This window comes from Spinacia oleracea, chromosome 2, assembly GCF_020520425.1.
Source record: "Spinacia oleracea cultivar Varoflay chromosome 2, BTI_SOV_V1, whole genome shotgun sequence".
NCBI classification, from domain to species: domain Eukaryota; kingdom Viridiplantae; phylum Streptophyta; class Magnoliopsida; order Caryophyllales; family Amaranthaceae; genus Spinacia; species Spinacia oleracea.
Window position 1 is genome coordinate 85,033,600 of NC_079488.1, and position 144,179 is coordinate 85,177,778.

Genomic DNA, 144,179 nt, shown 5'->3' on the forward strand with positions numbered 1-144,179 from the left:
CCGAAATGCGAAGGGTACCGGAAGGCCGCTGAGTTCCCTGCTGATGGGGAGGATACTGATAAGCCTGCGAAGTCGTCATAAACCGACGCTGCATATCAAAATCATAGGCCTGGCGCATCCGCTCCATCTCATTCCAGTAAGCCCAAGATTCTGCACTCCAAGGCTGGGAGCTACTCGCTCCGAAATAAGCACCAGGGGGAGGCGTGAAAGGCACCTGGCTGCCCATACCTCCAGCAGTGTGATGAGTGACATTTATGTCGCTCATAGGGTAGTAATTTAGGCATAATTTGAGTCATTTTATTCTATTTTTAATATTTTTAATCTTTATTTTCCTTAATTTCTTATTTTGATTATTTATAGCTTAGTCTAGTATTTTTAGCTATTTTTGTTAGTTTTTAGATCTTAATTTCGCAATTTATTTATTTTATTGGTTTTATAATTTTATAGTTTAATTATTTAGTTTTCATTATTAAATTTCTATTTTTATTTTTATTCTTATTTCCATTTTATGATTATTATTATTATTATTATTATTATTGTTATTATTATTATTATTTAGTATTGATATTAAATTTCATTATTTATATTCATTTTACTTTTATTTGTTTCTACCCTCGTCTTTTATTTTAATCTTGTAGGCACATGTTGTATGGAGCATCGGAGTACAAGTTTCAAGGGCCGAGATCAATTACATCAAGTTGTCAAGAAAAATCAACTCCTGTCAAAGAACAACCAGATGCATCAACACCTCCACTAAAGCCTATCCTACACCCCACATCACTCTAACCTACACCACACTAACTGCAGCCCACCATCTTAGCCTTGCACAGCCATCACACGAGCAAACTGCAGCAACATTCCTACTACTGCCTTTCAGCCAAGACCAGCCCACGAACCTTGCCACACCACCTTCATCTCCTCACCATCTACACCAAAATCATTCCACAACCAACAACAACAGCAAAAACACAATCAAAATCAATCAAACTCGAACCCAGAAAACAGAGAAAAACAGAGTATTTGTTCGTTCGAACCCGTAATTATGTTCGACCGAGCCGAAAATTTAGAGTTCCTGATTGTATGAGGTTCGGTCGAACCTGAATGAAGTTCTCCCAAACCACAATGAAGTTCGACCGAACTTCCATTAGAGTTCGTTCGAACATTTGAGCGCGTTTGGTTGTACGGATTAAATGATGCTCAACGACTGCGATTGAATTGTTGACTGGGGAACGATATGGAGCAGCGACGGTTATGATGTTGATGATGATGATTAATCGAGGGTGATGGTCGTTGATGGCCGTTGATCGAATTGGAGTAGGGAGCAGCAAATTGAAGGGCTGCGATTTCAGAGGAAAGATGGACGGTGATGCTTGGGTGATGGTGGATGATGGACGACGCTGATGAGGTTGAGAAGAGGGGATCGCACCGATGGTGGCTGGGAGCTTCGCAGCGAAAAGGACGGAAGAGGAACGAAGAAGGGACGAAGGTCTGATGGTTGGAGATTTTGGGGGTTTTCCTCCTTTAAACTTTTTTTTTCTTTTTCTTTTTCTTTTCATTCCATTTTTTTCCCCTTTTTTCTTTATTCTCCTCTTTTAATTCTTTGGGCCTGGTTTCTTTTTAGAGGCCTATTTTTATTTTCTTTATTTTCTTAATCTTATTTTTGTTTTTATTTTTGGACTTTATTCCTTTTATCACTTAGGGAGAAAGGAAGGATGTACATAATTAGTCTCATTTTCTAGGGTTTTAGTTTTAGGGAGAGAAAAGTGAGAAAATTAAATGGGTTGAAATTGTATTTTGAAGAATCAAAGATGGGGAACTTGATGATTTGGAGATTTCCATCATTTAATCAATGAGATTTTCTTTACTCTTCTCTCTTCATTTATTGTCTTATTTATTGTTTTATATGTTTCTTTGATTAGATTAGTTTCATGTTTAGTTTTATAATTAAATCTTTAAATTAGTTATTGTTTTGCTTAGAATCATGTTATTAGTTATTAAAGTCTTTAAATTTATTGTTTTTAATTATGTTGATTGAGTAGTGTATTGGTTAGGGTTTGGGTGAAAACCTAACAATGATTGATTTGGGTAAATGAGTTTGAATTTGGTGATGTTGCATGATTAAATTATTGTTTGTTTGAGCATACTCAAACTTTGTTATATGCAAATTAGCTACTTGTGTATGACTTAGATTTTGGGGTAGTTGACTTTAGGAAAATCGAGGGATCGTGACCTAAGTTGACTATTGTTTGGTTTGTGCTTAACCGTGACCTAAGGGTAGTTGTGTGTAGAACGGGAGTTCACATTTGACTATTCTAAGAATTGATCCAAGGCGGGAGTCATTTGGGGATCTATTTCTAACCAACGTCTCATTCATGCTTTGCTTGTGCATCATCGTTCTTAATTGTTTCTCATATACTTGTTTCATTATTGTTGGTGTTTGATCTCATTCCTTGATCATGTTTGTCCTTTGGTAGTTAGTTTAGTTTTAGTTGGTTAGTTGACTTTTTCAACCCTATTCCGACCTAACTTGTTGTTTGATTAGCATAAATTAGCGCACCTTAGTCCTTGTGGATTTCGACCCTTACTTGCCGCTTTACTTGTGTTTAGTGGTTAGTTTAGCTTTTTTCTTTGTTTGATTAGGAGAGACTAGTAACGACCTAGTTCTACCTTTATCACAGTGTATGAATGCCTGGTAGGCTCAACATATGTAAAGGGAACAACCCCCCTATCAACATCCGAATGCCTCTGATGGGAACCAGCACTAGTACCCGGGCCCCGACCTAAGCTCTGCCCGATCTTCTCTCTCGAAGTATCCACCAGGGGACCCCTGTCCACGGAATCCCTGCGACCTCGACGATGCTCCTATACAAGATTTAAAATCCAAGCATCAGATATCCATGTACAAGTTTCAAAAATACAAAACCCTCACAGTCAATGAATGCACCTCTCTATCCCGACCAGTAAGTTTCTTGGTCAGATTTACGCAATGCCTCTTCAGGGAATCAATCACAAGCATCCAGCGACTCACTCTCACCCGAGGCGCCTGCATACAAAATTCAAAATCAATTTCCAGATACAAGACTACAATCAATTTTATTTTATTTTTAGATTAGTTTTTCGTGAATTCATACTTTTATTTTATTTTTAGATTAGTTCACGTGAATTCATAATTTTATTTTATTTTTAGATTAGTTTTTCGTTCATCGTATTTATTTTTATTTTTATTATTTATTTTTTTGCGTTTAATTTTACTAACAATTCTAACTTTTGAGTTTAGTGGTGCATGATTTATTTTAGGGATTTGTAGGTGCAAGATCGAATTAAGTCCGCAAATTTCAATGCATCTACAAGTTCTAGCGAGCCACGATTATACAACGGCAAGCATCACCAATTTGTTGTGCACACGAATGTGCATCGCGCTCCAACTTGCGACCACGCTGGCTCAGCCCTTCAGTTGAGCGTGTAAGCCAGCGTCCCTCCAGCGGCCTCGCTGGCCGTTTTCCCCTCCACAACTGCATCTTCTTCCTTGCCCGCTAGCAATCCAGCTACCGCGCTGGATTTGCCGCCCTCACTGATTCAAATAAAATAAAATAAAAATAAATTTGAAACCAATCCACGAGCAGTCTCTCCCTCACCCACGACACCATCTCCCTCCTGCCACCAGCCCGCCACTGTCCCCTCTGCCGTCCACCAACACCAACCGTCGGCGCGCCACCTGCACCACCGGCGGACGACAACTCACCCCACGCAATCTCCCTCGCCAGCACAACCAGTTCGCCATCACCCAACCCTCCTTCGCACTTCCTTCCCCATCGCACACTCGCCTCCTACCACCACCTCACCGACGTTCCGCCGGAAACGAACCACCAACTGCCCACCTTCACTTCCCTACCAGTCGTCCATCTCCTGTCGTTTTCGCCCAACCACCATCACCCACGACACCATCCCCTTCCGCGCCACCAGCCCTCCACCTTCTCTCACCCTACGACGTCCACCACAAACAACGGCCGCCGGCCACTTGCAACATGGTGGTCGGCGCACCAGCCTTCCAACACTGCCATCTTCCCTCCCCCTTTACGCAATAAATTTTCCACCTTCACCATTACTATATTCATAAATTTAAAACTCTAACTTTTGAAATCAATTTGGGGGTTTTTAATTCTTTGTGGACATTGGTAAATTTTGTAGTATTGGTGCTCGTTTGTGAAATTCACGTGAGTTCGCAACTAAATTATGGTCTTTGTGGTGCACAAAAGATATTAAAATTTCATATTTTCTAAAGTTTATTCACTTGAATCATATTTTGAAAGGAAAATTTGTAATTATTAATCCGACCTTTACCCGATTTTCTTTAATTAAGCCTACCTATCATATTTCTAAATAATCCAACCTTTATGACCCAACTACTATTATTAAGCCTAACAAGTTACTAACCTGCTGTAGGCGGTATTCACCCTTACGTGGCATATAACAGCTATAATTTTTTTTATTTTTTTATTTTTTTCCCCTCATTTTCTTTATTTGCTGTTTTAATTTTCGTTCCTCTCTCCTCTGCGATTTTCTGCTTCTATCTCTACACTCCTCTCCATTATTTCTCTTCTCCACCATTGTTGATCCCTCATACCTCTCCATTTGAAGTTCATCAAAAGTAATCAGCAATTGTTATGGCTGTAGACGCCTACTTTTGTCCCCATTCCCAAAAGGGAAGGTTCGATGATGAGAACATAAATCTCCACTTGGCAACGCATCTCCTATAAAATAACGAATCTCAATCACCCTTTCATTTCAGCCAAAACTGCTATTTATAGAAACCTGCTAAGAATAGTAACTGCCGTAAAAGGTAGTTGTTAAAAGTGGCAAAGTCATAAAAGATAGAAACCTGTCAGAATTAGGTGTTGCACTCCAACATAAATCCTAAAAGAGATAGAATTTGCATTCCTTGTATAATTCGAAAATAAGAGTTACGTATTAATTAAATTCCTAACAAACCTAGAGTTCGTAACGGGCCCAGACGCATTCCGTCATAAGTTAATACGCACTAAAAGACTCGGATAAATGTCAAAAGCTCCATGTTCTAAGAGTCCAAATCTGACAAAGAACTCGGCCCATATCCCATTTTCAACGCCTGGATCTGGGCGCCGAAAGTGCCCGGGGCCGTTTTATCTCCGGATTCTTTTTGGATTCGTATCTTAAAATCTATCTTTCCACACACTCTTTTCCTATAAATACAGTGTAATCCCCCGTAATTTTATAAATTTTATTAATATATTTTAACGTATAATTATTTATATTTATATAGAATTTACGAATTTTAGAAATAAATATGTAATTAACGAATATTTATTTTTATACGTTTTAAATATTTCAACGATGTATGAAATTAAAATAATTTTAGACTTTATGTTGAAAAGAATTTGAATTACGAAAACACGTTCGAAATTGGAAAACAATCCTAAACGGTTTTGGATTCAAGTTCTAAAACTAAATCATAATTCTAGCCCAATTGGATGAAGCCCAAATAATTAAATCCAAAACTCTTTACTCCCTTCTCTTTCAATCTCACGTAAAAAGCAAAACAAAAACAACAAAACTCCCTTCCCTCTTATTCCTTCACGTGAACCATTCCAAACCCTTCTCTTCAATTTCACGTGGAACTGCTGCTCCTCAAGCAACCGCCGCACCACCGCAGCGCCGCCATCCTCAGTCGCGCCGCCCTACCACCGCGAGCCTCACCTTCCTTCTCCCCTCCGTCCGGTACTCTCTCTCTCCCCTCGTATCTCTTTCTTCTTCTTTCAGTTTCTTACCCTTCTCCTCTTGGTTGTTCTGCTTTCGCGCAGCGAGACCACCATGCTCGCCACCAGCACAGCCGCCGCGAGTTCTTCTCCATCGCCTGACCGGCGGTCTGCTCGGTAACTTCTCCTCCCTCCTTTTTATTTTTTCGGTCTCCTTTCTTGGTTGTTATTTCTTGCGCTCTTCTCCTCATTTGCTTTCATGCTGTCGCACAGCAACCGCACGCCCAGCCACGTCGCATCAACCACCAGAACCACCGCTCGCTGCCGCGCCTCCCTTGCCGCCGGCAAGCATCTCCTTAAACCTTTATTTGGTTAATTTCTTAAACCCTAAGTTAATTAAATGTTTTAAATTATGTTTTAATTATGTAATTTATGTTCTATTAAATTAAATGTTTAGTTTTTATTATCCAATTATGAATTCCAGATTTCATGTTTCGCAAAATTGAATCATTAATTTTCAGATTTATATAATTGAATTAAAATAAGGATTTTAATTATTAAAACATGAATTTTTAAGGTTTTAATAGATTTAAAATCATGATAGAATGGTTGTGAATTATTAAAATTATTATTTTATGTTCTAAGCATGATAATTTGGTTTTGGGAAAGCTTTAAAACGATTTCGTATTGCTGAAAATTTAAAGTATGATGTTTGCGAAGAGTTTTCAACGAATTTCAATCATTGATTCAATAATTATTATGCTAGGAAATCAAATACTCAAGTTTTGATATTGGGAAAGGATCTAATTATGTTTAGGAAGGGTTTGAAGCACCCTAATGTTGCTGGAAATTTAAAAAGGAACGTTTGTTGGAGTTTATGATAATTAGGGATCGTTAGGGAATTAATCACTATTCTAGGAAGTTAATTAATTAAGTTTCGATATTGGGGAATGTTCTAAATATGTTTAGGATGTGTTTAGAGTACGTTAGTGTTGCTGTAAATTATTAGGAATTGATTTGGGTACGTTTCTTGATTATTTTAGGCGGAGAATTCTTTGTGGGCGACTTTTGAATTCGTTAAAGTGGCCTATCAGTTTGTTTGCACAAGGTACGTACATACTTGTGTGCTTGGAATGTGTGCTAATTGTTGAAACCATGTTGCATTGTTTATGAACTTGGTTATGTTGATATCGTTGATGAATTTAGTCAGGTTGAATATTGCATGTTTAATACTGTTGGTTGGACATATTGAACCTATATGATTATAGCATGTTAGTATGGATGGTTGATACAAACATGTTTGATTGGGAACACTAGATTACTTTGTATATAATTCAGATCAGTGGATTGTTGTTCCCTTTTAGCTTTTTCACTACTTTATGAGGGCCGAGGACCTCATTTAGTAAGTTGAAACCTTATACCCATATACAGGGTTGATCAGTATTAAAAGAAGGATTGGAGTTAATTGGAATGAGTCTGGTTTGATGCCTTTGTGATCACTTACTTAATTCCAAGATAAAAACAGTTGTAAATAAATGTGGATTGTATGCCTTATGTGATTGTTGAGTCATAACAGGGTGTCAATTTGTAAATCATGTAAAGTGAAACTGAGTAGCAATAGCTTTAGACTGTGCACGTCTAAAGTGACGGACAAACAGGAGTTGGGGTTCATGGTGGTAGCCCATGGCCTTTAATTCGGACCGGATTGATCACCGTGTCCTATTTTTATTCAAACGTTCCTCGATATCGCAGGTCATTGAGGTTACGGAGTCGCGCCCGTACCTCGTCTTCCTTAGTGAAGCATCTAGCTAGAAAAATCGGTCCATTGTCTATTTCAATTAAAATAATATTATTGTTATAAAAGTCCTGTCCAGTCTAGCCTAGCCTAGTTAAGTATGGTCGTTAAATTATCATATTTTGTCTGCCCTTGTTTATGTTCATTAGTATCATGTTAGGGTTGTTCGTTAATAGTATCATATTAGGATTATTATTGTTTTAGTATGTAGTACTCAGCTTTGCTGATTACGTGCTTTGTTTGTGTGTGTTGATCATGGCTATGCCTTATTGATCCTGTGATGACCCATCTTTGGTGAGCAGTCTCTAAGGATCAATAAGCGTTGCCCATCTACAGGTTTGAAGATGATGCATCATTGGGATCGGGATTAGAGAGCTTGTAGTTATATTTTCTTTATTAAGTGATTTGGTTTGTTAACTTAAATTTGAAATTTGTCGTACTATTCGTATTTCCTTATTTCAGTTAATTGGTTTTGGACCTAATATGTAATAAGATTATTTATGAACCTAAAAGTTATTTTTATGTTTTCCGCTGCAAAATTCTGAATAAGCCGTACGTTTTCACACGGGCGATAATACTTTGATAATTCCCTACAGTTATATTTAAAAAGGGTTATTTTAGAAAATGGGAATTGTCGGGGTGTTACAAAGTGGTATCTAGAAGCCAAGGTTTTACTTTAATAAATTTTTAGGCGCCTAACTATCTAGTTATTTAAAATAAATTTCTTAAAAATCGAGCTTCTACGTATTATAGTGTTCAAAAATTGGTACTTTTTTTTGGGGGGCCGATTTCCTTTTATCTTGTTTAAAAGTATATAATATTTATTTTTTTAAGTTCGAAATCAAATTATTTATTCAAGTTAAATACTTTTGACATTTTTATTTTTCTTATTATTTATTATTCAAAAAAAAATAAAATAATAATATGAATACACTTTTTTAAAGGAGCTCAATTTTTTTTAAAAGTTGTTTCAAGAGTTAGAATTCGTTATTTAGGAAATTTAAATCTTTTTCGAATTAATAACTTTATTTTCGAATTTATTCGCTACGCATTTCCTTAATTTATTTTACTTAATTTATTTTATATTTTTATTTATGTTATTATTCTATGTTATAATTTTATTATATTATCATCCTTTTACTTTGTTATTTAAATTATTTCAATGCTTTAGTTTATGAGAGATGGGTAGTATAAGAAAGGGCATATAGGATAGAATTATATGTGCATTAGTAGTTAATTGCTAGCATTAGATGTTAATTGCTATGTTAACGTGTTAAATGTTTAAGTGTTGCATTTAAATGTGCATAGAAATTGTTTGATTCCACCAAACTTATTGTTTTATTGAATTCCGATTATGCTTTGGTGGGAAATCGGTAGTAAGACCTTAAGTTGTCTCCTTCAGGAATTAAATGTTTCTTTCCAAGTGCACAAACATAGGATCCGTTAAGAATATCGACGAAGAGACTCCTCGTCTATTTGTAAAGGAAGTTGTGTTTGATTGTGAGTATTTTGCTAGGATACAAGACCAACCCATCTTAATAAGAGAGATACCATAGCATCCACCATTGTTCATTGCTTACCTAACAAAATTCCATACATAGAGCTCAAAGATAGGTTTAAAGACGCACATTCTGATGATGAAACACCAAAGTTGACTAAGTATGGGACTAGGGATGGTAGGTGGAGATACGACAGAGATTATGACCATCATTATTGAGGCAGTAGAAAGGGGTTTCAAGGAGGGTAAAGACATAGGGAGTCATGTTTTGGATGCAGTTACAGAGAAACCTATGTGAGTTGGTGTAAATAATGATCTAGAGGAAAATGATGTAGCCGTTGAGGATGAGAATGTAGGGGTTGAGGCAGAAAACCCTAACCCAGGGGCCCATGAGCCTACCATTGAGATCTCTAGTAATTCAAATAGGGAGCTGGAGGAAGAGTTCGACAAATCTTGAAGATCTAGATTTCACCCCGCAAGTTTCCAAGGAAAGAACAGATAGACAAGATGCCACAAGTATTTGAAGTTGTAAAAGTTAGTTAGTTCTTTTATGTTTTAAAGAATAAGTAGCAAAGCTACAAAAGTTTAAAGTTCAAGCAATAGGAGTTTGAGTTATTCTTTATTCTTTTCAAGGATGTAATAGAACATTTATTGTATTTTGATGACAAATGCGTTATTACGGTTTAGAAATTGTTATTAACACCTTTTTGAGGAATAAATGTTAGATTATTGATTATTCAAAGAATCAAGAGTTCATTTTGGGACGCGATGGAGAATGTTTTCTTCTTTTATTCTACCTTATTATTCGTCATGATTGAATTTCGTTCCTTGTTCCTCAATTGAATGTCCCTTATGTGAAAATCGTTCAGGAATGTTCAAGGAGATTACCTTGAAATAATTGTTGCACCTTCGTAGGTGATTGTTGCACATTCGTAAATGATTGGTTGTTTTACGTGAATTCTGTCTGTTGAAGCGATATTACGTGATATAGGATACTATTAAATGATGTTTTGAATCTAAAGTAGGATATATTAATTTGAGGTTGCGCTCTAGAATGACTAACAATAATGACCCAACTGCTGCTTTCCGCCTCTTGTCGGAAAAACTGACCCTGGAAAGAACTGAGCGTCTTGATTCTGCTAGGGACATATTTGAAAGGTTAGTCAAAGTTAAGCCATCTTACTTTAAGGGGCAAGCTGAACCTACCTTCCTAGGGAACTATGTTAGAGAGTTTGAGAAATTGTTTTGGGCTGTGAACTGTCTTGAGAACATGAGAGTGGGTTAAGTTGTCATGTACTTGGAGCTAGGCTTAGCGTTGCGGAGAGATTCAATTAGGATTCAATTGTTACTGCCTTAAGGGGAAAGTTTTACCCTACTTTTTATGAGAAAGCAAAAATCTTAGGAATTCTTAAACCTTAGTATGGGGAGCATGACCATCGCTGAATACTCTGTAGACTTATAGCATGACCACCTTAGGATTAGGTGGGGAAACCTTTATGTCTTTAGATATTGTGTATGGGAGAGCTGCTCATATTTATGGCTTGTAGTCCAAAAAGAGACAAGAAAAATGTTGTTGGGGAGAAAAGAAAAGAGTTTAATGCTGGGGAAAACCAAGGGAATTTCAAGAGAATATGAACCAATGCACCTGCATTAATTATGGATTTAGAGTAACGTCTTTTGGGTTAACCAATGCACCTGCATTAATTATGGATTTGATGAATGAGATTTTCTACGAATTCCGAATTAAGTTCGTTATTATGTTATTGATGATATCCCGATTTATTCAAGGAATGAGAAAGAGCATGACAAACACTTGAGGAATACTTGGAGACGCTTAGAAAGAATCTAGTTTTATTAAATGAAGTATACAAATCTTGAAGTCATATGTGTATCAGTGACACCGACGGAAAAGTCAAGGACTAAATTGATTGAGAACTATGTTACGTAAGGGAATAAATTTAAGAGAAGATTTGAGTGGTCCAGGATCGTTAGAAATCATTTGTTGTCTGGAAAAGATGAAAAGAAATACATGAATTGGTGCAAGAGCTAAGAGTTAAGCCCAAAAGTTATACAGCAATGAAAAGCGTAATGAGGTTCGGTAACAAGGAAAAGTTGAACAGAAGGAGTTCCGTAGATCCTGCTAAGATTCAAGCTGTGAGTGAGTGACCTACTCCAAAGAACGTGTCCGGTATTTGAAGTTTTCTAAGCCTAGATGACTATTATAGGAGGTTGTGAAAGACTTTTCGAAGAAAGCAAAACCAGTGACCAACTTGATGAAAAAGGAATCGAAATTCGAGTGGAGTAAGAAATGTGAGGAAGCTTTCCAGATTTTAAAAGAGCGTTTGACCTCCGCACCTGTTGTCGTGTCAATTGAAACCTTATGAGGCTAGTCACCCTACCCATGATCTAGAGCTAACTTTATTGTGTCCGCTTTGAAGATTTGGAACTAAGATCCTTATGAAGCTTATGAAACTAAGATATTTACCGACCATAAAATTCTGAAATTTTGGCAAAAAGGTACAATGAATCTTGGGGACGACATTGAAAATGAGTATTGTTTTCCACCCTGCAACCGATAGACAGATTGAGATTACTAACGGAACATATGTTGAAAACTTGTGTTATTTACTTTAAGGGTAACCGGGAAAACCACCTAGAGTCGATTGAATTTCTTGCAACAATAGTTATCATGCGAGCATTAAGATGTCACATTTTGAGGCATTCCATGGAAAGAAGTGCAAAAGCCCCACTTGCTGGAATGATTTTCGCGAAAACATTGTATTGGGGACAGAGTTCGTTGAAGGTGAAATATCCAAAGTATTCCCTGAGATGAGTTACGAGGGCGTAACTCGTTTTCTTTAAGAGGGGTAGAATGTGATAAAAATTCGCGCTTTTACCTATTTTTATAGCAATTTTATGCATTTTACGCTCATTTTTAGCAACTTATACATGTTGGTGCAAAATAAATAGATTCTCCGCATAAGAAAAAGGTGTTCATGAGTAACACAAGCAACTTTAAGTTGGCAAAAGAGTGCACATGAGCGGCACAAGTACTTCTCCAGTAAGAATAAGTTGATAACTTTTGGAAAATATGTGAATTTTCGTGTAAAGTTTCGGGACGAAACTTCTTTTAAGAGGGGTAGATTGTAATCCCCCGTAATTTTATAAATTTTATTAATATATTTTAACGTATAGTTATTTATATTTATATAGAATTTACGAATTTTAGAAATAAATATGTAATTAACGAATATTTATTTTTATACGTTTTAAATATTTCAACGATGTATGAAATTAAAATAATTTTAGACTTTATGTTGAAAAGAATTTGAATTACGAAAACACGTTCGAAATTGGAAAACAATCCTAAACGGTTTTGGATTCAAGTTCTAAAACTAAATCATAATTCTAGCCCAATTGGATGAAGCCCAAATAATTAAATCCAAAACTCTTTACTCCCTTCTCTTTCAATCTCACGTAAAAAGCAAAACAAAAACAACAAAACTCCCTTCCCTCTTATTCCTTCACGTGAACCATTCCAAACCCTTCTCTTCAATTTCACGTGGAACTGCTGCTCCTCAAGCAACCGCCGCACCACCGCAGCGCCGCCATCCTCAGTCGCGCCGCCCTACCACCGCGAGCCTCACCTTCCTTCTCTTCTCCGTCCGGTACTCTCTCTCTCCCCTCGTATCTCTTTCTTCTTCTTTCAGTTTCTTACCCTTCTCCTCTTGGTTGTTCTGCTTTCGCGCAGCGAGACCACCATGCTCGCCACCAGCACAGCCGCCGCGAGTTCTTCTCCATCGCCTGACCGGCGGTCTGCTCGGTAACTTCTCCTCCCTCCTTTTTATTTTTTCGGTCTCCTTTCTTGGTTGTTATTTCTTGCGCTCTTCTCCTCATTTGCTTTCATGCTGTCGCACAGCAACCGCACGCCCAGCCACGTCGCATCAACCACCAGAACCACCGCTCGCTGCCGCGCCTCCCTTGCCGCCGGCAAGCATCTCCTTAAACCTTTATTTGGTTAATTTCTTAAACCCTAAGTTAATTAAATGTTTTAAATTATGTTTTAATTATGTAATTTATGTTCTATTAAATTAAATGTTTAGTTTTTATTATCCAATTATGAATTCCAGATTTCATGTTTCGCAAAATTGAATCATTAATTTTCAGATTTATATAATTGAATTAAAATAAGGATTTTAATTATTAAAACATGAATTTTTAAGGTTTTAATAGATTTAAAATCATGATAGAATGGTTGTGAATTATTAAAATTATTATTTTATGTTCTAAGCATGATAATTTGGTTTTGGGAAAGCTTTAAACGATTTCGTATTGCTGAAAATTTAAAGTATGATGTTTGCGAAGAGTTTTCAACGAATTTCAATCATTGATTCAATAATTATTATGCTAGGAAATCAAATACTCAAGTTTTGATATTGGGAAAGGATCTAATTATGTTTAGGAAGGGTTTGAAGCACCCTAATGTTGCTGGAAATTTAAAAAGGAACGTTTGTTGGAGTTTATGATAATTAGGGATCGTTAGGGAATTAATCACTATTCTAGGAAGTTAATTAATTAAGTTTCGATATTGGGGAATGTTCTAAATATGTTTAGGATGTGTTTAGAGTACGTTAGTGTTGCTGTAAATTATTAGGAATTGATTTGGGTACGTTTCTTGATTATTTTAGGCGGAGAATTCTTTGTGGGCGACTTTTGAATTCGTTAAAGTGGCCTATCAGTTTGTTTGCACAAGGTACGTACATACTTGTGTGCTTGGAATGTGTGCTAATTGTTGAAACCATGTTGCATTGTTTATGAACTTGGTTATGTTGATATCGTTGATGAATTTAGTCAGGTTGAATATTGCATGTTTAATACTGTTGGTTGGACATATTGAACCTATATGATTATAGCATGTTAGTATGGATGGTTGATACAAACATGTTTGATTGGGAACACTAGATTACTTTGTATATAATTCAGATCAGTGGATTGTTGTTCCCTTTTAGCTTTTTCACTACTTTATGAGGGCCGAGGACCTCATTTAGTAAGTTGAAACCTTATACCCATATACAGGGTTGATCAGTATTAAAAGAAGGATTGGAGTTAATTGGAATGAGTCTGGTTTGATGCCTTTGTGATCACTTACTTAATTCCAAGATAAAAACAGTTGTAAATAAATGTGGATTGTATGCCTTATGTGATTGTTGAGTCATAACAGGGTGTCAATTTGTAAATCATGTAAAGTGAAACTGAGTAGCAATAGCTTTAGACTGTGCACGTCTAAAGTGACGGACAAACAGGAGTTGGGGTTCATGGTGGTAGCCCATGGCCTTTAATTCGGACCGGATTGATCACCGTGTCCTATTTTTATTCAAACGTTCCTCGATATCGCAGGTCATTGAGGTTACGGAGTCGCGCCCGTACCTCGTCTTCCTTAGTGAAGCATCTAGCTAGAAAAATCGGTCCATTGTCTATTTCAATTAAAATAATATTATTGTTATAAAAGTCCTGTCCAGTCTAGCCTAGCCTAGTTAAGTATGGTCGTTAAATTATCATATTTTGTCTGCCCTTGTTTATGTTCATTAGTATCATGTTAGGGTTGTTCGATAATAGTATCATATTAGGATTATTATTGTTTTAGTATGTAGTACTCAGCTTTGCTGATTACGTGCTTTGTTTGTGTGTGTTGATCATGGCTATGCCTTATTGATCCTGTGATGACCCATCTTTAGTGAGCAGTCTCTAAGGATCAATAAGCGTTGCCCATCTACAGGTTTGAAGATGATGCATCATTGGGATCGGGATTAGAGAGCTTGTAGTTATATTTTCTTTATTAAGTGATTTGGTTTGTTAACTTAAATTTGAAATTTGTCGTACTATTCGTATTTCCTTATTTCAGTTAATTGGTTTTGGACCTAATATGTAATAAGATTATTTATGAACCTAAAAGTTAGTTTTATGTTTTCCGCTGCAAAATTCTGAATAAGCCGTACGTTTTCACACGGGCGATAATACTTTGATAATTCCCTACAGTTATATTTAAAAAGGGTTATTTTAGAAAATGGGAATTATCATGCTAGGTACCTTAAATCAATCTAAATAAGATAATCACGATCGATTTAGTATTATGTGTTGCATATTGCTAAAATCAATTCAGAATAGTTTAATAGTTTAACGCATGTCCGTTCAATTATTTATGCTAAGCTAGTAAGGATAACCTGCCTCTGGAGTATTATCGATGAGCACTCCTCTCGATAGTTACAGTCCCCCGAACTCTCAATCTCTGCCCTGCGGGTGTACGTTAAGCGATCCCCACACCAGGGATCACAAGGGAACCTATGGTCGTCGTGGTCGAACATAATGGCACTCCCTTTATGTCACGATAACCGGGTTTTGTCAGTTTTTCTCATTGTCGTTAAAAACTGAATGGCGACTCCTATATTACTAGTCGATTGGGTGTAAACTCACAGGAGATCCAATTACACTTGATCTGACAACGTCACGCCCACGAGGGACGAGGTCACGCATTAGCCTCGTGCTTTTTCGACCCCCTCACAATGGCTGGGGTAAAGCAATTGCCTGTTGGATCTGGATCTTCTTCAATTCAAGGTTTTTTTTTTCTAAATTTTCAACAAGACCACAATAACCAACATCCCACAACATAAAACAAAACCATATTATTGCAACAACTAGGGTTTTTACGAACTGGCCATCAAGGAAGCCCAAAATTCAAAAATTTACCAAAAAAGGAACAAAAACGCTAGGGTTCGTAAGTTCACCTTCAATTGTACGATTCTGGAGACGAAATTTGAATGCGTGTGGATTAAGTCACCTATTTCCACAAGAAAATCGCTGATGATGTCATGAACCAGTACAATTGTGGTTGAAGTAGTAGTAATGGAGGAGAGAGAAATTGAAACACGGTACAGAGAAGAGAAGGGTTAAGGGTTTTTTGAAAATAAAAATAATTTTTTTGTTTAGGTGGCAAGTGATGATGACGTGTCCAATATTTTAGGAGGGAAACCAACTTTAGGTTGTCAACGTTTTTAACGTTGACTTTGTAGCAGGTAACCGGTCATTCAGGCTTAATAATAGTAGTTGGGTCATAAAGGTTGGATTGTTTAGAAATATCGCATAGGTAGGCTTATTTAAAGAAATCCGGGCAAAGGTTGGATTAATAATTACAAATTTTCCATTTTGGAAAGAAAATTGGAATTTTAACGAAAATATTGGTTGTTGAATTCAAATGGTTGCCGTTGTTGTGAATATTATATGAATTATTTGTTGAGATTGGTTAACGTTCGTTGGCTGTTTAGTTTGAATTATTAGCATTGGGAGAATATTGTCATTGCTTGGGTTGCTTGTTGGAATTGATCGTGGAATCATGAACTATGCACCATCTTGGTTGATTGGAGTATTTTAAATGGTGGTTGTTGCATCATGAAATCAACTAAACCAACTAGCTCTCACCCAAATCCACCACATCCATGGAGATTGGTTCTTTGCGTCGTCAGTTTGAAGCTTCTGGCCACACCGTTTCTACTGTCGACAGTTCTACCGAGTCATCCTCGGCAGACGAGGCTCATCACGAGTGAGAACTTTCCATCTCTCTCCCTTGTTTGAATTATTTTGTTGCTATTTACACAGTGAGGGCACTGTGTTTGGATTAGCTTGGGGGAGGGATATCTATCTTTATTGCTTTCTAGTATAATTTTATCGCTTTTTTAGGTGTTGTATGCTTTGTACCATCCATTAGGGGTGCGAGTTTACGTGCAACGAAAAAAATGTACTGCTTTCATAATGTTATTGTTCAAATTAGTTGCATTCTCTCTTGCATTCATATGTCTTTATACCTTGCATTGTGCAATTGACTTTCAAATTATGTTCGGGCTTTATTTGACTCTCTTGAGATTCTTTTGAACTTAGTTATGATTCTGAAATTCAATCGTTCATGCTATACATTGATACCTGCTTGGCATTGTGTGAACCAATTGAATGGTATGCGGTAAGATGTTGGTCTCGTGTTAAGAATAGCTAGCCAATTATCTTGTAGGTCACCTTACTATGTGTTTGTGTGATTGATGTGACTTGTTATCGTATGGTTTTGGCTTGAGATTCATTAGTAGTTTAGTTGCAACTCACGCATGCCGCGTATGACAGAGGCCATTCTCTTAGGAAGCCTTCAGACGAATTTAGAAACATCAGTTCCTGCCTTTCATACCCATGTTGTAGCCTTGTCCTTTTATTCCTTTAACTCCACAAAATTGATCCCTATTAGCCCCGTTGGTTACTTGTCCCGAGTCTACCTTGGGGGAGCTTCGGTGTTCGTAATGGTTTCATTGATGTTGATTGATTGGCACACTAAGCCAATAGTTCGTGGTTCGAGGCTATGGTTGGATATGTGGTTTAGAGATGGTGCATATTATTGTTGGCACCCAAGCTTGTAACAGTTAGCATTAGATTGATTTATGTACTTTCGATTTCATTCTTTTATTTCATTTAAAAAAAAAAGAAAAAAAAAGAAAAAAAAAAGAAAAAAAAAAGGAAAAAAAAAAGAAAAAAAAGAGAAAAATCAAAAAAATATGTTTTCGTTTTTGTATATAGTTTGAAAGCAGGGGAAGGGGAATGAAAAAAGATCATTGACATTATATTATGTTTTTCCCCTTGGTTATAACTTGGTTAGTTGTTCGGGTTTCATGGTTCGATGAAGTTGGATTTCCGGCATTATCACGCCGACGCATATAGTTCACATTTGCTCCCCAAGTTGGACCATACTCTCACTTTTTCCCAAATTATATCATACCCTTTCTTTTAACCTAGACCCATTACAAGCTTATTATAAACACCTCTTGATCGGCATGTTTGTTTTGTGATTGAATGAAAATTGTTTCTTGCTATTGTCATCTTACCCCATGTTGCATCATATATTTATATTCTACAGGTATGCGGCGACGACTAGCTTGATTGAGAATAGTTTGTGGCTAAGCTTGGTTGTTTCAATTGTGGATCGTGATGCTTTATGGTTCTATTTGTATCCGATCTAGATTTCTGTCTCAATAACTCTGTTTGATTGTTTGCTCGAGAGTTGAGTTGGTCTTACCATGGTTTTATGAAAGTCATGCGTCTTGTTTCTCTATCTTTGGTTTAGTGTTGCTTGGGGACAACCAACAGTCTAGCTTGGGGGAATTTGATGAGTCGTATTTGTATAGGGTATTTTAGGCGCATTTAGGTTGCATTATTAGGTATTTATATCATTTTAGTTGCATTTAGGGTCAAATTTGCATAAGTTATCGTTGTCGTACTCTATTACGCCGCGTTGGTGTTTTCTTTGATGTTTCAGGTGCTTTTACGGTTATTTGGATGCTTTCGGAGTGTTATGAGTTGATTTGGATGATGAACGGATGGGATGTTGACTCGAGGATCATTACATGTCTCTAGGGATATTTGAGTCAACAACGAAGCTAAACGCTACTTTTCTAAGCATCAAAACGGACAAGCGTTCACTCTTTTGATGATATCTCAAGTTCTACATGTCGGTATAAGACGATTTTAATTGGGCTAGAAAGTAGGCTTCAAGAGCTTTCCAACGACATGTCACACGTCCTTATAGGCATTGTAGAACAAGAGTTATGACATAAACAAGATGGATCGACTATCCGATTCGCCCACGGCCCACAACGCATGCCCAACTCTTCTCCTTGGGCGCGAAAACCAGCGACCAACCAGCGGGGCCGCTGGTTTCTCCGTCCAAATGACTTCCGCTAGGAACCGTGTGCGTTCGTTTCGTGGTCATTCAGTTAAATCGTAACTTATGTAATTATTATCATTTCATTTTTTGTTTAGAACTAGTAGCTGGCTGCGCGCGTTGCGCGCAGTGTAGCCGGAAATTTCAAGTTTGGCACCAATGGTGTTCTAGCACCCTAATATTTAAAAAAAAAAATTGAATTCGTATTTTTGGGTATCCGTTCCGAAAATTTCAAGTATCACAAACTTTTAGATGGGTTCCGGATCACATTTTTTCGATCCTTAAATTTCGGATCAGATCAAATCCTATTTCCGAAAATTAAACACCCCTAATATGTAGTATATGTTCTACATTTTATTACCCTGGATAAATTAGGATACAATAATGATAGAAAGCTATCCTAATTTCAATGTATTTTTCCGTTTTTTTTAAAAAAAAAGTTGACAAGTTGGATACTCGATACTATACACAATACATGTTCTACATTTTATTTGAATAAAAAATGACATGCAAATGTATATGATAACTTTTATCTTGTTCCCAACTACATTTATAGTTAGGTGTACTCAACATCAATTTTTTTTCTTATTGATCGGTTGTACTAAATCGTAAATAAACAAAACCGATAAAGTTAATACAAAAAAAAAAGACATTTGGTACATGTACCGAACTCTAAATATACTTCATACTTCGGAGCAAGATTATTAACTAAGGAGTATGAGTTGAGTGAGTACATAAAATATATGTAGTGAAGTGTTTAGATTAAAGTGGCAATAAGACTATTTCCCTTAATAAAGATAGTTGACAAATTAGTAAAAAAAGAAATTAGGATAATTAGTTAAAATGAATAATTGGTACATGGAGTTACTATTCATAAGGAATAGTAATAAATCTCCCACTTTTTAAAGTGTAGAGATTTAGGAAGCACTTAAATACCTCAAGGGAATTAATTTATTTTCCCTTATGCTTTATTTTCCTTTATGTTTTAATTTCCTTAGAATTCTATTTCACGTTCTTTTTCTCTCTTCTAGTTTCATGAACCCTAGTTTTTCTGCATACTCCATCAATGTAATTCTTTGAGGTATCATTGATTTTCCTCTTTATTTTATTTATCGCTTTTAATTATGTTTTCATTCTTAGACTTGATTTTCATAATTTATTTCATGATTGAGTAGTTTGCTTTCTAGGGTTTGGGAATCCATGTTTATATTATGAATCTTTATTATTATTGTTGATGGTTTCATTATTCATTGATATTTCTAGTTGATTAGGTTTATATTGTTAATCTTTGCAATCTGATCAATTGTTTGATTAAATCATGCTAATAGGGTTTAGAATCGAAAGATCGAATTTTAGAGGATTACCTACAACTAGCAATTCTGATTATGTTAGCGATTGTAGTGCATATGTTGAATTGAGAGCGTTAAGACCCGACCGTAGGATTAACTTGTGCTCTGGATAATTTGAATATTTGAATTGTTGATGATGTTTTGATTGATTTTGAACTATGAACATGGTGAACCATTTCCCTAGATCTTTTAGTTTATTTTCCTTTATTTTAGTTTAAACATTCAATCCTAAATTTCGTGACATTGTTAGTTTCGCCATACCTTGAAAGCTATATTTAAATAGCCATCTCTCTGTGGATTCGACCCTGCTTACCCTACTGCATTATTAGGAGGTTTCACTAGGATTTTATTTTTGAAGGGGGTACGATAGCCTATCACTGCCATGCAGGATCATTCCGAGTCATCATCAGTAGCAATGTCAATCACAGGCTCCTTGTTCCTGCTCTGGCTCATATAGCGCTCTAGATCCTGGTCTAGCTCTGTCCCATGGGTAGCTGGCTCCTGCTCCGAAATGCGAAGGGTACCGGAAGGCCGCTGGGTTCCCTGCTGATGGGGAGGATACTGATAAGCCTGCGAAGTCGTCATAAACCGACGCTGCATCTCAAAATCATAGGCCTGGCGCATCCGCTCCATCTCATTCCAGTAAGCCCAAGATTCTGCACTCCAAGGCTGGGAGCTACTCGCTCCGAAATAAGCACCAGGGGGAGGCGTGAAAGGCTGCCAATACCTCCAGCAGTGTACGAATGCCTGGTAGGCTCAGCATATGTAAAGGGAACAACCCCCCTATCAACATCCGAATGCCTCTGATGGGCACCGGCACTAGTACCCGGGCCCCGACCTAAGCTCCGCCCGATCTGCTCTCTCGAAGTATCCACCAGGGGACCCCTGTCCACGGAATCCCTGCGACCTCGACGATGCTCCTATACAAGATTTAAAATCCAAGCATCAGATATCCATGTACAAGTTTCAAAAATACAAAACCCTCACAGTCAATGAATGCACCTCTCTATCCCGGCCAGTAAGTTTCTTGGTCAGATTTACGCAATGCCTCTTCAGGGAATCAATCACAAGCATCCAGCGACGCACTCTCACCCGAGGCGCCTTCATACAAAATTCAAAATCAATTTCCAGATACAAGACTACAATCAATTTCAAGAAAATACAAAGGTACTTACAGCTGCATAATACTTCGATACAGCATCATACGCCATCCGATGTGGAGGAGAAGCCACCGGAACAGTAACCTCCACCTGCTCACCATCCGAGTAAACATAGCGGATAAACCTGTCAGCATAGGGAACATCCTCTAGGTCGATCTCCTCCTCCTACAAGCACTCATACAATGATCTTATTATACAAGAATACAAGAATACGAGAATACAAGATTCAAATTCAAAGCTCACCGGCGGTACGAAGCGTACAGGTGGAACGAGTCTCGTCAAAAGGTCACCACAACGGCCCCTCCTATCTACAAAGCTCTCCTAAGGGAGACAAATAGACTCGCCTCCAGTCTCCTTAGCTTCCGAATAGAGCTTGGCAACATCCTCAACCTTCGCCAGCATGGTCTCCGGAGGATCAATGGGGATGAGCCTGCCTCTCGTACTATGCTGAAGAGACACCCGCTCCCCCAGATACCACATATGGAGATACACCCCGGGAGAAAGACCATCCGCCAGACAAGTAATAGGCCCGCATGGCCGAAGCGGGTGTAGGCGCATCATCAAAAGGACGCCAAACCACCTACAAAATAGACAGCTCAGACAAGTATACAAATACAACAAATACAAAGATCCGGAACAGTATAAAGGCACACCTGTCCAACAGGCAAGACACGCAAAGCTCTGCGGAAGGTCACCAAAGACACATCGCTGCGCACCGCTCCTGCCCAAGAGGCAGCAAACGGATAAGCCGCACCCCTAGGGCGAGCCGGTGCCAAACTCGGAAAATGCTCGTACGCCCTAATCTTCAAAAGCAAGCAAAGGCATCAGTCAAGACCTATGCATACAAAATTCAAGACACAAACATACAAGTACAAAATACAAAACACAAGGAGTTCCAAATACCTCCAGCACGCTCCACAAAGCAGCTACACTCGCCTTGCTCTCCGGTGCAGTCCGGGAGGCGTTCTTCATTTCATACAAAAGGTGGCTATATGTCAGACCACCCTACTTGAGGCTTGAAGCAGCCCTCAAGTCGCTCAAAGACTCCAGGAAGCCAACCAGCACACGTCTATTCCAGCCCGGAGCCATCACTCTACTCACAAGGGCCAGGAGGAAGAGTCGAACCCTCTACTCCGCGGATATGTCCATCCTGCGAATCCCAGCCAAAATCAACTCCACGGAAGCAGAGGACCCTCATATGTAATCAAATCATCAACAGGGACAATCAAATCCCCGACGCCCTCCGACTGCCATTTCAAGCCGGAATCAAAAGTCACATCCCTCTCGGAAAAAGGGAGGCCCGTGATCATAGCAAACTCGACAGGGGTGATGGTGATCTCCCCCCACGCCATATGAAAAGTGTTGGTGGTATCCCACCACCGCTCAAGCAAGGCCTGTAGCCGGGCTTTGACGCCCGTATTCCCTTGGACGCCTCTCAAAGCCTCCCATAAAGGAACCAAACCCGTCTGAGTCCAGATCGCTCGAGTCTCCTCGACGTCATAAATAATCGGGTAAATGGTACAAAGATCCCTCAAAGACCAATAGGTACGCATCGCCTCCCCGTCAGCCTACAAGTGGGTGGATCAGTTCAGATCTATACAAGTTCAAGAAACAAGTTCAAAATACAGTACAAAACTCACCAAGCCAGCGTGTGGCCGCTGGGACAGATGTAACTCTGGTTGAAATGCGAGATCCGAGGGCTGCCAGCACTAGTAGAAAAAACCCTTATTGCAGCGGGCTTTTAGACCCCTGTTGCAGCGTACATCGTATGCTGCAACTGGGGGGCCTGCAACAAGTCTGAACTTGTTGCAGCGTACAATGTTCGCTGCAAAAAGTGATTTGTTGCAGCGGGCTTTTAGATGTACGCTGCAACAAGTGCCAAAAAATTGGCAAAATTTTGGACTTGTTGCAGCGTACATATATATGTACGCTGCAAAAGACTCAACTTTTTGCAGCGTACATTTATTTGTACGCTGCAACAAGTCTGAATTACTCAATTTTTTGCAGCGTACATTTATTTGTACGCTGCAACAAGTCTGAATTTTTGCGAAATTTTTTCCCTTGTTGCAGCGTACAACATATATGTACGCTGCAAAAAAGCACTTTTGGCGGGAAAATTCTAATTTTGTTTAGGGATACCTAGAGTGTCTTGCACCAAATATAGAAACCTGTCAAAACAATAATAGAATAACGCAACCTGTATAACAATTATAAAAACAACAACTGGAGTTTTGTATACTATATATCCCAAAACCAAAGTGCACATATTACATTTAAATATATGTTCCAATTTCAACATAAACATACATTTTAATATAAAATTTATTCTATAACAACTAAACCAACTCGATCAAGCGCGCTAAAGCCAATAATAAATACTTGTTGGTAAAAAACTTAGCCCATTGCTCACGAACCACATCAAATTCCTCGCATAAGGCGCAATCCTCGGAGTGTAGACCTTTACAAAAACAGAAATTTAAATTAAACATTAGATTAAATACAAATTAAATATCACATTTTAACATTCAAGAAACTAATGACAATGTCCTAATAGTCTAAAATGAGTCCTTAGGTTCTTTAGTTCAAAGTTGGGAGCGAAAATGTCATTTTAGCCTAAATATGACCTATAACGACCCAATGAGCCTATAGGTGCATAAATAGATTGGAACGAGTCTTAGATCGTTAAAATTATGCATATTAAACATGTAATAAGTTTTAAATGAGTCCTTAGGTTCTTTATTTTAAAGTTGGGAGCGAAAATGCCTTATTTTAGCCTAGATATGACCTATAACGATCAAACAAGCATTAAATGGGTATAAGTAGATTAGAATAAGTCCTAGAAACTCAAAACTAAGCTTATTAATCATATAATAATTTAAAAATGAGTCCTTAGGTTCTTAAGTTCAAAGTTGGGGGCGAAAATGTCATTTTAGCCTAAATATGACCTAAAACGACACAATGAGCCTTAAATATGCATAAATGGATTGGAACGAGTCTTATAAAGTTAAAATTATGCATATTAAACATGTATTAAGTTTAAAATGCGTGCTTAGGTTCTTTATTTTAAAGTTAGGAGCGAAAATGCCTCATTTTAGCCTAAATATGACCTATAACTATCAAACAAGCATTAAATGTGCATAAACATATTAGAATAAGTCTTAGAAACTTAAAATAAGCATATTTATCATATAATAAGTTTAAAATGAGTCATTAGGTTCTTAAGTTCAAAGTTGGGAGCGAAAATGTCATTTTAGCCTAAATATGACCTATAACGACACAATGAGCCTTAAATGTGCATAAATGGATTGGAATAAGTCCTAGAAAGTTAAAACTAGAATATAAAACATTTAGTAGGTTTAAAATGAGTCCTTAGGTTCTTTAGTTCATAGTTGGGAGCGAAAATGTCATTTTAGCCTAAATATGACCTACAACGACCTAATGAGCCTTAAAGGTGCATAAATAGATTGGAACGAGTCTTATAAAGTTAAATTTATGCATATTAAACATGTATTAAGTTTAAAATGAGTGCTTAGGTTCTTTATTTTAAAGTTAGGAGCGAAAATGCCTCATTTTAGCCTAAATATGACCTATAACTATCAAACAAGCATTAAATGGGTATAAGTAGATTAGAATAAGTCTTAGAAACTTAAAACTAAGCATATTTATCATATAATAAGTTTAAAATGAGTCATTAGGTTCTTAAGTTCAAAGTTGGGAGCGAAAATGTCATTTTAGCCTAAATATGACCTATAACGACACAATGAGCCTTAAATGTGCATAAATGGATTGGAATGAGTCCTAGAAAGTTAAAAATAAGCATATAAAACATTTATTAAGTTTAAAATGAGTCCTTAGGTTCTTTGGTTCATAGTTGGGAGCGAAAATGTCATTTTAGCCTAAATATGTCCTATAACGACCAAACAAGCCTTAAATGTGTATAAGTAGTTAGATTAAGTCTTAGAAACTTAAAACTAAGCATATTAATCATGTAATAAGTTTAAAATAAGTCCTTAGGTTCTTTATTTTAAAGTTGGGATCGAAAATGCCTTATTTTATCCTAAATATGACCTATAACGATAAAACAAGCATTAAATGTGCATAAATAGATTAGAATAAGTCTTAGAAACTTAAAACTAAGCATATTTATCATATAATAAGTTTAAAATGAGTCATTAGGTTCTTAAGTTCAAAGTTGGGAGCGAAAATGTCATTTTAGCCTAAATATGACCTATAACGACACAATGAGCCTTAAATGTGCAATGATAGTCTTCCAGCCTTCATAATCAACCAGCTGTAAGAAGAAAAGTTTGACTTTGTAGTTATTGGATCAATTATCAAAATATCAAGCATTTAAAAAGCTACCTAATTAATAATGTTATAACATCCCCATAAACTAAACAGAGTGCATAGGAAATAAAGAAACTAAAGTAGACACTAAATATCTTACCTTGGGTGAAAAGTCTTCAGTAAGATATACAGCACTAGAATTCAGCTCGGATATAGTAAATGGAGGGTTGAGTTCCGTATGAAGATCTCTCAATCCACGAGCGATACCAATTATGATTTTCATACGCCGTGTCCAAGACAGCTGGCAGCCTTCTCCATCAGCAAACATGACTTCATTTCAAAATAGCATCATCAGTACTTCTGCCGATTTGTAGGACAAATACAGATAACTAGAAAAATGAGAAGTTCACTTACAATGCAGGTGCTCATATAAAGTTCCGTTACATGCATATTCAAAAACAAGCATTCTTGTGAATGGAGGACTCTCTCGGCAATACCCTAAGAGCTTACCAGCATTATCATGATTTAGTCTTGCTAAATCTGCCACCTGAATCAGGGTATAGTTTAAATAAGTAAGAATCCAAATATATTTTAACTTTCAATAAATCAGGACAAAACAGAATAATGAAGCAGTACCTCTCTCTGGAAATAAAGCTCGTGATAGCCAGTCCACTGCTCTTCTTTGATGCAAAAGGATATCACAGCAATCTCAGATCCACCTTCAATGTTGTTAAAGTCTTCACAAGCCACTTCAAACTCAGAATCAGCTGTTTAGTTATCAGAGAACAGAAAAATCAGCAAATAGCTTCTGGATGTTGTTCAGAGAGCTGGAGATCGTAGTTGCTAGAGTGGAAAATTTACCAATATATACTGCCAAGCGTTCTTTGTCACTTCCAGATTTCTTCCAAGGGATAATCATAGATGATTTATTGTTGAATCTTTTGTAAGTAGTTATCAGGGCAGTGATTAAGAGAGTACCAACCATGGTCCCAGTTACAATTTCTAAAGCTAAAAGCCAAGTAGGTCTTGATTTCTGGTGCTTGGTTTCACTTTCTCTAAACTTGCCCTTTGTGTTGGCACTAGGATTTGGATGGCCTTTGGCAGATATTGCAGCTCCTGAGATAAGCATATAATACATTATGATTTTTCCAAATTGAGTATGAAATCACATATATCCCATTACCATATTTAGCCACCTCGAAAGGAGGTTCTAGCATTTGTTGCATGAATTGCGAGTGTACAAGAAAGGTCTAGACACTAAATGATAAGAGTTTTCCCAAAGAACTTCAATTGTGCGTGCACATTAAATGATAAGTATTTTAGTGTATTTCATATTTTTTCTTCACAGTTTTCCACTTTAGTGATGCAATTCTTACACCCTCTTACTTGGAGCCAAGGATGACTAAGGAGATAGTCTTGATTGGTTAAGGTAAGAGAAACAAATAAACCAGATAATGTTCCAGTTTAGCTTCTACATACCACATTGTGCGTCAGAACGCTGTTTTGAACTCTTTTCATCAAGACAGTTACCATGAAAGTTTGCACTGCAGAAGATGTAAAACAAAGTCAACCCTATTTTTCATAAAAGAGAAATCTACAATGAAATTCCCTTGGAACAGAGAAGAGCTTATCATTTTTATACCCACCTTGGCAGATGTAGCAAGCATTTCGGGACTATGCCACCAAAGAAGTTGTATGACAAATCAACAACCATTAGCTGAGGCAAGCTACAAAGACCTATTACATTCCCATTTGATGCAAACCTGAAAACCCCAAAACCAAGATGGCAACACAACTTGAATACTGTACATAAAATGAAAAAAGAATAGTTACAGGCATTGGATAATCGAGCCTAAAATATAGAACATACGAACTTAGAACTAAGAGACAGATTTTATAGATGCCAACTATTCTATCTTCAGGGTACTTGTATATTATCAAGAGTGCTAGTGCAAGTAACTTGTACTAATACTTCTTCGACTTCACCTCTCAGAACACACTTTAGAGGCTATTGTCAAACTTCTAGGTAGAGTGTCGATTGTAAACGATACTTACATTCCATGCATATTGGATTCAGAATTCGCATTGGCAAGACCAATTACATTTACTTGGAGCTTATTTCTGTCCAGATGAAGCTCCTGAAGAGATTTCGAATTGCCAAGCTCATGAGGTAGCATTCCGGTCAACACATTGGACTGTAGGTTCCTGCAAATTTAAAAAGTGCTACATTAGGAAACTAAGTAAAGAAAAACCACAAAAAACTACAATCAATTACACCAAATTATTCCATACATCTTCTTGATGCTACTCAAGTTCCCTATTTCATGAGGTATCGACCCAGAAAACTGTTTTGCCCCAACATCCATTGCCGTAATGTTATTCAATAAGCCAATTTCTTTCAAAATAATCCCAATCAGATGATTCCCATGAAGAATTCTGGAAAAAAAAAAATAGTTAATCCCATCAGTTTAAACTCACCAAAACCAAATTCACTAATTATACAAACATACAATTCTTGTAAATTGGTCAGTAAACCCAATTCAGGAGCAATAAATCCCTTCAGAGATGAACCAAGAATATTGAACACATTGAACCCTAATCTGAAAACGAAAATCAAAAACTAAAATTGAACCCTAATCTGAAAACGAAAATAAAAAACAAAAATAGAAATTGAACACACCATACCGAAACCACCGGAACCACGACGCCGAGCAACCACCGGAACCACGACGCGACGGGGAGATGCTGAACCCCCGGCCGACCAAGAATATATCTTTCAGTGACAGGCCGCGCGAGAATTGAACGGGATGGGGGAGATGAGGCGAGAACACCACACACCGGCGAAGACAGCGACGCAGGGCTGAGCAACGCTTGGGTTCGACGGCGACGCAGGGCTGAGTTCGACGGCGACGCAGGGATGAGTTCGACGGCTTCTTGGATATTTGTTTAAGGGAAAAATCTTGGAGCTAGAAGAGAAGGAACAACGTACGTTTGAGCCCGCTCGTTTGAGCGCAGTTTGTTGCAACCTAGGAAAGTAAAAAATTTTGAAACGCGGACTTGTTGCAGCGGGCAATAACATGTACGCTGCAATAAAGTCGGGTTGTTGCTGCGGGCTTTTATTTTGTACGCTGCAACAAACACATTTGCTGCGAACAACTAAAATGTACGCTGCGATAATCCTTTAAAGAGTTTGACCCGCGTTGACCGACTGGTTGTTGAAGCGTATTTATACATGTACGCTGCAACAAGGGGGCTGCAACAGGGGTTTTTTCTACTAGTGCAGCCGGTGCCCTCGAAGGTGGGTACTGCTCGTGGTACCATGCCCGACGCTAGCACGTCCGTCGCCGCTGTTTCATTATCTGAAGCATCCTCCATAGCCGCTCGAACTGTCGACCGTTCGGCGAGCTTCCTCCGAGTATGACGAGGCATGCTAAAGCATTCGAAATACAAAAATCAACATTCAAGCCTGGGGGCTATCTCATACTAGCCCGTACAAAAATCAAGATTCCAAAAATCCCTAGTGGCAATACAAGTTTAGCCAGGGACCTCTACTTCAAAGAAGAATTCTACACAAACGCCTAGGCTATCCATGCCGAAGCAGGTATTCAAGTTCTACACTAACGTCTAGGCCATCCATGCCGAAGCAGGTATTCAAGTTCTACACCAACGCCTAGGCTATCCATGCCGAAGCAGATATTCAAGATTCTACAACAACGTCTAGGCTATCCTAGCCTACTCTCTTACAATAGACCCGACAAAATCACCAATGGGGTCATTATCTACAAATGCCAAGTACAAAATTCAAAAAAAAAAAGAAAATTTCAAAATTCTACAAAGTTCCAACAGTTCAAGTTCAAGTGGCTACCAAACAATTTTCTTCCCACAAGATACAAGAAGCCTACTACCATACAAGCATCATATCAACAAAATATTGCAAGTACAAAAATCGATACTACATGCAACCCTAGAAGTTATTTCATAAACAAAACATGAAATGCTTACATGGACAAGGCAAGAGCAACAAGATTAAGGGAAGAGTAGTCGACCTTTGAGAGAGAAAGAAAGAAAAACAAATGAAGGTGCTTTTCTAAGGGCACGACAAGGGGGGTATATATAACCCAGCCATGCGTTGAACGCGAGCCCCTGCGCCGGACGCAACGCCTCTGTGCATGCTCGGAAGATTCTCTGCGCGGTCCTCCGTGCTGATTACACGTACTTTGATGCTACGGTTTTCTGCATCATGCATCAAACATCAAATCATGCTACCTTCAGAAAATACGAGTATACATCTGTTGTCTTCAACATCAACAGATAAGTATTTCAAGAATGCAAAGTCCGAAAAATACAAGAATTCAGGCGTTCGACTCCAAACGGACCCAAGCTCCAGGAAAGTCAGCCGAAATTTCAAGATCTTAAGAGTCAATAAAAAACTCTTCCCCCAGTGGACACATCCCCAGCGGATCAACTCCGGGTATTCAAAATTCAAGATTCAAAAATTCAAAATTCAAAATTTTCGATGTCAAGTTCAGTTCTAAACCAAAGGCGGAAAAGCAGTACAAGTCAGAGTCGTCACTACCGCACGGAGGTAGACTCTATCATTTTTCCTAACGCTTGTCTTGTGCAGGTACCGGCGTACAAAGAATGGTCTTGATTGCAGAACATCTTGACCATTCTCCGTCCCTATTCGAAAACTTTGACTATCGCTTTCCTAACCGAACGCTTAGTCAAAGTGGGGGCTTCTGTAGACACCTAAATCGTGTCTCCCCTATGGGACGATGACGATACTATTATCCTTGTTAGGTGATTGGTACAACTCCGTGCGGAAGTCCTGATTGCTAAAATATATTCCAAAGTCCAAGATCCAAAGTCCAACTCCCGAGCCCGTTCCCATTACGGAACTCAGTACAAAATTCAATTTCCAAAATTCAATTTAAAAATCCAAACACAATATCACCCAATGGACCTCTCCATTGGATTTAAAATGCCTTTTCCAGTCAAAATGACATTAAGCAATCCAAAATCGGACGCCGACCCACAAAACCGAGCAAGCCGGGCCCCGCCCCGTAAAACCGAATTCAAAAACCCGAAACGGCTTGTTTTTAGTCGCAAAATCAAAGCCTTAATCATTAAGAATTCACTACGTGCCAACTTCGTACAATTCGTACAAAGGTACACCCACAAAAGACAAATGCAAGGACGGCGTTATTGTCCTTGTCTTTGGCGTTTCCTGAGCCACGTCACCTGCGCCAGACGCAGGGCCCTGCGCTGGGCGCAGCTGGCTTTTGGAATTTAGCCGTCTAATCTTCTATTTAAACCCTCATTTCCAAGCATTTTAGGGCAGCAAATAAGAAACAAAGCGTCGTAATTTCGAAATCCAATCTCAAAATCATAACACAAAATCAATTTTCAATCTACAAAATTCCTATACAATTTCAATTATTTAAGCAATTGGGAGCACTAATCGGAAATCCAACCTAACCCTAACTAGGTAATTCAGAATCCCTACTCAAATCTACTATGTATTCTATCCTTCTACATTTCTAATACAAAATCCAACGATGTTACCACTTAGGGTTCATACCTTTGGGTAACTAGGAAAATCATACAAAGGTGTCATCTTTGGGGAGGTTTCATACTTGAAACCCTCTCCAAATGATTATCCAAAAACATCATTTCAATTATTCCATACAAGATTCAATTTTTCTTCCAAAATGATTAGTAAAGTTGACACTTTTCTCTCAAAAGTGTTACTTACAACAATCACATATTTTTACAAAATCAACACTTTTTATGATTCAAGTACAAAGTTCAAGATTCTATGATGTTTAAGGTTGTTTGTAAGAACTTCCTTAAACTAGAATCATTTTCAAGTTATGGAGCAAATTAAAGGTGAGACCTTTTCAACATTAAAAGGTTTAATCTTTGAGATTCAAGACTCCACATTTCAATGTTCAAATACAAGTCTCATCTTCAAGATTCTATAATGTTTAAGGTTGTTTGTAATCACTTCCTTAAACTAGAATCATTTTCAAGTTATGGAGCACATTAAAGGTGAAGCCTTTTTTACATTAAAAGGCCTAATCTTTGAGATTCAAGACTCCTAAGTTCAATATTCAAGATTCAATGTTCAAAGTTCAATTTCAATAATCAAAATCTAAGGCACTTTTGGATGAGCAACTTATCCTAAAGTTGAGATTTTTAGAATTGAATCCGTGTCGGACGAACTTATTATTAAGTAGTCGTTTGGCGTTCGGATCTCAAATACAATAGTACAATTTCAAAATCGCAATTTCAATATCGTCATTTCAAATCGCAATTTCAATAACGCATTTTAATATCGCACCTTTCAATAACGTATTTCAATATCGCACCTTTCAATAACGCATTTCAATATCGTACCTTTCAATAACGCATTTCAATATCGCACCTTTCAATATCGCATTTCAATATTTCACCTTTATTCTTGCTATTTCAATTCCGCACTCTTTACTCACCTTTTTTTAAGGTGATGTGGTTTTGTACGCACTTTCAATAATTTGTTTACTTATTGTGATGTTGCTTTACTTGTTTATTGCTTTCATCACCCCACATGCTAAATCCAACAAGATGCAAAGTTACATCACGCTTAACAAAGATAATTTCTTGGACAAACCGGTCTTAGGTTCCTTCAAATTAACTTTAAAGTGAAGTGGTCACAATACAAGTAGAAATTCTATGTTCTAAATTCAAAGTTCAAACCCACGTAGTGTCATGACTAGGGTTATTCGAAAATGCTTCTTGTCATGTGCTCGAATACAATTTTTAAAGCTCGCGGAATAAGCACTTCGTTCCCTTGTCCGGATCTCACCCATCCGTTTCTAAGATCCAATGCCTTATCCACTAAAGAGTCAATTTTGGTCTTTCCAAACGGGACCCTTAAAATTGTTTGGTGGCGACTCCTTCGAAATTCGAAAACATACAAAGCCCGTAGGGGAAATACAGAAAAGGAAAGTACGACAAAAAAACCCCCTACAACATGGCTATGCATGAACACATTCCCACTATAAATTTGATCATACTGAATTGAACCTCCCTAAACCAGTTGCATGTTCATGTTCAATGGTAGAATTCAACCTCTTTTCAGCTAGTTTTTCCCCAAAACTCCAAAATTCTCCCCAAATTTGTTGCGCATCTCTGCGGAAGGATTAATTTCATGATTTCAATAATTGTTTAATTAATTATGTGAATTGTGTAACGACAATTAAGGTTTATTAGGGGAATGAATTAACAATTCAGGGTTAAGTTTTAGGGGTTTTGATTAAATTGAAAAATTAAATATAAATAAGGACCAAACAAATTAAAATTCCTTGATTGTGGCCTCTTTTGCCTGGTGTGACTTTAGTCTTTCAGCTGCATAGGTCGCTTTCTAGATACTCAATCTAAGCCTCTAATTTTAATTTTAATGAGCAGGAAGTCTCTTGCATTGGCTAGATGATGATAAGGCTATTCGGTCTAAAGGAATAGCATTTCTTGTTGTTAGCCATGGATAGGATACAGTGATACACCTTATCAGTGTTAAGATTTAGGAAGAGTGCGAACAGTAGCAATAGCTTTAATATGATTTGGACCTAAATTCATTATGATATATGTCTAAGGATAGATATTGTAAGAAGAATTTAGAGCTTATAAATTGACAACCTCATACTAATTCCTTATTGATCATTTGATGCAGACATTATTTGTTGATGACTCAGATATGGTTATTGTGGATATTTATTTCAGTGGAAAACACTTGGTACTTATATTGAGAGAAGCTACAAATTAGATTTGATTCTCACTATTCAAATTCTTATGAACTCTTCACATTGATCACAATTTTTTCAGAAAGTATCAGAATAACATTATTCTTTACAATAATCGCTATTCCATTTATCCAAAATTCTCTACAATAATATCAAATTCTTAACAAAAGTTTGCACAATTCTAGATTATAACCCAGCACACAATTATGAACCCTATAAAAACTCCCAAAAAATCAAGGAAAAATAAGAGAGAAAGATCATACCTTGAAGACAGTCACAATTCTCAGCCTCCTTACGAACAATATCAAGAACATAGTCAATAAGGTCAGCACCTTCAGTATATTAATCTTCTGCCCGATTATTACCTGCTCCAGACTGCCCGAAGACTAAGTTATCAGGCCGGAAAATCTGACTGTTAGGTCCAGACCGGACACTATCCATGGTTCCCGTTCACTCCCCTCTATAATTCAGAAATGAAAAGGAAAGAGTTATTTGCAATGAAGACTATGATACACATTTGATTAAAAAAAAGGAATGCAGTTCGATGACTATGAAAACGAAAACAGAGAGGCAGTGTATCTCCTTGAGAATCTGCATTCTCCTGGGGTACATTACAAATAAAGTTGCACATGCTAAATAAAGCTCAAGCAAAAAGATAGATGCGTTTTAGAAATTATGACAAACTGTTTAAAGCAGAGAAGAAATTAGGCTTTAGTAATTAAAAATGGAATGAAAGAATTAGAACTCACCTAATTATTTAATTTAAAATCAATATGGGGGATGTGTTTAATCTTGTACCAGTCCTCCCCATTTGGTTCTTTGTATTTTTGTTCTATGTATTGATGATGCCTCGACATACAATGATCTCAAGTGTCTAAAGTGATGTGAGGTTCTGCATTGATTCAGGAAGCGATATCAGGGCACCACAATATGTGAATACAATCGCATCAAATTCATATGTATCAGGCTATTGACAGGCTAAATCGCACTCCTATCAAAGATAACCTAACGTTCACCAACTAAAAATATAGCAAGGGAAGCAGGGATCGTATCCACAGGGAAACAATGTTCTTTCTACTATTAATTAACTAATCTAGACTACTGGTAACAAAGAATTGGATTGGTTTGTATATTAAGCTAAGGCAAATAATCAAACTGGAATATAACAATATTAAGGGAATCTAGGGCAGCGGTTCACCATAAATGCAGACCGGAATTGGACAACGGACAATAACAATTAATTAACAATCATAACTAGGAAAACATGCATCTCTCGAATCTTATGAATTCCTTAGGACAGAACAACTAGCGGGCTCTCGCTACGTACTAGAAATAATTCCTATCTAATAGCCACAGACCAAAAACATCAGATTTATACCTCTCGGCGCATAATCTAAGGTTAATCAAACTCAAATCAAAATAGTCCGGCCGAACAGAATTGACGAGCAATAATAATAAGCTATAGAAATTATAATCAATCAAACAAATAATCAAGTCCACATATAATCCCAATCATGCATTCATGGATCCCCTAAACCCTAGAAATTAAACTACTCACTCATGATAACTAATAACAAAGCGATTAACATAATGGAAAACATGATCAAAGCAATAGAATAAATTAAAGTAAGAAGCAGTACCTAATTCTCGAACAATGGAAATTGAAAGCTTGTGTTTTTATATAAATCGAACTAAGTGTTTGAATTAATGTAGAGAGGAAATAAAACTTAGAAAAAATAAACTAAGGGTTTAGTGCTAGAAAATAAGATGTTCCTAAAAAATAAAACAAGTTTGCTTAAATAGTTTTGCCAAAATAAGGCCTAAAAACGGAAGTAAAAACGCGAAAAACTGCTGTAGGTTGGCGTCGCCCGATCGGGCGACGCTTCGCCCGATCGGGCGAAGCACTCGATAGTCGGCCCGATCGGTCCAAAATCCGCCCGATCGGGCGGATTGCGAAATCTCCACAAAGCCTCCAGATTGACCGCCCGATCCGGATCGGGCGCGCGTTGATGAACTTGGCTTGCTTATAATTCCGCCCGATGGTTGCATTTCGCCCTCAGCTTCCAGGGCGATTTGCAATCTTCAATGTATCTCGCCCGTATCGCCAAGTCTAACTCCCGGGGCTCAACCATAAGCATCTAAGGCTCCCGAAAGTCGACGATGGAAGTCCCGAACTTCTCGGACTCATCTAGTGGCCTTGATCAACAATGAAACGGGTCTAAAACGACCAATTTCTCATAATCAAACCTGAAACTCAAGGCAAACTCAATAGCACACATTAGTACTAGAAACGGATCCTAAGAGCACGTTTGATACATAAAAGTACTAAGGGACGGGGGTAAAAACTCTATATAAAACGCATATATCAAACTCCCCCAAGCTAGATCTTTGCTTGTCCCTAAGCAAAGAAATCATCGATGAATACATAAATCAACTTCACCCCAAACACATCTTAAAACAATGGATACGATTCAAGGCAAAATCCAACAAGCATGCATCAATGTCAACCAATCAAATTCATTCAACCGCCAATCCACCTCAACGATCGTCACGCAAAGCGAACCACAAGTGTACAATGGAATTCAAGACTAGTGCTCACACACTCGTCACTCATTTATGTGGCGGATAAAAAATGTACCCGTTCGCTCCCCTCCCAACATATATGTGTACAATGCCCTCCCAACTCACAACACTCGTGTGTCTAGAAAAACATGCACTCAACCTAGTAGTCGACTCGGAATGTGTCATGTCATAACTTGCATTGATAAACAACTACTTTCACATTAATATGACTCTATGCACAAAGGTCGGAAGGTCTTCAAAGCTTGTAATGATAGGCTTAGGTAGAGGTGCGGTAAATTTGGGTAAAACGTGAGCTTAAAGCCTTGGCTTTGGGGAGCATAAATCCTAGCAAAACCATGGTCAACCACAAATGACGACCACAACCACAACTTCCCACTCAACACATGATGAAACAACAAACAAACCACACTATACTTTATTGCCTTTCTTTCACAATTAAAATCAATCACTCATAAAGATAAGAAATTACAATAATTGAGTGTAACAATGCTTTGAATTTTTCTGAGAGTAATGAATTTTTTTTCTTTTTATTTTTTTTCAATTTCCTTTTTTTTTTTCCTTTGGAAACCTTCATATTTTCTATTCTTCTCATCTCTTTCACTCTTCATTATTTTTTTCTCTTTTTCAAACAACAACAGGATAAGAAGAACTCCCTTATTTCCTTTTCAACACTCACTTTGTGCTCAAAACTAAGCACACTACAACTCCCTCACCTCACTTACTATTAGCTCCCCCAAGCTAGGCTTGGGACTAGTAACCAATGGGGCTTTCATGGGCTTGTAATATGGCTAGTCACCGAATAAAGGGGCACAAGCAACAACATGGGTAGAAAAGGAGGGAGCAAATGTATCTAGATTCATCTGAAGGCTACCTAAACAGAAAAATGCCTTCGTCCTCCACAATGTGCATGTATATGAGTCATAAAACATTACTAATAGTTGCAAACCAATACTCAAAATCAATGGCACACCAGGAAGCTATCACACATCCTAACCAAGTCAACTAGTCAAGCACCAAGTCCACAAGTAGTTGGTCAGAGTTGACTCATGTCAAGGCATCAAAGTAATCGGATCTCAAATCATGGTTAACAAATCAACAATGCTCGTCATCAAAAACCAAGAATCAAAACAATTTACAATCAAGGGGCACAGGGAAGCATGGTTTTGTATTCATCGGAACGTATTTTTGTATTTTTTTTTTCAAAGAAATAAACTAATCTAGAAAGCATTAAACACACCAAAATAAACACACCAAAATAAAGAAATGCAATAATAAAAGAAAGACATACCTACAATGTACAAGTAGTGTGAAACCCCCCCCCCCCCCCAAACCAAATCAGACAATGTCCTCATTGGCTCAAGGGTATCGAACCTCATCATCAACATCATCTCGGCATCACTGATGGCCTTGGCCATCATCACCATCATCATCACCATCATCACGGCCAGCATGCCCACTAGGACCCGCTCCCCACCCTCCGTACTGGGTGGGTGTGAAGGTGCCCATAGAACCCGGAGCTCCATATCTGTAACACCCCGACAATTCTCTCTTTTCTAAAAGAACATTTTAATATAAAACGTAGAGAATTATCAAGGCATTATCGCCCGTGTGAAAACGTGACGGCTTATTCAGAATTTTGCAGCGGAAAACATAAAACTAACTGTAGGTTTATAAATAATCATTTTCAGAATAAATCCCAAAAACCAATCAACGAAAAACAAAGTTAATGTTACTAATTCGATAAGTTTTAGAGTCCACTTAAACAAACCAAATCCAACTTAGAAAATCAAAACTAAATACAAGCTCTCTATTCCCGATCCCAATGATGCAACATCTTCAAACCTGCAGATGGACAATGCTTATTGATCCTTAGAGACTGCTCACCAAAGATTGGGTCATCACAGGATCAATAAGGCATAGCCATGATCAACATGCACAAGCAAAAGCACGTAATCAGCAAAGCTGAGTACTACATACTAAATCAATAATAATCCTAACATGATTCTATTAAACGAACAACCCTAACATGATACTAATGAACACAAATAAAGGCAGACAAAACATGATAGTTTGACGACCATACTTGACCAGACTAGACTAGGCTAGACTTTTAGCAATAATATTATTTTAGTTGAAATAGACATTGGACCGAGTTGACCATCCAGAAGTCTTCACTAAGGAAGACGAGGTACGGGCGCGACTCCGTAACCTCAGTGACCTGCGATATCGAGGAACGTTTAAATAAAAATAGGACACGGTGATCAATCCGGTCCCAGAAAAATCCATGGGCTACCACCATGAACCCCAACTCCTGTTTGTCCGTCACTTCAGACGTGCACAGTCTAAAGCTATTGCTATTCAGTTTCACTTTACATGCTTTACAAATTGAGATTCCGTTATGACTCAACCATTACATAAGACAGACAATTCACATTTATTCACAACTGTTTTTATCTTGGAATTAAGTAAGTGATCATAAAAGCATCAATCAAGACTCATTCCAACTTAACCAACCTTTCCTTTAACCATGAGCAACCCTGTATATGGGCATAAAGTTTCAACTTACTAAACAAGGTCCTCCGCCCTTATAAAGTAGTGAAAAGATAGAAAGGGAACAACAACCAATTGATCCAACCCAATCATATAGAATAATCTAGTGTTCCCAACCAACATGTTTGTATCAAACATCCATACTAACATGTTACAGTTCTTATAGTGCAAAATAAGTTCAATAAGTTTGTCCAACAGTATTAAACATGCACATTCAATATAACCCAGTTCGTCCATAATATCAACATCACCAAGTTCAACAATAGTATCAACATAACCAAGTTCAACAACAAGATTCAACATGGTTTCAACAATTAGCACACATTCCAAGCACACAGGTATGTACGTACCTTGTGTAAACAAACTGCAAGACCACTTTAATAATTCAAAAGTCGCCTACGGAGAATTCTCCACCTAATAACAACCAATATAGACTCATATCAATTCATATTGAATTTTCAGCAACATTAGGGAGCTTCAAACCCTTCCTAAACATAATTAGAACATTTTCCAATATCGAAACTTGAATATTTGATTTCCTAGCATCATAATTATTATATTAATTATTGAAATTCGTTGAAAACTCTTCAAAGCATCATACTTTAAATTTCCAGCAATATAACTACTTTCAAACTACTCCAAAACATAATTAACATGTTTGAAATCATAAAAACAATAAATTTAATAATTCCTAAACATCCTACCATGATTTAAATCATTAAAAACCTTAAAATTCATTCTTTAAATAATTAAAAAAATTATAGTTCAATGCATTTATATAATCTGAAATTAATAATCTAATTATGCAAACATATAATTCTTGAAATTCATAATCAAATCATTAAACTTATAATTTAAATTCAAGAAACATAATTAAATCATTAAAACGTAATTAAAACATTAATTAATTTAAGGGTTAAGAATTAACCAAAAGAAAGAATGAAGAGTGGTTGGACGGCGGTCGGAGATGGCGCGGCAGCGGCGGTGGCGGCTGTCGATGGTGGCAGCGAGGGTTGCTCGGGTCGTTGGTGGTGGTGCTGTGAGCAAGGAGCAAGCCAAAGGTAGGACTGTTTGCGTGTGGAAGGATTGCGAAGTTGGTGCTGGTTGGTCGGCGACGACACAGGACGGTGGCCGTCGCGGTCAGTTTCGCAGGTGGGTGGTGGTTGCTGCACAAAACCACGAGCATTAAGGAGGAGAGGAACGAAAGGAAAACCAATCACGAAAAGGAAAACGTGAGAGGAGAAGGAGAACGGAGGAGAACGAAAGAGATAAGAGAGGAGGGAGGTTTACCGGACGAAGGAGGAGACGCCGACGGCGAGGGTGGTGCAGGCGGTGTGCGGTGGCTGGTGGCTGGCGGCTGCAAGGTTTGAGGGTTTGAGGGTTCACGTGAAGGGTGAAGGATGAAGGAGAGAGATTTTTCTTTTGTTGTTTCTTTGGTTTCACGTGAGATGAGATTGTGGGGGTTTAGGTTTATCATAATGGGCTTTACCAAAGTGGGCTAGAATTAGGAACTTAGTTTTAGGATTTCATTCCAAAATCGATTAGGAACGTTCTCTAAATTCAATCGGTTTCGAATTCGATTTATTTTCAACATGAAATTCTAAAATTATTTTAATTTCATAAATCGTTGAAATATTTAAAACGTATAAAAATAAATATTCGTTAATTACATTTTTATTTCTAAAATTCGTAAATTCTATTTAAATATAATTAACTATACGTTAAAATGTATTAATAAGATTTATAAAATTACGGGGGATTACAATCTACCCCTCTTAAAAGAAGTTTCGTCCCGAAACTTGACACGAAAATTCACATATCTTTCCAAACTTTTGAACTTATTCTTATTGTAGAAGTACTTGTGGCATTTATGTACACTCTTTTGCCAACTTAAAGTTTCTTGAATTACTCATGAACACCTATTTCTTACGCGGAGAATCTATTTACTTGCATCGACATGTATAATTTGCTAAAATAAGCATAAAAATGCATAAAAACACCATAAAATTAGGTAAAAAGCGCGAATTTATATCGCATTCTACCCCTCTTAAAGAAAACGAGTTACGCCCTCGTAACTCATCTCAGGGAATAACTTTGGGTATTTCTTCCTCAACGAATTATGTCCTCAATACAATATTCTCACTAAACTCATTCCAACAAGTAAGACTTCTACAATTCTTTCCATACAGTGCCTCAACATGTGACATCGTAATGCTTGCATGGTAACTATTGATGCACGAAAATTCAATCGAACCTAGGTGGCCTTCCCAATTACCCTTAAAGTCAATAACACCGGTTTTCAACATAAATTCCGTTAGTAATCTCAATCTGTCTATCGGTTGCAGGGTGGAAAGAAATATTCATTTTCAATGTTGTCCCAAAGATTCAACTGGACCTTATTGCCAAAATTTCAGACTTTTGTTCTCGGTAAGGATCTTACATGTTGCTCTATAAAGGTAATGTCTCCAAATATTCGTAGATAACACCATAACATCTAACTTTAGGTCATGGGTTTGATAGTTAGCCTTATAAGGTTTCAATTGACGCGACAATTACTAAATCTAGAAAGCTTCCTCCATTTCTCACTTCACTTGAATTTCGATTCCTTTTTCAACAAGTTGGTCATTGGTTTTGCTTACTTCGAAAACTCTTTCACAACTCTTGCTCAAATCCAACAAATAGATAATGAGCCTGACCGGGTCTGAAACTAGTGCGGCCCTGAGGGTCGGGCAAGGTGAAAAGCCTGTTTCCCTCGAACATCCAGTACATGGCTCCCGGCCTAAATAACCCATGCTCCCCCTGTAGCCTACGGAGTCCAGCAAAATAAGCTAAATCAAGCAAGTTGCTACCCAGAACTGGAATCTGGTTAGCCTCGGTAAAATTGGCCGTATGGCTATGTGGGTGATCAACCCACCAATGGTAATCTTGGTAGTATGTGTGGAGGTGGCTATGGAGTAAAATTGAGAGGCCATGTGATGTGCAAGGTTCATTTTGTAGCTCTCCTCTCCTTCGGAAACGTAGCCACCTAAGATCTCTAGCTCCGTACTCCTAATATTCTGGGTCTCATCCCTACCAAAGATCGTAAAACCAAGAAACCTGTAGAAGACAATGGGTACCGGGTGTTGAATCTTGGAAGCATGCAAATGTTGTATACTCCCGGGATTCGCATTGCCCGTAAGCTTTCCCCACATGGTGCAGTTATTGTGAGTCTCCTTGGGTTTCCTACTATATGTGGTAGACAATCCAAAAATCCTACCAAAATCAGATAAGCTCATGGTGTAGGTCCGGTTCATCACACGAAATTGAACCGATGACACGGTTCGATAAACATCCCTACGAACATTAAAACTACTCAAAAATTCTAGAGTCAACCGCCTAAATGTGAGACGGAGCATACCATACATGCTACTCATACCAACACCAACAAAAACACGTTTTACATCACGCTCAATTCCCATATCATGTAATGATTTTTGACATATAAAGCGAGTAGGGATTACCTCCCTCAATTTGAGGTGCATGAATCGTGCTCGTTGCTCCTCCGTAATAAAGATGACATCCGGAAAATCCGTGTCGGGCTCGAATTGCGGTGGTGGAGGTGGTGGTGTCGGTTCCCGAGTTCGGCTTGTGGAAGCCTCATGTTGATTTCTTGGTACCCTCGTGCATTTTCTTTGTGGTCTATTTGCCATTGATGAAAAATCTGAATTTTTGAGTTTTTTTTTGAGCTTTTTGGGTGAATTTGGGGATTTTGTGGGGATGAGAGAAAACTTAAATCGGTTAGGTGTAGGTTGTAGAGGATGATGAGAGGATGATTTTGATGAAAGAATTGTTGAATTTGGTGGAGATTTGAGGGAGATATGGTGGTTTGAAGTTTTTGGAAGTTGGGGTTTAATGGAGGAGTGAGAGAAAGTTAGGTTGAAGATGAAGAGGAAGTGAAGAAAGATTGGGGAAACCGTGAGTTTATCGCTGAAATCGCGTCTCGCCCGATCGGGCGACATTCCGCCCGATCGGGCGGTTTGCGATCCTTTTCTTCTGATCCGTGCGCGCCCGATCGGGCGCACCTCGCCCGATCCGCATCGGGCAATTTGCGATTGCCTCTTTTCTTGACTTTTTCTGCCCATAATTCCTCCTTGACTTTTCCACGAACTTTTCCTCAACCGCCCGATCGGCCAAAATAATTTCGCCCGATCGGGCATTCCACTCGCCAGTCCGCCCGATCGGGCTTGCTGCGCCCGATCGGGCAGAATTAAGCTGTATGAAAATCATCCGTGCGCGCCCGATCGGGCGCACCTCGCCCGATCAGCGTCGGGCGGTTTGCAGCGTGCTTGGCCTTGAGCTTAATTTCACTTTCTCGAACTTGGGGCTTTAGGCCTGCACATTAAGAAACACCCAAACAGCGTAATGCCCTCTTCTCGCCTCACTAACACCAAAAAAACAATACTTAAACACACGTAGGTAATGGAAAATACTAACTAAACACACAAAAATTAGAATCAACAATCAAACTTATACTACTAAGGCAATAAATGGATAATGAAATACTCATCCCCTATGAGATTGATGTAATGTCCCCATTACAGTATCTCCGTTTATGCGCAGACAATGGACATGAAAGGGATGAGAGCCACGACAGCTCATCGAATGGGGGCACCAAAGATGGTGCCATCTGGTGTCACATCGATTACCTTGGATGAGCTGTGTGGTGCGGGAAGTGACAGATCACGACCCCGATCACGAATACGATGTCCACCGTTTACAGAACTTTCGGCCCTTTGGGTCGTGGCATCATCAATCCGTCCCTTCTTTCGAACCCATACCGAAGAGTGCATACTCCGATCACCTCCACCTGCAAGACAATTTGAAACATGTGCTTTTTCCGAGGAGTTATTAGAGTTAGTATGAGTCAATTCGGTATTAAAATAATCATTAGAAACATTGACTCCAAAACATGACTCCTCTACCATAGGGTTCTTAGCAACATGGGTTAAATTGAAAGTAACCTTATCATCCCCCACATTTAAGGTCAGCTTGCCATTCTTGACATCTATGATTGCCCCCGCAGTGTGTAGGAAAGGCCGACCTAAAATAATAGGAATTTGCCTATCCTCTTCCATGTCTAAAACAACAAAATCAACGGGAATAAAGAATTTACCTACTCTAACAGGCACATCTTCTAAGACACCTAGGGGGTATTTTACAGATCTATCGGCCATTTGCAGAGTTATGTTGGTAACTTTTAAATCACCCATGTTCAACTTAGTACATACAGACAGGGGCATGACACTAACACTGGCACCTAAATCACATAAGGCTTTGTCAATAAAAAGGTTGCCAATATTACACGGGATAGAGAAACACCCGGGGTCCTTCAACTTGGGTGGAGACTTATTTTGTAGTAAGGCACTGCACTCCTCAGTAAATGCAACAGTCTCCACCTCACTAAATGCTCTCTTCCTAGTCAAGATGTCTTTCATGTATTTAGCATATGCAGGTACTTGAGTAATTAATTCAGTGAAAGGGACTGTTACCTGCAGATTCTTTACCACTTCTAAGAACTTACCAAACTGCTTGTCTAGCTTGTTCTTTAGCTGACGATGAGGGAAGGGAAGTTTTATAGGTGGAACTTGTATCTCAACTTTCTTCTCAACCCCTGTGTCAGCTTCCTTATTCTTGACCACATTCTCACTCTCTCCTGGCACAGCACCACTAACAGATACTTCAACCCCTTCCTCTATAGTCATAGGTGGCCCATCATACTCATATCCACTCCGCAGAGTGACAGCATTTACAGACTCTCTGGTCACAGGCTGTGAAGGGAGTTGACCTTTGGGTCTCTCTGCAAGAGCGGTAGCCATTTGTGCCAACTGTTTATCCATGATCTTGTTATGAGCAGTAAGGGAATCGATTTTGGCATCCTTTTCGCTTAGAGATCTCTGCAATTCCAACATCATATTCCTCATCTCTACAAGCATGGGATCAGGTTGTGTGGGTTGAGGTTGTGGTGGTAAGCCAGGTGATCCACTAGGTTGCGAGTTGTAGTTACTCCGCGGTTGGTAGGGTTGTTGTGGTGGTGGAGGGTGTTGAATCTGGTGGGGGTTCTGAACATTAGTACTCCTATATGATAATAGGGGGTTGTTTTTATACCCCTCATTGTATGAGTTGGAATACGGATTGTTCTGCTTGTAGGACTGGAATGCATTGCATTGTTCGATGGAGCTCCGGCATACCTGTGCATAATGGCCTTGCATCCCACAACTATTACAGACATTAGCAGATTGGGCACTCATTGCAGCGACACTAGCATGTTGGGTGGATTGGGAAGATGCGATCTGTATATTGTCGAGCTTGTGATGTAGGGCAGTTAGCTGAGCAGTAAGTTGTTCAATAGAATTCATCTCATGCTTAACACCTCGGTCGGCAAAACCTCTAGGATTCCCATATTGGGCACTATGGATGGCCATCTCCTCAATCACCTCCAAAGCTCTAGGCACCTCCAGTTGCATAAATCTTCCACTGGCAGCTGAATCCAAAAGACACCTAGACTCATTACCCAGACCATTGTAAAACTGCTGAACCAGGAACCAGTCATCCAAACCATGGTGTGGGCACTCTCTTTGCAAGTCCTTGAATCTCTTCCAAACTTCGAACAAACTCTCATCTACTTGTTGAGAGATACCTAATATCTGACCCCTCAGACGAGTTGTCTTCTCAGGTGGGAAATATTTAACATAGAATGCAAGGGCCAAAGAATTCCAATCGGTGATTTTCATAGCTGCGCGGTTGAGACTGTTAATCCATAGCTTGGCCTTCCCACTCAATGAAAATGGAAAGAGTATCTCTATAGTCTGCTCCGGTGTTATATTCTTCTGCTTAATGGTGGCACAATACTGAATGAAAGACTGAATGTGGAGATTGGGATCTTCACCCTTTTCCCCACCGAATTGGTGTCTCTCGATCATGTTTATCAGCTGGGGTTCAATCTTGAAATTCTCGACCGCAATGGAAGGCATGATTGCCTTGGGAAGCATAGACAGACTTGGTTTAGAATAGTCTGTAAGCCTTGGCACAAGTGGGGGTGGTGGTGCTTGGTCACCCATCTCTGAATCTGTATGGAATAGATTGCTAATCAGATAGTCGGATTCAGAGTCGGAATAGTCTCTCAACTGTTCAACGAATCTACGCCGTCTACGAAAGGTCCGTTCAGGTTCAGGATCGAATGAAGTCAGATCGCTGGTATGGACAGTCCTGGGCATAAACAAGCAAGAACTAGAAAACAGTCGTGAGATCCGGTCTCAAGGAACGGGAGTCCCTTGAGAAGTGACAAACAATAATCTAGAAAAACAATTAATAACAGAAAATAAAACCGTTTCCCCGGCAACGGCGCCAAAATTTTACAGGCTAAATCGCACTCCTATCAAAGATAAACCTAACGTTCACCAACTAAAAATATAGCAAGGGAAGCAGGGATCGTATCCACAGGGAAACAATGTTCTTTCTACTATTAATTAACTAATCTAGACTACTGGTAACAAAGAATTGGATTGGTTTGTATATTAAGCTAAGGCAAATAATCAAACTGGAATATAACAATATTAAGGGAATCTAGGGCAGCGGTTCACCATAAATGCAGACCGGGATTGGACAACGGACAATAACAATTAATTAACAATCATAACTAGGAAAACATGCATCTCTCGAATCTTATGAATTCCTTAGGATAGAACAACTAGCGGGCTCTCGCTACGTACTAGAAATAATTCCTATCTAATAGCCACAGACCAAAAACATCAGATTTATACCTCTCGGCGCATAATCTAAGGTTAATCAAACTCAAATCAAAATAGTCCGGCCGAACAGAATTGACGAGCAATAATAATAAGCTATAGAAATTATAATCAATCAATCAAATAATCAAGTCCACATATAATCCCAATCATGCATTCATGGATCCCCTAAACCCTAGAAATTAAAATACTCACTCATGATAACTAATAACAAAGCGATTAACATAATGGAAAACATGATCAAAGCAATAGAATAAATTAAAGTAAGAAGCAGTACCTAATTCTCGAACAATGGAAATTGAAAGCTTGTGTTTTTATATAAATCGAACTAAGTGTTTGAATTAATGTAGAGAGGAAATAAAACTTAGAAAAAATAAACTAAGGGTTTAGTGCTGGAAAATAAGATGTTCCTAAAAAATAAAACAAGTTTGCTTAAATAATTTTGCCAAAATAAGGCCTAAAAACGGAAGTAAAAACGCGAAAAACTGCTGTAGGTTGGCGTCGCCCGATCGGGCGACGCTTCGCCCGATCGGGCGAAGCACTCGATAGTCGGCCCGATCGGTCCAAAATCCGCCCGATCGGGCGGATTGCGAAATCTCCACAAAGCCTCCAGATTGACCGCCCGATCCGGATCGGGCGAGCTGCGCCCGATCGGGCGCGCGTTGATGAACTTGGCTTGCTTATAATTTCGCCCGATGGTTGCATTTCGCCCTCAGCTTCCAGGGCGATTTGCAATCTTCAATGTATCTCGCCCGTATCGCCAAGTCTAACTCCCGGGGCTCAACCATAAGCATCTAAGGCTCCCGAAAGTCGACGATGGAAGTCCCGAACTTCTCGGACTCATCTAGTGGCCTTGATCAACAATGAAACGGGTCTAAAACGACCAATTTCTCATAATCAAACCTGAAACTCAAGGCACACTCAATAGCACACATTAGTACTAGAAACGGCTCCTAAGAGCACGTTTGATACATAAAAGTACTAAGGGACGGGGGTAAAAACTCTATATAAAACGCATATATCAGCTATCAACTCTAGTCTGAACTCTGAAATGCAAGTATATGTATATGAACTGCTGCTGTAGACTTTATTGTTAAGAGATAGAGAATACAGTGTACCTCTATTGTTTGGAAGCACCGGGTAGCGCTGTATCAGTAGTCAGCAGATCAATATGTTGATTAAGACCCAGAATTTCAATCACCAATATGAGATATTGATCAAGGAAAATATAGAAACAAAAACCCCATAAAAAACAATCAAAACCCGCAACAATTTAGGTCAAAATTGAAGTAAAAAACAGAAAAGGGCATATTTTTTCCGGGCTTTGCCGACTTGAAAAGCCATCAAAAAATTGAAGAAGCAACCAGCACTAAAACAACATAGCCCTATTGTTTTGCAAGAGCAGCAATAATTTTGTAACAAAAATCAGCACCCAATTCTAAAATTTGACGATAAACAAAAATCCCATCTCCCACAAATTCAACAAAACCCAAAACCCATTTCAGAATCACGTCAAGAATCAGAATTTAGCAAATTCTAGATCAAAGGGAGGGGGGGCAAAAAAAACCTAATTCAATAAATTCGAAATCAAAAGGGAGGGCAAAAAAACCCTAATTCAATAAATTCGAAATCAAAAGGGAGGGCAAAAAAACCCTAATATTCAACTAATTCGAAATCTAAAGGGAGGGCAAAAAAACCTTAATTCAACAAATTCGAAATCAAAAGGGAGGGCAAAAAAAAAAACCTTAATTCAAAACCCAATAAATTGTATTACAATAGTGAAGAATTAGAAGAATTACGCCTAATCATGGTGGAAGTTCACATAAATAAATTGAAGAATACATATTACAACAAATACTATAATTACATAAAAATAATAAAGGAAATAAGGGAATATTTTACCTTTAGATCTGAACTTCTGATGGAAATAGAAAAGCGAATACGGTGGCTGCCCTAAGGAAGCGGCGGAGTATACGGTGGTCGGCGAATTTGTTGTCATCCTCGCCGCTCTCCTCTGCGCATTAATCTGCGTTCTCGGCCTCATCGCTGTCGCAAGATGCGTCTGAGGAGCAGAAATTTCAAAAAATTAAAATGCGAGAGGAGAGAGAAAGGGAGAGATGAAAAAAGGGCGATGGAGTCAAAGAGGGAGAGAGAGCGAGTTGAAGGGGGGCTGGGGTATAATTCAGAGGTGGGGGTATTTTTGTATTTTACATGGGGGACACAAAAATCGTGATTACTAAATTAACCTTAGTTGTTCCTTTATATAATAGAGATAAGTTGAATTTCGAAGAGACTTGAAGTTAGAGTTTTCAAAGCATGAGAGTTTCCAATTTTGCTAAAAGACGTTTTTATGTATGCCTTGAATTTGTGTTGTTTTTTCTATTCCTATGAGTAAGACCTAAATTCAGTGATTTTCCATTGGAGACCTTTTGTCGGTAACCTTTTAAAGAGAACCATTGGGAGTAAGTTAAACTTACTTATGAGTTTCGCAACCTACCGAAGGAAAGTAAATGTCTAGATGTTTTCTTGAAAGGTTATGATGACTATTCATTGGATGGTTATTAGGAGTTTCAAGTCTACACTTGTTATGTGGGAGAACCTTATTAAAGTAAGGAATTGAGTATTTCTTATTCTTTTTATTTTGGCACCAAGTTTTATATCACTTAGATTCTTGAGCGGTTTGACCTTCATTCCTATAGTGCATACTCTTTTGTCAAAGGTATGTGAAGTGATTGTTCTAAGTGGTAAAATCATGAGCGGTGAGTTCGCATGCTTGAGGATAAGAATTATGTGTTTATGGAATTCATTTTATGTGTTGAAGCTATCACCATTGTAATGGTACACCTTATCAGTATCTTGATGCATATGTGTGGTTGTTTTACTCCATATATGGGTGATGTGCTAACTTTAGCTTTACATCACATGTTGAACATTGAGTTTTAATAGCCTTCATTGAATTTCATATTTTCTCCTCTGAAATTTAAAATTTTTATTTAACTAAATGGCTTGGTTTTGAGTAATATAAAGCCATTTTCTTAATTTTGAGAAGATTTGTGAAAATATAAAATCATATCATTTGTGGGTGTGTGGAATATAATATCTAGCATCAACCTTTAAAGGACCTAAAATGGGATTTAGATTGTGTATGCTAACATATTTTCTAATGTGAGAATGATATGCATTTTTGGTGTTTTGACATAGCATTTATTTGTGAAAATTCTGTGAAATATTTGAGTTATTTTTATTTACACAAATTTTATAGTGAACGTGTGTTTACTTCATCGATCTTTTCAAAGTATCATGGATAAGGTACAATGGTCTTTATTTGCAATGATTTCAAGGTATTTTACTTTGAAGTTTTCGACGCGAATTATAGAGTTTGATATTGATGAAGTAGTTTCACTAAAGTGACTGTGTTGTTTTTGAGGATCATACTTTATGAAAGAATTTTTGAAAAAGTTCGTTGTACAAAATTTTCCCATCAAATTTAATTTGTTTTGGTTGAAACAAGAACAAAGCATCTTATGATTTTTTAACCATGTGCGCTTTTGAGTGAGCATATACTTCCTTAGTTCCTTGTGGTAATATTTTCTAACGGAAAATTTCAATGCAAGGTACGTTATGGGAAAATTTGAATGCAAGGTACGTTATGGTAAGAAGATTGAATTGGGATATGTAATGATCTTTGATGATTGACATGTCGAGGGGGATAAGGTTTATGCCCATTTGAGTAAAGTATCAAGCATTATTTGCTTATCCCTATGGCATGTGTTGTAATGCTTGAACGAGTTTGAGTTTTTTAACTCTTAATGGTAAAGTGCTTGTTGAGACGCACTTTAAGAGAACCACCGCTTGTGTGAGGGTGGAGTTGTATAAAATCTTAATGCATCTAACAATATTGAAATGTCCGCATTCAACTTGTGGATTCACCAATAAATTATTTGAGAGGTTGAACATTTTATTATGTTCTTAATGAATCTATGGTCTTGCGGGGGTTATATAGCTACGGGGTAGCATTTGATGGGTTCACTAAATGTGAACATATTTTAACCCTATTGACTACGTGCTATTTTGAGAAGCACTTGAGAATTCACCTAATTGGTTGTGAAGACTCGCCATCTTCTATAAAAACTTGGGCGATTTCCTAGAGCTTCCATGAAAACTAAGGTAAACGAATGGCTTAAAACGCTTACACTTGGCGGAGTTTATAGATTTTTGGAGTAAGTTATGCGTTGTGGGGGGCTTGGTTTAAATCTTAGAGTTTCAAGGTTAGTCCACTATTTGATCAAAAGTTTAAGGGTTTCAAAGTTTGTTCACCCTTGGGCTTGTAAGTCATTGTTCCACTTCACTAAGCATTTGGTTTCAATTTACTTAAATGTAACACCGAAGGTTATATATTTATCTCCTCTTATGCCTAGAAATTTTCTTTCTTTCCTTGGTTTCTTTTTCTCATATTTAGTGGGGGATTGTTAGAAGTAAAGTTGGAAAAAGGGGCGGCAGCTCGACCGGGCGCGAGTGTAAAGAAGAAACTGGGAAGTTTATGTCTCACTCGCGCTAGACCGGGCGAATTCGTGAAGTTTTGGTGAGTTTCACTAGCGCCCGATTGGCAGGCTCGCCCAGTCCGATGGGGCGAAGGCCAAAAAACTCGATTTTACCGTTTTGCTTTGCTTCCTTTGGATTCCTTTTGTAACATACTTATTAAGTACGTTTTAAGGACTTTTAATTCTTTTCATTATGATTAGTTGAAGTGGTTTAAGTTCCCCTTGATAATCAAGGGGGGTACTAACTCTTCATAATCAAGGATTAATTGTGATGATTAATTGTCATGGAATTCTTTTGAGTCTCTTGAATTGGGCTTTGTCTCGTTCAATTACCTCAATTTCCATATTTTCGGACTCAACATTCGTCGTTAATAACTTACACTTAGGGGGAATTCTGATATCCGTCAGGCTTGGACGCCCTCGAAAATTCTATGTTAGGGTAAATCTTTCGACGGGCAAGTCATTTACAAAGTAGAGCGATCATAAGTCCATCAAGCTCCTTTGCATGCCAAATCAACGGTGGAAAATGAATCAAGTTCGGCGTAACATCCTTTGGAGCCTGACTAGTTTCTCTTCTTATTTCTTGTTAATTTCATTTTTTTTTCCTTAGTAGATTACTCCTATGTAGCCGAGATGTGAGAATCTCAATTGATATCACTGGCCCACCGCGTGTGGCTCAGTGGCCCACTCAAGAACAAGAAAAACGAAAAAAAAATTCTATCGAAAAAGAGACCTTCAATAACTATAGATAATATCTAATCAGGATAATTAATGTGAAATAAATGAAGCTTCAATTCAATTCAATTCAATTCAATTCAATTCAATTCAATTAATTTCAATCGATCAAATTCATTCACTCCAAAAGAACAAGGCACAAATAGTTTTCCATTGGGTTCTTCATTCGCGTATTTCAAATTCCTTTTTAAGGATTTTTTTGTAATTTGACAGAATAATCGGAAAGAAATATAATATAAGTAAAGCTTAATAAGTTCCATGGCCATGGTCCATGGACATTTGTTAGAAAATCAAAAAGTAATCTACACTTTTATTAAAACTCCAAGGCAAAGAATGTCATCTCACCACATGTCGCTTCTAATATAACAATGACATGAAGCATCATCATCTTTGACATGACAACTCGATCATAGAATTTTCTTAATCTTAAAAAAATATTAGTTATAGATTTCGAACCTATGACCTCTCATTTGATAGTCATATTTTAACTACTACCGCAATCATTTTGGTGTTTCTTATACTTTCAAAATTATTATTAAATCAATATAATTAGAAAAGTGATCTGAATCATTTCTTAATAGTCTCGCATCACTAATTAGTCATTACTTTTACGAGTTACTAATCCTTAAATGATAAAAATTATTAAAGCATACCCAAAGCAAGATACATTTATCTAACAAATTAAATAAGACTCTAAACGAATTATATAATAATCTAATTGATCCATTCTTGTACTATCCAGATTATAGTCCGGGACAGTAACTAATTTTCCTTCTTTTTACATCTTCATTAAAAAGAATTCTAAATCCAATGAGTTTTCGATTTCGAAGTGCAGTATTTAAACTTTTGAATATAATTCAGGTTGAGTCAACTTTGTTAGTCATACTTGAAATTCCTCTGTTAAATGGGAATCCATTTTTCATAGCCAACCAATAACCTAGTTGGGAGTCGATGTCGTGGTAGTGGGCCCACAACAACCACGTCAAACATACACTATCAATAATGGCACTGTATACAAAACCGAAGAAAGTGACTAAGAAAAAACAATATATTATGATACACTTGATTCCACAAAACATGAAGATGTGGATGGAGTCTAACATTTGATTGGTTCCTTATCTATCCACCATATATCCATTAACATATCTTCCCTAGATTTCACTCATCCTACTTGGCACCTCTCATCAAGTCTATTTTGATCTCCTCAACCCCACAAACTAGTTGATAAAATCAGCATTCTAACAAATACAACATCAAAATTTATCAGTAACACAAGCTAAGTTAGAGTGGGGGAGAGGAGAGTGCGCAAAAACATCAGCAGCGCGCAGCAAATTGAGGTCAGGAAAGCAAAGCAAAGAAATGGCAGCTGCAACATCTGCTACAGCAATAGTAAATGGGTTCACCTCGCCTTTCTTGTCGGGAGGGAAGAAGAGTAGTCAGTCACTACTCTTTGTTAACAGCAAAGTCGGTGCTGGTGTTTCTACTACCAGCAGGAAGTTGGTTGTCGTAGCTGCTGCAGCTGCTCCTAAAAAGTCTTGGATTCCTGCTGTTAAAGGTGGTGGCAACTTCCTTGACCCTGAGTGGCTAGACGGCTCGTAAGTTCTCTCTCATTATTCTTTAAAGAGTGTATGTTTTTAAGGTTAAGGTTCCTAGATTTCAAGAGTGTATGTTTTTAACACATATTTATGCCAAAAAACAGACTCCCAGGAGACTTCGGATTCGACCCACTAGGTCTAGGGAAGGACCCAGCATTCCTGAAATGGTACAGAGAAGCAGAGCTAATCCATGGGAGATGGGCAATGCTAGCAGTTCTAGGGATATTTGTTGGACAAGCATGGACTGGAATCCCATGGTTTGAGGCTGGTGCTGACCCAGGTGCCGTGGCTCCGTTCTCATTCGGAACACTACTAGGGACTCAACTGTTGCTCATGGGATGGGTAGAGAGCAAGAGATGGGTGGATTTCTTTGACCCGGATTCACAATCTGTGGAATGGGCAACTCCATGGTCAAGAACTGCTGAGAACTTTAGTAACTCAACAGGAGAACAAGGTTACCCTGGTGGCAAATTTTTTGACCCATTGAGCTTAGCAGGAACTATCAGTAATGGTGTTTACAATCCAGATACAGACAAGTTAGAGAGACTCAAGTTGGCTGAAATTAAGCATGCTAGACTTGCTATGTTAGCTATGCTCATTTTTTACTTCGAAGCTGGACAAGGGAAAACACCCCTTGGAGCTTTGGGTTTGTAAACAAGTATTAATTTATTGAGATATTGATCTGGTGTAATTAAATGAAACAATCTCAAATGCAAATGTCACATTTGTTTCTAGTACTAATATTACATTCTCAATATTCTCCTAATTTCTTCACACCATTTTTTATTTCCAACATCCAAAATTCAGTACTAACATTCACTCATATGACATTTGTTTGTGGTAGTAAAATGGTGTTCCTTTGCCGAGGTTTTTCTTGAAATAATGTCAGCTATTAGTTACAATGTCAGATTGGTATTATAGCCTTCAACTAGTTGTGAAAAATGATTTTGGCATACCTCTATTGAGTAGAACACATAAAATTGTGCTTTCATGGTGGATATGCCAAAATATTTCCCCCTTTTGCTCAGTTTTTAGATCATTAAGCACACTGATACTCTATGTTACTCAGACTCGGGTATGGGTGTCGGACACGGGTATGGATCCGAGTGTCGGACCCAGTGAAGTTAAAATTTCAAGACACGGAGACCCTGTCCTAATTTTAGACACGGGTATGGGGACATGGAAAAAAATAGAAAAATAAATAAATTAAAGAAAAAGAAATTAAGAATTAAATTTCTTTTGAAAAAAAGAATTGAATTTTTTTTCTTAAAGCAACCCCATGCTTTAAACAAAAAACAAAGTGAATTTTATTCCTAATTAACAGATCTAGGGTTAATTAAAACTAGATTAGATATTTTCTTAAAGCAAGGGCTGACTAGCCATGTCTGACTGACCGACCAAGGATCCGGTAAGGATTCTATACCCGCATTAGTGTTGGGTCGGGTCGACACGGGTATGAGCCTAAAAGAGGAGTGTCGAAGTAACATAGCTGATATTTATCACCAATCACATTTTCAAGTTTTTATTTTCTTCAGAGAGTATGTTACCAACTCGTACCGTCGTACGGACTAAATATTGATTGTCAAGACTCAAGAGTAGCTCCAAGAAATACCATTATCCAAAACTTACTCCGGAACTCTCGAATTTAAGGATATGACATAATTTTTAATTTTTATATGTATAAATGTAAGTCTAAAATAGTTCTACCTATATCACTATCTTCTCCAGACATACCAGAAAATCTAATCACAACACATTGCCATATTTGAAAAGAGGATAATAATTTACAAACATTTTAAAAAGTACTTCCTCCATTTTTTTTCACTTGCACTATTTTCCTTTTAAAAGTTGCATATAAGTTGCACCATTTCCTTTAATGATACATTTTCACATGCTTTTTAGTGTGTTCAAACACTAAATACCCACATTTACCATTGTTACTTAATCGTTTATCCTTTTTTTTGTTTGTTATTGTAAGAGTAATTTTGATATTTACAATTTTTCACAATCGTTGTGCCCAACCCAAATGGTACAAGTAAGTAAATGGAGGAAGTATACATCACTCTCAATCCCAGTTAGGTGGGAGAACATTATAAGTTTACTATGCGGCACTATTGGTATAGTAGAGGTTAGATCTTATGGAGTAAATAACGTAACATTTCTGTGTGACTACGCGGCGGAAAAGAAGAAAAGTATACTATAACTTAAACAATGGAAATTTTGAGAGATAACGACTATGTTTTCTATTCTACAGCCAAAATTTTCTTTTCTTGGTTATATACAAACCAATTTTTAGATAAAAGATTGTTACCAATTTGGTACAATTTTAATTCCACAACACTCAAAACAGCGTAACAAGCACCAGTTTAGCGACGTTGCAGTTTGTCATCTAGATGTATGCTAAAGCAGCATGGTGGAGCAGCTTCTTACGTAAGTGTACACGTAAAAAAGCAGCTCTACAAAACAATTGAGTCCAAAACTTACATGTAAGATCTTCCAGCAGCATGGTGGAGCAGCTTATTGGTAAAGAGTACACGTAAGTGAAGCAGCTTTACTACACAATGTGTCAACGCCTATCAGGCTAGCACGCAAACTTCCTGTGAAACACAAGCCAACAGGAACAGCAGTTTAGCAAATAAGAATATACTGTAGAATATGCAGATGTAGCAGGGAGTAGCCAAAGTATAAGTCATGGTCTACAAGGAAACATTATCTTCAACAACAACAACGATGCAAAAAACTTGTATCCCAGAAGTATAAGGTCAGCTGCAATAACAAAGAAATAATCTCCTGTGGTCGTCTACAAAGAAGATACTATTCCACTACTTACTTCAATCCAGTACTAAATGTTCTTGAAAACCCAATATAATATACTGTTTTCAACTTCCTCCGTCTAAATAATCTATGGCCTCATCTGACTTTTAATTGAGAAAACATTACTCTTTTTAAGCAAAATACTAATGCAAAGAATTTTTATTTTGGCATTGGCAGCAATATTTTCCATTCACCGTGTAAATACCTATTAACCACTAGTGTGATCGACAGACAATCTGACTATGGATTTTCCATGGGAGACTGAAATTGCGTAAAGGGAAACTTAGCAAACAACTTTCAGCTAGCGAAAAGTTAGTATGCTTTATGATTTTTATCATTTTAAGCACCTCCAAAGAAAATTTTCAAAAGAACAGATACCTAACAAAAAATAGATCTTTGTACCATTCTAAGAAGTTGGCACCAAGCTGGATTTAAGTCTCATCTGAACATCATCAAGGCAGACTTGGAGAGCCTTGAATTCTTCAGTATCTGTAAATGAAATTGCCTGGAAAATACAAAGTAATTACTTTTACATTCAATTTTTGTGTAGAATTGGTACTTCTATAGAAAATGATAATTTTGAAAGGAACGTGTACTGCGGTCCAGAATCTTGCCTGCTTGATAGTGTTGCGAAGATGCATGTCAGCTGAGTGGAGCTCTCTAAGGCTTTCAGATGAAGATGATATAACCATGTATATCTTACAAAGCTCTAAGGATGCATTCGCATACTTTCTAAACCGAGCATTATCTTTCCAAACTTCTGATCCCTAGGAGACAAAACAAAAAAGAGTAATTATTGTGCAATGCAAAATTGGCGATAACTACAACGTAATCCACCAACAAGGCAAGAGCAAATGGAAAAGAAAGCAATGGCTACGCAACAGGGAAATATGCATTTATGTTCGCAGCACTTCAAACATCTCAAACAGCAACATAAAATATGATAAAATGTTAGAATCCAACATTCTTTTACTTGTATTTTGCTTATTTATTGCTTTCTAGGACTTTTCTAATAGTTTTCTAGGCTTTAGATAGAATTATTATGTTACTGTCAATCATCCAGTGTTCACTGGTAGCTTGTAGCTAATTCAAAATAAACCTCTATGAAGGGTATGAATGAATGAATTCCTACTTCTCACCAATTGTTGTCATCGCTTTATTGCTTGTGTTTTATTGTAGACCTTTATAGATATTGTTCCGCCGCACACATACAACATTCCAAATCCCACAAAGTCCCGCGATCAGATAAATTCTCGTCGTTGGTCTCGCTTGTGCCTGCTGTGCGCAGACAAGCGCCCCGATCGACCCTCGCCTCTCGCTCTTGTCGCCATAGAGAAAGAGCGCCCATTCAAACTCAGACGCTTGCTCGTGCCCTTACGAGCCACGAGACACTCATTCCGCACAAGGCTTGCATCCTTGCCGTTAAAAGGGGAGAGTGCGTCGTACGAATCCGATGTTAAAACATTTGGACCGTGACAGTTGGTATCAAAGCACAAAGGCACAAAATTTTACTATATTTATATGAATTTTTTTTTGAAATACGTCAAAATAAAAATGAATTGGAACATCCTAAGTCAACTTCTTAGGTAAGGAAAATATGTGATGGAAGAGAAAACAACCCTACCCACCAAAACTCCTTTTCGTCAAAAATCAATGTGCATCACCATCGTAAGAGGAAAAACGGTGTAAAACTCATTTTTCTTGAGCAATACATTTCCAAAGCATCTTTGCAACACGCAAAGCAACATACGGGGGAGAATGATGGCCTCCTAGAGAGTGCATCTTCTGATATACGGAAAAAGGGTGCTACAAATATGTTACAACATCAGCAACCCTTCATGCTTAGGATGAGTTAATTAGCGTGTTTTGATCACCAATACTAGTTATTAGTCGAGGCGATGCCCTGGGTTGTTACTTTGAATATCATGTGGTCGTCTTTACAAGTTGGATAAGGGAGTTCAAAATTTTTGTATGAATTTGATATGTATATTTTAAGCCTCAATTCATTTTTTTTGCTTTACTTGTGTGTAATAACATTTTGAATAATATTGTTCTGAATTCATTTTTGGATTGTTTGTATTTGGAGAACCATACCCAATGTCTTACATGTTATAATGCAAAGATGCTTAAGAACTATTGATTACTGAACATAAAAGGTGTTGATATTAAAAAGCAAACCCAACGACATTTGGACCACAATTTGGACTGAGCTTGCAAAAGTCCACGAGTGGTTTACACTTTGCCCTCTTTTTCCACAATTGCAACTACCTTATTTTCCTTGTTTCCCATCTGTTAACTATTATTGACTTTTGAACTTAACATCATGATTTGTAGTTAAATGTTTTTTTAGGTGAGTATTTAAGCTAGTTTCATGGCCAATTGCTTAACAGGCTCTAGCTCTTGTATGTTTTTAACAAGCCGTCAATGAATATTCTAACTTGAAGGGGAAAAGGGAAGAAAGTTGAAGTCTATTAAAGAAAAAAAAGAACAAAGGGGTAACAAAGTAGAGGGTAAAATTGAGCCACTCTATCCTGAGCATTTCGTATTATCAAATTGTTATGTAACTACCAATTTTTGTTTTACCAATTTGGTCAATCGGCTGCTAAAATAGTAATACCTCTAATCTAATTGTTGTTAGTCACAAGTGCAAATCCATCTATAAAAAAGACTTGTTGTCATTGGTAAAAACATGTGCCTGCAACGATTTAACTTCTGCACTATTCACATGCTCTAATTTGAACTATCTTTAATGATCTGTATTTAGGAAAAATGTAGTCGTGTATGATCTTGTTAGATTCGTCTCAATGTGTAATTCCAAAATATCAATTTTCTAATAATTTTTACTTGTTGATAATCAGAGATATTTTGATTGAAATAATGTGTCGCCAAGCGTGAAAAGATTAACATTGCAACTGAAAAAACGAAGGAAGTAAGACATGACTTATTTTACAAAAGTGGGTGACACAACTTAAGAAGTATGACTTACCCTAAACCCTAAAGGGGGGTGACACAACTTAAGAAGTTACAGACGTTTTTTACTATATTACTATCTACTCCATCGTTTAAGATTAATTGCAATAGTATGCTTTGACATATTTCAAGAACATAGGATGCAGACGATATGGGTAACTATTTGATCTAGTGGAGTTTGTGGAAGACTCGTATATTGTTAATATTTCTCTCCCTAAAGTTAATAAATTCTTGAATATACTCCTTTAATCATCTAATACGAAGTATGCAATTTCCGTCATACTGCTTATTACATATTTTATATGCTTGATATGCTAATTTGACTAAAACATTCGATATACTAACTTGTTGATTTCACCAAAACATTGAGTAAAATGTATTTCCATTTATCCATTATTAATATAATAATTTTGACTAAAATATTAGGGAATACCAAAAATCATTTTTATTAAATTATTATTGTGTAGCATATATTATATCCATAATCTATAAACAAATATAAATTTTTTCCATACATAAAACAATAAATAAAAAAGGATAGAAAATAAAAAAAATAAAATAAAGTAGAGTATCTTTTAGGAAAAAAGTTTTTGGCGGGAAAATTTTACACCAGGAAGTGACATGTGTCGCTCCTAGTGTCTGTTTTAGTATAATGTAATATATAAAATGAGAAGTGGGATTTATAACATAAAGTAAGTGTAACAAGTTTACATAGTATGAAAAAGGAAAGAGAATTTATAAAATAAAGTAGAGTTAGTGGGACAATATAATATTAGTGGACCCTTTCCCTTAAAAAACTGGTGAAAAGGGAAAGTTTTACGACTAATTTGAAACGGAGGGAGTACTATATATTAGTATAGATAGTTTAACTAATCTACGATAATTTCATATTGCGACACTATATTGACGCAAAACCGTCTTTATGGCTTTAGGTAAATTACAGAATATATATACATGAACATCGTCAGGATTGCAATACCTGGTACGATCTAACTTGCTTTAAAAGAGCCTCTGAACACATTGTAAGATCTCCTCTCATCTTATGCCACCGAGCATACATGCCCCAGCTATCTCCACTACCTACACTACGAACAACCTGCACAGGAAAGTAGTTGTATTCTAAACTCCTACAGGAAAATATAGATTAAAATACACAACATGCATAATACACATACAGTACTAGAATGAATGAACAAAATATGTTCACCCTGCTGATGAATTGTCTTCTGTAAACTACACTAAGTCGGCTGTTTGGATAGCTTTGTGACGTTTCAGCATGCGTGGTGTTAGAATCCAACCTTCATTTACTTGTATTTTGTTTATCTAGTGCTTTCTAGGATCTTTCAAATACTCCGTAGTTTTCTACGCTCTAGATAGAATTATTATGTTACTGTCAATCCAGTCACTGGTAGTTTATAGCTAATTCAAAATAAACCTCCATGAGGGGTATGAATGAATGAATTCCTACTTCTCACCAATTGTTGTCATCCCTTTATTGCTTGTGTTTTGTTTAGGCATTTATAGATATTGTGCCGCCACTTGCTCTAAAGCATCCCAATTCCCACAAACAGGTAAATTCTCGTCGCCGGTCCCGCTTGTCCCTGTTGTGCGCACACAAGCGCCCTCGCTCTTGTCGCCAATAGGCAAGAGCGCCCATTCAGAATCAGACACTTGCTCGTGCCCCTACGAGTCACAAGACACTCATTCCGCACAAGGCTCGCATCCTTGCCGCCAATAGGCAAGAGGGCGCCGCACGGATCCGGTTTTAAAACATTCGGACCGTGATACATGGGGTGAGTAAAGAGATAACTATGAATGAGGAGAAAACTAAGAAAATTCTTCTAGTTCTTTCTCGTAACTTACAAGTGGCTCCGTCATATCAATTCCTCTCATTTTCAAATGGGATATTTAAGGGTCTCTCTTGTTCATTCCATCTTCAACTTTTCTTTGTTCTTCATTCAATACACAAAAATAACCATTTTGTAGCACCCTTCTCTCAGTTTGTTATTTTTTGACCCTCGTGTGACTTTAACTTTTAGTATGGTGAGTGAGTGGATATCATCGTAGGTGGACCTTTCGAAAGAGTGTTTCTTCCCTTCAATGGCGAGGGGATTAGTTTAGTTAATACATGTTCTCTAGCGAGTCAGGAAGGCATATAAGGTGAGATTGTGATCCATGCAAAGAGGCTAAGAAAACAGTAGGATCATGAGCGGCCCACCCCCTTTTCCTTATGGTTAGGAGTGGGATTAACTAAAAAAACGACCACTCTTGTAGTGGTAGTACAAAAGGCATGGACTCATGGAATGCCCTGCCTCCATTCCGTTATTAGCAAGAGGGAGAAAAAGCCTCAACCAGAACCACAATCTTTTTTATTACGTGTTTTGCGCGTTGGTCATGATATATTAGAGGAACGTATTTAATCGTAAAGTAAGAAACTGTTTGAAGAAACTGTAAAGTAGATGTTTTAGGTAAAAATTGTGGAAATTAGATACAAATGTATTTTTTAAAGATTTGCTTAAGTGATCAGTTTGATTACACAGTTGTAGATCATATAAAATCAATATAAAAAAACCGTTTTAATCAGTAAAAATCAGTATTTCATACTAAAAAATGTATTCATGAATCAGTGAAATCAAACTGAATCAGTTGAAATAAGATCTAATCAGTAAATATCAGTTTTTAACAGAAAAAAACAACTGAAGAGAACATGGCCCAACACTCCCAAAATGCTATTTTTTACGCTTCTGCATTTCTCTAGATAGGTTGTATTTACTTGGCTATCAGAATGTAGTTTTTGATGTGTAAAAACTACTTTTCATCAAGATCTTGTTTGACGCGGAAGTAACCGATATTTCTCCTTGTGAGAAAACTCCTGGACCTTACAATTCAAATCCTTAATCAAAAGAGAACACTCCTGAACCTCTAATGATATAAGATCTAAGTCTTAGAACACTCCTCTTGGACCTAAGATCTAGATGTTCTTTAGCCTAAACCACTTCTGGAATAAGAATAAAGCTAGTAAGTAATTAAACTCACCAACAAAGAAAAGCATCAATTTATTTTATCTCAATCAATCTGAATAATAAAAAGGAAAAATTGGTCGGTCTGCTCAAAACGGGTTGATCTTTGGATTAACTAATAACAATACAACCTTTGCCACTCATCCGCTTTTTATTGGACTAAGTGATTGGTTACCGGAAATTTATCGAATAGACATTATTTACCTCGTTTAACTCCATTTCCATCTTTCTCTCTCCTACATCTTTCTATTCCTGTCCTTTGCCATTTTTCAACGTCCATGTTCAATCCTTTCTAATTCTACTAGGCTGAGTGAAGGTTACCGGAATTTTATCAAATTAACATTATTTCTCTCGTTAAACTTAGGGATGTCAGTGGGGCGGGTTTTGTGGGAGACCCGCCCCGCATCCGCCCCAAGTAGGCGGGGATGGAGGTAGGTTTGGCGGGTGATGGGGCGGGGATGGGTATAAAATTCGTACTCGCCATGGGTGATGGGGCGGGTGTGGATTTTGTGTTGAACCCGCCCCATCCCCACTCGCCCCGCTTTATACCCGCCATGGGTGATGGGGTGAGTTTGGATTTATTTGCATCTTTAGGTGATAATATAAATTTAGGTGAGATTTTTATGTTTTTTGTTTGGATTTTTTTTGTTATGACGAGTATTTTTTCCGATTATATAGGTTACTTTAGTCATAAGGTATTTTTTTCTATAGTTAACTTTAATTACTCCGTATATACGGCAAATGTTTGCTAAATAAGAAAAATTAGGCAGGTATTAGCGCGGGGATAAGACGGGGATGGATACCCAGTTGGGTGGCGGGGCAAGGATGGATTTTAGCTTACACCCGTTGGAGCGGGGATGGGAATGAATTTTGTACCCGCCATGGGTGATGGGGCGGGGATGGGGATGGAGGGACCTACATCCGCATCCGCCCCGCCCCATTGACATCCCTACTTAAACTCCATTTCCAGCTTTCTCTCTCCTATATCTCTCTCTTCCCCATCCTTTTGCCATTTTTTCAACCTCCATGTTCAATCCTTTCTGATTCTAATTCTCCATAAACCTCTTGCCTTTCACCTCCAAACCATCAACTTTCCCTAATCTACACAAATCTTTCAAATTCTGGATAGCTCATGATAAAAGAATTCTGAATTTATGGTGTGGGGGGGGGGGGGGGGGGGGGGGGAACCAACCAATTTATTCAATTCAACGCTGATGGATTTATAAGTGGAAACGCAGACGCATCAATCATAGGATACTTTTAGATTTGAAATAATTTTGCAAATTTATGTGGAATTTTTTGATTAATTGGAATGTAAAGTGTGACAAATGATTTTATGATCAAATAAACCCCCTTCCACATAATCTCTCTCACCTCGTAGCTAATTACCAGTGATGTTAATTGTGCTTGAAATATTACAGGCATTTGTCATCTTTTGTGAACTCTTTCTTATGGCTAGAATACGGCGGAGCTAACCACTAGCGGCAATCAACCTCTCTGTCGTCGACATCGAACTCAAACTCGCAACCCACAAAATTGTGTCACACTTTCACCGTACACCGCCAAAATCTTCACCCTCCCCACCCACTACATACCTCATCTGAATCTCCTAAACTATCGTCGTTTTCATCGCCCAGTTCTCTCATCATCCACATCTTCCCCCAAAAATATCCTTCAAATCCAAGTTCTTCAAATCTAGCCAATGGTTGAATTTGAGCTTTCTCAGCATAATTTCTATATATATATATATATATATATATATATATAGAGAGAGAGAGAGAAGTTACTTTAACCCCGTGTTGTGGCTGGAGAGAAGGAGATGGTGGCTGATTCGCTGATTAGGAGAGAGAATAAGAGAGTGAAAGTTGCAGACAAAGGTGAAGTTTCGGTTGATGTTGTTGGAGGAAGTGGTTTAATTTTGATTATTTTGGAAGTAACAGTAGCAACAACAATGATAATCATAACAATTTTCCAATTTTGATTTTCTTTTTCTGCCTTCTTGGGTTAAGTAGGGTGGCTAAGAGAAAGAGGAATGAGAGGAGAGGATCAAGTGAATTACAGAGGGAAGCATAAGCTTTTTATGGCTTTAGCAAGAAAATTTTTAAAAAAATGCAACAATTTGCCACGTAAGCCGTTTAACTCATCTCAGTCTACTAAAAGCGGATGGTTGGCAAAGGTTGTATTATTTTTAATTACTCGGTAGGTTAGCCCGTTTTAAGCAGACAGGTCAAAGGTTGTATTTTTTTAGAATCAATTTTTCCTAATAAAAATTACAATTCTCCAATATATAGGAGTATCGAGTAACAAGTAACCTAAATAAATAACTCATAGCACTAATAGATACTCAAGCTATAAAGTACCAGAAAATAACCACCTAGATAAGTAAAATACTTAAAATAACGACCTAGATAAATTAAACACTGAAAATTAAATCTAAACAAGATAAATTTGTAGGACTAAACGCTGCTAATAGAACTAGTCAAAAAATACTACTTGCAACTCCTTGAATTGTAAAATGACCCAGATTCAATAATTAAAAAGATCAACTCATTTAATATTTTTCGTTCCTTCTCAAATATGTATCAGTATTACAGAAGGTTTGAATTTAGGATTGATACACTAACACTTCCTATAAAATTAGTTGGCTCAACTCTACTCCAAAGCTCAATAACTCCAACAAAAGTTCTATGAGACAACAGTGACCCCCTATGAAGAAAAAATGTACAGAAGAAATCAAAAGGGCTACTTCATTACCCATAGTTCTTCTCAGAAACCAAACCAACTTTATGTTGAACTAGTGAGGGGAAAATTCCTGAAGATAAAATTAACATGTAATTGAAAAAGGATGTAAAAGTTGTTGGAACCTGCTCAAGAGTCGAGCCCTACCTGTTTTGTGCACCATCCAGCTTACTGCCCTCTAATCTGATGTACACGAACTTGTTTCCCTTTCCCCAGGAGTACATTTCTACTCTTTTCCAAAGGGCCCATTACGTTGTTTATTTTTCCTTTTCTAGGGAACGGTTGTGAACATTGTGATAGCTTTTTGCTAAGATTTGGTTCCTCTAACTTGTCCTAAATCACTCTATATAATGCACAAGAAGTTGGAACCTAAGAAATCGGTGAAGGTTTTCAATTTTGTGTGTACAGATATGGGTAAAAATCTGATTCAACACAGAACGACCAAGACTGTGTGTGATCTACAGGATCATGTGGGTTTTAGAAATGGGCTGGAAAGGACTTGCAGGACACACAAATTCTTAACTATCTTATGTAGAGCATAAAAGACAACATTTTAGAGTTCTTTTGTGGGGTGAGGAAATCCAAAAGAGACTTCAAAATAACAAACAGATATTCCAAGTTTCTTTACCCTAATGGTTATTCAATCACTACACTGCTCAAATAAAGCAAAACTCGTGCTTATTTATGCCATTTTTCTCAAAGACATCATATTAGAGTTCTTTCGTGGGGTGAAGAATTGAAGTAACAGCAAGGAGGTCCTCATACCTGCTGGAGAACTTTCCCTAACAACTCCATTAAGAGTTTTGTATCACGTGACTCTGCCAACTCAGAGCCTGAAGGTGTTTGACTGTTACAGTCTTTATCATCTTCTGTAATGGGAGAATATGAAGAAAACCGTTCTTCCATTTCTTGTACTATTCTCTCTAGCAAATCTCCATCATATCTTTTATTTCCTGTGATATCTAACACCATCTGTGCTGCTTTTAATGCCTGCAAGGTCAAATTTTGTTTTTCATCAATTGAAAAGTACAGAGAAGAGCATTATGTGTGATGAAACGTTCAGAAGTAATGTAAGTGCAACATAATAATAAATGCTGGCCAGATATCCAGATGAAATCGTAGCCAACTCAACCTGATCTTTTGTTATAATCCACATAGGTACACAAAAGGATATTCCATAGGCGATGCTATCATTCATTCAAAAACTGGCTGATATGTTATTTTGAGCACTATGGTTCTATCAGCACCACTTTGCTAGCACGAGACACTAGAAAAGTTACGTAGCATAACAATCTCATACAGTGTATTTGCTTCAGAAGCAAGTTTCTTATGGTGAAAGTTTTTAAGACATAGCAAAAATTGTTATCCTAAGCTCCAAATCACTTTCACCTTATACATGAAAAGCATGAGAAATAACTCCCACTAAACAACGAACCTCAAAATAATTACCAACATCAGCTGCAACTTGTCCATAGTTCTCCCACATTTGCCAACTATTTCTTCTGCGAATCAGTGTAGCAGTAAAGTTTTTAATATGAATATATGCACACACAGATACAGTTTAAACATATCAAGCCGTCAGGGTGATCTAGAGTTAAAAATGACATACTTGGACTTCAGTGCTTCCTTGAATGCAATGAAAGCCTCCTGACTCTTCTTTCTTATCTTATGTCTATAAAAAAAAAAAATGCAAAGCTCATCAAAACAAAACCTATACAACTAATGATGTACCAACAAGTATAATTCATAAAATAACAAGTAATCTGAAATGAGCTGAGTGAAAGAGCAGGTGCCCAACTTAAAAGAGAGTACGCAACCTTACCCCTGCAATTGCAGAGAAGTTTGTTTCCAATTGAACCAGAAGCGATAACGGGACGACAACGGGACACTGTTATTTAATTTAATTTGATGCTAAGATCAACTGGTAGTTTTTCGTCGTTACAGTCATAACATGGAATAATTGTATGGTCCTGGACGGCGTACTCAGTTTTCTCACAATGACTAATCGTCGTTACAGTCATAACATGGAATAGTATATGGTCCTGGACGGCGTACTCAGTTTTCTCACAATGACTACCTACCTTTTTTCAAAAAATTGGACTAACAATTATTTCTGCCATGTCCTCCTCGTATATTCCTCCTTTGATATTTCCATTTTCTTTCCAATAAGATGCTTATTACATGACTTGTCCAGAAATTTCAGTATGAGATACGCCTCTAACAATACTTCTAAGACAACATGATGATTTGATAGTGGTACAAGAAATATCAAGCTAAACACAAAAGAGGAGGCAGGCAAAGAATGTCAAGTCAAACACATTTGTGAATGCTTTATTTCATAAAAGTAGCATTAAAATTTGACAAGATAAACGAGCACATACATACAAGCGATATTATTCCAAGCCTCTCCATTATCAGGATCAAGCTGAACAGCACGATTAAAACCATCAAGTGCCTTGCTGACATCCCTAGCCTGCATAATTTTTCCACAGGGCTCAGTCAAATCCAGATAATATGCAGAGCATTATGCAATTTTAAACTTATGACCTTCCTAACAGCCTAACACGGTCATAAGTTAAAGACATTTCATTTTCAAGTCGTACACCTAACACAATCAGATAGTTAGAAGCGAATCAAACTATTACCTTCAGTGCAGCTGCTCCAAGAGCAAACCAACCATCTGGATAGAGTGCATTCAATGCCATGGCAGAGTCCCTATATGAAAACATTTCCAACTTTAGTAGAGAGAAGACAGAAATCTAGTTATCTAGACTGGCTATCCGATACAACACAGTCATATGAAGCAAACACAACACTAGGTAACATACCATAAAACTTTAGACTTCTCATAATCTCCCCTGTTGTATGCACTACGAGCAAGAGACCTCTGTTTATAGGAAGAACACAAAACACCCTCAGTAAAATCTAGTTAAAGAGAATGTTTACCAACATCAGTGATGAATACAGAGTATTGCAAACGACTTACAATGAACCACCCCTGACCCCCTAAAAGAAAGGAAAGACAAAAAAAATAAAAAATCCCATGCCAGTTGAAGGAAACATGCCACAGACCGCACCTTAGCTCTTGCGCACCTATCATTTGAAACCTCCAGAGCTTTCTCATAGCAAGAATCATCATTCATAACTCCACCCAATGAACACCTTGCAAGAACAGAGAAGTTAGAAACAATTGTGAATTATAGCACATGGCAAAAAGCGAAGTGACGAGGTTAAAGATATAAACAGTAAAAGCATGGAGAATAAGCTTAAATTTATCACATCCTCGAGGCAAAATGATGACTAAAATATCCTCAGTACACACAACATCAACCGTTCCACGTTCCAAAAGAAAACCCTCCGCATGTGCAAACCACTTTATCACTGTGTAACTTGCTCAGTTACGCCCAATCCCCAATCACGGTCCATTATCAAAGTCAATCCCCAGATATAAAACAATTACTACCATTACTATCATGATAAACTTTATAAAATTCATAAAATCAACACAAATATGACAATGAAACTACATATATCTAAAACTATGTGGTGGCTGCTGCAGCTCAAATTCTCTTACAGTGTTCCGATGCAAACTTCCCAATGCACGGATGTGTGTAATCGAACTTAATGCTATGTTCCAATTGATAAATGGAGCAAACTATTCTTTTAACTTCTGGATGGCTTGAACTAAAGAATCCATCCATACCTCAAATTATTAGTATCACTAATTTAGTTTGATCCCAAACCACACCTGGATAGCTACATAGATTCAAAATTGAAACTATCTCTAAACTCTAGAAAGAATTCTTTCTTCAAGGACTTCTTAGACCCTTCAGAGATAATGTAAATGCGAAATGAATTCCAGAACTTTTTAACGTCAAAAAGAGAATTCATTCAGTGTATACGAGGTAGAGAAAGGTTTTGATTGGGACTTGGGAGAAGCTCTTTTTAATAAAATTGAGAAGTGTATGATTATTATTTTTGATACAAAGAGGAGCAAAAAATCAAGGTCCTTCAGTATCACTACCGTAAAAATGGAGTTTCAGAGGCAGAAACAACATTTAATACAAACAAAAAATTCAGAGCACACTGAGGACAGAACCTACATGATAAAGGCTCTACGTTAAGCATTTCAATGAGCTACCAACCTATTTCTAACTGAAAAGACAGGGTGGGAATTATACCATAACCTCGGATCAGAAGGAGTTTCCAGCAGTCGCACCTTAATCAGTTCAGCTGCTGCTGCTTTCTTCTCCAATAAGCTGTAGTTCACATTTGCATTAATTTCCCCATTAGATTTTCTCATACAATCAATAATATCAGAATAAGAAAGAAGTGGTAATAAGCAATTATTTTCACTATACCGGTAACAGAATATCAGATTATCCCAGAGTTCTAAATCTTCAAAAATTCCAAGGGCCTCTGCGATCAGGCCGCTACTGATGAGAAGCTCACCATACTCTCTACAGGAAACGAATTTTAAAACAAAAATGGAAATTTAAGGCAGTGAAAATCTTACAGAAAGTAAACAAAAGGAAATAAAAGAATATTAACATAGCTAGAGTTACAAGAAGGGAGCATGAGAACTTTGGAAAGAACGAACTAAAAGAACAAAATTTCAAGAATGCAAGAGAAGCGAAGAATATTTTAGTCGAAATTCACTGAAACAAAGAAAGGAAAGGAAAGTACTTTCTGAGAATAGGTGCAGCTGGGATAAGGACTGAAAAACAGGAATGAACCCTCTCCAGCACTTGGGGTGATGGCTCATAAAGATTCTCAACCTGTAATAATGGGCATACAAAAGGAAAAGAAACGGCAGCTGTAGTCAGAACGGTGAGGGAGGAGATCTTCTAAGCGTGCACAAGAGTCCAAAAAGAACTTTTAGGCATTTAGTTATTATTACCCTGGACTCGGATACTAGTACACACCAAATTACCGCGTAAAAGGTCTGATTTGGCCAATTTATGAAAATTGTGTAGAAGTATAGGAGTCAATACCAACATTGAAATGTTGTGTGGCCAACGTGGATGCTTAAGTTGGATGCAAGAGCTCAATAAGATATATTTCTAGTTTTTAAATTTAATAAGAGTGATTAAGGGTTTAAGAAATGTGATAATTACACCTAACCCCACTATGTCCTTTAACCTTAAGCAATACCAATATTATCAGACTATCTAGATCACTCACCGTTGATGTTGACGATCCACAAGCCAGTTTAAACGAATGAGATTGGAAGCACTTTGTCAGCACACAAAGAGACTATCTTATGTCCAAGCTATAATACGACAGCATCAAAAGAACATCCAATACATAATACTACTTCTACTCCTACAGTTTCTTTTAAGGTTGTGTATATACATTAAGGAGTTGTTGATGACATCAAAAGTAACAAACAATATTAAATTGAAAATTTGAACTAACAAATAATAGTGTACTAGTTCTAAACCATGCAATGCATGGAGTAAAAAGATGGAGAATAAAAATACTTACAATATGTGATATCATTTTTCTCTTCAAAACCCCCTTAACTAAGTTATATATGTGTGATATATTTCTCTTTCCAAATGGTTTAAAGTTTTTAAAAACTTGGATTATGTAGATTAAGTTATCCTTAATCATGGATACTTCAAATAAAAGTACTGGAAGAGACTAATGGGGAAATCGGATATTTAGGGAGGCGGAATAAACAAGTTTTGCACGGAAGACACCTGATGAATCTCCCAACCATAGTAAAAAAATCCTCTATATTCTATAACTATATATCCAAAGTCTCGTCATAGAAGTGGGTTCCTCTACTTCTTGATCATGAGGTGTCTCATAAAATGCAAGTCACATGCATTGTTACAAAAAAAGACTGACACAGTCATTGTAGAGAAGATAAGCAGTAAAGATGTGCATATCGGCTAGAAAGAGGTTGATCTCTTATCCAAAAATCTTTCTACAGACAATGGGATTTTCAATCAAGTACTAGTTTTCCAGCTATTTTAGCCACCATGACCAGCTAGGACCACTTCTACCAAGGAAAAATATCCAGATGAGTAATAAAGGAGATCCAAGACAAATTCAATGCTTTTAAGAGGAGAATAACAAACGTGCCAAGAAGAACTCATTAATGATTAAACACAGTTCCCAAATTAGAAAAGGCAAGTATAACAACAAACCTGAAAATATATATATAAAGACACTTCGTCCTAGTATAGAAAAGAAGAAAAGCATTCAGCAGCAGCAATATGTGCACATTACCATTTTGTTCATCATCAGCAAAGCACGCTCCTTAGTACGGCTACGAGTGGACTCCCACTTTATACGCAAGATATTGCAGGAACATTTTATCTAAAGAGGAAATAAGCAGATAACGTCAATAAATTTGCAGCTCCAAAATTTCTAACAGAAGCTTACAATAGAAGCAGAAGAAGTTATGCTTCCTCAAAAGCCTCTAATAATTGTACATTTTCGTTTCTACGCTAGAAGACCAAAACCATTAATTTTTCTATTGTCCATTTTCTAGGCATATCAGGGAAAGCCTTTTAAGGATCACATACTCAAGAAAATTTTGGAGATTTCAGCTAAAGTGCTATGCATTGACAAATTGAAAGTTCCATCTTCGGTATTAATATTTAAGTACATGCAAAGATGTGACTCCCTCCAATCCAAAACAATTCCATGATTAACTAGCGTTTCTTATTACATATTATGTGTTGCGTAAGAAACAACTTTAATGAGTTGCCAGTTTCAAAAGAAATGCAATACTCCATAACTTATAGAGTATAAGATTTAAAATACCCCTGCAGTAATTAAAATCTCCGTAACAAGCAAGTACAATCTAAAACTTATTTAAGAATAGAAAGTATTTTACAAACATGCTTTCTACATTATAAAAGAAAAGAACAGTCAAAAGTTTTTTTTTTCCTTTAAAATATATCCAGTACTTAGTGTTAAAATAACATCCTTCAACTTAAAAAGTTCATAAAACTTTGGATTTAAGAAGAAATAAAGGGACTTCAAATACTACGATTTCGTATCAAATATTTAGTTATCACAAACTCAATCAACAATTCATCACTTCAACAAAAATTGAAGACGAACATTTCAAACTTACCGCATATTTAGAAACTCTTACCATCTACTCCATACGGGAGAGGGAACATGCTAATTAGCTTCTTCCCTTTATTTAACAAGAAAAAGGGAGGTTCCATACTTTTGAAATTACAACTTCAACCCTTATGTCTTTGACCAAAGTGAACAACTAAAATGTCAACCCAATATTCTCCTTTATATCAAGTGCAATAAAAGAAACCCCCCCCCCCCCACTCTTTTGCCTATGGATTGTAGTGGATTTATGGCTTATGGACTAGATCAAATAGCTTATTCGTATACACTTTTTTTTCACCGTGATCATTGCACTTGCGATCAAGAATCCAATGGGAACATTCTCTTTACTGGTATGGGGGGTGATATATCCAAACCCCCAACCCTGCCAAGGCAAGACCTCATTTAAAGACAACTAAAAGTACTTGATAGAGTGGTTTTTGTGTTCAGAAGTGGCTGCTCTTTCGTTCCTTGAAATGATGGGATTATTCATTTAGTGTCGCTTTACCACTTGCTATGAGTTTTTTTGTGGATTATCTATGGCTCTTATAGATCATGAGTAGTACGCATTTTGATTGAGTAGCTTACTGGATCAGGGTTCCTTGTCCTCTTCATTTCACATAATGACATCCACTCTCTTGTTTAGACTTTAGCCAAAAAAAAGTAATCAAAAGATGGCAGCATCAAATGTGAAAGCCTTACATTAAAACCTTCGTGTCCAATGAAAATAAATAAGCTCTAAAACTACTTAAAAGATGTGTCCGACTTACAGTGAAATACAATGACAGCTGAGAATCAATAGCCTCTATGTATGGAGCCATATCCCAACCTAAAGCAGAAATAGTAGCTTAGTAAAAGAAACAAGGACAATATGCCCACAACAAACAGTTACGAATCCAGTTTAAGGGGCGTAAGCTTGAAATGCTATCACATTATGTTATTCCATTGACCCTCTAACACCAGGCTAATTTTCTCAAACAAATAATTTTCTATTATGTATCAAAATCATGGTTTGAGACTTTGAGTGACGAAAATGGAAAAGTTACAAAGTTACCCTTCATTATAATAGCTTCATTTTCATAACGAAAAAAGAGAGGGGGTTGCTATACTGTAATTAGCAGCAAATAAATCTGTTTTCAGCAATTTGTATTTACGTGCAAAATTCAACATGTTCAGGCATATAGAAAGGAAGAATACTATTAAAGGTAAATCACTAGTTTCAGATTTACAAATATACGGTAAAAGATGCAGGCACAGCATAAGAGGACAAAGAGTCCAGTAAGTTATGACAAACGAAAACAGCATCCCAACTAAGCTTTGTATTGTCAAGAGAGAAATCTCAGGAAGACTCCATAATCTATCACTCCATCAGTCCATCCCAATGCCTTGCCATACCCATGGCTGGCATGTATCTAATATCAATAGCGTGATCCTTGGAATATAGTTAGAACATTGAAAAGCATACGCAGGTAAGATATTAATCATTGTCCTCTCTAGTCATAAAACAAAGGCTTGAAGAAAAACAAATGCCACAGAAGCATCCTCCCCATATGCCCCTAAAAATGACAATATCAACCTGGGGTCCTAGATGCTCCAAACACATGATGAGCAAAATCATTGAATGTCTAAAACCCAAATACCCTTCCATAAAGATAGTTTGCCACTTGACATTGCAACTATGACCCAGCATCTCACAACTCCATAAACACAAAAGAGATGGAGGGAGTACCGCTTTTCCTCTTTCGGAAAGATGTCAGGTACCTGGGATTAAAATCCCAGGACTAGAGTAGGTAGCCTGAATCCTTGAATACAAGATCTACTTTTTGGCTTTTTCCCATCATAAAATATAATAGGTCTAACTTATTATGCGTTTTTCCACCTTTTCTAGATAAATAATAATATAATACTTATTTTTATTAGATAAAAAAACTGAAAGCACAACACAAGAATAGGATCCTCAAAACTTTATAGGCATTTATACGGTTCTCCAATTTTCACTTCAGTAATGTAGTTTCCAATATTATACGGGTTTCAGTCTCACTTAACTGGACAGAAGAACCTACGGGCTCCCTATAGCACCAGTTGCAAGTATCACCCGTACATTATGTACCATTGCATGATGTCAACGCCCCAATGCAGTAGGGACCCATCATTTTGCACAAAGAGCTGGCCACACAATTTCCATCCGAGATAAGCGTGAGCAAATAACCTTTTACATAGTCAATCCAAGGACAGAACATACTCGAAGGCCTTGCAACAACTATCCAAATTTTCTTATTCTAAAGTTTGAAAGGGAAGAAGAAAGGACTGCTTCTTTATATCCCACAACTATTAATCAACAACTAATAAATTAGAGGGGTCTTTTTGAATGACAAAGTAGAAATAACTTCATGAAGGTTTGACTATTGAGTCATTCCCTAATGGTAACGCTGTGCATCAATTTACTCATTTTATTTAACTTTAGCAATCTTTTGTACACAACTAAAAAAAAACACCACTAACACAATTTTTGTCATTCAGTTCAAAAATGTAAGCTTACTTTGTTGCTCATCGAACCTAGCTCTTTTTTCTATTAAAAGGCAATGTGCGAGAACGACTGCCTGTTGAATTGCTGTCAAGGTACGATCAGTGGCACAACCATGCTCAATCAGATTCAAGTCATTGCCACCACTGTCCATAAATTTTGGAGCCATCAACACATCAGATGTATCACTATACGGTTGATGATTTTGATGTGAATTTGGGTCATGAGAAGCATCCCTTACATGAGAAGCATTCTCTAATGGAGACATACTGGCACTTGGAAAGGAGCTTTTGCGTGCAACAAGAACACTCTGGGCAACTGGGTCCACCTAAATGCACAATGACAACCAATTCTAAGATAAGACACAATTCCTTAAATAATTAGAAGACCGGGACTCATCTGGAATTTACTTGATGGACTGTCCGGACACCAAGAGCACCGGTCACAGAGAGCTCAAGCCCTACAGAGAACGCTGCCGCTTCAAAATATTGCCTAGAAACACCATAAGAATATAGTAAGCAAAATATATGATAAAATCTAGAGGGAAGATGAGGAATTTCAGCATTCTTCCATAGCCATCTCTATAGTTACCTTGACCTCCTTGTTAAATGCAAAAGGAATCCGAAACCCAGGTCATTTAAATAAAGTCTATGGTTGCAGGGAAATCTACAGAAATTAAGTATCAGAGACTAGTTGGTTGCAAGCAAGGGAGGGAGGGATCACAAGTCAGAACATGTTATTATGGCGCTGCACGCAGTCATTTGGTTAAGGGAACAGCAGATTCATAGGAACTTAATCTGGCTAACCATTTAAAACCCGTCATCACTAGATAGCAAGATCCATTACAAAGTAATTTCAGTAACACTCCCGTTCAAAAAGATTATATCGCCATTTTGCACCTAAACAAGAGAAAGTACAGGGAATTAATTTCACAGCTCCTTTTTCTCATCAACTAGCTCAACTGAGGTTCATCATTTCGCTTTTATGTGTTGATTTTGTTTGGTATCCAATGGTTTTTTAGCTACCTTTGAACAGACACATGCAGCTTTGCATCATAGGAAGGCTCCACTATACAAGCACTGTGTTTAGGGTCCTTTCGAGCAGGAACTGTCATAGTAATATGAGGCAGTTGCCAACTAGTACAAAAATAATTGACAATCACGCAAATCGAGTAGCACAATCACATAGGCTATCCTCTGTTAATATCATGACTGGATTGGCTAACGCATTATATGGACGGCTTTAGTAAAACATAGTACGAACAGGGTCGTCTAAAGGCCTATGCAAGCTGGGTCACAACATAGGGCCCCAAATTGGAAAATAGTACAAGTATTATAGAAATTGTAAAAATGTTCACATCCTGGTGCATACCCTGGTACATGATGTTTGCAGATGATATTGTGTTGCTTGATGAAACAAAAGAAGGAGTGGAAAATAAGTTGGAGTTATGGAGAAACTTTGGAATCTCGAGGTTTTAAGTTGAGTAGAAAAAAGACGGAATATATGGAGTGTAAGTTTAGTGGAGTCCAAGACAGAGAGACAGGGCGATTACCTTAGATGGGAAAATTGTCCAAGGCTCTAAAATGTTCCGTTATTTAGGATCTATTATCCAAAAGGATGGGGAATTGGATGGCAATGTGGCTCATAGAATCATTGCAGGTTGGTTGAAGTGGAAAAGTGCCACGGGGTTCCTATGTGATCCAGGCATGCCCCAAAGATTGAAGGGAAAATTTTACCCAACGGCTATTCGAACGACGTTGTTATACGACACAGAATGTTGGGCAGTGAAACATTGTCACGTGCATAAGATGAATGTGGCGGAGATGCGCATGTTACGTTGGATGTGTGGGCATACAAGAAAGGATCGTTTGAGGAATGAGATTATTAGGAAGAAAGTAGGGGTTGCACCGATTGAGTTTAAGATGATGGAAAATAGTTTAAGATAGTTTGGGCATGTAAGCAGAAGATCAAGTGATGCCCCGGTTAGGAGGCTAGAAGGATGGCAAAGTGATAGAATTGCAAGGGGTAGGGGAAGACCTAAGAAAACTTGGAAGAAGGTGATTGAGCACAATATGAGCCTTCTTAGGATTGAGGAAAATATGGCGTTGGATAGGACAGAGTGGAGGGAGAGAATATGCCTTTATGACTTCATTTGACTTATACAACTTCCATTTTGACTCTTCTTACTTTTTTTTTTTTTACATGCTATTTTGAAATGTACGTATTTTACTTATTTATGTATTTTAAACTTTACTTATTTTTATTATCCCTTATAATATTTTTTCTATAATATATTTATAATATCTCTCTTTGTCTGAGGCAGTGTATAAAAAGGCGCGAAAAAGGCGCGCCTAGGCTGGCGAGGCGATTTTGATGAGGCGCACCAAAGGCGCAAAAAGGTGCACCTTGAGGCGCAATAAGGCTCACTTCCTCACTTCCTGAGGAAAACACCATTTTTTCACATTTTTTTTACTATTTATTAGGGCGCTCACTTCAATGAGGCGCACCGAGGCGCTGGGAACTCCAAATCGCCTTGGTGCACCTTGATTCTTTTTATACATTGGTCTAAGGTTCGAACACCAACAAGATTAGATTATTTACTTGCTTATTTGCACTTCTTTACGGAAAACATTCGTTATTGCCTTGAATTTAAATTCCATGTTCATAGAGTTGACATTTTGATAATGATAAGTGTTTCTATTCCCAAGTTTTCTTTAAAGATTAATGGAACCTTACATGGATGTTATACATCAAAAAGAGGCTTAAGGCAAGGGGGAACTTCTCTTTGTGCTTTATGTTCAGTACCTATCCAGGGTGTTAGGGGTTGTAGGAGAAAGGATTTTAAATTTCATCCCTGATGCAAACGCATGAAATTATCTCATCTTATGAGGGGTTTTGATGTGGGGTGAAAACTTAGGAGGTACACGAGATTATTTAAGGGGAACTTCCCTTTTAGATATCTTGGAACTAGGATGCTCTGACTCGGGTACGAGGGTCGGACCCGAGAAGGGATCCGAGTGTCGGACTTGAAAAATCAAGGACTCGGGGACACCGCACACGTTTTGAAAGGGTCAGAAACTTTGTTATGGACTCGAGGACACGGCAATGCAAAAGTAAAAAGAAAAAGATTTTTTAATTTTTATTTACTATAGAGAACTTAAAAATATAATAGAAACAAGTAGTTTTAATTTTAAACACAGAGTTTAAGTATTAGGTGAGAAAACAAAGTCTTTCCCTGTTCCCGCTAGATATGACACCACTAGACATGACGGACAATAAGACAATAGCATTTATTTCTTATATTTTAAATAAATAAATAAATGCAGGAGAGAAGTTACGTGAATACCCCCACCTACACAACCCACACAAAAAAAGAAAAAAAGAAAAACCAGAAGAGGGAAAAATTATCGTAGAAGTTAGTCTCCCGTCGTCGGAGAAGAAAACCGACAACTCCATTGTTCCAGTGAGCTCGGCTCTTGTTTTGGTGGATCCGAGATTCAATTTTAGATCTAGGGTTAGTGATTGTCGAGTCTCTCCCGCAAGTCCATTCCGTGTTTGCACCCGGGTAGCGTCGTGTCGACACCAGAGGGGTGGCCAACCGAGTCAGAGAGAATCTGGGTCTCTGAATGCGAACACCGGGTGGAAAAGATGTGCTCTAGAGTAGAGCTGGAATAATTTGACACAACTAGATAACACGACACCAACCGGACACGAAAAAAGCGGGTTAGTGACAAGGGTTTATAACTCGTTTAATGAAACGGGTCAACACAACACGACACATTTAATTAAATGGGTTAGGTTAGTGTTTGAGATTCACAACACGAAACTGACACGACTTAAATCGCCTAAAAAACAACTAGTGATTTAATGTATTGGGTGATAAACCTTTATAATGGAGCCAACTTTATTGAACAAACACAACAACACGGCACGAGCCGGACACGAAAGAAAGGGGTTAGTGTCAAGAATTTCCGACATGGGTCAACACGACACAACACGTTTATTAAACGGGCCTGGTTAGAGTTGAGGTTCTTCAAGTAGTTTATATTCGATATGAACACGAACATGGCACACACAACAACTCTACTCTAGAACGAAGACTTGGTGCCAAGAAGCTTGTCCTTTGCATATTGGCTTCAATTGGTGAACTTAGTTCTATTGAGCATTCAAGTCTACTGGACAACGACATTGACTAAATATTGTTCTGAAAGCTATGAATGTCATATGGAGAGTCTATCTATGGCATGGAAGAAAGATGGAGTGTTCAACTCTAGGTTATATAGCATAGGATGTGGTGTATAGGAAGAAAAAGGAAGGGGTCTAGGAGCAAGCATTTGTGGGCTAACTCCTCAAAACTAGGGGTGTTCACCGGTCCAAACCAGAAGTGGACCGAACATCGAAAATTTGAAAATTCAAGACTCGAGGGCCTAATTGGTTGTGCTTGAACCAGACCCGAACCGAAAAAAACGGTCCACAACCCAGACCGAAAATCGGTCCAAAATATGGTAAAAAAAAATTAAGAAAAAATAATTCCCTCCATCCCACAGCAGTCGTTACACTCACTTTTGCACAAAGTTTTAGGTGAAAATTGGTTGTTTCGTCATCAATTGTTATTTTATTGAAAAAGTATATATGATAAAAGTTAGTGAAGTATTTTCTTAATTAAATGAGAAAGGGTGTGGGACCTAACTTTGTTAGTAGAGAATGACAATATTATAATTGTTGGGTTATTCCTAATTGGGAAATGTAACAAGTATTAAGTATTGTGCGGCGGAAGAAAATGGAAAGTGTAACAAGTAATATGGGACGAAGAAAGTGTACCGATAACTAATTGTTTAATGCCTTTTTTGAAAGGTAATGTAAAATATCTCATAATAAAGTAATCTATAACTATTACTAAAAGAAATACCGCTGACATCATCTTTTCCTCCAAACTATACACATGTCACTCTCTCCTCCAATATTTTCCCGCCCAAACTGCCTACATCCCTCACTTCTCTTTTGCGTCATTTCTATTCTTCGTTTACGCTTTCCAATATTTTTTAAAAATCACGCTGGCCAGTTACCAATTTATGGCTGTGACCATTGCTATTTCCTAGGATTTTTAGATCTACTGTTTCAATTTCCCTTGCTTTAAAAGTTTTTTATGGAAAAACCATGGAAGGAAACCGAGAAGTTACTGATTCAATTTACTCCAATACTTGTAATTTTTTTGCTCAAATTCTTATTAGTTTTTCCTGTTTCTCGAACAAATTGCTATGATTGATTATGTATTTTTGATTTTCGGGTAGCTTAAACTTCGGATTGTTGCAGCTCTTGAACAACTCCAATGGCAGCTTTGGGTAATTAGAACTCCAAGTTTATTTCTCGAATGTGGGTAATCACGTTCTACCACTATGGAAACTGTACTATTTTGAATCTATTTGAATTCTGATTTATGTTTTATCAACTTTTTTTTCATTTGAAATCTTTTTTGTTTTTGAGAGTGAATTGGAGGATGGGATAAAAGTTCTTTCTATTTTGACATGGGTAAGTTTTTTAATTGGTAATCTTAAATTATAAGCAATTTTAATTTTAATTTTTGTAATATTCCTTCGATCTGAATTTTTTTGATTAAAAACATTGTAGGTGAAGATGAATAGCAGAAGATTCTGGCAAAGATATGAGGACGACGTTCTGAATAGGAATAACGACGAGGGCGGCTAAGTCGGCGGTAGCAAGGTGTGTCCATGTCGTCTGTAACGGTGTTTCCGGAATAAATTTGAGTTTTGATTGGATTTATCAATATACTCAGTAGTTTGCAGTAATTGGAGGAATTTTGATTGGATTTATCAATATAGTTTGAAGTGGGTTTGGACGGAATACATATTTAATATTTTGTTTTGAAGATGTATGAAACTTGAGATTATTATACACTTATGTCGTTCCATTTAATTATTTAATACATCTATGCTTAATGAAGATAGGCTGGAGTATTTGTTTTCTATACTTCTCCAGATTTATGGTTGTCGTCTTCTGATGTATGGAGATTTTCTTGACTTCCTTCTCTTGGGTAATTCTTCTATGTCTCATTTGTCTCCCCTCCATAATTTTAATTTGTTGGATTTCAGAGTCCTTTTATCTCCTTCAATGGTTTAAGTACCCCTTTTTGTTTGTAATTTTCCTATGGTAGTCAGATATTCTAGATTAGATCCTAACCACCATAAAATGCACTGGAGCTATATTCTACTCCCTTTGATATATTTGTTTACTCTTCTTTGGAGAATATTGGCCTATATGTATATCAAAATTTTGATCCCATTGTGTTTCCTATTTTTTCTAAGGTAAGCATTTGAAGAACATCATACTAATAGTCTGATGTCTACGGGTAAACAAGTTCTTGCTTAGTAATGAGAAGATTTTTGAGTACTCTACTATATTTATTGATACTTTGACGAATAACCTAACTTATTGTGTGGAGCAAAACTAGGGAAGGAATATGTTTTTATAGTGCTATTGGACATTTGGACATATGCACGGGGTTGAGGTCCTTATTCAATTCAAGTCCATAATTGTGAGATTTTATCAAAGCTGGGTTGATGTTTTAACTGGTAGTAAGTTTGGCTTCAAGTTGTATAAAATAGCAAATCTAATGGGATTGCCCCACTTTTGTAAATAATTGTAAAGTGTATTATGCATTGTCAATTTGTTGCAATATAATTTTCTTCTTCATTTAAAGAATCGAATAGTTACGAATATCTTTAAAAACTTAAAAATCGTGCATTGCACGGGCACTAACCTAGTATTTCCAACATAATAAAGGAGGAAATTAATATTTAAATACTTCCTCGGTTCTTATTTAGTCAAGACAGTTTAACTTTAGCACTATTCAAACGTGAAATATATGGGTCAAGTGGGTTAATGTTGTATACATCAAGAACCAAAATTAGTGGAATTACACCCCTGGTCGTAGTAGCATTTTGTACCAAAACAATTGTGTAGTCGTAGAAAAAAGTAAGGGTGTGCATGATCCTGCTAAGATGGGGCAAGGGAGTAAGTAATAAGTACCAGAACAGCGAGACCTATGAAATTCTCAAGGTCGATGCAATTGGGGCCATTTTCTTTGGGAGAGATCAGCTATCCTAAAACATAAGTTCATGGCCAGGTTAGGTGTCAAGAAGTGTCGAGAAGAGATACTTAGGACAAAGGATAGACTACCGTCCTTAAGGCTCAGCGCGGATAGTGTGTGCCTTCTGTGTGGAGAGAAAACTGAAATCCGTGAACACTTGTTCTTTGTGTCTGTAAGTGTGCAGTGATAAAGCATCAAAGTATTAGGTTGGTTGTATGGTACTCAAATGCAAAGTAAGAGGAGTAAGACTGTGACGCTCGAACTGGTTTCCTACGATTCATCCTAGATGATTCAAGACTCCCGTTACCTTTGCAAATTGTTTTGTTTCGAAAATGCAATATATCTCTATCTTGCTTACCCCAAATAAAATAAACATTCTTTCTGTTTTACTTTTTTCTTTCTTCTTTTATTATATTGCAACTTGTTTCCTTTTTGCATACTCTAAAGTTTAGCCACTTACTTATTTCCATTTTGATTTTATTTTTGGTAGAAACTTTACTATTTTTCACCCTTTTTGTACTTTGTTTTAATATAAAAGTCAAGTATATTTTGCTTTTTCTACTTTATTCACCTACTCAATTTAGATTTACAAAATTGACAAGAAAGAAGAATTTCTTTCGGCATTTAGGTCATGCATGAATTTATATCACTTACTACATGTATGCGTTACATCATATATCCTATATAGAAAACTAAAACAGTTTATACCAAAACGATCATTATTTTGTCAAGATGTTAAATCTTTTAACTTTTATAGTTGTCTAAATTTAAATATAAGAGTATTAACAAAGGTTGCCTAATTATGAAAAGAATGATAATCTAAAAGACGCTCATAATTACCTTTTAAATTTATGAGTTTTTTTTTGGAGTATATATGGTTTAAAACGCCCAGGGGCCCTAAATCGTTTAAGACGACCCTGAGAACGAAGTATTCCGCATTAGTTAAAAACAACGAATGGAAGTGGGAAGATAATACCTTGCATGATCAACACGCCCAAAAGTATGTTCAACCAATCCAGCCTCTAACTGCAGCATTGAGACAATAGTTAAAGCTTCATCTTCCGCTAATGAAGCACCCCAATAACTTGTTACTTTTTCCACATTGCCAAAACGATTTAAACTTTCACTCATGAAGACTTGGAGTAAATTAAGTAGAGAAAAACAGCATTCATCCAAAATGCGTTGTTGTAGAAAAATAACTCTAGCAAACCACCAAGTGCTAGTTCCAAGTCCAGCTTCACACACGGTTTTTTCACCGAACGATAAATCTCTGGTCTTCATAAGCAACATCTTCGCAAACAATATATACTGCAAAAAATCAGGACATCCAATTGAAAGATTAAAAGGTGGTTCATATTACATGGAAAACATATACTCCCTCCGTTTTATTTATGTATCCACTTTCCAGGTGTGTTTTTTTTATTTATCCACTTCTACTTTATTCTATTTTGGCAATCACTTTTTACCATCTTACCCCTTTCCCCCATACTAATTACACATTTTCATCATCACTTCCTACTTTACTCACTAGTACCCATTAATTTATTACATCTTTTTCACCTTTTTCACCTTTTTCTTACACCCACTCACCGCTCCTTGAAACAAGAGTTCACAATAAATGGAAACATGAAGAAAAAAAATTAACGGAGGGAGTAATAAGAGCCTGTGTAAGCATAAATCTTCTACGGTGAAAAGTAATGTTAGATAGCAAGGAAACGAAACCAGTAAAAAGCAGGAGAGCCAGGAGTCTTCCAAACAGAAATTATGGAATACAAAATTCAAGACCTTATTTTTCTTCTTTTTTCTGTTTATTTCTTGAATTTAATTTATTTATTTTTAATTTCATTTTTGGAATTTTTTTTTCCTGGTTTTTTAGGCTCTGCTATTTTTCTTTTTTGTCGCTCTTTCTTCACTGCTTCTGTTTTTATTCTACTCTGTATTTCTTTTTCGTTTTTTGGCAGTAGGCAGTAGCTTGATTTTTGGTAGTGCAGTAGCATAATATGAGTTAATTTTCGTATTCTCAGCTTGTTAATTACCATAATAGGTTCTAATTCCGGCACTCCATCAACGGGATCATCTTGGGGCTTATGAACCGGCAAAAAAATATGGAAAGCCGGATCCTAATTAGCATAATATGTGCTAATATGTGTTAATTCAGTTCTATACCAAACTTTAAGGTTTTTTAGAAATCTATGTGCGCCTCATATCCCAAAGGTATGCGCCTGGGCTCCAGGACCCTTGTGCGCCTTGGTGTGTGACGTGCGTCTTGTACCTTTTTTACTAAGTCTGTGATGTATGAGAAATGATGAATTCATCCATTATCCCAAACAAAAACATTGACTTGTTCAGGAACTCCGGAATCCAACATTGATGAAAAGGGTGGTGTTGGTAGAAGGAGTTGCTTAAGAAGTCATTTAAATCACATTAGGAAAAAAACATCCCTCGGCAAATAAGAATATCCACCCCCCCCCCCCCCCCCCCAAAAACATAGGAATTCTCCTTCACCAAATGTGCTATCTACAAAACCTAGCACTCGTATTTCTTGGAATTAAACATAATTGGAGACTAAATTTTCAACTTTTCACCAATCAAGACCTTAAAGGTTTTTCACCGATTGGGACCTTGATCTTGTTTTCTTATTGATTTAACCCACTTTAACTATGTTTTTTCTTTACTCGAGTGTCGAGTCAAATAGTTAAATGGTTGACCAGCTATACTAAAAAAGATATATTTTATTTATTTTCTTTCACTCAATTTCTACCACCACTATCTCCCACTTCAATTACATTTTTTTGTTGACTCTAGTTAAATGGTTGACCATTAATACTATAAATAAATAAATAAAAGATAATTATATTTATTCACTTTAACTTTCACTCTCCTTTAGCTCCCCCTTGTTCTCCACTTCTCCTCAACCATTGTTCCTTCCCCTACCCCCATTATCGTTTTTCTATCTCTCTCCTCTTCTTTGCCACGAAAATTTTCAGGTCTGCAACAATAAACCTGTTTCCTTTTTTTGGTATTTTCTTCTATGAGTTGGTTTAGGTGTTGATGAATTCAGAGAAGAATATGGTTGAGTTGATATGGGCGGTAGCCAGTTAGCCACAAAGGGGGAGATCAAAATGGTAAAGAAGACCAACCAACCTGAAGAGGAGAGTAATTTAGAAAAGAATAATTGAATAATAAACATTAAAATAGAATCAGGGATGACGACTGACGAAGATGATGAAGACAACACTAATTGTTAGCTTTGTTCCCTATGGGTTTGTTATTAATTGGGTTTGCATAGTGCATATTTGCATCCTCAATCTTCTCTCCAAGGTTCACTCTCCTCATTCTCTTGTTCTTTTTACTTTCTGATGATGAAACAGTTTTGAGATTTCAGATTGAAAAAAAATTAACAGCATGAACTTGCTATTTGAGATTGAGTGGAATGATTTATATTTTTTTGTGTGATCCATATCCATTATTGATTTAGCAGTTTATTGCTGTAGCTAGAGGTTTGAGCAAGTAGTGTACAAAATTGAAGCAATGTGCGAATTTTTGTTAGCTTCAGATGAATTGTATCGCAGGAGGCGATGAAAATGACTTCACAAATGCCATTTTTGTTTTTCTGTGGTTATTGTAAAATAATACATTTCGAAGGATCAAGTTTTTTAAAGTCAAAGTTGGTTAACCTTGACTTAGGTTGTAGGAAAGTCAAAATTAAAGGTGTGCCATCATTAGTAAAGTAGTTACAACATTTTATAAAATATACCACTTGATTCTCCCACTAAAAAATGTTCGAAACTACTTTACGGGGTTCAACTGGTATTAGAGAAAATGAGCAATAGAAAAATCTTTCACAAAATAAACACTCCAATGTCAACTACAGTTGAAAAAAAATAAAGCTTCTGCGTAATTAACATCTCCTTGGAAGATAATCAAGTAATTGAAAACACATTCCACTTCCCTTCTGTCATATTGAGCATTGATCGTTCAACTTCTTCGTAGCTCTAGGCATTGAAAAATCTATTTTCGTTTGGTTACAAAAACATAACTAATTCTACACAATCATTAACTTCACGAATTCACCACTAAAATCACAATGCACAAAATTCTAACCAACAAGATAAAAAGAATCAAAGTACCTGTAAATTAGAAAATTTGGCAGCCAAATCAGAACCATCAGACATCAACTGAATTCGCGCCCAGGCTTCCCATTCCTTTTCCTCCTTAATCACCTTCCACGGCAATGGAACTGAAGGTAGTTCAACCACTGGACTGCAACAATTAACTTATTTTCAATCAACTAATTAACTAAATTCCAATCACATCAATCAACTAATTATCAATTCCCATTGATTAACTAAACTTAAATCACATCATAAACTAATTTTCAATTTCACAAAATGTAAATTCAAATTGAAAAACATTAAAAAAAAACTAACCCAGTAAAATTACACTGCACGAAAGCAAGAATAGCAGCAATAGCAATTGAAACAACTAGAAAAAACTTGAAAGAAGCATGGCCTTCAGCAGAATCATCCACTAAAAAGGATTCAACAGCCTTCTCCAACCCGGCATAGAACTGGCTCGGGTCGAGTGACTCGAACGAGTTGGAAAATTGAAATACGGTTCGCACTCCCGCGGAGGAGAGAGAATCCACATAGCGTCCAGATTCAATAAGGGAGACGATATTGTCAATAAGAAGGTGAAAGGGCGGATGAGACGGTGTATCGTGCGGCTGAAGGAAGCGGCGGGTATTAGATGGTGGTTGTGGAAGGGTGCAGCGCAAGAGACGGAGCTCATACTCGAGGAGGTGTTGCACTTCAATTTCCGCCATTGAAGAGAGAAAATTTGCTGCCAAAACGGCTGTGAAGTTTAAAAGGGGAAGAGTGAGTTTGCCGGGTTTTGGTTTTTTATGTTTTTTTTTTTTTAAGGAGGAAGGTCTGAAGTATCTGGACTGAATGAGCTGTTGGGTCCATAATGTCAAACCATTAGGGGTTTGACTAAACTGTTTTAGGACGTGTGAAAATCGTTTTCCAAAGTAGCGTCGAAAATAAAAAGACATTTTTAATCTAGTGCTGGTCTAAAACAAATTCTTTTTCCTAGTATTTATGTAGGCTCGGTAACTAGAAACTAATATTTTCTACTTTAACATTAATCTAAACCTCCCAAAAAAATAAATTAAAAGTAAAAATGTAAAAATTAAATCTTGCTTTCTTACTTCTTTTTCTCACGTCATTTAGTGCAAACAAATCCTATATAATAATAAGAATTCATATTTTTTGTGAGGCTTCTAAATGCTCAATGGAACAATTCTATAAACTCCCCCTAAAACCATTCAAAACACCCTTAATTTCCCCCGAAATAACAATCACAAAATTGAAATTTCAAAAAAGAAACACCCACTCCGTAACTTGCCCCAAAACCTACTTTACAATTAATTTTAGAAAAACTTACTTCATTACCCTAATCCAACGGGATCCTAAAAAGTAAAACTACTTCATCCAAATTATAAAGAACTTCCTTCTACTAATCTACGTCAAGTTTGCAGCGTACTCCCTTCCTTTTTTGCACCCCATTGTTGAGTGAGCGTACATGTTACTAAGTGTACTTCGTATATTTTCGGAAAGTTGCTTTGCTTCAAAAAAAATTAATCTCATTCTTTCTCTTTCTGCCATAGATGGCCGGAGATTGATCTTTGGATTTGACTTAAGTAAAGGGTAACAGAAAGGAGAAAATGTTAGTGTATTTTGCTCCATATTTAAGGTACGAAATTTAGTAATTCACCTTTCAAAACGATGATTATTAACTAATATTATATGTTACCAAATAATTTAAAATTTTCCATGCTTTGCGCTCTAACCATCTGGAAGAACAACAAGTCTCTTTAATTGTGTAATACCTCGCATTTTTGAAGTAATTATAAATATATTTTATTATATTTATTAAGCATTTTGGGATTTTGTAAATTAAATCGCATTTAAATAAGTTATTTAAATGTATTTAATTAATTAAAAGTATTTATTATTTTAATGAATTATAAAGCAAATTTAGTTTTCAAGTTGTGTATTTATTTGGGTTTTGAAATTAAAACGATTTGAAGAATTCAAGAAGCATATTAAAACTCAACTTTAAGCCCAATCCAAAAGCCCAACTCAAAGTGTAGGAAATTCCAAGGAAACTAATTACTTAAACTCAAGGACACCTCACCCAAAATTAAGGAAACCCAACTTTGGTTAAATGAAACTTCTAGGAAATTTCCTTAACCCCAATCCTCAAGGTTTCTCAAGGTATTTATAGAGTGAGGATGCTCACTCTATAAATACCTTGAGAAACCCCTCATTTTTCCACACAATTTTGAGAACTATTTCTCTCTCTTCTATTTTCTTTCTTCCCTTCCAAGTTTTCTTCCTTTCTTTTTCTCTCTCTTTCTTTTTCTCTCTTTCTCTCGTGTGCATGCATGCCCAGCCGATCGAACTCGCCATCTCTTCGTCGTTGTGTGCCTCGAGGCACTGTCGTGGGTGCTGCTGCCTTTCCCCGCGCACAACCCCTCTCCCTCTCTCTTGCTAGCCGTGCACAACCCTGCACTACGCGCGCGCCCAGCCACCGCAAGCAAGCACGGAGCTTGTTGCCCTTGCTCGTTCTCGTGCACTTCCATCACTCGTGTGCTTTCCCTTTTGTGCCAGATTACCTCAAATTAGTATTGGTACCGTGCTATAGGCTGGTATGGTATATTTCTCTTCTTCCTAACCTTCTCTAGTTTAAAGCTTGAATCTTTATTATGTTTCGATGATGGATTGTGATTATTATTGTACTTGGGATTGGTTATGAACACCAAAGTTAAGGGTTTTGATGATTAGAATATTGAGGATTATTTTTTATTGAAGAGTAGTAATTTTCAGATTTGTTTATGAGATAAGGTTTCAATTTTTTTTGGATTTTAATGATTTTAATGATGATTTAAAGTTAGGGTTTTGCCCTAAACCTTATGGCTAATTGATTAGCATAATTAGATGAAAATTTAATTATGGTAATCAATTATAATTTTCAGATTCGTTTTGAGACATAAAGTGTCAATTTTTAATGGTTTTAAGCATGAAATTAGTCAAATTTCATACTAAGGTTTTAAGGGATTAATTGGAACTATTATTTTATCGATTAAAGATTAATTTCTAATTAATTCAAGCGTTTTAAAACTTAATAAAGTTGCTGGAAATTTAATGAACATGGATAATAATTAAGTCTCATTATTTTATGATAGGAGGAGATCTGTAAAGTAGTAGCTTGAATCGCAAAGTGGCCCCCGTTCTTAGAACTTCAAGGTACGTACAAGTCTAGGGTGACCACCTTATTTCCATGAAGATTTATGTGATGATTTTATATTGTTATTCATGTATTTGGACTATGTATGGATTCATGTTTGATGGTGTGAACAAACATGTTAAGATATGGTTTGTGTTAATTTGTTGAATTGAAGTAAACAAGCATGTTATGATTGTTTATGTTTGTTGAATTGAAGTAAACAAGCATGTTATGATTGGTTATGTTTGTTAAATTTAAATAACAAGCATGTTGTCCAATTATGATTATGCATGTATGATTTATTCACATGCAAGGAATGGTTTATGTTATTGTACGTAATGTCTAGCATGTTTTGAGTCAAGTTATCGTGCCTAGTTTCACTATTGTTATTTACCGCATATGAAGGGTAAGCTCTTGTTAGCCTTCGCATATGTAGGGTAGACTTTCGAGTCAATTGAATTAAGTATTCTTTCATGCCTAGTGCACAACCCGCATGTTAATGTGCATGTCATGGATACTCATCAAGTGTTGAGAAGGAACAATGGGAGTAAATTCACTTGCGTCTTGAATGATTGATCACAAGTCCTAATGAATTAATAAGGGAGTCTTGTTCGGTTGACCGTTTATTAAATGCCTTTCTTAACTGTGTCTTGGGTCGACTTTGTGAATAAAATATTAATAAACATAAAGTGCAACCAGAACAAGCTTCAAAACTCTTGGAACGTATATACCTCGAGTATGAACATGGGGGGAGTCTTGCCGGAAAAATTGTACTCCTATGAATGATACCAGGTCAGGCATTGTTTCATTCTTTTTTATGCGCTGGAATTCCGTCGGTATGGTCCGACAATTGGTTATTACTTTGGTGTGTGGTATTGCTCCCAACACCTGTCCTTTGGACATCCTCTTTAGTCCCGTTTGAAGTTTATTCTAATTAATCTACAAGTCAAGAGTAGAGTCGAGAGTCAAGTCTTGTCATCATGATCAATTGTTTATTGATTGGCTTTTTCATGTGATTTATTTATTGTTGGAATGAAGCATGTTAGTATAGGATTCCATTCTAGCTTGTTTGTACTCAGGTTTCGCTGATTACGTGCTTTGTGTTTGTTCACGGCCTATGCCTTAATGACCCTATGATGATCCTTCGATTGCATTCGCATTGTTGGGGAGTAGAAATTTGATAACAGGTTGGTAGAGATGACTTGCAAGAGAAGTTATCTTGCATGGGGCTGGTTGAGCGAGTTTCTTTTTCTCTTGCACCATTTCAAACTCTATTTATTTTCATTTGCCTAAACTATAATGTTTTAATTAGTTAATGGATTTGGTTTTACGGTATTTGATTTGGGACGTGATGCTTCCAACTTGTATGGAGACCGTTAACAGTCTTTTATTGTTTTCAAAGTTTATTTATTCCGCTGCGTAACTTTGGTAATTAAATAGCCTTAACCGTTATCACGGTGGCGGTAATACTTTAGTAATTCCTTATTTAGAGTTAGAAAAAGGGTTCATTCTAGTAAGGAATTATTAGGGTGTTACAAATTTCTCTGTTTTTCCTATACTTATTGTCCGTATTTCATGTCATGTGTCAACAGATACATTCGGTATGTCGTTTACGTTGATTGTCGTCAGTCCTCAGCCACCCAATCTTCTCATTGTCAAAGTCACGGGTACTTTTAATAAAGTTTGTCTTAGGCTTGATTATGATGTTAGCAACTTTGAGTTTTTAATTCTGGAACTTGATTTGGTGTTGTATCGAGGGTATTCTTTTATTTATTTTGACTATTGATGGCACCAAGGTTTTGAATAATTTTGTCGCTTGAATTCGGTTAATGTGGAAGACATTTGAGAAAATGAAGTATACAATTTTGTGAGAGTTAAGGTACATCATAACATCTTCATATCCTTTGATATAATTAGTATTGGACTTTATGTTGTTATTCATGATAAATGCAGTAAGTATAATAACAAAGGTAAGCGATAACTTCCTTTTAATCAAAAATTATGTATGAGTAGTAAGGTATGAAGTAAATTGTAGTTGAACTTTTCTACTTCATATTGCACAAATTTTCTATTCTTTAGAGTACTATTTAGAAAACATAATGACAAATACATGGAAATGATTATATATACTTCGTATATTACTTGAATAATCATTAAGGAAAAGAGTGATTCTGTAACACCCCGTATTTTTAAACCTCTTTTATTATTCTGTAATTACGATTATTAACGTGATTACGTCCTAAATTTTTCCGATTATTTTAATTTATCTTATTATGTTCACGTTTTTATTGTGACATGATACATAATATTTAATCCCATTTGTTGATATCCCATAATCTGATTTTTCTAGCTAAAGTATGGAATTTACGTTTTTATCCTTGGTCAATTAGATTACCAAAATTCATTTCTCTTCTCCTTTCTTCCATACATGTAAATGGTGGAAATTGCCACCAATATTTTGACTCCTCTTAATTTCTTCCTAAAATCTGTCCAAATTCACAACAAATTTAATTCTCTCTTCTCCTTCCTTGCGTGGCTAGCAATTTGATTGCCAGATGTTGAATAATTTCTCCTATTTCCATGACTCACCATGTTAAGAAATTCCTATAAATAGCCATTGAAATTCCATTGTTCTTCAAGCTAAAAACCAATTAATGTTTCTTATTGTATTTTTAAGCTTAATTCGTTTCCCCTCTATTTATTTCCTTGAATTTTCACCATTAATGGATACCCATTTTCTCTCTCCTCCATTTGACCACCGCGGTGCCTCCACTGCTGCCACCACCTGTGCCGGCGAATCCTTCCTTCGCCGTGTCCATCCACCACTGCCCAGAACCCCAATACAGTCGCCGGAGTCCACCCGACTCTGCTGCACCGTGCGCCGCCGGGGTAATGGAGTTGTTGGCTCTATTTCCTCTTTTGATGGTGTGTGCTACTGCTTCTATTCTTTATCTTGACAAAAACATCCAAAAATAAAAGGAGTTTGTTAGTGGGCCATGGGTTATTTCTTAAATAAGCTTAATGTATGGGATTAGTCAAATTATATCAAGGAAAGTAATTTTAGGCCAATGTAAGTTTGTCACTTTTTAAATGGACATTTATTTAAAGGTTCTTTTAAGCAAAATTATTAACTTTGTTGTTTTATGATCTTGAAGTTCCTTGGGAATTAGATGGCGAAGTCAATTATTGTGATTTTGGGAGTAGAGTTTCGTACTAAATTTAGCATACGAAATTTCAAATGAGGTAATTATTATGTCTAGCATTTTAGCCTACATGCATGTATATGTTATGTAATTTTTATGTCCAGCGTTTATATTTATGCCCGTATATAAAAATATTTTAAGGTGTAATTTTTATGTCCAACACTTATTTATATGCCCGTATGATGTTTTAAGGTGTATGTAATATCCCAATATTTTATTATTTCATAAAAATATTTTTTTTAAGTTAAAATAAAAGTATATTTATTTATTAAGAAAGTTTCCTAATTTGTCAAGTCTTTCTTATAATTTACGACAAATTTAAAACCCATTTAAATTATTTTAGGACTCTTATTTTGAGCGTATAAATAGTCTTACTCTAAACCCTAATATTAATTTCCTAGAAAAAAAAACTATAGTGCAGCCTTTAGGTTTTTTTTTTCTTGTTCTTCCGTAAGCTGTGTGAGATAATTGTTTACCAATCAACCTTTTTAATTAATCCTCTTATTTTGATCCTCATTGTCATCAATTCCAGGCCCATTGTTGGGTTTCGTAGCATTGCAGTTTTGGTCAAAGAGTTGGAATTTTACTCCATTATTGATGTCCGAGTACTTTGTTCCGTAAAGTAATCACACACGCTTAATTAGTTCCTCGAGTTGTTTGGGTAATTATTGTAATCTTACTCGTTATTTTGGAGCCGTATGTTTAAATGCGTACTATTGTTTATTAATCATGTTTGGTTCGAAGTTGTGAAATAATTACCCGTATCATGTTTTTGATTTGCATATATGCATTGATTTGTCCTTTATATGAAGGTGATTATGGTGATGATATTTTGACAAGTTTGATTTGTTGATTTGGTTATTAATTAGATGTCTTTTTGTTTCAGTTTGTTTGCTAGTAATTAACTTACTTTGTTTTATATTGAAATAGCATACCAGTTATGCTAATGTAGCTTCGAGGTTAATCTGCATAGCTTGTGGTATTAGAGTTTGAGTATGTTAGTTTTGGGGATTGATCAAGTATCGTTCTTTGTATTTAGTCTTGTTCGCTTGCCGCCAAAAAAAAAAAGGATTAGAGATTATGTTATTATTTTGGGATATTGTGCCATTATTGAGAAGTATATTATTGGCCCTAAGTGAGTTTGGATCGTATTATGAGATCACAAGGTCAAAGTTGATAATGATGATTATATTATTGGTTTGAGGCTCGACGTTATAGACCTTAGTCCTTGGCATGTTGGTAAGAAGATGATAACCATTAGTAGAGGAGCAAGATGCAATCTTTATTTTCTTAGTATCCCCGACAGTGGGATTTGGTCCAATAGTGGCCTTGACTCAGACAGTCTTTTTAGTAGCTATTGAGAGTTTCAAGTTTTTATACTTGTTGGTTTATTATTCGAATTACCCATGTCCAAGGCTAGGTATAGAACAAAGAGAAAATATGACACCTATTGGTTTGAGTACGTTTAGTAGAGGAAAAGATCATATTAATATATTTGAGGATCATATGAAGAGTAAATTTATAGTTCCCATAGAGTATGGAGTTAGTTTTATCTTTGGGATCATACTTGAAATGTAGTTTCATACTACATTGTTTACATGAGCCTTTATTATTCTATATTAGTATGTTTCTGTTTGTCACAGGTGATTACTCAGCTTTTTGCTTACGTGTGTGTTTATTTGCTATGTGTGTTTGTGGCCATGTCTTTTTCTTATGGTGGCCCTACGAAGATCCTTTTGGAATTTGTCCTCTATGGTGAGCAGTTAAGATTGACAAGAGCAGATTGATCGTGAAATATCGCAGTTCAAGTTGAAGGAGTTCAAGTGTTATCGTCAGGTCTTTTATGACAGTTTAATACTTTTCAACTGTATATAGATCACCTAGTAATTGAGTTGTAATAGTTTAAGTTGTGTAAGCCTTAGCACTTGACAATGTGGTCAAGTGTGGCGGTGATACCTCCGATTTAGGTGTAAGCTTCCGCTATTGTTTCTATAAAGTCTTTTATATTTTTAATTATTTAAAGTTAGTAAATTGGGGGTGTCACAGTGTAACTATTATGTCCAACATTTAAGCTATATACGCACGTATGTGTTTTATATGTGATTATGTGACTATTATGTGACTATTATGTGATTTATGTGCTAAATGATATGATGTATGATTTAAAGTATTACGAGTATGGTTATGATAGATATGTGAATGTACTTCATCATTTTATAATATGTTATGATGTAAAAGACGTTGTTCGGAAATAATGATGATATTTATAAAGTTATTTTAAAGAAATACGATGTTGCTTTTGTCGGCTTGGAAAAGTGAACCGAACTAGTAAATGGGCGAGTTACAGGTGGAGGCCATGTTAAGTTAAAGTTATATGGAACCAGTTTCCCCCCTGAAAGATGTAAGAAAAATCCTGCCAAAGCCTGTACATGCCAATGAGCTGTAAAGGAAATGATTCCTTGCCGACACATGTTTTCAAGATAACGAGATTTAGTTATTTCCGAATAATAAATGCTAATGATTGATATGTGCCAAATGGATTTCAGAATAAAACCATTTTGACGGGCTGGAGTAACATTACTGAGTTTTCCACTCATTTTTGGAATTTTTCTGTGTTTCTCTTGTTTTCTATTTGTATGATCATGTACATGTTTGGTTAAGGAGCTAGAGTTGCTCAAGAGGAAAGTACTGGAGTCAATATTTTATTATCGAGATGAGAAGTTTCTGTTATTGAGGTTATTATAAGAATATTGCTTTATGTTTATTTTGGGAATATTTTATTGTTTAAAGGAATGTTATTTGAGGATTATTTTTTTTGTGGGCCCATACCCACAGGTCCCAGGATTATTTTATGCCTAAGTCCGCTGCTAATGATAAATTAAGTACGATTTATTACCTATAAATAAGGAGCCGAAAAGTCGGGGCGTTACAGATTCATTGTTGGTTGTTGGGTGTTAGAGCAATTGACTATGACATAATTGTGTTGACACTTTTAACATGTTTCTGGCGGGGTTGGTAAAAGAAATATTTTGATCATTGTTTTTCACCCCTATAAAATAGAAATCTCCTATTTTTTTTTGGGGAAGAAGAAGTATTATGGTTGGTGGTTTGAATGGTTTCAAGTTGGCTAATGCAAGATGGATTTAAGAAATCAAATATTCAAATGTTTCCAGCACCATGTTCTTCCAATTTTTTTTTTTTTTTTTGGAAAATTCATTTTTCTAATTTAAAGTGTATGAATATTATGTAATCTTTTTCATGATTTTACACTTTAGCAAGTCTTATGGAGTATGTTTCGATCCCTTAGAATACATGTCGAAATATTGTTTACATTTATACCATTACTTTTGTTAGTTGCTCACGCATAATTTTAATGTTTACAGTTATTTAAAGCTTTAAGAATGATGAGAAATGATAGCTTGTGGCGTTGAGAAAAGGCAAACTTAATTGCTCAATGAAGGAAGAATAATGAGGGACCGGGGAAGAACAAGAAATTAATGTATTTATATATTTTATTAATTTACTTAGACTTTGTTATGTTTGATTTATTTTGACTTATTTTTTCAGAATAAATAAGTTTAGATAACTTCAGTTAAGTTCAGAAAAACTAAGTTTTATCCATACATTTTCACACACAAATAAGTTTATTTCAGACAAAACAAGTTTTTTATAAAGATAAAATAAGTTCATTTATGTTCACAAAATATAAGTTCAAACAAAATAAGTCGGATAGAACAGAGCCTTAGAAGCTAACTTGCTTTTATTTTTTTTATTTTTTTTACGTTTAACTTAATTTTCTCTTTCATGTTTGGTTATGTAATACGAAATTTAGCTTTGCATCTACTTTTAAGTAGTTGTAGTTGTAGTAACACCCTGGTGATGTTTTGGGAAGCGTAATATGTTAGATTGATGCAACTAAAACAGGTTGAAGAAGATCTGACATAATTTCCTAAATAATATTTTAGGTTGTCCATATTTAGGGGAAGTATTGCTGAAATTTTTAATAATTAGTTAAGCGAATAATTCGTATTAGTATATTTGAAATAGGCTTAAGCATCAGGGTGTTGCACACTCATCCTGAATCTTCCCAGAATTTATGATTTAGGGAGTGTGATCAGAAATTGAACAATTGATATAATGTGATTTCTATCAATCATCATGTTGCATTCCCAAAAGCTCTATGAATTCTACTAAGATTTCTAACATCTCCAAGACCTTTGTTATTCTTACAATGCCAATTTTGCTCCCACTATAGGGACCATGTAAACACTTGTTCCTCTGTTCTTCCTTAAGAGAAGACCTCTTAAGCGATCTCAACCAGTCGCATGGGTGACCCATTCCTCTATAGACCAAAATACCTCCTTACTTGACAACTTTCGTGCTAAGGAAACTCTTGGGTGAGATTTCAATTCCTAGTTGGCCACTGCTTGTGGTTTATCTTATATAGTAGAAATGCTATTGTTTTTAGAAACGAATCAAGCTCATTCTAAAATCTTGCGGGTTAGTAACCATTTAAAGACATGGTCTAATATAGATCAAGGATTCATGCCACCTAGTAAAAGTAATCCAACTCAATGAAAAATATTTGGGTTGGACTATATCTCCATCAGGTTTATTCAACTTAAATTTTGATAGTGCTAAAAGAGGTACGTGATGACGAAGGATCGCTAGTGATGGCAAGAGCCAAAGCTCCACTCCATATTTGCCGAAGCATTAACACTCATAGAAGGAATCAAATGTGTGATCGCAATGAGGTCCAAAATCTCACATCAAGCCGAGGGAGATAAATCGATGGTGATTATTTCCATGAATTGTGTTTGGCAGGTCACGTGGGAGATTATTGTGCTTGTTAAGAATGCTAAAGACAAATTATCAAATTTGGCTTCCATCGTGATAACTCACTGTTACCAGAAATTAATTAACATATTTCTTGTTTGAAAAAGGAGCTCTTGCACTAATTTGTCGTTATGCTTTTCGTCTTTTAACCCTTCTTTATCCCTGAACAACTAAAAGGATGAATTCTCCAAAGGGCTAATATGTTTTTTTACCCTTTACGAAAAAAGCCATTTATGTTACTTATTTTCTATAAATACCCAATCGAGCTTTGACAATTTGCAAGTATCCATGTCTGTATATTTGAAACACTGTACCGAATTTAATTTCACAAATTCTTATTTACAAGTGGTGTATAATAAATATTATACACTGACGTATGAGTTAACTAAAAATGCTTAAGTTACCTTTATATATGCAAAAGTTATCTACTTTTTGTGATAGAATTTTCATTTTAAATAATTATTTCTTCAAAATCACTAATAATGTATAAAATTAATTAACCCCTAACTGTTGTACCAAGGTAGCCAGCTCTGGCTGTTTCCCCCCTCCCCAAAACGACGCGCTTGTATTGTTTGTTCTTTCTTGTTGTACTGTTTGTTCTTTCATGTTTTTTTTTTAAAATTCATCATAAAATTGGTCATAATTGTTGTATTGTTTGTTCTTTCTTCTTGAATTTTATGTTCTTTTTTATATTGTTTGTTCTTTTTTGTCAAATTGTTTGTTCTTTCTTGTTTATTTGTTTGTTTATAAAAATCATCTGGTTAATGTTCATAATGAAATTATTCATACTTTTTGTATTCTTTGTTCTTTATTGTTCTATTACTGAACATCTTTTAAACCCTTGTTCTTTCTTTTTAACCTATTTGTTTTCTTTGCATGCGCATCATTTTCAAATTAGTAAATGTTCATTTTTAAATTAGTTGTGATCATCATATCAAATTACTTACTCCCTTCGTTCTTGAGTATTAGTCCCTTTTGGAATATTGTCACTATTTGCAATTGAATAAAATCTTCTAATTTCTTTCCAATACATATTTCAAGATATATTCATGTGGGATCGTGTTTTGTTCGTCTCAATATGTTGTTTAACAATATCAAATTTTTATATTTTTTAACGTACATATTTGAAGATACTTACATTTAAATATTGAGTTGAAACAAATTAAAAAGTCAAAAGGGGACTAATATTTAAGAACTGAGAGAGCACTATTTTCATTTTCAGCCTACAACAATGAGGAAATTGAAACCGTAAAGGTCAAATGTTGCGTTCAAATCACACTTCATACACATATTCAAAAGTATAAGAACTCGAAACTAGATCAAAATCAAGATTCAAGATTGAAGATATATATAAAAATAAGTGGATGATTTCTACCAAAATCTTGTAATAGCAATGCCTAAAATGCTCAATTTTTTGGTAAAATATGTTATTTGACATGTTTTAATTACTCAATATATGTAAATGTATGTTCAAGATAATAACATAGTAATGCAATAACTAAGTTCATTTTAAAATTAGTAAATACTCATTTCACAATCGGTAAATAAATGTTCATTTCTAAATTGGTTGAATAAATGAGGATTGTCAAATAATTAGATAAATATTCATATTTGAATGAGTAAATAAATGTTCATTTCCAAATAAATAAATAAATGTTCATTTCCAAAATAGTAAATGTTCAATTCCAAAATAGTAAATGTTCATTTTCGAAATAGTAAATGTTCATTTTGGATGGGTGTACAGCCTATACAACCAAAAATTTGCGAAAATTAATCATTAAACCCTTTAAAACGTCTATCAATCTTTTTTATAATATAAAAGATACAAAAAACTAAGTAAAAGTTTACAAAAAGGTGGATTATTATCCTTATGTACAATAAATTTATTATACGTGCAAGACTTCTTTTATTTAATTTTGGAGTTATTTAATCCGATCTATTTATCGGTTTCAGACTGAAAATATGAAGACATTATATTATTACGAACTTTAATAACTTCAATATTTACCGAGATTGGTCATGATTTAACTATTATAATCTTAATGTTAAAAATCACAATGAAGTACTACTACAAATAGTATGTGCCATATATCAGCCTCCCATACCAAAGGATGGAAGATAAGTCTCATCTTCTGAGGGGTCAGAGCTGCTGTCATTTGATGCCAACAAGTTCACCTGAAAATCATAAGAGCAATTCCAAAAATGTTGGTATTAAAGAATGGTCAATATGCACTGAGAAGAAAAGGGTTGTACGGTTGTACCTTGATGATTTCAGACTTCGAGCTTGGACGCATATAAGCTGCTAAAATGCTCATATTAAAATCCTAACACAATAAAGAACGAATGTTATTAGAATTATACTCAAACAACACAACTTAGTTAAATTGGTTTTATAAACCAATGGGCTAACAAACAACAGAAGTAAGTACGGCAATGTTATATAGTTCATGAGATGTTTATTCAGCGATAAGCATAGTTGATCAGTAAATCACACAACTTCCACGCAGAAAGGTTAAGCTTCTTCACACAAGCTGCTCATACAAAAGCTTTCACCTACTTCGGAAGAAACGAACATTATGCTTCGACAAGACCAACCAAATCACCACAGTCAAAGCACACACCAAGAATGTCCAATAACGAATATCAAAAAGTACGACGTGAAGAGATAATCCTACTTCACCAGTTCACCTTGTCCCCTAGGTCCAAAACCCTTCCTTTTCATCATTTCTCTTTTCTGATACTTTAAACCCTATCATGTGCTTTTACAAAATTCCAAATTAAAAACAATTACGAGAGCACCCACCTCTCGAAAAATATCAGCCTATCGTGCCCAAACTAGTGGTAGAATATACAAGCCATAAAGCTCGTTTCAACAATATAAATGCTCAAAAATATTTAACGGGACATTCTTTCTGTTTAAACTCTCTTTTTCACTACCCTAGTATAGAAATTAAGAAAGAATGGCAGGTCATATTTAACCGCCTAGGCGCCTACACAACGTCCCATCATCTTCTCTTGGTGATGCCCTTAATAATTGTTGTATGTTCTCTTACCGCTTTGTAGGAAATGTCTTCTATGAGGAAAGAAGAAAAGAAAGATGATGCTTGAGGGAATGAGAACGAGAACGCCCTTCTTTCCTATCCCGCCAATTTCTCTTATCTTGAGGGAAATCATGCTCAATCCGTCATTGGTTTTTCGGAGCAAAACCAATCTCAAATCTTTCTTCTCAAATTTGTACTCGAGTTGGGCACGATCCCCAAGTACGAATCTTTTCTCCAACACAAACCCATTATTCAGAGCGGAAGTATTATATTAACCATAAATCCCGCCGGTGGGTTTATTTTTCTAACCCACCGGCCAGTGGAAAATTTTGTAGGCGGTCCATAGGATCACCTAATGCTCTTGATACCATGTCAAATTATATGGAGAATGTATATCTAATTGTGTCATACTATTCGTGGGAATACGCCTCTATTTATATTACAAACTAAATATGCAACCCTTCACAAGTTTCCCAAGTCTTATAGACTTCTATCTCACATCACATAACATAAGTACATAACTCTATCTCATATGATATTTTATCCTCAACCCATGGCCATATGATAAGTTTGAGTATACTGACTTTCGCATTAAATATTAAAATCAAGCTCCCAATGGTTTTAATCAGCATAGAGTACAATAAAAGAATTATTGCTAACTGTTATTTAGAAAAGCTGGTAAGTATGGTATAGATGACTTACTCTAAAAGGATCACCTCTCAAGGACTGCACAAACATGGAAGCGCCTGATCCCCTACCCTGCAAGAGAACAATAAAAAATACACTTTCTTAACAGATAAATATTAGCAACAATAAACAAACAAGCCATTTTCACTGTTTCTGCACCAATAAACTCCTTCCTATGAGCTTTATAAAATGTTCAGTAAACACTAAACAAACTTTCTTTTCCTACTTTATACTTCCTTTCTATTCCAACTTTATACTTCCTCTGTTTCAAAAAAAAAATTGCAACACTTTGATTACACGTTTGCCAAGACACAACTTTGACCGTAAGTATCTCTAATTATCATTCTTTTTAAAATCTTAAAATTTAATATTATGAAATATACAATGAAATCAATCCACCCACATTTTACTTGTAACATTTGGTTTTAGTAAACTAGAGGAAGTATTTAAAAAGAAGTTCCAATATCACATGATTGCTTTTCAGCTTTGAAACAGCAAAACAGCATCAATTTCATATAATCATGTGGACTAAAAATCAAAAAGTTTGGACCTGAAAGACCACACAGTGTACAGGCGACAACCCAGTGACAAAACCCACAAGGCCACAACAGCCCCCCCCCCCCCCCCCCCCCCCCCCCCCAAACCACCAGAAAAAAGGAAAAAGTTTACCTCCAAAGATATATCACGGAGTCTTCGACCTGTTTGAGCGCAGCAAATACGAACTATGTTCTCATCACAGCTCCCACTAATAATATAGTCCCTTCCATTCATGTAATATGAACGAGTGTAATTCTGAGAACTTCCTGTTGAAGATATCTCAAAATCTAACAGGAGCCTTCCATCTATTGCTGAAAGCTGCTTAACCTGGACACACGAATTATCAATAAAGATATAAGTTTACATGAAACAAGCTCAAGCTTATTATTTATCATCTTAAAACTTTAGAATATGAAACATAGACACATTGTCATCAACTCATCATAGCAAATGGTAAGTGCATTTTTGTTAAAGATATTCAGGTATTGTACTAATCAGGAATTGAGGACACTGACATTAGTTTCTTAGTATTCAATCCATAACAGGATCAGCAAGGAAAGCCTAAGATTGTAATTACGAAAATTAGAAGAAAAATGGCTATAAACAGTTCTAGTAATCTAAGTGACTTAAGTAGTCAATAATGTAGAAGCGGAAAAAATCCCAACAGCAATCGCCCTCCTCCACCACCACCCCCTACCTAAAAAAGGAGACAAAAGATGGTGCAGTGTCCCCGTAAGAATATAAAACTTGGCTTTATTATCTAAAATACCAGGATGTAGTAAAGGCTTAATATTACCTCGTTGTCAACAGCTGATACAAGAAGATAAAGATCATCTGGCGAAAAGCAGACCATCACATTTCCGTGGCTGCTTGTCGCTTTAAAGCAAGGCTGAAATGGTCCTTGCCTTAGATCCCACATTTTGACATCTTGATCAAATGACGAAGTAGCAAACACAGATGGAGAATGGTTAGAAAACTTGACAACATTAATATGCTGTTGATGCATATCACTGAACATATTCAAGCGTTTTCCAGTGTTGATGTCGTACAAGGCTACATTCTTTGAATATCCACTGGCAATAAATAATTCATCAGTTGCGTTTACATGAACAGAAGTAAGTTGATCAAAGTCATCAAACGCAAAGCCACTAGCATTGCAATTTCTTCCTGTGACTGCTGCTTGCCAATGTTGGACATCATACAATCTCAATGAACCATTATCAGACCCAGCAATGAGCTGATTAAGAAACAAAGTAGAACCAACTTAGACACAAAAAATATTGAAAGTAATTAAGTGTAAAACAGAAGATAGTGAACCATTATATAAATAACACAGATTATTTAAAGTTAATGCAATAGTTTGCGGGCATTGCAGCAACAACCATTTTTAACATTACAACACAGCCAGACACAGAAAAGGGCACAAAGGTGTATTGCATTCATTACAAGGGACTGTTTCCCTTTCAGGAGCACATAACAGGTTTTTCTGAGTTTCTGACCAGTAAAATGCAATAGTATAGTTCGGCTTAGAAATATAAATGTTTCTCAATAGGTACTGGTAAAATTACCAACATTACCAGGCATTTCTGAAAGTGTTCCTCCAAAACTCAGATTTTAAAGATTCACAAGGAGCTATTCTATTCATATAGGCAAATGAGTACATAATCCACAAGCAGCGAAAGATTAATTTATATTCGCTGTTCGACTGATTCCAGGGTACTTGTCTCATTTAATAAATGACCAAACCTGTCAAACCACTAACCCCCCCTACCCCTACTCTCCTCCAACAAAAGGGCACATTCTTGGCAATGCAGTGAAGTCATTTTTTGGGGCCTTTTCAAGAAGCTTTCATGTTGTAACAGTCCTAGTCACCAGCTTTAGAGATTTGCATGCATAATATTATCTGCATAATTATCTTATTTGGACATGTAAAAAAAAAGGAGAGTATGTTCTTGGAAGCTAAGGTGATTTCTTTTAAAAAATCAGACTTTCATCAGCAACAGCACTGATGAAAGATCACTGAACATTTACAGGATTTCCAATATTATGGCCTATGTTATCCGGACACTTTGTTTTACCTCAAGTACCCGTGTCGGATCCTCGACACTTGGACATGGGTATAAACACTCCGGCACATGGACGTGGGTATGGACACTTTGGCACTTCATTTTGATCTAAAATCAAGGAACTTTTCCACAATTTAGCCGTGTCAGACACTTGGACACGTACCCGTGTCTGACACTAGTACCCGAGTCTAAGTAACATAGATTATGGCAACATGTGCATCTCCATTAATACATAAGCACAGGTAAACCATGGACAGACAGAAAATTAAACCCAGGGTGTATGTTGATCATGGTCAGGCAAAAAGATACGAAAAATACTGCAGTTTATATCACAAGATCTGATCTACTATTCCGTGATCATATTTACAGTGAAATCGAGTTCTTACTTTTCAGGCACACTTTGAAAGAGAGTGCAAAATGAAAAAACCAAACAGTCCGGCCAAACAGTCAACATTCCGTCCATTGACTCCGACTGTTGGCAAAAGTTATGCAGGAAAATAGTGCGCGTGCACACGCACGGTTGTAGAAGAACCAAAGTCAAAGTGTTTTCCACCAAACACTAAAGTAGCACCTTTGGATCTGAGATTTTTGGTGGGTTAATGCTATTCTTATAACAGAATTAGGTGCGCGTCGATTTTCTTGGTCAAGTGTGTTACACACACATTTTTTTGCAGGGAAATTGAAGTCAATGGACGGAATATTGACTGTTTGGCCGGAATGTTGGCCAAAGGTCCCATTTTTAATACCACTTTTTAATTCAATGTATTTTTTGATAAAATCAAGCCAACAAGGTACTAGTTCACAAATTGACCTAAAAATAAAGTACTTTTTGACAATTTTGCCTACATATAAAAAATAAGTTATGGTAAAAATATTTGAATATGTGAAATGAAGCAGCAGAGTGCCAGAGTGCAAATCATGAAAAATGTTGTAATAGAAGATAGAAAATAGAAAGGAGAAAACTAACACGTTAAGTGATAATTAAGCTAGTGTACTTTCTACGACCAAAACTGCATACCTTTGAGGGGTACCTTTTGAGCCAGCAAAGGCCTAGGACACTATTCATTGCTCCCAAACATGGTATGTAGCTAAAGATCTTAGCATTCTCATGGTTCACAACAACAACTTCACCGTCAAGAGTTCCAAAGGCCATTAGGCCTGAGTCAGATGGATTGTACTCGAATTGACGAGGACGGAAACTTTTATTTTCATCTCCAAAAACATAACCCGAAGTTGAAAGAGGATGCAACAAAGGCCATGCCGAAGCACCCACTTTAGCAGCCCCAAGAGATCTACAATGATATTGAGGAGACTTCACATAAAGAGAGGATCGCTTATTCTTACACAAATAAGTCCCACTACTATTAGTTTCACGCTTGTTTAAGATGCTAACGATACTCTCTTTTTTCCTTCTTCTGTACGGTAAGTACTCAAAACATTTAGAAAAACTAAACTTTGCACTTTCCTTGTCGGTGTCATTTACAGGTAAATTATCTAAAACTTGCAACTGAGGAAGTGAAGCTATGATGTAATCCCTGTAATGTTTCTCAAAGCAAATTGGTGAAGGATGATGAGTCAAGTACTTCTTTTTCCCAGAGTCATCTAAAGACTGAGCTTGACTACTGTAAAAGCTTCTTGCTGAGAAATCTCCATCTTCAGTTGAAAGTATCCACGGATGAACCGGCTGCAATGAACAAGTATTACAAGTTAGTCTAAAGTCAAATTATCCCAACTTCTTTATACAACAATAATCAAGGGAATTATTAGAGAAAGCATGTCTTCATGCTTGCAGCAATTAGACATGATAAGGAGACAACTGAGTTTCCACATTTTAAAAATTCCTATGAGCCAATAGCATTTTCTCGGAACTACTCCGTGTATCTTAAGGTGCAATGCAAAAGAATCATTTATGCATTTTGGTTGGCGAGGAACTTTAGATCATATGGAGCAGGTGTTTTAACAGGATCCTGGCAATTAAGATTAAGATTGACGATGACACTGCGAATGTAGTGATTCCCTACTCTAGACTGTGTTGGGTGAAAGAGATAAGAGCTTTTGCAAGATGTAAATGAGCATTCACTTAGACTACAGCCCCGCAAAAGAGACAACTTTCAGCAAAGGAGAGTTTGATCACCACATATTAGTTGGACCGGATGATTATCAAATCACACATATGAGGACTAGCTCCTATCTTATAAATGTACTCAACTACTCTGTACTGTGTATGGGTAAGAATGAGTATACAAGACCTCCCGAAAACCCAACAACTATGAGACACAAACGGGGTGGCTAGTGGTGTTTGTTTACATTGTTGATGTGGATCATTTCGAAAACCAGACAGTAAGGGAGGCGGGGTGAAAAAGGGAGAAAAAGATAGAATTATAAGACATAAATAGCACATTGTCCACAACTTTAACTTCTTTATTGTTTCCCAGAATGTAGCCATTTATTTTCTTACTGCTAATGTAATTTGTCAGCCAACTAGAATATCTCAGTCTAGCCCGAAAGTTGGGCAGGTCTAGAACAAAAAAAACACATAAAAAATAAATAGGGTAACAGGTCGGGCAGGTGTGCTAAATGGCTGGGTGTGGAGTACTAGACCAAAATTATTTTGCAAAATAAAAAGATACAAAAATCTTCTTATGCAGGATGGTGATCTTTATTTGTAAGAGAGTGATGGAATACAGCTTACTGTTGGCTATTTGTTGCTTGCTGATTTGATTGGCTACTACTGACTTAATTATCAACTGAGTAAGTTACAATAACATCCATACAATGGATTCTTTGAACAAAGTCCTCACCGCTGCTACACATGATTTATTTAAAGATATGCCCCTATTACCGAAAGAAAAAGAGAAGTAGATGAAGCACATAGAAGTAACCAAGTTTGTAATTTGCAAATGTAGAGGAAATGACAGATACACTAGCATCAATACTCGGAAATGGAACTTTAGAACAAAAGATTAGCTCAAATGTACTACATTATCAAGACGTCCAAACAGAAAAGTAAAGTTAATAAGAATATCCTTCTCACTAAGAAGAATCCAATGTATTACTTAAATGGGTTCTAAAGTCTAAGCTTTATGGGTTTAAATCACAGAATCCTGCCTACATAAAATAAAAACATTAAAATTGATTGATGCTTGGGTAATTTTTGCATTGCCACTGTACAAGCAAATAATTACTACCAAATAAACTTCGTAAGTTGTGACTTACCACATTGTTGTTCAAAAGATCGAAGTTGTTGAGAGCGTTGGACAAAAATTCAGGAAAACTAAGCTCTTGATAGCCATTCGGTGCATCAACTTCATAATCTTCTGAGATATCTTCTCTTGGCCAGTGAGCATTCTCAGTTAAACTTGCATCTTCAATCACAGATGTATCTAGAAACATCTCTTCTGAGTGTGAATAAGGTTGATTAATCAGTAGACTGTGTCTTGACGATGCTCTTACATAGTATCCACTCCAATTATTATCTTGGGCCCTTTGAGCAGATGATTTAGGACAATGACCCGTATTATTACAGCACAAGCAATTCTGAAAACGAAGTTCAATTAGAGAAGGAAGCTTTGACAAAGCAGCCGCAGTTGTCCAAAGATTAGAAACCCTTGTTGCACACACTGACAAGTGCTTTAAAATTGGCATACAGGAAAAACAATTCTCCTGGAGGCTAGTCAATGAAGTATTAAAATCAAGATTAAGAGTCTGTAGTTGGATAAAACTTCCAGTAACGTTCAGTTGCCTTAGGTGCGAAGATCTCAGGTTTAGCTCTTTGCAGGTCAAACCCCTTTTAGACAAATCCCTGCATGTGAAAGCCCACAGGATCAGATTTATAATATTCGCGAGCCTCCAAAATTGTAGAACACCATCAGGAATAGGAATATTAAAACATTACAGACCATCTAGATGATCAAACAGAAATCTCTTTATAACAAATGATTTAGCAAGAAAATATTCCATTATCCTAAACCAAATGCAACAAAGAGAAGAACATCAACAGTTCAACACTTTCTGATCAATTTTCTTCTTGATTTGCCAATACCCACGCCTAAAGAAATCCCCAAATCAATCACATGCCAACAGCTTCCAGTTTCCACATTACAAACAAAATCCACAAAGTACAAAGAACATGGGCATTTGTTTCATTGCTCTTATGCCACGATACACAGAAACATTTAAAATAAAAGGAAAAAATCCGTTAACGTGGCACACCCTCCCTGCAAGCACACCCCACCCCACCCCCACCCCCCCCCCCCAGCTCGAAGGGGAGACCAGAAAAGGCCCTTCGATTTCCTCAATTAATTTATTTCCTTCCCACAATGTGTCTCCAAATAAATGGTATTTAGCTTGCAGTCTGGCATACAAAGTGGAGTACTGGATGCACTATTATATCCACTTACAGGAAGTTTGGTTTTGGATCTTATAAGATTTCATATTTTGATTTTCCTTTCTTGAAGTATCCGTTTCTACTTTCTATTTCTATGTAAATAAGTGACCACAAATCGTGTCTCTTATGTCTTATTACATTATACCAAACAAAAAAAATACAGCCAGCAATCAAACTGACCCCTGTCAAAGGATCAGAAAGACCTTCGATCCTCCCTCATGCGTTATTTACAGTCCTCAAGAAGTTGCAATAACGAATTCAATGGTTCACAATTTTTTTTTGAAAATAAGGTATCTTTGGGATTTTGCCACATTCCGCTATTATTTATAAATCGTCTCTCGGATCCTACAAACTTTATAAAATATTCCTCAAAATTAAGAAGACTACCATCATGTCGCACCAAACACAACCCCGTATTTGCAAGACTTAAGAATGCTATAGGATTTTTGAAAAACACCACAATGGCACAAACAATCACGCATAGGAAATGATTAGTCATAAGGAAGTAGATAACTATAGCCATCCCAATTTATAACTTTCTACTAAAACAGATACCAGAAATAACACGTCACTTTCTTGTGTAAAATGTTCCCGCCAAAAATCCTTTTGCCTAAAAAATCTCTATTTTATTAATTTTTTAATTTTCTATCCTCGTTTTTTTATTAACGGTTTATGTATGGAAACTTAATTGGTTTCCAAATTATGACAATAACAGATACCATGTAATAAAAATTTGCTAAAAATGATATTGATAATATTTTAGTCAAATCGGTATATTAATAACGGGAAAATATATTTACTCAATATTTTGGTCAAATTAGCATTTTAAACATTTTGGTCAAATTAGCGTATTAAGCATATTGCTCCCTCTGTGTGGAAATGATTGGTGCACTTTGACCGACACAAAGTTTGATAAAGGTGAGTTGATTTTATTAAAGAATGAAAGAAGTGGGCCAGTGGGGTAAGTGTGGATTAAATATTGAAATAAAAGATGATGGAAGTGGGGTAAGTGTGGATTAAATGATTAAATATTAATAGTGGGGTATTTGGTGTAAGAATGATATAATAAAATAAGGGGAGAAATTTACAAAAATAGAAAGTGCACCGATCTTTTAATTATGGTTGATTAAGGAAAGTGCAACAATCATTTCCATACGGAGGAGTAGATTCAAGATTTATTAACTGTGCAGTAGCTTTAAGGGAGTAAAATTTCAGTAAAATTTTGTATAAATAAATGGTTAAATAATAATTTAAGAATAACCGTGAATACACGGGACCTAATCTAGTATATATATAAAGGGACAGCCTGGACATTAAGCCACCTACAGCAGTTTGGTAACACAAATGACGGTTAAGGAAAACAAAAAAATTGGCACAGATCTCACAATTAAGAGAAATCGAGTGGCAGTACAATTCTCTTGTAAATTCCTGTGATTACTCATTGTCAAGCAGCAATGCAGCATAGAGTGACATTTGCATTACAAATGCTCTAATGCAAAGCAACCCAAAGGTCTCATTTTCTACAACTCAGAATATTGAACTAAAAAATCAGGTGTCATTAATGATCCTAGAAACACTAATTTTGCACATGAAGAAAGCCAAACTGTAGACCCTGAAATTTTCTTCTAAATTTTCTTCTAAATTTCCTTCAGAACTCCACAATCAATCCCCCAACCAAATAACCTCACTGGTAAGAGGAATATGCACCTTTTCATGCTTCTTTGTAATAAGCAGCACTTCTGCCAATAAAACCAGAAAACTGAAAACTATATTTTTCAATATTAAAAAATGGAGTCTGTTGCCTTCGGTATAGTAGGTAAGTAGACATAAAATGATAAATAAATAAATAATCAAATCAGCTTTGCCTTTATATATATTTTCCTGAACAATGCAACAAAGTAGCACCATTGGAGAAAGAAAGGGACAAGTTGGACCTGCTTGGTGTAAAGGCTTCTGGTATAGTTACACATTTCCATCTTTCAATCCATAAACAACTTAATTTCCTGTAACTCTAAGTTTCTGGTGAACAACCCAAAATTCATATTGATGCAAACCTGCTGAAACGCACTAGCTATTCCTCTAGTTGTTCTACGTGTTTGTTTGGTTCACATAGGTATTAACTTCTCATGAGAAGTTTCATTTCAGGGGAAGTTACTTCCCTAGTGAACTTCCTAGGAAATAGCCTGATAATGTTTGGTTGTCAATTAGGCATTCATACTTCAATTGATACAGGAATTGTGACATACCAAGGGAAGGGAAGGGAAGGTAAGTCACTTTCCATATTCCATGGGTATTTCTATATCCTAGAGATCCACTTTCCCCATTTATGGCAACCAAACTACTTGTCGACCTGTCATGAGTGCAATTTCGGGGGAGTTTAACTTGCCCCACTATTTTCTTGCAGGCATACCAGCACAAAGTATCCCGAAGAAAATGAATATATTTTCTACAGAGCCTATAATAAGTTAACTTTGAATAACAAAAACACAAAAAACGGTGCCTGAAAACTGAAGATAAAATCATCGCAAATACAAATAAACCAGCGCCACTACGCCACGTAACATGCAAGCTACCACATACGGCATACCTCAAGAAACCCTTTTCTAGAGACAGATCATTCAAATGAACAGCGCGAAGCTTCTTGTTCAATGCACGCAACAGAGCCAGTACATAACCTCCATTCATAACACATAGGGTTTTATTATGAATGTCAACCTCGCGAATGAGAGAGTCATCAATGTCCATGAACAGCTCAAAAAGAGGAAGAAAATCACAGTCCTTCAGATGGTCCAAGGAAAACTCGAGAATACATGGGTCATGTTGGAAAATTTTCATCCTACCCTGCATAAAATAGAAACAGGTTACAATTAAGTAAACGGAAACAGCAAAAAGGAAAGTGTATAACATATCTACGTAGAAAATTCTGTAGGAGTAACAAAACACAACAATTAAGTGACAGAATCGATTATTCACAGAGGACATGTAGAGAAGTATTTCTCTTGAGGAACTTCATATTTCAACAGCAACAAAACAACCATCAATGCTTCTAACCTTGGGGGTGTAAGGTTCTCAGATGCATGTAAGAAAAATATCCATTAGGTAAAGAGAGGTTGTTTCCAATTATTCTTTATCAGATATGCAACCGTGGTCATAACCCCTGTGACTAGTTGAGCAGGCTATGGGTTACAATTTATTTCCTGTTTCTTAAAGTTAGGCTGACCACTTGATTTAAAAACTAAAACCAGTAGTAAGGATAAGTTTGTAGAATAAAAACGGAATGTTATTGGTGCTTCAGCTGCCAAGAATAGATAAGCTAAACTCTGAATCAATGAACTTGTTGGGGTGAACTGTGTCCCTCTTGTATGAAAAGAACAATGTTAGGTCAGGACGTCAGGTTATGCATTGAGAATAACAATTATTACTGTTAAAGGCACTTCAGCAATATATCTAGTCAATGAGCTATGTAAAATAAAACTCAGTGGTCCACTTAAGTACGCTTGGGTGTTATGCACGCATAGCATGCCTAGGAAGTCAGGAATGATTTAAGTAAGAAAATTCCTTGACAAGTTTTTAGGCATAAGTTTATTATAATCACTGACATTTTCAATAGAACCCTTTATATGGAGCAAAAGATTTATGATAAACCTATAAAACTTTCTACAGGACTACAATGCTTATTCCCTAAAACTATGTACACTTGGACCTCCCAAAAATTGCTTCATAGAAAAAACCATATAAGGTAGCTAATAGTGATGCTTCCAATGCTGCAAATTAACATTAGAACTAATTGCGCATCTGTGCTTGCTAGTCACATGAATGATAGTGAATACAGAAAATAGAGTCTGCAAAGTGCTAACCGCACGGGTACACTCATATAATTATATAGACTCCCTCTGTCCCAATTTATGTAATATAGTTTCCTTTCTGGGATGTTCCAAACTACGCCTGTCCCAAAAAGTCATGAAAATTTCTAAATTTGTTACTTCATATCTACTACTCGTATAAATTTCTTAAAAAGGAGCCAGGATTGCATTTGAAATGTACATATCAAGATCAAGACTCATACGAAAGAGGAACAAGCACACAGTGTCCCCATATATTCTTTCCATTCCAAAATATGTAAAGAAAAAGTGTATTGAGTGTTAGGAGCGAAGGGGGTACACGTTAAGAAGGAAAAATGACTAATTTCCAACATTGTCCATCTCAAACAATATGACAATAGGACTAAATAGATAATTCTCAGATTCGATAACAGTTTTTTCAGGGGGTGTTTGTTTTATGGGAATTGTGGCTTGGGGAGGAGAAATGAGAAAGTGAGAATTGAAATTCCCATATTTGTTTTGTGGGAGTGGGAAACAAAAGGGGTACATTCCTTTGATTTTATTTCTGTAGGGGGTAGGGAATTGAAATGAGAACTGAGATAAAAAAAAATGAAATGACCAATTTTCCATTAATGAAACCAAAATGTGAGAAAATTATCAAGGGTGTTTTAGTAATGTTGTCATATATAATCAATTCTGAATCTATTCCTCATCACTAAACAAACAAGGGAAATGTCAATATTTTCTTGAATTCCCAATGGGAGCTTCAAAATCAACAACGGTTATCTGTGAATAGCACAAATCACATTGTATAATTGCAAATAAATTGAATTTTAAGTGGGACCAGATTATTCATTTATGACAAACTTTTATTCATGTAAGCTCAAATTTTATTCATTTCGGCTTAAGTTTATTCATTTAATTCACTTTTTTTTTCTATCTCTTTTTTTATTTACTTACCTATTTAATTACGAAAATGCCTTGTGATTTGCATTATTCACAAATAACCTTCATTGATTTTCGATTTCCCATTCCCAATCTATATCCTACACTCTACTCCCCAAATTCCCATTCCTACATACCAAACGCCCCATTAGGGAAATTTGCAAAAAAAAGTCGATTCTTAAATAATGAGTGCTCCTTTGTGTGTTGTGCAAAAGTGAGGATAACACACAAGTGGGGCTAATTCATACTCTAATTTCCATACAACATAACACTCCGTAAGCAGTAGAGCAAGAAAGTTATACCATAAAGAGTGATGAACAAATGCCTTTATTAGGTAAAATCCCATGCCTCTTACAAGCATCAATATACCTAGAATCAAAATTAAAAACATAATCAGAGAGATTAATCAGAAAATAACGTTCTCGAAAACAGACAAAATTGAAAATCAACTGTCAAAATCAGCTGACCGGAATTCGAAAGTAGTACAGAAGAAGATCAAACTGAAATTAGATAAAGATAAACAAATAAAACTGAGGAAATAAGCAAATCAGAATGGATTAAGACAACAAAATGAAATGAATCAACCTTTGTTTTAAGATTACGCAATCCATTTGATGATGAGCAGCGCAATCGTTGCGATTTACTGGAGAGAGAAGGTTGGACTATCCAATTACAGATTGCGCCACAATTTAAAACGGTTTGCCCGCAACGACACTCCCGTTTTGATGGGGAAAACTAAAATCCTTTTTGCTGGGCACGGGGCAGGGGTAAGGCACTGCCCTGTTTGGTCGATAGAATATTGAGGGCAAATTAGAGTTTTGGACCATTATTAAGGGGTCCTTTCGCTTAACTGAAATGGAATCGTATGGAGTATCATACCATGAAGGTATGAGTTTTATTTTCCATACCAATCTGAAACTGTTTGGTTTGCATGTTTGATCCTGTAATGGATTCTATCTCCTATTCATGTTGTTTGGTTCGTTCTTGGAATGGATTTTGTATTCAACTTTTTTTTAATATATGTTTGGGCTCCCAATTGAATATCAATTGGGTCACTAAGTCCAAAAGCCCAATGGCTCAAGTCAACAACATCAAACCTGCCACAACCAAAAAGGCTATTCAGCCATCAACCAAGGCCCAAGGCCCAATAGCAATAAATGACCTATGGCCATTTATTATGCAAACACTATAAATAGGCCGCCAAGGCTCACACCTCAAGGTACGTCCAATTTATTGCCTTAAGACTATTCTCTAGAGAACTTTTCTCTGTAGAATCCGAGCATTGTTCTTACTTAGGCATCGGAGGGGCTTTCCTCGGAAACACCCCCGAGGTATTGTTGTTAGGTTATGATACATATGACAAAACATTAATCATGCGGAAAACCTTAATGCCAGGAAACATATTATTTACACATAATCATTTAGCATAATTTAGGAGCATACACTTTGTAGCGTGCCCTCCCTAGCTGCGCCCGAACCGAACAAGAACAAGTCTTTAGGACTCCAAATGTCGTCCCTCCGTAGATAGTCCACAGTACGTCCGGATCCGCCTCAAGTTAGACCAACTAGAATCGCCCTTAAGGTTACTAGGAATTTCGGCTATTGTGTTTGCAAGTGTATGGCTGATTTTTCTTTCAAAAACTTACCCTTTGAATACTTCAATTCCATGTGCATAAATTATGACCCTAGGCCCTTATTTATAGAGGTTTGGAAAGGGAATTGGAATCCTAGTAGGATACGATTTAATTAAACTTAGAATCCTACAAGGACTCTAATTAATTAAATAATCCTAATAGGAATAGGAATTTAATCATACACCAAATCCTAATAGATTTAGGAATTGTGCATGGACACAAACACACACACGCACGGAGCCACGAGGGCGCCCGCACGCGTGCGCTCGGCCCACGCAGCCCACGCTGGGCAGCCTTGCCTTGGCGCGCTGGGCCTGCCTTGCGGTGGGCCTGGCGCTGCCTTGGGCTGGGCGTTGGCGCGCGTCTTTGCTTGCTGGGCGATGGCCTGGCTTCGTGCTGGGCCTTCGTCCGGCAGGCCTCGTCCGATGCTTATTCGTACGATACGCTTCCGATTAAATTCCCGGTTCCGGAATTCATTTCCGATACGAACAATATTTAATATTTCCGATTCCGGCACCATTTTCTTCAAATAGTATAAGCTATAATTAAACTAATTACAATTATTTGATGGTATGCAGACCATATTTGAATTGAAAAACAATTTTGGTACTTTAGACCAATTACATTCAAATTAATGGTACGCAGACCATATTTTCTATCCTATTTGGGCCATACTAGTCACTTCATAACCTGCAAAACAGTACATATACAATATATACCATTCACCCATTCATTATCATGAATGGCCAACATAGCTGGTTAGTAAAACACGTTATGCATCACATAAATATTTGCAGCAATTAATTAAGGGCACCAATAATCTACAAATTATTCAGTCCTTATTAATTCTAATCAAGTTGTTTTAACCTTAAGGATTTGTAGACCTAATGAAGAGTTTATGACTAAAAGGGCTCCCACTTAAACCAATAAATTCATATGCTTTACTAATTTTAAACATAAAAATGTATTTCTAGTCTAACCGAAAACATACAAATTTAATTAAAATTTAAAGCTCATATAAATTTATAATTGAATCCACATATTTAATTTATTTTCAGTCGTATTTAAATTAATTCATGATTTTAATTTTAGTAAAATAATTAGAATAAATAAAATTTATTATAATTATAATATTCAAAATAAAAATCCAAGAAAATAATTTAAATTATTATTTTTAAAATTAATTAAAATTACGTAAACTGAAAATTTCAAATTAAAATTTTAAAACGATCTAATCGTAATTCAAGGCACGCCCATCACCACACAACGCACAGCCATAGGCCACACGCACGCAGCCATCGCTGGCCATGTGCGCGCAGCCTATGTGCTGCGTCGCATCTGCTGCTGCTCACCATCGCAAGGCGCGCGCCAGCGCTCGTCGCAACACGATCGCTGGGCGTAGCGCTCGTCGCACGCGAGCTTGCGCTCGCTGAGCGCGAGGCTTCGCTCGTTGCGCGCGGCAGTTGCGTCGTGGCGCAGCTCGCCTGCTGCCCACACGCGACTGTCGCTGCCTTGCTCTCGCCCTTGCCCACTCGCTCGTCGCACACAGCACAGGACACAAGGCAGGGCTGCTGCCTTGTGCTCGTGCACCATGGCCTTGCTCATTGCATTCGTACCGCATGGGCGACGAGCTCCCTTGCCCGTCGTCGCATGCCCGCACTATACAACACCCCTTAAGGGTAACACGTAGCGTCCATTGCTTTGTGCGTGCAAGTTTTATGAGCAATTGCATAAAAATTAAAAAAAATTAATTCAAAATTAATGACGAATTAATAAAACATATTAATTTCATAATTTTAGGGCGAAAAATCGAAAATTTATTAATCAATTAATTTCCGATTAATCATGGATTCAAATCTAGGTCATAAAAATTTAAAATTTAACAAAAATTAACAATTTTTATGGTGGTTTTTAATCATAGGTATCTAATTAAATTATTAACTAATTATGAAAATCAAATTAATTCTAAATTATTCCAATTTTCAACAAATTAATCATAATTACAAATTAGATTGCATAATTAACAACGCTAGGCATTCAAACTTGTTAAACATATACAGTAGGTCAATCAAAAATTCAAGATTTATCAACAAGAATCGCAAATATTTAATTTAACATCTTAAATTTACAAAATTTTGCGTTCGAAAAACTAAAACCTCCGAAAAGTCATAGTTAAGCTTCGAATTTGAGAATTCTGGGTTCGGCCGATTTTTTTTTTTTTTTTGTCAAAATTTTAGAATGCCTTTTACATGTGGAATTGACACAAAAATCACTCGATTTGGATGAGTAACGAAGAAACTGCCGAAAAACTGCGTACATATAATTAAATAAACGCAATTTGCAATTAATTAACAATTACGAAAATTAATCACCCCTTTTAATTCTTGCAAATTTGTAATATTTAACCATGTTTATGCAATTTAGATTATGAAAATAATAAGAGGCTCGTGATACCACTGTTAGGTTATGATACATATGACAAAACATTAATCATGCGGAAAACCTTAATGCCAGGAAACATGTTATTTACACATAATCATTTAGCATAATTTAGGAGCATACACTTTGTAGCGTGCCCTCCCTAGCTGCGCCCGAACCGAACAAGAACAAGTCTTTAGGACTCCAAATGTCGTCCCTCCGTAGATAGTCCACAGTACGTCCGGATCCGCCTCAAGTTAGACCAACTAGAATCGCCCTTAAGGTTACTAGGAATTTCGGCTATTGTGTTTGCAAGTGTATGGCTGATTTTTCTTTCAAAAACTTACCCTTTGAATACTTCAATTCCATGTGCATAAATTATGACCCTAGGCCCTTATTTATAGAGGTTTGGAAAGGGAATTGGAATCCTAGTAGGATACGATTTAATTAAACTTAGAATCCTACAAGGACTCTAATTAATTAAATAATCCTAATAGGAATAGGAATTTAATCATACACCAAATCCTAATAGATTTAGGAATTGTGCATGGACACAAACACACACACGCACGGAGCCACGAGGGCGCCCGCACGCGTGCGCTCGGCCCACGCTGCCCACGCCTTGCCTTGGCGCGCTGGGCCTGCCTTGCGGTGGGCCTAGCGCTGCCTTGGGTTGGGCGTTGGCGCGCGTCTTTGCTTGCTGGGCGATGGCCTGGCTTCGTGCTGGGCCTTCGTCCGGCAGGCCTCGTCCGATGCTTATTCGTACGATACGCTTCCGATTAAATTCCCGGTTCCGGAATTCATTTCCGATACGAACAATATTTAATATTTCCGATTCCGGAATTAATTTCCGTTTCGAACAAATATTAAATATTTCCGTTTCCGGAACTATTTTCCGATTCCGATAATATTTCTGATTCTGTCAATATTTCCGTTTCCGGCAATATTTCCGATTCCGGCAATATTTCCATTTCCGATAATATTTTCCGATATGTACCATGTTTCCGTTTCCGGCAAAATCTACGACTTGGATAATATTTATATTTCCGATACGATCCATATTTCCGTTTCCGACAATATCATCGTTTCCGGAGTATTCATTTCTTGCTTTGTGACGATCTCAGCTCCCACTGAAACCAAGATCCGTCGATTCCGAATATCCATAGATAGAGTATTTAATGCCATTAAATACTTGATCCGTTTACGTACTATTTGTGTGACCCTACGGGTTCAGTCAAGAGTAAGCTGTGGATTAATATCATTAATTCCACTTGAACTGAAGCGGCCTCTAGCTAGGCATTCAGCTCACTTGATCTCACCGAATTATTAACTTTTTAATTAATACTGAACCGCATTTATTAGACTTAACATTGAATGCATATTTGGACCAAGGGCATTATTTCCTTCAGTCTCCCACTTGTCCTTAGGGACAAGTGTGCATTACCTAATTCCTTTGTCGCTTGATGCTTGCTCTTGAACATAAGGTAAGAGTTGTCATCCTTATTATGTCCAGAGGTGTTTCTCGGTTTCAGAGTTCAACTGATCAAATAAACATATAATCATAGCCTATGATTCATCCGAGCACGGCCATGCATTTCACAGTTTCTAGCTCTCCGAGTGGCCTTGTACAACTTTTAAGCATCTCATCCCGATTTATGGGAGAACAATCCCAATCTTGCGATCTTGAGATTAGACTTCGTTTGATAGGTGATTGCCTGAGCGTTTCCTTTATAGCCTCCTTTTACGGTGCGACGGTTGGTCAACGTCAAAGCAACCAGTTCTCAAACAAGTAATCTCAAATCACTCAGGTATTGAGGACTTAGTGTCTAATAATTTTAATGAAATTTACTTATGACAGATTTTCATCTCTTACAGTAAAGTTTCATAGGTCTGTCCGATACTAGTCTTCCCAAAGTAAGTATCTATGCAAATGATTATGACATTGCCATGTCCACATAGCTCAAGAAACAGAACTACTAGTCATCTTGCATTCTAGTCGTCTAACGTTTTCTATGCGTCCAATTTTATAGAAAACTCCGACCAGGGACCATTTTCAACTTTTGACATTCAAGTTCACTTGATAGACATTTCTTAGTCACAGGACTGGTCCTGACAGTCTATCTTGAATGTATCGTCAAATTGAAGGGACTCATCATTTAATAAACCACAATTAAATGGAAAAATGAATTCTATTCGTTTATTGTGAATGATTAACCAATAATGTTTTACAAAGATTTAAATTCTAAAACTTTAAAACATTAAATAAGGACATCAAAGCCATTCTCCAATATGCTTGATTCCCATGGCTGCAGTGTGCGAGTTGTGCTTCGCCTGCGGCAGAGGTTTAATCAATGGATCTGATATGTTGTCATCAGTTCCAATCTTGCTTATCTCGACTTCTTTTCTTTCAACGAACTCTTGTAGAAGGTGAAATGCACGAAGTACATGCTTGACTCTTTGGTGGTGTCTAGGCCCCTTTGCCTGTGCAATAGCTCCGTTATTATCACAATACAGGGCTATTGGTCCTTTAATGGAGAGGACTACACCTAGTTCACCTATGAACTTCCTTAGCCATATAGCTTCCTTTGCTGTTTCATGTGCAGCAATGTACTCCACTTCAGTTGTAGAATCCGCAATGGTGCTTTGCTTAGCACTTTTCCAGCTTACTGCACCTCCGTTGAGGCAGGAGACAAACCCAGACTGTGATCTGAAATCATCTTTGTCGGTTTGGAAACTTGCGCCCGTATAGCCTTTAACAATTAATTCATCATCTCCACCATAGACCAGGAAGTCATCTTTGTGCCTTTTCAGGTACTTCAGAATATTCTTGGCAGCAGTCCAATGTGCCTCTCCTGGGTCTGACTGGTATCTGCTCGTAGCACTGAGTGCGTACGCAACATCCGGGCGTGTACATATCATAGCATACATTATTGAACCAATCAATGATGCATATGGAATCCCATTCATTCGTCTACGCTCATCAAGTGTTTTTGGGCACTGAGTCTTGCTTAGAGTCATTCCATGAGACATGGGTAGGTAGCCTCGCTTGGAGTCTGCCATCTTGAACCTATCAAGCACCTTATTGATATAAGTGCTTTGACTAAGTCCAATCATCTTTTTAGATCTATCTCTGTAAATCTTGATGCCCAATATGTACTGTGCTTCTCCTAGATCCTTCATCGAAAAACATTTCCCAAGCCAAATCTTGACAGAGTTCAACATAGGAATGTCATTTCCGATAAGTAATATGTCGTCGACATATAATACTAGAAAAGCAATTTTTCTCCCACTGACCTTCTTGTATACATAAGATTCGTCTGCGTTCTTGATGAAACCAAAGTCACTGGCTGCTTCATCAAAACGTATATTCCAGCTCCTGGATGCCTGCTTCAATCCGTAGATTGATTTCTTTAGCTTGCATACCTTTTTAGCATTCTTTGGATCCTCAAAGCCTTCAGGCAGTGTCATGAACACAGTTTCTGTTAAAATGCCGTTTAAGAAAGCAGTTTTGACATCCATCTGCCATATTTCGTAATCGTAATATGCAGCGATTGCTAACATTATCCGAATAGACTTTAGCATTGCAACTGGTGAAAAGGTTTCATCGTAATCCACACCGTGGACTTGCCTGTAACCTTTTGCAACCAATCTAGCTTTGAAAACTTCAAGTTTCCCATCCTTGTCCTTTTTCAGTATGAAAACCCATTTGCTTCCAATGGCTTGGTAGCCATCTGGCAAATCGACCAAATCCCATACTTGGTTTTCAGACATGGAGTCTAATTCAGATTGCATGGATTCTTGTCATTGCTTGGAGCTAGGGCTCGTCATAGCTTGTTTGTAAGTCGCAGGTTCATCACTTTCAAGTAATAGAACGTCATAGCTCTCGTTCGTCAAAATACCTAAGTACCTTTCCGGTTGAGATCTATATCTTTGCGATCTACGCGGGGTAACATTTCTAGATTGACCATGATTCTCACCAGATTCTTCTAAAGATCTCTGAGTTTCATCCTGAATGTCATCTTGAGCATTCTCTAGAGTTTGTTGTTCGACTCGAATTTCTTCGAGGTCTACTTTTCTCCCACTTGTCATTTTGGAAATGTGATCTTTCTCCAAAAAGACACCATCTCGAGCAACAAACACCTTGTTCTCAGATGTATTGTAGAAGTAATACCCCTTTGTTTCCTTTGGATAGCCCACAAGGATACATTTGTCAGATTTCGGATGAAGTTTGTCTGAAATTAATCGTTTGACGTATACTTCACATCCCCAAATCTTAAGAAAAGATACATTTGGAGGCTTTCCAAACCATAACTCATATGGAGTCTTTTCGACAGCTTTAGACGGAGCTCTATTTATAGTGAGTGCAGCTGTATTTAGTGCATGTCCCCAAAATTCTATTGGAAGTTCGGCCTGACCCATCATTGACCTGACCATGTCTAGCAAGGTTCTGTTCCTCCGTTCCGACACACCATTCCATTGTGGTGTTCCAGGAGGAGTCAATTCTGACAGAATTCCACATTCTTTCAGATGGTCATCAAATTCATAGCTCAGATATTCACCGCCTCTATCAGACCGCAGTGCCTTAATCTTCTTGCCTAATTGATTCTCTACTTCACTCTGAAATTCCTTGAATTTGTCAAAGGATTCAGACTTATGCTTCATTAGGTAGACATAACCATATCTACTGAAGTCATCAGTGAAAGTGATAAAGTAGCTGAAACCACCACTAGCATTTGTACTCATTGGTCCACATACATCTGTATGGATTAAACCCAATAGTTCAGTTGCTCTTTCTCCAACTTTAGAGAAAGGTTGCTTTGTCATTTTGCCAAGTAAACATGATTCGCATTTACCATAATCCTCTAAGTCAAATGGTTCTAGAATTCCTTCCTTTTGAAGTCTTTCTAAGCGTTTCAAGTTTATATGGCCTAATCGACAATGCCACAGATAGGTGAGATCTGAATCATCCTTTTTGGCCTTTTTGGTATTTATGTTATAAACTTGTTTGTCGTGATCTAATAAAAAAGTCCAGTGACTAATCTAGCAGATCCATAAAACATCTCTTTAAAATAAAACGAACAACTATTGTCTTTTATTAAAAAGGAAAATCCCTTAGCATCTAAGCAAGAAACTGAAATGATGTTTTTAGTAAGGCTTGGAACATGGAAACACTCTTCCAGTTCCAAAACTAGCCCAGAGGGCAACGACAAATAATAAGTTCCTACAGCTAATGCAGCAATCCGTGCTCCATTTCCCACTCGTAGGTCGACTTCACCCTTGCTTAACTTTCTTCTTCTTCTTAGTCCCTGTGGATTGGAACATAAGTGTGAGCCACAACCTGTATCTAATACCCAAGAAGTTGAATTAGCAAGTATACAGTCTATAACGAAAATACCTGAAGATGGAACGACTGTTCCGTTCTTCTGATCTTCCTTTAGCTTCAAGCAATCTCTCTTCCAATGCCCCTTCTTCTTGCAGTAGAAGCATTCAGATTCAGAAGTGGGTTGACTGACCTTCCTCTTTTTAGACTTGGCGCCAGTTTGCTTAGTTGGGCTGGCCTTGTTGCCACCTTTCTTAGCATTCCTCTTCTTTCCAGATTTCTTGAACTTGCCCCCACGCACCATAAGCACATCTTGCTTATCACTTTTGAGCGTCTTTTCAGCGGTCTTCAGCATACCGTGAAGCTCAGTGAGCGTTTTGTCCAGACTATTCATACTGTAGTTCAGTTTGAACTGATCATACCCGCTATGAAGAGAATGGAGGATGGTGTCTATAGCCATTTCCTGAGAGAATTGCTGATCCAGCCGACTCATATTCTCAATGAGTCCAATCATTTTGAGAACATGTGGACTTACGGGCTCGCCTTTCTTAAGCTTAGTCTCAAGAATTTGCCTATGAGTCTCGAATCTTTCGACTCGAGCCAGATCTTGGAACATGTTCTTTAACTCACTGATGATCGTGAAAGCATCCGAGTTGATGAACGTTTTCTGCAGATCTACACTCATGGTGGCGAGCATTAGACATTTCACATCCTTGTTGGCATCAATCCAACGATTGAGGGCTGCCTGAGTGACCCTGTCGCCTGCGGCTTCGGGCATCGCCTCTTCCAGGACATACTCCTTTTCTTCCTGCATAAGAACTATTTGCAAGTTCCCACTACTACAAAAATGGGCAAAGAGACCCGTCCAAAATAGCCTAAGAGACCCCATGTTAGGGGGTCTCTAGATGGGGGGGTCTCTTTTTAAAAGAGACCCCCTCATCTAGAGGGGTCTATTTGTTAAAAACAAGAGACCCCTTATTTAAGAAAAGGGGTCTCTTACATTAGTCTGTTTTAAAAAAAAATCAGACCCCATATTTAACATAGGAGGTCTCTTTGAATTTTTTAATATTATTTATTCCAACAAACTCAGACCCCTTAGGTAAGATAAGGGGTCTCTTTGAGTTTTTTAATATTTTTGTAATTAACAAACTCAGACCCCATATGTTAGATAAGGGGTCTCTTTAAATATTTTAATATTATACTCGAGAAACCCCTTTTTATACATAACGGGTCTCTTCTCATTAATTTTTATTAAAAAAAAAATCAGCATACACCAATAATCGGCCTAAAAATCAGCATTTTACCAATTTGGTAATTCCAAAATAGTTCTTACAATTACTAAAATAAATATTACACTTTACATCAATTATCTCCAAACATTTAAAAATAACAAAATAAAATAAGGGTCAAAAGTATACATAATTGTGACAATATTAAACAAATTGACAATAACAACTATTCACAATGCAGGCACAAGCATGTGTCTTAAAACGTTGTTAATACTAGCATCTTGTCCTTCGGTATCACAGAAGGACTCAGAACTCACGACTACTCACAGTGACCAACGCGGGTTCGAACACCTTCTCATACTTTGATGGTAGAAAGGAGCACATTTTCCCTTGGTATCCTGGTAGTGATCAACACCTGTCACGACTAATATACAGTAAGACCAACACGGGCACGAGCACCCAGGAGCTGTAGACAGAGATTCATCAAGATCACCCGAGTTTTCCATACATGGTGTGTACTGCAACCATAACCAACAATGTTAAAGCCTTGTTGATCCAAGTATATTTCATCTGACCGTTATATAAAACACAAACCAAAAAGATAAATAATCCATTTAACAAGCATTTTGATAACATTAATCGAAAGCAGCAAAATAATCTGCCAAGTAGAATCGAAAAGAAATTCCAAACCAAAAAATATGATAACATCAACACACACAAACACACATACACACCTCGAGAGGAAACTGAATGAGCCTCATTAATTTGAATAATAACAAGTTCCGGCAGAAAAACCAGAGAAGATACACATGCAACAAAAAAAAAAAGGTTTTGGCACAAAATAAAGTAGGTTAATATACTACTACTGTCAATCACATCACAAGAAGCAGAAGCTCGAGCTATCCTCTTTAGAATGAGGTATGCATTTGACGCAGGTTACAGGAAGATAGAATTGGAGAGTGACTACAGTACTTTGGTGGACCAGTTGGCAGGGAGAAGGAAGGAGAACTCAGACTCGTAGCTGTTTGTTAATGATATTATTGCTCTTACTAGTTTATTTGATTTTTGTACCTTTAATTTTGCCAAGCGAACCTGTACTAAGGAAGCACATTCTATAGCTAAGTCTTCCCTACGCTGGGATGAGGTCTTGATATGGATGGAAGAATTCCCCTCTGAAACTGTTCCGTATGTTCTTAAGGACAACACCTTAATTGAATGAGATAAGCCTATTGTTTCCCGTAAAAAAAAATATACTACTACTAACCATCATTAGTCATTCATTTTGAAAAATTAATGTGATAAAATATAGACACCAATAAGAAAACATCAAACACAAACCTCTCTCTACTTAGGCCCTCTTATATGTTTAATTACTTTAAACTATGAAATGTCGTCGTGCATAGGATGTGGTTTGTATTAATCAATTGAACACACACATAAAAGCTCAAATTCAGACCTTGGTAATACATAAATCTATGCTAGAACCACAAATCCTATTCACATCAGTAGTAATCCAATTGTTTTACAAGATTAAAATTAGTTTTTGAAATAAAATAAGTATCTCTTAAATGACCTATGCAATAACCCAAGGAACCTGAGAGTAAGAAGTAAAACATCATCTTAACAGTCGAACCTACGACCTTTAAACCCTGTTGACAGTTAAAGATGGAAAACGATACGGACTATATGGAAATTAAAGTATGTGAGAATCTAAGATAGATTCCACAGAGGAACGCGCGAACTCAACATAAGTTGTATTCTTTCATACACCAACACTAGATTGCTTATCTTAGTATACTAGATCAGTTAATCAGATACACTAGATTGCTTAGCTTAGTGTACTAGATCAGTTAATCAGATACACCAACAGAGCTATTGCTTTTCATCTCAGAATCTCAGATTCTGATTCCCTTAAACAACCACACATACAATCAATTGCAACTGACAGTGGAAATTTAGTCCTGGTTGATGTACAAGAATGAATAAAGTGGCAAACATTCAATTTCCCAACAAACATCTTACTAATGGGGCAGAGACTAAGTGTAGCTACTCACCTGACCGCATTTCCTACTAACAACTACTCCACCTCATTCTTTTCATTTGAGATTCACCATGACAAGGTTGCTCTCTACTTGAATTCAGGTAGAAACAATGACAACTACTACAAGTACTCATACTGGGAATTCTATTCTTCCCAGACCAGAAATATCACCTACATCGAGCTAGCTTCCAAGGGTTTGGAGTTTTTTTATGACAAATACGAAAACTTCACACAAATTTTGTCGCCATACCAAGAACCAGTACGTTTTTTATCCCTAGATAATGACACAGGAAACCTCGGTCTGTACGACTACTCTCCCTACAAGGATAAGTTCAAGGCATCATTTCAAGTCCTAAATACTACTTGTGATCTTCCTCTGGCTTGTTCTTCTTATGGGATTTGTGTTAGGTTATGAAACATATGACATTACATAGATCATGCGGAAACAACCATTAACCCAGGACAACATATTATTTACACATAATCATATAGCATAATTTAGATGCATACTCTTTGTTGCGTGCCCTCCCTAGCTGCGCCCGAACCGAACAAGAACAAGTCTTTAGGACTCCAAGTGTCGTCCCTCCGTAGATAGTCCACAGCACGTCCGGATCCGCCTTAAGATTGACCAACTAGAATCGCCCTTAAGGTACTAGAAAATTTCGGCACTTTTATGAGCAAGATGTGTGTTTTAATTTTCTCTCAAAAAAAACTCACTTTTGAATACTTTGAAACTTGTTATAAATTGTGAGCCCTAGCCTCATATTTATAGGGGTATGGAAAGGGAATCGAAATCCTATTCAGATACAAATTAATTAAACCTAGAATCCTACAAGAACTCTAATTTAATTAATTTATCAAATAGAATTAGGAATTTAATCATTAACCGAACTTTGCATGTTTTAGGAAACGTGCACGAACACAAACACTTGCACACACACGCACGGCAGCCACGATGGGCCCCCATGCGTGCGCGCGAGCAGCAGCCCACGCAGCGCCCGCGCGCGCTGCGCGCTGCGCGTGCTGTGCGCGCTGTGCGCGCTGCGCAGCCTGCTGGGCCTGGCCTTGCGCTGGGCCTGACGTGGCTGTTTGTGCGGCGCGCTTGGCTTGCTGGGCGATGGCCTGGCTTCGTGCTGGGCCTCGTCCGGCAGGCCTCGTCCGATGCTTATTCGTAAGATGCGCTTCCGATTAAATTTTCCGATTCCGGAATTCATTTCCGATACGAACAATATTTAACATTTCCGATTCCGGAATTAATTTCCGTTTCGAACAAATATTTAATATTTCCGTTTCCGGAATTATTTTCCGATTCCGGTAATATTTCCGATTCTGACAATATTTCCGTTTCCGGCAATATTTCCGATTCTGGCAATATTTCCATTTCCGATAATATTTTCCGATACGTACCATGTTTCCGTTTCCGGCAACATCTACGACTTGGATAATATTTATATTTCCGATACGATCCATATTTCCGTTTCCGGCAATATCATCGTTTCCGGAGTATTCATTTCTTGCCTGTGACGATCTCAGCTCCCACTGAAACCAAGATCCGTCGATTCCGAATATTCATAGATGGAGTATTTAATGCCATTAAATACTTGATCCGTTTACGTACTATTTGTGTGACCCTACGGGTTCAGTCAAGAGTAAGCTGTGGATTAATATCATTAATTCCACTTGAACTGAAGCGGCCTCTAGTTAGGCATTCAGCTCACTTGATCTCACTGAATTATTAACTTGTTAATTAATACTGAACCGCATTTATTAGACTTAACATAGAATGCATACTTGGACCAAGGGCATTATTTCCTTCAGTCTCCCACTTGTCCTTAGGGACAAGTGTGCATTTCCTAATTCCTTTGTCGCTCGATGCTTGCTCTTGAACATAAGGTAAGAGTTGTCATCCTTATTACGTCCAGAGGTGTTCCTCGGTTTCAGAGTTCAACTAATCAAATAAACAGATAATCATAGCCTATGATTCATCCGAGCACGGCCATGCATTTCACAGTTTCTAGCTCTCCGAGTGGCCTTGTACAACTTTTAAGCATCTCATCCCGATTTATGGGAGGACAATCCCAATCTTGCGATCTTGAGATTAGACTTCGTTTGATAGATGATTACCTGAGCGTTGCCTTTATAGCCTCCTTTTACGGTGCGACGGTTGGTCGACGTCAAAGCAACCAGTTCTCAAACAAGTAATCTCAAATCACTCAGGTATTGAGGATTTAGTGTCTAATAATTTAATGAAATTTACTCATGACAGATTTTCATCTCTTACAGTAAAGTTTCATAGGTCTTGTCCGATACTAGTCTTCCCAAAGCAAGTATCTATGCAAATGATTATGACATTGCCATGTCCACATAGTTCAAGAAACAGAACTATTAGTCATCTTGCATTCTAATCGTCTAACGTTTTCTATGCGTCCAATTTTATAGAAAACTCCGATTAGGGACCATTTTCAACCTTTGACATTCAAGTTCACTTGATAGACATTTCTTAGTCACAGGACTGGTCCTGACAGTCTATCTTGAATATATCGTCAAATTGAAGGGACTCATCATTTAATAAACCACAAATTAAATGGAAAAATGAATTCATTTCATTTATTGTGAATGATTAACCAATAATGTTTTACAAAGATTTAAACTCTAAAACTTTAAAACATTAAACAGAGACATCAAAGCCATTCTCCAATATGCTTGATTCCCATAGCTGCAGTGTGCGAGTTGTGCTTCGCCTGCGGAAGAGGTTTAGTTAATGGATCTGATATGTTGTCATCAGTTCCAATTTTGCTTATCTCGACTTCTTTTCTTTCAACGAACTCTCGTAGAAGGTGAAATCTACGAAGTACATGCTTGACTCTCTAGTGGTGTCTAGGCTCTTTTGCCTGTGCAATAGCTCCGTTATTATCACAATACAGGGCTATTGGTCCTTTAATGGAGGGGACTACACCAAGTTCTCCTATGAACTTCCTTAGCCATATAGCTTCCTTTGCTGCTTCATGTGCAGCAATGTACTCCGCTTCAGTTGTAGAATCCGCAATGGTGCTTTGCTTAGCACTTTTCCAGCTTACTGCTCCTCCGTTGAGGCAGAAGACAAACCCAGACTGTGATCTAAAATCATCTTTGTCGGTTTGGAAACTTGCGTCCGTATAGCCTTTAACAATTAATTCATCATCTCCACCATAGACCAGGAAGTCATCTTTGTGCCTTTTCAGGTACTTCAGAATATTCTTGGCAGCAGTCCAATGCGCCTCTCCTGGGTCTGACTGGTATCTGCTCGTAGCACTGAGTGCGTACGCAACATCCGGGCGTGTACATATCATAGCATACATTATTGAACCAATCAATGATGCATATGGAATCCCATTCATTCGTCTACGCTCATCAAGTGTTTTTGGGCACTGAGTCTTGCTTAGAGTCATTCCATGAGACATGGGTAGGTAGCCTCGCTTAGAGTCCGCCATCTTGAACCTATCAAGCACCTTATTGATATAAGTGCTTTGACTAAGTCCAATCATCTTTTTAGATCTATCTCTGTAAATCTTGATGCCCAATATGTACTGTGCTTCTCCTAGATCCTTCATCGAAAAATATTTCCCAAGCCAAATCTTGACAGAGTTCAACATAGGAATGTCATTTCCGATAAGCAATATGTCGTCGACATATAATACTAGGAAAGCAATTTTGCTCCCACTGACCTTCTTGTATACACAAGATTCGTCTGCGTTCTTGATGAAACCAAAGTCACTGACTGCTTCATCAAAACGTATATTCCAGCTCCTGGATGCCTGCTTCAATCCGTAGATTGACTTCTTTAGCTTGCATACCTTTTTAGCATTCTTTGGATCCTCAAAACCTTCAGGCTGTGTCATAAACACAGTTTCTGTTAAAACGCCGTTTAAGAAAGCAGTTTTGACATCCATCTGCCATATTTCATAATCGTAATATGCAGCGATTGCTAACATTATTCGAATAGACTTTAGCATTGCAACTGGTGAAAAGGTTTCATCGTAATCCACACCGTGGACTTGCCTGTAACCTTTTGCAACCAATCTAGCTTTGAAAACTTCAAGTTTCCCATCCTTGTCCTTTTTCAGTTTGAAAACCCATTTGCTTCCAATGGCTTGGTAGCCATCTGGCAAATCGACCAAATCCCATACTTGGTTTTCAGACATGGAGTCTAATTCAGATTGCATGGCTTCTTGCCACTGCTTGGAGCTAGGGCTCGTCATAGCTTGCTTGTAAGTCGCAGGTTCATCACTTTCAAGTAATAGAACGTCATAGCTCTCGTTCGTCAAAATACCTAAATACCTTTCCGGTTGAGATCTATATCTTTGCGATCTACGCGGGGTAACATTTCTAGATTGACCATGATTCTCACCAGATTCTTCTAAAGATCTCTGAGTTTCATCCTGAATGTCATCTTGAGCATTCTCTAGAGTTTGTTGTTCGACTCGAATTTCTTCGAGGTCTACTTTTCTCCCACTTGTCATTTTGGAAATGTGATCCTTCTCCAAAAAGACACCATCTCGAGCAACAAACACTTTGTTCTCAGATGTATTGTAGAAGTAATACCCCTTTGTTTCCTTTGGATAGCCCACAAGGATACATTTGTCAGATTTTGGATGAAGTTTGTCTGAAATTAATCGTTTGACGTATACTTCACATCCCCAAATCTTAAGAAAAGACACATTCGGAGGCTTTCCAAACCATAATTCGTATGGAGTCTTTTCGACAGCTTTAGACGGAGCTCTATTTATAGTGAGTGCAGCTGTATTTAGTGCATGTCCCCAAAATTCTAATGGAAGTTCGGCCTGACCCATCATTGACCTGACCATGTCTAGCAAGGTTCTGTTCCTTCGTTCTGACACACCGTTCCATTGTGGTGTTCCAGGAGGAGTCAATTCTGATAGAATTCCACATTCTTTCAGATGGTCATCAAATTCATAGCTCAGATATTCACCGCTTCTATCAGACCGCAGTGCCTTAATCTTCTTGCCTAATTGATTCTCTACTTCACTCTGAAATTCCTTGAATTTGTCAAAGGATTCAGACTTATGCTTCATTAGGTAGACATAACCATACCTACTGAAGTCATCAGTGAAAGTGATAAAGTAGCTGAAACCACCTCTAGCATTTGTACTCATTGGTCCACATACATCTGTATGGATTAAACCCAATAGTTCATTTGCTCTTTCTCCAACTTTAGAGAAAGGTTGCTTTGTCATTTTGCCAAGTAAACATGATTCGCATTTACCATAATCCTCTAAGTCAAATGGTTCTAGAATTCCTTCCCTTTGAAGTCTTTCTAAGCGTTTCAAGTTTATATGGCCTAATCGACAATGCCACAGATAGGTGAGATCTGAATCATTCTTTTTTGGCCTTTTTGGTATTTATGTTATATACTTGTTTGTCGTGATCTAATAAATAAAGTCCATTGACTAATCTAGCAGATCCATAAAACATCTCTTTAAAATAAAACGAACAACTATTGTCTTTTATTAAAAAGGAAAATCCCTTAGCATCTAAGCAAGAAACTGAAATGATGTTTTTAGTAAGACTTGGAACATGGAAACATTCTTCCAGTTCCAAAACTAGCCCGGAGGGCAACGACAAATAGTAAATTCCTACGGCTAATGCAGCAATCCGTGCTCCATTTCCCACTCGTAGGTCGACTTCACCCTTGCTTAACTTTCTACTTCTTCTTAGTCCCTGTGGATTGGAACATAAGTGTGAGCCACAACCTGTATCTAATACCCAAGAAGTTGAATTAGCAAGTATACAGTCTATAACGAAAATACCTGAAGATGGAACGACTGTTCCGTTCTTCTGATCTTCCTTTAGCTTCAAGCAATCTCTCTTCCAATGCCCCTTCTTCTTGCAGTAGAAGCATTCGGATTCAGAAGTGGGTTGACTCACCTTCCTCTTTGCAGATTTGGCGCCAGTTTGCTTAGTTGGGCTGGCCTTGTTGCCACCTTTCTTAGCATTCCTCTTCTTTCCAGATTTCTTGAACTTGCCCCCACGCACCATAAGCACATCCTGCTTATCACTTTTGAGCGTCTTTTCAGCGGTCTTCAGCATACCGTGAAGCTCAGTGAGCGTTTTGTCCAGACTATTCATACTGTAGTTCAGTTTGAACTGATCATACCCGCTATGAAGAGAATGGAGGATGGTGTCTATAGCCATTTCCTGAGAAAATTGCTGATCCAGCCGACTCATATTCTCAATGAGTCCAATCATTTTGAGAACATGTGGACTTACGGGCTCGCCTTTCTTAAGCTTGGTCTCAAGAATTTGCCTATGAGTCTCGAATCTTTCGACTCGAGCCAGATCTTGGAACATGTTCTTCAACTCACTGATGATTGTGAAAGCATCTGAGTTGATGAACGTTTTCTGCAGATCCGCACTCATGGTGGCGAGCATTAGACATTTCACATCCTTGTTGGCATCAATCCAACGATTGAGGGCTGCCTGAGTGACCCCGTCGCCTGCAGCTTCGGGCATCGCCTCATCCAGGACATACTCCTTTTCTTCCTGTATAAGAACTATTTGCAAGTTCCTTTGCCAGTCAAGGAAGTTTTTCCCGTTCAACTTCTCCTTTTCGAGAATTGATCGAATGTTGAATGAATTGTTGTTTGCCATATTAAAAACTACAATTGAAAAGAATAAACAAATAAATAACCATTCACAGTTTCTCTTAATAAACTTAAATTCTAGCATACATGCATAATTCAATGTTTATTAAGCATTTTATTCAAGCTATGTGTTCCGGCAGGTGTGAATAAAATGATTCCAAGATCCTAAAATCATTGAAGAACTAAGCATAGTTTGTCGACTTAATCCTAGAACATCTTAGGTAAGCAAAAGCCTTTTGCTAATAGTCTAGAAACTATTCTTGGTTGATAGGTACGTCTAAGAACTTATTAGGTAAACCTATCGAATTTGCCACGACATAAAAGGACTCCTTACTTATATCGTTGAGTTTCACCAAAACTAACATGTACTCACAATTATTTGTGTACCTTGCCCCTTTAGGACCAATAAGTAACACCTCGCTGAGCGAAAACTATTACTAGATTGATGTAAAGGATATCCAAGCAAGTGTATATTTTGGCATGGCACCTTTTAACTCAATTTTTAAGTTTGGAACTTAAGGCTCTTACTATGTTGGTTAGATTTTAAGTGAACTAAAATCCTTAATCATGCAACATAATCAAGATTTTGATCTCATGCATTTTAAGACATATTTAAAACAATAAATAACTTAAAACATGCATAAGATAAATGTGATCTAGTATGGCCCGACTTCATCTTGAAGCTTTGACTTCAAAGTCCGTCTTGAAAATCTCCGTGGGAGGCACCATTTTCTTCAAATAGGATAAGTTATAACTAATTACAACTATTTGATGGTACGCAGACCATATTTGAATTGAAAAATAACTTTGGTACTTTAGACCAATTACATTCAAATTAATGGTACGCAGACCATATTTTCTATCCTATTTGGGCCATACTAGTCACTTCATAACCTGCAAAACAGTACATATACAATATATACCATTCACCCATTCATTATCATGAATGGCCCACATAGCTGGTTAGTAAAACACATTATGCATCACGTAAACATTTGCAGCAATTAATCAAGGGCACCAATAATCTACCAATTATTCAGTCCTTATTAATTCTAATCAAGTTGTTTTAACCTTAAGGATTTGTAGACCTAATCAAGAGTTTATGACTAAAAAGCGCTCCCACTTAAACCAATAAATTTATATGCTTTACTAATTTTAAACATAAAAATGTATTTCTAGTCCAACCGGAAACATACAAATTTAATTTAAAGCTCATATAAATTTACAATTGAATCCAAAAAGTTTAATTTAATTTCAGTCGTATTTAAATTAATTCATGATTTTAATTTTAGTAAAATAATTAGAATAAATAACATTTATTATAATTACAATATTCAAAATTAAAATCCAAGAAATTAATTTAAATTATTAATTTTAAAATTAATTAAAATTACGTGAACTGAAATTTTCAAATTAAACATTCAAAACGATTTAATCGTAACGCAAGCACCCTACGCGTTGCACGCCCATGGGCCGCACGCACACAGCCATTGCTGGCCATGTGCGCGCAGCCCATGCGCTCGTCGCATAGCTGCTGCATCCCCATCGCAAGCCTCCGCACGCATTGGTGCTCGCTGCGCGCGCCAGCGCTCATCGCACGCGAGCTATCGCTCGCTGTGCGCGCGCGACATCGCTCGCTGGGCGCGCGACATCGCTCGCTGGGCGCGCGAGCCATCGCTCGCTGGGCGCGCGAGCCATCGCTCGCTGGGCGCGCGACATCGCTCGCTGGGCGGGCGACATCGCTCGCTGTGCGCGCGAGCAATGCTGGGCGCAGCGCTCGTGGCACGCGAGCTTGCGCTCGCTGCGCGCGAGGCTGCGCGCTCTTGTGCGAGGCAGCGCGCGTTGTGGCGCAGCTCGCTTGCTGCCCACACGCGACTGCCTTGGCTCGCCCTTCGCCCATGCCCATTCGTCCATTGCTCGTGGCACACGACACAAGGCAGGGCTGCTGCCTTGTGCTCTTGCACTACGCCCTTGCTCATTGCATTCGTGCCGCACGGGCGACGAGCTCCCTTGCTCGTCGTCGCATGCCCGCATTATACAACACCCCTTAAGGGTAACACGAAGCGTCCATTGCTTCGTGCGTGCAAGTTTTATGAACGAATCGCATAAAAATTTAAAATTTATATTTAAAATTAATGACAAATTAATAAATAATATTAATTTCATAATTTTAGGGCGAAAAAATCGAAAATTTATTATCCAATTGATTTCCGATTGTTATGGATTCAAGTCTAGGTCATAAAAATTTAAAATTTATCATAAATTTACAATTTTTATGGTGGTTTTTAATCATAAGTTTCTAATTAAATTACAATTAATTATGAAAATCAAATTAATTCTAAATTATTCTAATTTTCAACAAATTAATCATAATTACAAATTAGATTGCATAATTAACAAGACTAGGCATTCAAACTTGTTAAACATATGCAGTAGGTCAATCAAAAATTCAAGATTTATCAACAAGAATCGCAAATATTTAATTTAACATCTTAAATTTACGAAATTTTGCATTCGAAAAACTAAAACCTTCGAAAAGTCATAGTTAGGCTTCGAATTTGAGAATTCTGGGTTCGGCAGAAAAATATTATTTTTGTCAAAATTTTAGAATGCCTTTTACATGCGGAATTGACACAAAAATCACTCAATTCGGATGAGTAACGAAGAAACTGCCGAAAAACTGCGTACGTATAATTAAATAAACGCAATTTGCAATTAATTAACAATTACGAAAATTAATCACCCCTTTTAATTCTTGCAAATTTGTAATATTTAACCATGTTCATGCAATTTAGATTATGAAAATAATAAGGGGCTCGTGATACCACTGTTAGGTTATGAAACATATGACATTACATAGATCATGCGGAAACAACCATTAACCCAGGACAACATATTATTTACACATAATCATATAGCATAATTTAGATGCATACTCTTTGTTGCGTGCCCTCCCTAGCTGCGCCCGAACCGAACAAGAACAAGTCTTTAGGACTCCAAGTGTCGTCCCTCCGTAGATAGTCCACAGCACGTCCGGATCCGCCTTAAGATTGACCAACTAGAATCGCCCTTAAGATACTAGAAAATTTCGGCACTTTTATGAGCAAGATGTGTGTTTTAATTTTCTCTCAAAAAAAACTCACTTTTGAATACTTTGAAACTTGTTATAAATTGTGAGCCCTAGCCTCATATTTATAGGGGTATGGAAAGGGAATCGAAATCCTATTCAGATACAAATGAATTAAACCTAGAATCCTACAAGAACTCTAATTTAATTAATTTATCAAATAGAATTAGGAATTTAATCATTAACCGAACTCTGCATGTTTTAGGAAACGTGCACGAACAAAAACACTTGCACACACACGCACGGCAGCCACGATGGGCCCCCATGCGTGCGCGCGAGCAGCAGCCCACGCAGCGCCCGCGCGCGCTGCGCGCTGCGCCTGCTGTGCGCGCTGCGCAGCCTGCTGGGCCTGGCCTTGCGCTGGGCCTGGCGTGGCTGTTTGTGCGGCGCGCTTGGCTTGCTGGGCGATGGCCTGGCTTCGTGCTGGGCCTCGTCCGGCAGGCCTCGTCCGATGCTTATTCGTACGATGCGCTTCCGATTAAATTTTCCGATTCCGGAATTCATTTCCGATACGAACAATATTTAACATTTCCGATTCCGGAATTAATTTCCGTTTCGAACAAATATTTAATATTTCCGTTTCCGGAATTATTTTCCGATTCTGACAATATTTCCGTTTCCGGCAATATTTCCGATTCTGGCAATATTTCCATTTCCGATAATATTTTCCGATACGTACCATGTTTCCGTTTCCGGCAACATCTACGACTTGGATAATATTTATATTTCCGATACGATCCATATTTCCGTTTCCGGCAATATCATCGTTTCCGGAGTATTCATTTCTTGCCTGTGACGATCTCAGCTCCCACTGAAACCAAGATCCGTCGATTCCGAATATTCATAGATGGAGTATTTAATGCCATTAAATACTTGATCCGTTTACGTACTATTTGTGTGACCCTACGGGTTCAGTCAAGAGTAAGCTGTGGATTAATATCATTAATTCCACTTGAACTGAAGCGGCCTCTAGTTAGACATTCAGCTCACTTGATCTCACTGAATTATTAACTTGTTAATTAATACTGAACCGCATTTATTAGACTTAACATAGAATGCATACTTGGACCAAGGGCATTATTTCCTTCAATTTGCACATTTTCTAAGACTTGTTCGTGTATAAGATTGTTAACAAGGGATCAAGATACTACAAACGACGATTGCAATGAAGGGCTTTTTATAGGAAATCTGTGTGGAAAAGGATTAAGGAGAGATAGCTCGAGTTTGCAACATATTGCAGGATGTCTTGTACAAAAATAAAGATTTGAGTGCAAACAATAATTACTGTAAGCAATGTAAGTTAATATCAGGAATTCAGGACCTCCCTTTATATTACAATGCTGGTGCATACTTACATCAATGAATGAGCAAGGCTTAAAATTTTTGATAGAAGAATTCATACATTTATAACTGCTCAACTAAATTTGTTCCGAATTTGAGTCTATTGCTTTTCATCTCAGATTCTGATTCCCTTATACAACCACACATACAATCAATTTTCATTTCTTCTCTTATCATGCTACACAGGCCTATATATTATATAATTCAAAACAAACATTTTTTACGTTGCTTTTGTCCGTAATTTCTTGTTATCCTCTGTGGTTGCATCAACATCTTTCACCTGCACAAGCATTACTAAGTCTATGATCTACCAAAAATTTCTCCTACTATAAGAGACTAAGAGGCCTAGAGGCTAAAACACATAAAACTACAACATTATCAACTAAAAGTATCTTCAGTTTTCGAGTGTCATTCAGCCCAAAGTTCTGGTCTTTCCGGATATCCGACCAACTTCTATATCCGCATACTTAAAGAACAAAACAAAAAGTGTAATAAACACAAACTCGTACTTGTATAATCATACTTAGCATCCAAAATGAAAAATTCCATCAATATGAAACAAAGAACCCAAACCTTCCCAAGTTATGATGGAATTTGTCTATGTTTGGGTTCTTTTGTTTCATATTGATGGAATTTGTCATTTCAGAAATTGCAAGTTTGCAAACATGACAAGGAAATTGAAACTCATTCATAACAAAAATTAATGGATATTGAAACTCATTCGAAACAAAACATGACATGAAACTGGAAAACCTAACCCGAAATTGCAAATTGAAATTTCAGAAATTCATGGTGGGAATACTAACTTCTTAGAAATTGAAGTTGAAAGATTAGGGGAAAAAAACCCTAACTTGTAGAAGAAATTACAAATTGAAATCGAAAATCAAATAAACCCACAAGAAATTCAGATGTTCGAAACAAAAATTAAAGAGAAGAAGAATGAAAAGAGTGTTGTTAGGAAAAAAAACCTAGATTTGAAGTTAGCTAGCGATGATGGTGAGGTTGCGGGTGGTAGTGAAGTCACCGATGGTAGTGTAGTTCTCTGGTGATGGTGCAATTCTCCGGTGGTGGTGAGTTCGCCAATGAGTTCGCCTTTCCCGGAAAAAAAAATCTGGTTCACCTTGAATGTGAGTCAAGGGAAGAAGAAAGGGCAAAGAAACCTTGAATCTGAGTCGAGGGAAGAAGAAAGGGCAAAGAAAATTCTGGTTTCGCAAAGGTGACAAATGATGAAAAGTAGAGACCCGTTAGGTAAAACGACGGGTCTTGCTTTATTTTAATTTATTTTGTACGAAGGAGTGGTGGGTCCTACGATACCTAAGAGACCCGTGTAGTTAAATATAGGATCTCATGTTTCTCCTATTTTATTTTCCACGGGAAAAAAATAGCCCTATTCATACACTGGAGACCCGTTAAATAAGATAACGGGTCTCTTATTTTTCTCTGTCTAATTTTAAGTGGGCCCTTTGACTTATAAGAGACCCTTTATCTATAATATTAAATCTCTTATGTTAAAGAGACCCGTTATGTCGACTAAAGGGTCTTTTCTTAAGGGTCTCTTTGCCCATTTTTGTAGTAGTGTCCTTTGCCAGTCAAGGAAGTTTTTCCCGCTCAACTTCTCCTTTTCGAGAATTGATCGTATGTTGAATGAATTGTTGTTTGCCATAATTAAAAATACAATTGAAAAGAATAAACAAATAAATAACCATTCACAGTTTCTCTTAATAAACTTAAATTCTAGCATACATGCATAATTCAATGTTCATTAAGCATTTTATTCAAGTTATGTGTTCCGGCAGGTGTGAATAAAATGATTCCAAGATCCTAAAATCCATTGAAGAATTAAGCACAGTTTGTCGACTCAATCCTAAAACATCTTAGGTAAGCAAAAACCCTTTGCTAATAGTCTAGAAACTATTCTTGGTTGATAGGCACGTTTAAGAACTTAATAGGTAAACCTATCGATTTTGCCACGACATAAAAGGACTCCTTACTTATATCGTTGAGTTTCACCAAAACTAACATGTACTCACAATTATTTGTGTACCTTGCCCCTTTAGGACCAATAAGTAACACCTCGCTGAGCGAAAACTATTACTAGATTGATGTAAAGGATATCCAAGCAAGTGTATATTTTGGCATGGCACCTTTTAACTCAATTTTAAGTTTGGAACTTAAGGCTCTTACTATGTTGGTTAGATTTTAAGTGAACTAAAATCCTTAATCGTGCAACATAATCAAGCCACAATCTCATGCATAATTAAGACATATTTAAAGCAATAAATAACTTAAAGCATGCATAAGATAAATGTGATCTAGTATGGCCTGACTTCATCTTGAAGCTTCAACTTCAAAGTCCGTCTCGAAAATCTCCGTGGGAGGCACCATTTTCTTCAAATAGGATAAGCTATAATTAAACTAATTACAATTATTTGATGGTACGCAGACCATATTTGAATTGAAAAACAATTTTGGTACTTTAGACCAATTACATTCAAATTAATGGTACGCAGACCATATTTTCTATCCTATTTGGGCCATACTAGTCACTTCATAACCTGCAAAACAGTACATATACAATATATACCATTCACCCATTCATTATCATGAATGGCCAACATAGCTGGTTAGTAAAACACGTTATGCATCACATAAATATTTGCAGCAATTAATTAAGGGCACCAATAATCTACAAATTATTCAGTCCTTATTAATTCTAATCAAGTTGTTTTAACCTTAAGGATTTGTAGACCTAATGAAGAGTTTATGACTAAAAGGGCTCCCACTTAAACCAATAAATTCATATGCTTTACTAATTTTAAACATAAAAATGTATTTCTAGTCTAACCGGAAACATACAAATTTAATTAAAATTTAAAGCTCATATAAATTTATAATTGAATCCACATATTTAATTTATTTTCAGTCGTATTTAAATTAATTCATGATTTTAATTTTAGTAAAATAATTAGAATAAATAAAATTTATTATAATTATAATCTTCAAAATTAAAATCCAAGAAAATAATTTAAATTATTATTTTTAAAATTAATTAAAATTACGTAAACTGAAAATTTCAAATTAAAATTTTAAAACGATCTAATCGTAATTCAAGGCACGCACCATCACCACACAACGCACAGCCATAGGCCACACGCACGCAGCCATCGCTGGCCATGTGCGCGCAGCCTATGTGCTGCGTCGCATCTGCTGCTGCTCACCATCGCAAGGCGCGCGCCAGCGCTCGTCGCAACACGCTCGTTGCTCACCATCGCTGGGCGTAGCGCTCGTCGCACGCGAGCTTGCGCTCGCTGCGCGCGAGGCTTCGCTCGTTGCGCGCGGCAGTTGCGTCGTGGCGCAGCTCGCCTGCTGCCCACACGCGACTGTCGCTGCCTTGCTCTCGCCCTTGCCCACTCGCTCGTCGCACACAGCACACGACACAAGGCAGGGCTGCTGCCTTGTGCTCGTGCACCATGGCCTTGCTCATTGCATTCGTACCGCATGGGCGACGAGCTCCCTTGCTCGTCGTCGCATGCCCGCACTATACAACACCCCTTAAGGGTAACACGTAGCGTCCATTGCTTTGTGCGTGCAAGTTTTATGAGCAATTGCATAAAAATTAAAAAAAAATTAATTCAAAATTAATGACGAATTAATAAAACATATTAATTTCATAATTTTAGGGCGAAAAATCGAAAATTTATTAATCAATTAATTTCCGATTAATCATGGATTCAAATCTAGGTCATAAAAATTTAAAATTTAACACAAATTAACAATTTTTATGGTGGTTTTTAATCATAGGTATCTAATTAAATTATTAACTAATTATGAAAATCAAATTAATTCTAAATTATTCCAATTTTCAACAAATTAATCATAATTACAAATTAGATTGCATAATTAACAAGGCTAGGCATTCAAACTTGTTAAACATATACAGTAGGTCAATCAAAAATTCAAGATTTATCAACAAGAATCGCAAATATTTAATTTAACATCTTAAATTTACAAAATTTTGCGTTCGAAAAACTAAAACCTCCGAAAAGTCATAGTTAAGCTTCGAATTTGAGAATTCTGGGTTCGGCCGAATTTTTTTTTTTGTCAAAATTTTAGAATGCCTTTTACATGCGGTATTGACAAAAAACTCACTCGATTTGGATGAGTAACGAAGAAACTGCCGAAAAACTGCGTACATATAATTAAATAAACGCAATTTGCAATTAATTAACAATTACGAAAATTAATCACCCCTTTTAATTCTTGCAAATTTGTAATATTTAACCATGTTTATGCAATTTAGATTATGAAAATAATAAGAGGCTCGTGATACCACTGTTAGGTTATGATACATATGACAAAACATTAATCATGCGGAAAACCTTAATGCCAGGAAACATGTTATTTACACATAATCATTTAGCATAATTTAGGAGCATACACTTTGTAGCGTGCCCTCCCTAGCTGCGCCCGAACCGAACAAGAACAAGTCTTTAGGACTCCAAATGTCGTCCCTCCGTAGATAGTCCATAGTACGTCCGGATCCGCCTCAAGTTAGACCAACTAGAATCGCCCTTAAGGTTACTAGGAATTTCGGCTATTGTGTTTGCAAGTGTATGGCTGATTTTTCTTTAAAAAACTTACCCTTTGAATACTTCAATTCCATGTGCATAAATTATGATCCTAGGCCCTTATTTATAGAGGTTTGGAAAGGGAATTGGAATCCTAGTAGGATACGATTTAATTAAACTTAGAATCCTACAAGGACTCTAATTAATTAAATAATCCTAATAGGAATAGGAATTTAATCATACACCAAATCCTAATAGATTTAGGAATTGTGCATGGACACAAACACACACACGCACGGAGCCACGAGGGCGCCCGCACGCGTGCGCTCGGCCCACGCAGCCCACGCTGGGCAGCCTTGCCTTGGCGCGCTGGGCCTGCCTTGCGGTGGGCCTGGCGCTGCCTTGGGTTGGGCGTTGGCGCGCGTCTTTGCTTGCTGGGCGATGGCCTGCTTCGTGCTGGGCCTTCGTCCGGCAGGCCTCGTCCGATGCTTATTCGTACGATACGCTTCCGATTAAATTCCCGGTTCCGGAATTCATTTCCGATACGAACAATATTTAATATTTCCGATTCCGGAATTAATTTCCGTTTCGAACAAATATTTAATATTTCCGTTTCCAAAACTATTTTCCGATTCCGATAATATTTCCGATTCTGACAATATTTCCGCTTCCGGCAATATTTCCGATTCCGGCAATATTTCCATTTCCGATAATATTTTCCGATATGTACCATGTTTCCGTTTCCGGCAAAATCTACGACTTGGATAATATTTATATTTCCGATACGATCCATATTTCCGTTTCCGGCAATATCATCGTTTCCGGAGTATTCATTTCTTGCTTTGTGACGATCTCACCTCCCACTGAAACCAAGATCCGTCGATTCCGAATATCCATAGATAGAGTATTTAATGCCATTAAATACTTGATCCGTTTACGTACTATTTGTGTGACCCTACGGGTTCAGTCAAGAGTAAGCTGTGGATTAATATCATTAATTCCACTTGAACTGAAGCGGCCTCTAGCTAGGCATTCAGCTCACTTGATCTCACTGAATTATTAACTTGTTAATTAATACTGAACCGCATTCATTAGACTTAACATTGAATGCATACTTGGACCAAGGGAATTATTTCCTTCAATTGTCTTCGTGCAGGTGAATTCGGACAAGTACTCATTCAAGCTAGCAAGATCTTCAACACACTCGAAAGGGCCTTCATTCGAAGCCCATTGTTCTATCCACTTCAACACCGGAACATTTTGGCGTCGTCTGTGAGGAAGAACACTTCAAAGCCTTGAAAAACACCCCATTTTTCACTTGAAAAATGGAAATTCCCAACAATGACAACCAGGACGATGTCCTTGTCCAAACGGATTTAGGATCCGATGAGGGGGAACAACTGCATTCAGTGGCGAGATCACAACCGACAAGGGCTGCAACAGCTAGCAGACCTCCACTCCCTTCTCGAGAAGAGCTCGCCGCGGCCATGAACATCATGCAGAATTTCCTCTTCAATGAGAAAGAACAGACACAGGCAGCGGATCGCCGAGAAGCGAGGAGAATCAGGCGACAACTTCTGCTGAACAAGCCACCGCCTAACGAAGAGACTGCGGGACCCGAACGCACTCTCCCTACAATGTCGGGGACACACTTAACGACAAGATGGAGAGAGAGTACGTGGGATACGCAACAAAGGGCAGAACAACAACCAGAATGGTTTGAAACACCATCTCCAACATCGCAAGCTCTCCAAAGTGGGGCAAGTGACCGCACTCGGATCCGAAGCTCGGTACACAGTAGGTTGCGCCCTTCGCTCCATGATAGGCTAGGCAGCCCCAGTAGATCCAGTAGGCAAACCGAAGCCAGTGGCCAGTCGAGAAGGAGAAGGAGGAGTGATCGAACTCCTAGCCCCCTACACGCCCCCGAACAATCCCACAGAGGAAACTCGAGGAGCGAAGGTATCAGGGCGAGGCTAGGAAAGAGGATCATGACCCCAGCATCTTCCCCGTTCTCAAATGATATTGTTATGGAGGAGATTCCTAAAGTGAGGCTACCAGCACACTTAACATTCAACGGAATTACGGATCCGAGGGATCACGTCATCTCCTACGAGCAGGAAATGTTCTTGAGCCCCTACTCTGAGGCTTGTTGGTGCAAATACTTCCCAACCACGCTGACAGGAGTTGCAGGGGAATGGTTCAGGTCGCTGCCGAAGGGATCGATCAAAAGCTGGAAAAAGCTGAAGAAGAGGTTCTGCGTACAATTTGTGAGCAACAATCGCCCCGAACGAAGTACCGCAGAACTGACCTCCATACAACAGGAACGAGATGAAAGTCTTCGGGACTTCATGGCCAGATTCATGAAAGAATCAACGAACATCCCGAACCTGCAGCCAGACGTAGCAATCTTCGCCTTGAAGCACGCACTCCGGGAGGGGAAATTCCGAGATAAACTGTCAATGAAAAACCCCTCCAAAATAGCTGACGTGCTTTAAATGGCAGATGCGTTCATCAGAACGGAAGAGTTCAACAAGGCAGCTGCAAGGTTGAAAGGTCCCTCGGATACGAGGGATACCAAGATGAATCAAAGTAAGCCCGAGGGCAACTCGAGAAAGGGGAAAGAGAAGGTGGGCGCGAGAGAGGCAAGCCCAAAGAAAGACGGGAGGAAGGGTGAATTCCACCCCAAATACACCAACTACACTCCACTCACCATACCCCGAAGAGAAATCTTCAGCCTCCACAAGGACGATGAAAAGTGGAAGCTACCTGACAAGCTCAGATCAAACCCCCTTCGTAGAAACAAGAACAAGTGGTGTGAGTTCCACGATGACTTCGGCCATACCACCGAGGAGTGCAACTCGCTGAAGGACAACATCGAGGACCTCATCCGCCGAGGCTACCTAAAGAAATACTTGCTCGATCGAAGAACGAAGAGGGAAGAAAAAGAAAAAGCAACGTCTGGAAAACTACAAGAGCAGGCCCAGAGAAGAGTCCATGAGACCGAAGGGCAAAAGAAAAAACCAATCCTTGTGGTGTTCGGAGGGCAAAGATCCGGCCACGCCAGCAAGCAACACTTGAGGGCTCTCTCCCACCGAGTCAACTTCAGCACCGTAGGGGAGAACCAGCCTACACCCCCGAACATGACTTTTACTGCTGATGATTGCCTCGGAACCCAGTACAAACACGATGATCCGTTGGTAATTGAAATGGGTCTCAATAACCACAACGTTCACAGAGTACTGGTCGATGGAGGAAGCGCCGTCAACATCATCTTTAGAAAATGCTTCGAGCAACTCATCATTGAGGAAGGAGAAGAATCACTGACTAAGGTCAGTTACCCACTGATTGGCTTCAACGGATCCGCAGCAATTCCACAAGGAAAAATCACCCTCCCCGTTACCATTGGCCAAGGCCTAGCGGCAAGAAACGTCCGAGAGGAATTCTTAGTGATGGATTGCGATTCGGTATATAACGTCATCATGGGACGAACCATGATTCACAAAATACAAGCAATCCCATCCACGTACCACCAGATGATGATGTACATGTACGTCTCGGACGCAGGTTTCGCCGAACGGATAAAGGGTGACCAGGAGGTGGCAAGATCAACCTGTCACACCGCCATCCGAAAGCCGAAGCTAGGAGACA

General features: G+C 37.3%; 4 protein-coding genes, 3 long non-coding RNA genes and 1 other non-coding gene across 17 annotated transcripts; 4 read left to right on the forward strand and 4 right to left on the reverse strand.

The window, feature by feature from the left end:
• Positions 1-23,490: 23,490 nt before the first annotated feature.
• Positions 23,491-33,791, reverse strand: LOC130467598 (probable LRR receptor-like serine/threonine-protein kinase At1g63430). The gene is made up of 12 exons (XM_056836152.1): positions 33,716-33,791; positions 29,306-29,348; positions 28,255-28,479; positions 27,862-28,005; positions 27,625-27,774; positions 27,216-27,332; positions 27,049-27,113; positions 26,431-26,685; positions 26,206-26,318; positions 25,984-26,116; positions 25,730-25,899; positions 23,491-23,740 (listed from the first exon to the last, which is right to left on the reverse strand). The coding sequence occupies exons 1-12, from the start codon at positions 33,789-33,791 to the stop codon at positions 23,642-23,644; spliced, it is 1,590 nt and encodes a 529-aa protein (XP_056692130.1). The 3' UTR covers positions 23,491-23,641.
• A 4,643-nt stretch (positions 33,792-38,434) lies between these two features.
• LOC130467055 (uncharacterized) lies at positions 38,435-39,936 on the reverse strand. Its single transcript, XR_008927216.1, has 3 exons — positions 39,774-39,936; positions 39,412-39,649; positions 38,435-38,897 (listed from the first exon to the last, which is right to left on the reverse strand). It is a non-coding gene; the product is annotated as an uncharacterized lncRNA (long non-coding RNA).
• Positions 39,937-45,074: 5,138 nt separating this feature from the next.
• On the forward strand, positions 45,075-45,181 carry LOC130468258 (small nucleolar RNA R71). The gene has a single exon (XR_008928673.1). It is a non-coding gene; the product is annotated as a small nucleolar RNA R71 (small nucleolar RNA).
• A 7,423-nt stretch (positions 45,182-52,604) lies between these two features.
• On the forward strand, positions 52,605-54,005 carry LOC110794128 (chlorophyll a-b binding protein CP24, chloroplastic-like). The gene is made up of 2 exons (NM_001426433.1): positions 52,605-53,138; positions 53,243-54,005. Exons 1-2 carry the CDS (start codon positions 52,903-52,905, stop codon positions 53,790-53,792), a joined length of 786 nt encoding a protein of 261 aa, NP_001413362.1. The 5' UTR covers positions 52,605-52,902; the 3' UTR covers positions 53,793-54,005.
• Positions 54,006-55,317: 1,312 nt separating this feature from the next.
• LOC110794126 (uncharacterized) lies at positions 55,318-86,330 on the reverse strand. 2 transcript variants are annotated; one of them, XM_021999077.2, is made up of 21 exons: positions 85,830-86,330; positions 85,530-85,662; positions 82,376-82,707; positions 74,702-74,783; positions 74,307-74,619; positions 72,538-72,596; positions 70,922-71,011; positions 69,368-69,459; positions 69,043-69,141; positions 68,863-68,940; positions 67,759-67,843; positions 67,510-67,568; positions 67,327-67,396; positions 67,063-67,154; positions 66,291-66,353; positions 66,117-66,183; positions 65,447-65,671; positions 59,902-60,018; positions 56,567-56,719; positions 56,355-56,457; positions 55,318-55,735 (listed from the first exon to the last, which is right to left on the reverse strand). In XM_021999077.2, exons 1-20 carry the CDS (start codon positions 86,222-86,224, stop codon positions 56,359-56,361), a joined length of 2,703 nt encoding a protein of 900 aa, XP_021854769.1. In that variant the 5' UTR covers positions 86,225-86,330; the 3' UTR covers positions 55,318-55,735; positions 56,355-56,358. The 2 variants fall into 2 exon arrangements, with proteins under 2 accessions (XP_021854769.1, XP_021854770.1); XM_021999078.2 differs by having other exon boundaries at positions 56,331-56,457; positions 85,830-86,323.
• On the forward strand, positions 78,963-80,254 carry LOC130467965 (uncharacterized). Its single transcript, XR_008928147.1, has 2 exons — positions 78,963-79,820; positions 79,920-80,254. It is a non-coding gene; the product is annotated as an uncharacterized lncRNA (long non-coding RNA).
• On the forward strand, positions 84,491-93,995 carry LOC110794127 (uncharacterized). 6 transcript variants are annotated; one of them, XR_002534932.2, is made up of 3 exons: positions 84,491-84,720; positions 88,649-88,709; positions 89,863-93,995. It is a non-coding gene; the product is annotated as an uncharacterized lncRNA (long non-coding RNA). The 6 variants fall into 6 exon arrangements; XR_002534929.2 differs by having other exon boundaries at positions 90,282-93,995; XR_008928145.1 differs by lacking the exon at positions 84,491-84,720 and adding an exon at positions 87,730-88,116.
• A 4,694-nt stretch (positions 93,996-98,689) lies between these two features.
• Positions 98,690-113,009, reverse strand: LOC110794125 (protein DWD HYPERSENSITIVE TO UV-B 1). 4 transcript variants are annotated; one of them, XM_021999074.2, is made up of 10 exons: positions 112,798-113,009; positions 112,515-112,581; positions 110,034-110,282; positions 106,276-106,861; positions 104,078-104,743; positions 101,790-102,230; positions 101,126-101,320; positions 100,472-100,528; positions 98,990-99,052; positions 98,690-98,903 (listed from the first exon to the last, which is right to left on the reverse strand). In XM_021999074.2, the coding sequence occupies exons 2-10, from the start codon at positions 112,571-112,573 to the stop codon at positions 98,820-98,822; spliced, it is 2,400 nt and encodes a 799-aa protein (XP_021854766.1). In that variant the 5' UTR covers positions 112,574-112,581; positions 112,798-113,009; the 3' UTR covers positions 98,690-98,819. The 4 variants fall into 4 exon arrangements, with proteins under 4 accessions (XP_021854766.1, XP_021854764.1, XP_021854765.1 ...); XM_021999072.2 differs by having other exon boundaries at positions 110,034-110,287; positions 112,798-113,008; XM_021999073.2 differs by lacking the exon at positions 112,798-113,009 and adding an exon at positions 112,680-112,794.
• Positions 113,010-144,179: the final 31,170 nt, after the last annotated feature.

Coding starts and splice junctions, on each gene's coding strand:
- LOC130467598 (XM_056836152.1), bottom strand. CDS start 33,791: ATGGATAGTGTCCGGTCTGGACCTAACAGTCAGATTTTCCGGCCTGAT. Junction 27,114..27,215: donor TGCTTGCTACATCTGCCAAG/GTGGGTATAAAA, acceptor CATCTTCTGCAG/TGCAAACTTTCATGGTAACT. Junction 25,900..25,983: donor TTTATATGAGCACCTGCATT/GTAAGTGAACTT, acceptor TTTGAAATGAAG/TCATGTTTGCTGATGGAGAA.
- LOC110794128 (NM_001426433.1), top strand. CDS start 52,903: ATGGCAGCTGCAACATCTGCTACAGCAATAGTAAATGGGTTCACCTCG. Junction 53,139..53,242: donor CCTGAGTGGCTAGACGGCTC/GTAAGTTCTCTC, acceptor GCCAAAAAACAG/ACTCCCAGGAGACTTCGGAT.
- LOC110794126 (XM_021999077.2), bottom strand. CDS start 86,224: ATGGCGGAAATTGAAGTGCAACACCTCCTCGAGTATGAGCTCCGTCTC. Junction 67,569..67,758: donor ATAGGTGCGCAAGAGCTAAG/GTGCGGTCTGTG, acceptor TCCTATAAACAG/AGGTCTCTTGCTCGTAGTGC. Junction 67,155..67,326: donor TTGGAGCAGCTGCACTGAAG/GTAATAGTTTGA, acceptor AAAATTATGCAG/GCTAGGGATGTCAGCAAGGC.
- LOC110794125 (XM_021999072.2), bottom strand. CDS start 112,823: ATGGATTGCGTAATCTTAAAACAAAG. Junction 106,862..110,033: donor CTAGAAAAGGGTTTCTTGAG/GTATGCCGTATG, acceptor TTTCACATGCAG/GGATTTGTCTAAAAGGGGTT. Junction 104,744..106,275: donor ATCTTTTGAACAACAATGTG/GTAAGTCACAAC, acceptor TGTTCATTGCAG/CCGGTTCATCCGTGGATACT.